General features: G+C 38.5%; 5 protein-coding genes and 1 long non-coding RNA gene across 8 annotated transcripts; 4 read left to right on the forward strand and 2 right to left on the reverse strand.

Moving 5' to 3' along the window:
- Positions 1 to 11,977: 11,977 nt before the first annotated feature.
- On the forward strand, positions 11,978 to 38,927 carry opn4b (opsin 4b). The gene is made up of 11 exons (XM_081392322.1): positions 11,978 to 12,308; positions 20,426 to 20,568; positions 21,633 to 21,766; positions 29,009 to 29,212; positions 29,321 to 29,492; positions 29,748 to 29,912; positions 30,971 to 31,078; positions 33,076 to 33,262; positions 33,950 to 34,162; positions 37,310 to 37,375; positions 37,498 to 38,927. Exons 1-11 carry the CDS (start codon positions 12,165 to 12,167, stop codon positions 37,681 to 37,683), a joined length of 1,722 nt encoding a protein of 573 aa, XP_081248448.1. The 5' UTR covers positions 11,978 to 12,164; the 3' UTR covers positions 37,684 to 38,927.
- On the reverse strand, positions 23,944 to 25,067 carry LOC308706579. The gene is made up of 3 exons (XR_014032049.1): positions 25,003 to 25,067; positions 24,489 to 24,545; positions 23,944 to 24,019 (listed from the first exon to the last, which is right to left on the reverse strand). It is a non-coding gene; the product is annotated as an uncharacterized lncRNA (long non-coding RNA).
- Positions 38,928 to 47,120: 8,193 nt separating the features above from the next.
- ldb3b (LIM domain binding 3b) lies at positions 47,121 to 72,765 on the forward strand. 2 transcript variants are annotated; one of them, XM_081392317.1, is made up of 10 exons: positions 47,121 to 47,217; positions 47,461 to 47,680; positions 56,885 to 57,036; positions 61,687 to 61,762; positions 65,439 to 65,461; positions 66,040 to 66,240; positions 67,741 to 67,770; positions 68,338 to 68,504; positions 68,686 to 68,722; positions 72,168 to 72,765. In XM_081392317.1, exons 2-10 carry the CDS (start codon positions 47,585 to 47,587, stop codon positions 72,262 to 72,264), a joined length of 879 nt encoding a protein of 292 aa, XP_081248443.1. In that variant the 5' UTR covers positions 47,121 to 47,217; positions 47,461 to 47,584; the 3' UTR covers positions 72,265 to 72,765. The 2 variants fall into 2 exon arrangements, with proteins under 2 accessions (XP_081248443.1, XP_081248444.1); XM_081392318.1 differs by having other exon boundaries at positions 47,184 to 47,327.
- A 906-nt stretch (positions 72,766 to 73,671) lies between these two features.
- On the forward strand, positions 73,672 to 110,288 carry bmpr1ab (bone morphogenetic protein receptor, type IAb). Its single transcript, XM_081392316.1, has 13 exons — positions 73,672 to 73,878; positions 84,235 to 84,364; positions 93,050 to 93,297; positions 103,805 to 103,976; positions 104,090 to 104,192; positions 104,276 to 104,375; positions 104,681 to 104,777; positions 105,135 to 105,270; positions 105,451 to 105,643; positions 106,395 to 106,692; positions 106,848 to 107,023; positions 107,155 to 107,285; positions 108,019 to 110,288. The coding sequence occupies exons 3-13, from the start codon at positions 93,225 to 93,227 to the stop codon at positions 108,142 to 108,144; spliced, it is 1,605 nt and encodes a 534-aa protein (XP_081248442.1). The 5' UTR covers positions 73,672 to 73,878; positions 84,235 to 84,364; positions 93,050 to 93,224; the 3' UTR covers positions 108,145 to 110,288.
- mmrn2b (multimerin 2b) lies at positions 109,331 to 118,902 on the reverse strand. 2 transcript variants are annotated; one of them, XM_081392304.1, is made up of 8 exons: positions 118,585 to 118,902; positions 115,208 to 115,327; positions 114,980 to 115,110; positions 114,756 to 114,818; positions 114,003 to 114,104; positions 112,916 to 113,334; positions 111,335 to 112,820; positions 109,331 to 111,127 (listed from the first exon to the last, which is right to left on the reverse strand). In XM_081392304.1, the coding sequence occupies exons 1-8, from the start codon at positions 118,782 to 118,784 to the stop codon at positions 110,709 to 110,711; spliced, it is 2,940 nt and encodes a 979-aa protein (XP_081248430.1). In that variant the 5' UTR covers positions 118,785 to 118,902; the 3' UTR covers positions 109,331 to 110,708. The 2 variants fall into 2 exon arrangements, with proteins under 2 accessions (XP_081248430.1, XP_081248429.1); XM_081392303.1 differs by having other exon boundaries at positions 114,980 to 115,104; positions 118,585 to 118,894.
- A 9,742-nt stretch (positions 118,903 to 128,644) lies between these two features.
- Positions 128,645 to 139,402, forward strand: sncgb (synuclein, gamma b (breast cancer-specific protein 1)). The gene is made up of 5 exons (XM_081392319.1): positions 128,645 to 129,047; positions 132,161 to 132,202; positions 132,284 to 132,411; positions 135,111 to 135,158; positions 137,866 to 139,402. Exons 1-5 carry the CDS (start codon positions 128,663 to 128,665, stop codon positions 137,872 to 137,874), a joined length of 612 nt encoding a protein of 203 aa, XP_081248445.1. The 5' UTR covers positions 128,645 to 128,662; the 3' UTR covers positions 137,875 to 139,402.
- The last annotated feature ends 4,777 nt before the right edge of the window (positions 139,403 to 144,179 follow it).

Here is a 144,179-nt window from a genome sequence, read left to right on the forward strand (position 1 = left end):
GGAAGAGATCTGGTTGAAAACAACTCATTCAAGTGTTTTCACGACGAATGGAAGAAGAGATACCGGTCTGTAATATTCCAGATGTGCTGGATTTAGAGTGGGTTTCTTAAGCAGTGGGGTTACACAAGCCTGCTTAAATGCTGTGGGAAAGGTACCAGTGTGAAGAGAGGTGTTTATGATGTGTGTGAGTGCGGGTACAACTAAGGATGAAATGGCTTGAAGTAGGTTAGTGGGAATAGGATCAAGCGGACAGGTGGTAGGGCGATTGGAAAGGAGGAGTTTGGAGACTTCTGAAAGTAGAGAGAAGGAGGGTAGAATGTGTGTGTTAGCTGGTAAAATGTGTGTGTCAGTTTGTGGATTGGTAAATTGGCCACTGATGGTGGTTGTTTTATTTATGAAGAATGTGGCAAAATCGTCAGCTGTTAGGGTTGATGAAGGAGGAGGGTTGACAAGAGAGGAAAAGGTTTTGAAAAGCATGCGAGAGTCTGAAGAAGAGAGTATTCTCTTGAATGCGAGAGTATTCATGTGGTCAGATGCCATGTCTTGAATCAGCGAGTAATCTTAGGCAATGATATATGTCACTATGGTTACATCCCCTGCACACTGGAGTGTGAAGGACTCTCATCAATCACCACCAATTGTCGGTTCACTGATTTCAAAAGCGATTTCAGAACACTAGAGAAAATAAGTCTATTTTGTCACTCCAAGACCTCTCACTTCTTTTGCAGTGCAATGAGAAGCTCATCTTGTCATCAGGGCACGAATAATGTAATGTAACTTCCTGATCAATAGAGTTTCCCATGTATTGATTTGTCACATGGAAAGTGGCAGTCAGAGAGTTATTAATAAGCAGTGTGGTGCAGTCTGCATCCCACGTGTCCGCCGTGTTAGAGTTTGTGGTAATGATTCATAACAAGCAGCATTGTTATGCTCTGGATGTTCCCTTAGATGAGTCAATTTTCCCATAAACCACTGCTGCCTGCCTGATGAGAACTTAGTGTATGGAAATCCCATTTCAGGGTTCAAATATAGTTCTAATAAAACATATTAATTTATTGTTTAATGAGAGGATAAAAAGATTCATATATAAAACATTTTTTGCTATATTGCCCAGCCCTAGTTGCTGACCTTGTTTTGTAACTTTATTTTTGTGATTTAAGAAATAGTATTTCTCTCACCATTGTTTTTATAATGTGCATTATATTTATAACTTCCTTTCCATGCTATAAACTTCTGTGGTTTAGTCTATTTTAAATAGATATTTCAGAATAGCTTTCCATTCGGTTTACTTTCCTCACTTCTTTTCCCTTTGCTGTCTCACCTGGTGCCTCCTCTGACACCTGTGTCCTCTTGCAGTTTTTCATTCTCTCTCACTCCCTGCCTCTTAACTCCATGTCTCCACACATTCTCTCACCCAGTGCTGTTTGCTCATGCAACCCCTGTTTATGAAAGGGACGCGAGGCTGTACCTGCGTGTGTTTCGACGTGGGAGGGAATGCTGTGGGATGGGATTATTGTGGGATTTATGTTCTTTAAAAAATCCCATCTCCCTGTTTTCATGGTAATCCTTCCATCAGTGTAAATCCAGGCGATTCAGAGCAGGCTTCTAATCACAGCAGACCTCCACTCTGATGCTCTCTGACATGACTTAAGTCTTTTATGTCTTCAGAAAATCCACCATTTCCCTGTGGCACAGGGAAGTCAACAGAAAATACTTTTCCGAGGCGTAATTCTTTGACCACTTGCCCAATAACTCTCTTTATTCTCAAGTATGACTGGATGACACAAAATAATTATAGTGCAGTGATGAGTCAGTGAGCGAAAACTGGCGATGTACAGACATGGATTCATATGATGAAAACTACAGATGTATCTTCATCACCTCTCAAAGTGTTGAAAGGTCTTTGAAGTCATTCTAATATTCACTTAAATGGGACAACAATCAATTTGAGTTTTTCCAACTTGTCATATCGAAGTTATCTAGCATCGTGACAACACTAATATGTAAATATACATATATTTGCACTTATTATCTGCTAAAAAACATTTATAAAAATGGTCATAGAATTATCATAAATGTTATCATACAATTTCCTACTGATGATTTCTAAAACATCCATACACTTACACACACACACACGCACACACACACACAAAAATCAAAAATGCATCCTCATTTATAAATCGCATATACATTTTTGGGGGTTTTGTTGATTTTTTTTAGGAAATCATATATAATTAATTAATTCATTTCAGTGACAAAATTATTAAAAAGGAGTTGCTCGCATAATAAAATGAATGCATATTGTGATTGTTTATTTATCTTTAAGTTTTAGTAAACAATGTTAGATTATTTCTCTCTCTCTCTCTCTCTCTCTCTCTCTCTCTCTCTCTCTCTCTCTCTCTCTCTCTCTCTCTCTCTCTCTCTCTCTCTCTCTCTCTCTCTCTCTCTGTCTCTCTCTGTCTCTGTCTCTTTCTTTCTTTTACACCAAATTCAAAGATTAATGATAGTGATCCTTGCACTTCAGCTACACAATCCCACTTCATCCCTGTATGAGCTTTGCACAATGCACACAAGTCACTCGAGCGTCTGAAGCACAGGCGGAAGCCACAGCACCAGATGTTCACTCTGATAACTGTTTTTTTCATCCCATATTTGCCATCTAACCTCTTATATCTCATGCATTGTGCGTTGCAATCTATGTGCAATGTGCAATGTGATTTTAAAAGGAACGACATGGCTGGTGTCAGGCCATATATGAACCCTGTGACGTTAATTTGATCATAAATGATTAATGGGGCTGCCCAGAATGGCATCTCTGTTCCCACTGTGTTGGATGGTGCTAATGATCCTATTCGATATACGTCCCTCATGTCTGTGCAACGGAGTGTTACTAGAAATCTCATCTTCTGCATGAGTATAACAAAGTTTTCAAAAGGTATGTCAGTGCAACAGATAAAAAAAACACAAGATGGGTATATCTAGGATCTCCATGTCCTCTGCCAGAATATTGATTTCTTCGCTTGCTTCCAGGTATCTAAGTGCCTTAGGGGCATGTAACGTCAATATCTGCAAAACACAATTGAGGTCACACACTTTTTGAGTGATACAGGAAAGCATAAGCTCGCCTGGTAAAGGAAGCTCTGGTTTGAGTGATGGTGTCTACCACCGCTGGTTGTATAAAATAAACTATATGACCAAAAGTACATGGACAACCCATTAATGGGTTTGGCATGGTCCCTTCCAATTTAACTCACACTCTCAGAAAAAAAGGTACAAAAGCTGTCACTGTGGCAGTACCTTTTCAAAAGGTACACCTTTGTACCTAAAGAGTGCATATTAGTCCCTCAAAGGTACATATTGGTACCAAACGTGTACATATTAGTACCTAAATGTTACATATTAGAACCCTTTTGAAGGGTACTGTCCCAGTGACAGCTTTTGTACCTTTTTTTCTGAGAGTGCATGGTGTTCACTGCCTATCAAAAAAGGCAAACAAATAAATAAATAACCCCCGTCTGTTTATGTACAATCTTTTATTCATATATATTTCAAATATAGCATTTTAGTATACAGAATGCAATAAAAAAAATAGTTTCTTTGTAAATTAAATTATTACTTTTACTCAGCAAGGATGCATTAAATTGATCAAAAGTGACAGAAAAGACATTCATGTTGCAATAGGTTTCTGTTTTGAATAAATGCTGTTCTTTACTTTCATCAGAGAATCCTGATTTTTTTTTTTAATCATGTTTTCCAAAAGAAATATTAAGCAGCACAACTGTTGTAAAAATGCATAATAATAAATGGTACTTGAGCACCAAATCAGAATTAATTCTGAAGGATCATGTGACACTGAAGACTCAAGTAATTACTGCTGAAAATTCAGTTTTGATAAAAAAACAGTTTTTTAAAACTAATGATATAAAAATAATAAATGTTAATAAAAAAAATCATATATGTGGCTGCATCTGAAAACTTAGGCAGCTGACTTGTTGCCTCGCTTCCTTATGGCAATGACTCTGAGGCAGCGTAACAGTTTAATGATCTACAGCAAAATAGAGCAAGCTTTGGTGAGAACTAAACAAATATTTAATTTCTACAGTAGTAATTTCTCACTAGAAATGACATCAGAAGTGAAAAACGTTGGTCAGAAATTTACATTTACACACAAACTGACCAGCAACCACAACTTTCAGATGCCATCTTTGTTTTACTAGCTCAACTGTCACTGAATGGAACGCATTGGATTGTGGGAAATCCTGCGGGAAGCTTGACGGGGTGGCGGGGATGTTGTCTCCGGTCGTGCCGGAGCAGATGTAGACGCTGCAGGGGGACGCCCTCGATGATGAGCAGACTGGGGGACAGCTGCGGTGGCTTGGTGACTAAGGTGTCATGCCAGGGCAGGATGTGCTTTATCGTCTCAGTCTACTTCTCGACTGCCGAGAACTGCTGGGCAAAGTCCTCGACAGTGTCACAGAAGAGGCCACCTTGTGAGATGGGGGCACCGAGACAGCGCACTTTGTCGGCTTCCCGCATCTCAGCAAGGTTCAGCCAGAGATGACGAGACATCGTCAGACCAAGGGCCCGCGCCTTGACTTTCAGTCGCCAGGAGGGCGAGGTCAGTTACCGTGCTTAGTTCCTGCATCAACCCCTTGTGGAGTTCTTTCAGTGCTTTGGCCTGGTGTACTTGCGGGATGGCCATCGTATGCAAGGCAGAGGTGGCCTGTCCAGTGGCACTGTAAGCCTTAGCAGACAAGGCTGCCATCGTCGTACAGGCCTTGGACAGAAGACATGGACGGTTCCACCAGGTGGCGGCACTTTGCGGGCACAAGTGCACCGCAATTGCACGCTCTACCTGAGGAATCTCCATGTAGCCCTTTGCGGCCCCGCCATCGAGGGAGAGTGGAGGAGGCTGCAAAATGGCTTTGGGCAGTGAAAGGTGCCTTCTATGACTTCAGAACCTGCTCATGCACTTCCGTGAAGAAAGGCACCGGGGCAGAATGCGTCGCCTCACCGAAACACCCAGGGGAATTTCCCTGCACCAAACTGTGCACTGCTCTTTTAGGATGCCCGCTCAATGCACCCTCTCCACCAACGAGAACGATCTCCGTAGCACACTCTTTCATTGATTGGTGATTGGAAGAGTGATCGCTGTGCAACCACTCGGCTATGAAGCAAACATCTGAATGAGCGGATGCGTGCTGCCATCTTATATACCCGTTTGGGGAGTGGCTCAGCGTGCAAATTCCACTCATCAATTCCACTGGCCGTTTTTCTAAAACTCAGAGGTGATTGGGGCTCCTAAGTGAGACCCTATTTGTCAGTCAACATAATGTTGCAGTGATTGACAGATGGGGAACAGCTTATAAATCATACTAAATTATGTTTTTTGAGTTTAAAAAATTTTTTTTTTATAAGGGTTGTGTTTAGGGGTAGGGGATAGAATATACAGTTTGTACAGTATAAAAATCCTTATGTCTATGGAAAGTCCCATAAAACATGGAAACCCAACGTGTGTGTGTGCTTGCGTGCGTAAATGTGCAAAATGAAAATGATGCCATAGCTCTTCAATACAAATGTAGAAGAAATAAGATAAAAATAAAGAAGGATTATTGGAACAAGGTGAACATAGAGTAAATATAAGTCACGGTCTATGTTGGATATGATTATGAAAAGATGGATTAAACTGCAGAATTTAAATAGGGAATTTGGAACACATGTCCTCCTGAGACAAAAGAAGAGATTGGTCATATTACTCTCATTTCAGACTCCAACAGGCTGGTGAGGTAATTTTACCACTTCAAATCACCAAATAACTCTGTCCAATTGGAACTTCTTGCAGACGTATTAATTTTTGGCATAAAGCAGGGGGGAAAGGCTTGGCAATCCCTCAGTGCTTTCCTTCAGTTGTTAAGTGCTTATCCTTCAGGCTTTAAGACTTTTCTTTTCTGATTATGTGCAAATATATGAAGGCCATTGTTGCACCTGCCATTCCTATGAGTCTGGACAAGTTATCGTTGTTGACAACTATCATCACTTAGTGACAAGACCCAAAAACAGATGTTTCATTTAAAAGTGAGGCAAACAGAAATAATTATACAATAAATAAAAGATACATTATTTCAAATTACTTATAAAATATTAGCCTAGAAATCTAGACGCACCCTAGCGGCAGCAAAATTTATTTTGCTTCCAGGGTAGTCTAGCAACTCTCCGTTGACTTTCGAGCTGCAAAAACCTAAACTGGGTCAGGCCAATCACATCGTGTATAGAGTAGGCGGGGCGGGCTTAACATAATGACGACAGAGTTGTGACGGTTCCCTGCAACTTGAAAACAAAAAATGGCGGCTGCTGCTGGAGAACAGTCTTTCGAATCGGCTTTGGCCGCGCCTCTGGAGGACTTGGAGGTAAGTTTTTCTTTGAGAAAAGAGCAAAGAACTGCACTTAAGTCATTCTTAAAAAAGGAAGATGTGTTCGTAGTTTTGCCGGCCAGATTCAAAAGTTGAATCTATCAACTAACGTTAGCTCCGCTGTTGGGCAAACGCTCTGGTTGGTTGAAGCGCTGTCCTATTGCGTGCAGAGGGAATTTGAAAAACAGCCGTTTATCCCGCCCCTCGGATTGAGCCGTGTCTATGGTGAGTTGCCAGACCCAACATCTTGATGTAGGTCTGGCTTGCCAGGCTAATAAAATATCTAAATGTTGTGATGTTATTTACAATTAGTGTTAGAAGAACTGTTGCCAAACATACATATAACATGCTAGAAACATAATAATCACTGCAATAATTATCCAATAATGAACTCTTAAGCATTTGCCTATTTAAATCTAAACAGCAACATTTTGTAATTGCACTGCAGTACTGTTAAAAAAAGTAATAATCCACTAATAACGTTAAAATTTGTATGCCTAAAGTTATGTAATTGGCCTCAACTTCATGTGTCTTTGACAATTAGCATAACTGGTGTGTTATCAACAAAGGTTGTATGTTCAAACCACACTTATTCTTGACTGCAACATTGTCACTGAACTCATTTCATTCATTTATTTTATTTATAAAGCACAGTTAAAACAACGTAATGTTGACCAATGTGCTGTAGAGTCACACAATAAAATGACATAACTAAAATGTACTTTCAGACAAACCAATGACTAACAAACATCTGTAAAGAGCCTCTTGCCAATCAACCTACTGAACCAAACGCTAATTCTAGCAAATGTAATTTCAGGTTTCGTTTAAAATAACCTAAAGAGGCAGCCAGTCTAAGATGTAAAGGTAGATTATTCCAGCGTTTTGGAGATGCTAGCAAATGCCCGATCGACACTCAATTTCAATCTAGTCCTTGTAATGTCCAGGATCATCTGATTTGCTGATCTGAGAGACCTAGAAGGTTTATGTACATGAAGGAGATGCACAAAGTATGGTGGGGCCAAATTATGCAATGCTTTGTATACAAAAATCAATAATTTAAAATCAATTCTGAACTGCCATAGGCAACCAATGAAGTGATGCTAAAATCTGTGTTACATGCTGCTTTTTACGAGTCCCTGTTAAAAGTCTAGCAGACGCATTTAGAACCATAAGACGATTCAATAGTACTTGGCTGACACCCACATACAGTGAGTTACAATAATAGAAATAAAAGCATGACTAATCCTTTCAAAATCACTGGAGGACAAGAAAGGTTTTAAACTTTTAACCTTTGCTATTGATCTTAAAAGGAAGAAACAAGATTTTACCACTGAATTGATCTGTTTGTCAAATTTCAAAGAACTATCAAATTGGACATCAAGGTTCTTCACTACAGATTTACAGAAAGGGGCTAACTCACCCAGAGTTTTGAGTGTCAGGGGCCCTGAACCAGATTATTTCAGTTTTACTTTCATTCAGATTCAGAAAATTTTGGGACATCCAAGATTTAACTTCTTGTAAACATCTCAATAGTGACTCAAATGAACTTTTGTCCTGTTTCCGCAACGGTTATGAACCAACCATCTTTGTAATACGCTAGTGAATATTTGAATATTTATTTATTCATTTATGTTTTTATTTTGTTTGTTTCTTTGTTAGTTACATAGTGTCTCAAGTGATAGTATTAGATTTCAAAACATGACTCAGTTGACCTCCCCATTGATCAGACTTATAAACTGTCATCTTTGCTGGCTTAAAGCTTAACAGTTATTTATGACATTTTTCCTGTGGGAATCTCCTGTGAGTTTTCTTTTTTATACACAATGTCAAAAGCAATAGGGGATTTAGGAGTCGTAAGGCTGTGTCTTTAGATGGCCATCTGTGGGTTACCTGACCTCTTAATTAAAGCAATGGAATACAAAAACAACAACAACACACTTCAGTGGTTGAAAACTCCATTATGACAGACTCTATTCAATGCACTGTTAGCAGGGTAGGAAGTGAAGGATGGAAAACCTCCTTCATAAGACTGACAAAGAGCGCAGATTGTAAGGTCAGTTTGTGTGGTCTTTATTGGATGAGTGCAGCTTCCCTTAAATGGATAGTCATTATTAACTCACCCTAATGTCATTCCAAACCTATATGACTTTATTTCTCCCATAGAATATAAGATAGATCTGCACTTATCCCCATTTAAAAAGAACGCAAATGCACCATAAACATATAATTAAAAATGGTCGGTATGTGTGACTGAGATGTTATTCACTGAAAATCAGCACTGAGAATCAGCACTGTATCAATGAGAGGTTAATGAATCATTCTTTTTAAATTAGATTTGTTCAATAAATTGGTGGATCTAGTTCACAAAACTGCTTTGAATGTGTCATTGAATGACTCACTGACTCATTGATTGGGTCTCAGCAGTTTTAAGCTCAGTGGAGGTGATCATTCAGTCTGTCTCATTGGCAGCCCTTCAGGGGAGCCAACATTTTGAGTTTTTACATACAATAATGTTTGTAATTTCACCATTGTAACAACATAAAATATTACTTAAGTCGAAAACCATCGCTGCTGTTGAACCATTTAGGAAACGAGTCTGAGGGAAAGAAAGGGAGGGGGAGGCAAATCCATAGCCAGAGACTTTTACCTCCGTTAATTGGTTAAAACTCCATTGAGTGTTTGATTTTCATCGACTTTCAGAGGATTTCATTTATGAACCAATCATCGTAGATACATAATTTATGTGATCATTTGAACTTCTCCCGCTGATAATCTAGCAACTACTTTAACTATTGAAGGTAGATAAATTGAATATTTAATCACCATTAAATTTACTAAGCTGTCATTCAACAGCTACAAATTAAAAATAAAGGAAGACCAGTAGAACAGTCTGTCGAATCGGCTTTGGCCGCGACTCTGGAGGACTTGGAGTTAAGGTTTTCTTTGAGAAAAGAGCAAAGAACGGCACTTAAGTCATTCTTAAAAAAGGAAGATGTGTTCGTAGTTTTGCCGGCCATCAACTAACGTTAGCTCAGCTGTTGGGAAAACGCTCTGAATATTTTGAATATTGAATCACCATTAAATTTACTAAGCTGTCATTCAACAGCTACAAATTAAAAATAAAGGAAGACCCCATGCATGGGATGTTTTTTCTTCAGGTGATAGGTGAGTGAAATTATATTATATCATCTTGCATATATGTGTTATGTCATTTTCTTACATTTTCTGTCTAAAAGTGACAAAAAACAACATTTTTAAGCAGTTAATCAAAAACAGACAATTCCCATACCTATAAAATTTAGTGTGCCGCCTCTATTTTAAAACCCACCACCACCACTGATCAGTTTATTGTAGCCTATAACATAAGATGCCTTGAATCATAACGCATGGGTTTTATGATTCCTTTATGTTTCTGAAAATCCTCATCCATTATAATTGCATGGAAAAGCATAACCAGTACTCTATTCAGAATGCCCTTTTCTGTGTTCCAGAGAACAAATATAGTCATATAGATTTGAGAATGACTTTGACAGAATTTTCATTTCTGGGTGAACTATCCCTTTAACTAACCCCCACATTTATACCGGAAAGTCCAAAAAAAAAAAAAAAAAACATTGTTCCTCAAAGTCAACAAGTCTACATGTGATTATTGAAAATCTCATGACTTGACGGTCTTCATCTTTGCTCTTTGGTGCCCTAGTTTCTCAAACAAGAGATATTACACAAAATAATCCTTTTGATGAAAAACATAGATAACTATGAATGTGGGGCTAATTACTTGCATTTCTTTCAAGGCCAGGGTTTAGAGATGTCTTTAACTTAACTGAATGTTCCAGGTTAATTGTCCTCGAGATTCCAAGAATCAGAGGTCAGCATCACCTGAAATATTTACCATAATTGCTTCTTCATTCTATTCTCTCTCTCCAATCTAATGACAAACTGAAAACACACTAGCTAGCATTCCTACCAGTGAAAGGATGTTTTACTTCACCATGGCACTACAACCATTTTCAACACAATGCATTCCAACTAGATCTGCTGGGATTTGTCCATGCATTGGGCAATGTGTCTCATGACACTGGAAAGCCAACAAAATTGCAGGAGCCGAATAAGAGGATAAGTCTTGTGGAAGCAGTGACAAGCACCTTATACACAAAAAGCTTTGTATAACAGTAGATTTTACACAATTAACTCCATAAATCTTTATTTTTCTCTCCTTAAAGAACAGTGCTGCTCTTTGTTAGTAATTCATGACCCATATTCATGTACTTCCACCTAAAATACCTCCAGTGGTCAAAATACACAGTTATACATTCAGATGGTCGTACTCGCACATAATATAATAAATAAAAGAATAAATAATGTAACACAATATAATATAATAATTGATATAAACTCCCTGTCGTCAGCTTTTTTTTTCCCCTGGAAATTTCTTAATGTGTAAATGAACATAAAAAGATGTAACATCTGGGACAAACTGACCAAATTTCACTGAAATTTCATGAACAGAAATGGAACAAAGAGTCCTTGAACAAAGGCGGGTCGGTATGAAAAGTAGCAGTCAGTATCTTGACCCCTGCTGCTTTAAGCAGTGCATCTTGTCCTCAAGGACTGCAGCAGATTTGTCCGTTCTTGTTGTGAGATGTTACTCCAGTCTTCCACCAAGGCATTTGCAAGTTAGCAAAGACATTTAGGGGGACACATGGTTAAACGGGGTTTGGCACTGCAATTACGATCGGCTGTCCTTGCTGTCTCCCTGTTTAGGCATCTTACATAAGGACATTGCAGTTTATTGTTCTGGCCACATCTGGAGTCTACATCCTGCCTCTCTGCATGTTCATGCAGGTGAGTAGGACACCTTTCTCCTGGTGTTTTTCAGAGTAGAAACGTCTCTTTAGTGTCCTAAGTTATTGGAACTGTGACCTTAATGGTCTCCCGCCTGTAAGCTGTGAGTGTCTTGAGGACTGTTCCACAGGTGCATGTGCAAATATTGTTTATGGTTCATTGAACAAGCATTGTTTAAACTCCTTAATCAAGATCTGTAAAGCTTATTTGGATTTTACAAAAATATCTTAAAAATACAGTATCCTGAAAAAAGGGATGTTTATGTGGTAACAAAATATTTTATTAAAAAAACGTATTTAAAGGAATGCATCGTCAGCAGTGTGCAGCTTGTGTGTGTAAATGCAGTTTTTGTTCATAATATTTTAATTGTTAGCTCTGGGGTTCACACTGAATTGGCATTTTAAAAGTAGTCTATGTCTGTGCTGCTGAGCTGACCGCATGTTTATTAAAGCTGTTTCTGAATATGAACTGGATAGGTTTGAGAAACAGAGAGAGAGAGAGACAGGGGAGGACTGAGCATGTGCAGGTTCTTTACATAGGCTATATGAACGTCCTGTTGGCACATATTGACATGGGCAAACAGGCACACAAGGCTTATGCTTGGTGTGATTATGAAGGGCTTAGCACAGGGCTGTTGTTGTGTAGTATGTGGGATGCTTGAGTTTGCTTAACTGAGCATTCCTCCTCATGCATACTCGAATCGGCACATGGTTACTGGCATTGACAAACTCATCACACACACACATGTTGGGCGCAGTTGGCAGCTTAGTTCTAGGTTGCAGACAGATTGGCAGAGGAAGACATCCAACACATTATCATATAGTAATGCTGTTTCTCAGGTTTAAGCTAACTCTTTTTGCGTACCAACTCTGAGCTCCTCTCCCTGCGCCCGCCGTGTCCACTGCGATGAACGCTTCGCGCTCGGTCAGCATGGGAATCCCCACTCAAGTCCCTAACGGCACCGCGGTGAGTGCGGACACACTGGCCCCGTGGAATTACAGCGCAGTGAGCGCGCACAAGCTGATGGAGCTGCCCGCACGAGCCACTACGGTAAGATGATGGAGTTTGTATTAAACCATGTGTTTAGCGGTAGGGTGCGCACGGATTCTGGTTCTTCTGTGAGCGTATACTACTCTGTTGTAACGTATATGATCATGTGTGTTGGATTTTAAGACAGTTGTATATTATTAACGCACACTAAAAATGGAAAAATTATTGAAAGTTAACGCTTAGAGCGCGTGCGTAATCGGAGGAGTGTTGGGAAAGTTCATCCGTTTCAGCTTGTTTCAGGTGAAAGGGTGCGAATTGGGATGACTCCCTCCAAAAAGGTAGTCAAAACAAAGTACATGGAAGTATTTTTACATGCACATGTTATGTTTTAAACGCGCTTTAGTACGTTTCATTATCCTCAAAAGTTAGAAGAAGTTGCGTGTTGCGTCGACGATCATTCATTTTAAACGTCCTTTTCTTGTGCTTAATTACAAATTTAGTTACCAAACGTTTATATATATATATATATATATATATATATATATATATATATATCTGTATGAGAGGAACCTCAGATATTCAGTTTAAATCTCTCCAAATGGACGTGCAGGGATTTGCCTTATAAATTTTTTAGCTACTTAATCACCTCATTGTTACTGCCTCTGGAGAGTTAGATGTGCGTGGCATGGTTATGCATAGTTGATTCACACACAACTGTAAGTTTAATGAAGCATTGAAACGCATTGCTCGTGTCAAAAGATACAGTTGAGACCTACTGTCTTAAAACACCAACAAAGGATAAACCAGGGAACTTTATGCTCGTTTTAATTAGGAACATGACCTAAAATTACTGCATGAAATGATGTTCAAAAAATCGTTAGTTGGAGTTGGAAAATGTCGAAATGAAGATAGAATGTATCCATTTTGTGAAATTATTTCGAGGACTGGAGTTATTGCTCAACAACATCAGAAATATGTTCCATATGTATTTCTTTGGGTAGCATGCATTAAATAAAGTTAGTCTAAAGAGTAAACTAAATATAATGGCATTTTGTCTTTGTATTCCGCGTTTCGCTGTAATGCCCACATGTAGCTACATGTAGCCTATTTATTTTTTAGAAATACATTTTATGCAGGTTAGATACTCTAGTGTTTAGGAATAATTGAAGTGGTACTCATTTCTCATGGTGATAAAATACAGACATATTTGGATCAAGTCTCTATATGTCTAATCTGTGTGGTGTCTTCGTGATAGTAGCCTACGCAGCTGGATTGCAGCTGTTCGCTATCACCCGCACACACACCAGAGGTTTTTCAATCCTGGAATTACTCAGCAAATGAGCTTTACCAGACCTAGACAAAGCAGACTTTGTAAGAATCAGCCATATTCAAATGGCAGTTATAAAAGTAGTCCTATAGGATCATGTGGGGATCTCGCACATGGGATTAATTTCTTAAAGATGTAAACTATTCCTGGATATTTCCTGTTTGCCGATTAAAATGATGAAACAAAAGGAAGAAACAAAACAAATAAAATATAGCAAACATGCATAATGTAGTGCAAGAGAGCAAAATTTGCATTGGCCTATATCATTTCATCGCATGAAAATGAAATTGAAATAGTATAGTAATGAAGAAGAGCTTCATCCCATTTTAGGGCTTTAAAACCATTTTTTTCTAAAACATAATACCTTCCAGGAAAACAAAAACTATTTGCTGATGCTTTACTGACAGTTCCACCAATGTTAGGGGAATGTGTAGTGCCATATGAATGAGTGTTATGGCATTTTTCAAACAGACGGGGGCCCTGTTCCTCTCATGAATCAATACTTTATTTATTTTTAACATCATATCTACAGCACAGCTTGCATTAATATGCTGAGGTGATGTGAATACAAAGCTTAACCTCTATATCTTCCATTTGCCGAATTTGATATTCTTCAATCCATGATGTAGCCTATTATTTTCTCAAACATCAACGGCAGTCATTGTGAATCTAACTAGTTATTTTCACCCAATTATGGAGCACTATAAATTAGGGTATGGAATTATTTTCTGATCTGAACCTTGTGTCATTAACGGTTTTCACCTCTCATATATCAAAACAATAGACTGATTATAGGTGTGGAGAGAGTCAATGTCTGGGATATAAAAAGTGATGCAAATGTGAGTTTGAAAAGGAGCTTGAAAGGAAAAAGGAAAGTTGATAGTACAGGGACTACAGATAATACTGATGTTTAAAACTGCGCCAAATACATTTGTAATTGTTAATGAGGCTCTCACGGTTTGCCCACAGCTATATTTGATCATCTATTAGTCAAACAGTTTATGTGATGATACTGCTTGACAATTAGCCTTTATATTTGGTTGTCAGGGTTTGAGGAGATAAGGCGAGGACTCAAGTGCAGGAAACAAGGGCTTTTTATTAATAAAAATAAAACAAAATCTACCCTGAGGGGAAAAACAACACATACTTGACTTGACAACACACAGGAGGAACAAACAAGTGTAGAAATACGACGACGAACCAGCACAGGATTGCAAACACAGGGAGACTAAAAAGGGAGAGCAAACAAAGCATGTAACAAGGGAGGACAGGTGGGGCAAATGAACCAATAATCTGGTAACAAGATGGGCGGGGTTAAACAATCGACAGGAAAGCACAATCCATGTGCTCACACCAAACATGACAAACACATGAGCACATGGCCAGCAAACACAATCACCAGCCATGTGCCCTAACAAAACAAGACATGAACTTGCAGCTAATGAGAACACTCGCCACGTGTTCACACAAAACATGACAACATGAAAGCACACAGCCAGTGATAAACACAAGCTGCATGCAACACAGCACAAGACAAAGCACGACATGAAACAAGGCACAGACAAGACAAAACAGGAGTGTCAGGGCTCTGTCACAAAACCAAGAAATAGACTAGACAGAAGTGACAGAACCCTGACATTGGTTGCATAAATTCCCCAATCCAAAGGCCTGAAATAAAATTTGAGAGATGCCCATGTGGTCTCAAAAACAACAGGTGGAATCAGCTACTTTTTTATTTAAATAAAAAAATACATGCATTTGCCCAACAATAAAAACCAGTGAACATATCAATTGAGCATAAATGCTGTTCTTGAAAAGACAATAGTACAGTTTTTTTCTGGTTAATTCATAAGGCCAACATGGCCCTATGCAGCTTTAATGTTCTTCTGGATCTTTGACAGTATATGTTTTCAGCCTAGCTTGGTATTCTGTTGGGAAGCACTGCTACAAAATGATTTATTACTGCAGCATTTTAATGTGTTTTAGAGGTAGACTTCTCCTGCATGATTTGATAGAAACCCATACAATTTCTGACTCATGTCAATGAATTTTACATTAGACTAAGACAATGAAAATAAGAGGGAGAGAGATTTAAACAGAACATCTGTTCAAGCTCCAGTGACTTTGCCGTGTCCTTCAAGGCTTCCGGATATTAGCATTCTTCTCAACATCTGAATTGATAATTCTTCAATGTGGACAACATATTGTTGATTCTTTAATACCACTATGTACCATTGTTTATTTCTTTTTATGCTTTTAATTTTAGCACTGTACAGTTGTAAGTTAAATATTTTATTAGCATGATCTTGACGTTGCTAACGTTATACTCTACCAGCCTTAGCCATTAAACCACTAGTTCAGCTCCTGACAAAGACATGGAATAATAATGAAAGATATGCTGTGTAAGATTTTCCTTCAAGTGCATGTGTCATGTCAGATAAAGCAATTCAACTGAAATCTTTGCAATGAGATTGTTAGAAAATATATTTAACCCTCCGAAGCATTAATCATTTAATTATAAAATGAACAATTAGGGCCTATCTTTTTACTTCAAAACAAGCATATTATCCTTCTTAATCTAATTTCACCAATTGCAATAATAGTAAATATTCCAGAAGTGCTTGGTGCATCAGAAATGTTGAATTTATAGAAGGCTAAATATTACAGATGTGCTTGGGGCATCATTTTGTCATAAACTGAAAAAGACACAATGACATATAAAGAGGACAGTCATATAGAATTAGTGTAAGGCCGTGTGTCCACCAAAGTGTTTTTTTTTTCCTAAAGACAGCATTTGTTTGTTTTTTCAGTTGTTTTAAATGGAAGCACCGTTTACAGCCCAATCACGTTCCAGGGGGTAAAAATCCGCCTTCGGGGGCTGTGGTTGGGTGGTCGCTTCAACCCCCGGACTACAAAAACTGTATGTGACAACAGTGTAAAAGTAGCCCAGTATCACATCCTGCTTGCACAATGACAAATCATTTAAAACAAGGGCCAGCGCAAGTACTTCACATTATGGCGCCATTTTTATATTCAGAATTAAACTACCTGTGAAATCAGATAGTAACTCTTCCACTGATATTCTGTATCATAGCCTCTCAACTGTGGCTTGACGTTTTCAGAAGAACACCTGCCATTTTCAGCATGCTAAAGATGCTTTGTTGGACACATAGCCTAAGGGTCAAAGGTAACCACCCAGGGTATTTCGGATGTAGCATCACACCCGGAATGGCTAAAAATGGCTTTCAAAGATTTGTCCACTGTTGTGAAGACACGCATCTGAGGGTTAAATAATGATTCACTACGGGACGAACTACCAATGAGATGCCAAGAAAAATGGGTCATTGGTATCAGTTAAAGCATGCATAGACTGAAATCATCAGCACCTCCGAGCTGCACATGTCAGAGTGCTTTTTGAAAATTGTCTCTCGATATCTCGGTATAATTATTCCCTAGTAATGTTGTAGATATGAATCAACAGGAATTTGTGCATTTTGAAAACTTTACTTTGAATTCAACTTCACCTTCCCTCAAGAAAGTTCTTTCAGGAAATACACCCCTGTTCTTTGTGGAAAGGTCTCAGATTTTGTTGGACTGGCGGAGTAGAAGAACCTTATTTTCAAATCAGTGGATCAGCCATCCTTTATCACAGTTTCTGCTTGAGAAGTTTGGGGCCTTGGGCTTCAGAGAGAAGTTCCTTACTGATCAGGAAACTGTCAGCTGACGGATTTGTAATTGATTGTGTGCTTTGCTCTTATCCAGACTGTTTCTACTAGCCATAAGCTTTGATAAGTAGGGCGGCACAGACAAACAAGTTCATTCTACACAATCTGTTGCTCTCAGTCTTTTAAATAATGAAAACTTATCAATAGCACTTAAACTGGTAAGTTATTTGGATTATTTAAACGTAATTAAATTATTTCGGATCTTAAATAGCATGGCATCAATCTCACTCAACAAGTGCTGTGGTGAAGTGTAATTTCCTCTATATCCATTTCTGTCTTTTTCTCCTTGTCTCTTTATATCACTCACTGAATATCAAAGTGATAGTGACATTTTAAGAGCACTTCTCATCAGAATCCTCTCTCCAAGTAGCAGCACATGCTCTTGTTCAAATCCCACATCGACAGTCCTTACAGAGAAGCACTGACATATGAGGATTAAAGCAAATATCAGTTCCGTCTCTTCAGATTAGGTGAAATGACAGTCGAGGCCATGTGCATTGGATACACTGCTTTCTGGAGTCTTCGGAAATTGTGCTGTTGTTTTTTTGGGTGGTTATTTCATTTGAATAGTTACTGCCTATATATTACTACCATTCAAAAGTTTGGGATCAGTTAGATTTTTTGAATGTTTCTGAATAAAGTCTCTTATGCTCACCAATGCTGCATTTACAGTATTTGATATATAAAAAAAGTAATATTGTGAAATATTTTTTACCATTTAAAATATATTTTTTACAATTTAAAATATCCTTTTTCTATTTGAATATATTTTGAAATATAATTTATTCCTTATTATCAAAACAGTTGTGCTGCTTAATATTTTTGTGGAAACCATACGAGTTTTTGAAGTTTGAAAGATAATTTATTTAAAATTAAATATTTTGTAACATTATAAATGTCTTTACTGTCACTTTTGATCACTTGATGTGTCCTTGCTGAATAAAATGATCAATTTCTAAGAGTTAAATTTGTCAAATACTGTTTTTTTTTTCTGTTTTTCTTCTTTTTTTCTGTTATACATTATATGTTAGTAGTGCAGCATGGGCATACAAATGGCACTGTTTACTGTGAATAAATCTACTCTGAGTTCCCTTAACATGATGGAAAAGACAAGGTAACCGTGAGGCAGAATTCATTTCAGTTCATTTCAGTTTTGATTTTGAGTTCCTTCGACTAACACCTGATTCCTGATTATCACATTGTAGGAGAGCATCGTTGTGTAAAGAAAAAGTCCTGTAAATGAGAGGCACCAAAATGAAAATGAAAAAGAAAAACACTGCACTCAACACATTGTGTGTTCATAGATAGCCTGATATATGTTTACATGGCTTTCCTGCATACAGACCTGAATGGGTGGATAGACAGGAATAGTGAGTGACTTGCTGAATCACGTCTTGTAGGGTGTGAAATAATTGGAAGCAATTTTAATATGTTGATCATTTTGGTATAGGTTTGTCAATTGATTGACCAACGGATTGATGAGTGGTAGAAATGAATAACAATCTTGGCAGAGAATGTCATTCATTGCAAAACAAAATGTTAAAGTTTGTTTTGGGGAATTGCAACCGCATGCTTAATCATGTGCTGCAAACCAATTATTGTATTACTTTCGAGACCAATAAAGCAGAGTATCGCTTGTTCAGGGCTTCGGCTTGAGCAAGTCTTCTAGACTGAACTGAAAAAAATTAAAAGGCAGTTTGTACTCTCTATACTGTACATTTTCTGAAACAGTATTAAATGGTAAGCATTTAAAATCTAATTTAGAATCGCCCTTTGGAATCTAATTTAGTCAAGACCCGCTCAAACATTCTTTTATCTGTTACTTAAAATTACATATCATAGCGCACTGACTAAAAACTTGGACGATCAAGAGCCATCTGATAGGATTAGTTGTGACCAAAAAGATCAGCATTATCTTATCAAGGTTCTCGCACCTGCTTTTGTTTTAAGCTTCATTTTATTCTCAGATGGTTGTAGGAAATACAATCGGATTCAGAGTTTAACCCCACTTCTAGGATTCAAAATCCAATTTAAACCTGGATAAAAACAGACAGTTTTAGGATTTTTTAGATTCTGCACTATAGATATAATCAATTAAGATCATACAAAGTCAGATGTTCTTTTGATCATTTTCAAGAGCATGATCATCAGGTTTAATGATAAATGTATTTAACTAAAACAGTGTTTTTGCATTCTTCTTCCATTAGTAGTGGAGGGGGATCTACTTCAGTGAGATGCTAAACTTATTATTTATTTATTTTAATTAGATCCATTTATTTTCCCTCTGTTATATCATGAGCAAAGATGTCCACATACACACACAGTGCATTTATCTGCCGCTGATATGTGGCAGATTATAAACTCATTATAGTTCTAAATTGTCCTCTTCTCTCACTTTGTATTCGAGATACTGAGCAGTCTTGCAATATCCACTATCTATACCATCTCCATTTCCCCTTCTTCAAAGGCTAGCCATAATCTTTTTTTTTTCAGTCATTGTTCAGCAGAGTGTTTTATTTATGAGAAATGTCAATGATTGCCATAATTTACTAGTCTGTATTACTCATCCATTGTATGCTCTAAATGAAAGTGACCTATACAGTGAATTCCACTTGTTTTGCTCTGGAGTGAGTCAATAGAGTGGTTCAGTGAATGATAGAAGTATAAATGGATAAATTGAGGCTAAAAGTGGCCGACGTTGACACTGGTGAATCAAACTACTGTTTGATGTACTAATTGCCTCTTAAGAACTGAGCCTGACACAAGGGCGAAAAACCAAAAGTGGGCACCGCTTGCCATTCTAAAAGCTTTTGTGTTCTCTGTTCCACACACTAATAAGTGAATGCAACAGCACAATCCACTGCGTCTTCAAAAACACTAAATATGTCTGCTTAATTCTATCTCAGCTGGCTATTGATGTATTAAATGGGTGTTATAGAGGTTTTAGGAACTATAGGGGATTTGAAACTAATGGTATCTTGGTGAATTAAGATATTAATAACTTTATAAGTAATGTAAAACTCAATTATTAAGTTTCAATGTCCTTTAGTACATTGTCCTGATCTGAAAGCATCTCCTGGCATTCTTCTTTTTCTCTCTCTCTCTCTCTCTCTCGCTGGTCACAGGTGGCAATGGTGCAGGATTTTCGATATCTTTTCCCCACTGTGGATGTCCCAGACCACGCTCACTACACCATCGGCTCTGTCATTCTGGCGGTGGGCATCACCGGCATGGTGGGAAACTTCTTGGTCATGTATGCCTTCTGCAAGTGAGTCTAGGCTATATCTTATTTGTGTGATAGCCAATGAAATTCTTGTTAGATCTGCTAACACACACACACACACACACATGCTGTTATATTATTGAAATATTAATTTAAAATCTCAGGGTAAAATATTTATTTTATATATTTTTTTTTTATAAAAGTTTAGGAATCTCTGATTTAAGGCCTGTTCTCACCAATAGTGGAGCGGCTAAGTGATATAATCGTTCAGTTTATGATACAAGTGTGAAAATTGGCATCAGTCTCCATGGGTCACTTGACAAGAAAATGATCCGAGCCACTTGAAAGTTTTTTTTTATTTTTCAAGTTGGCCGACACCTTAGTGGAACAGTTAAGTGATATCACCAAATAAACCACTATATCACTTAACTGCTCCACTAAGGTGTCGGCCATCTTGAAAAATGGCCGCCATTTTGAAATCTCAAGTGGCTCGGACAATTTTCTTGTCAAGTGACCCATGGAGACTGCTCATGCCAATTTTCACGAGTGTATCATAAACTGAACGATTCTGCTAAACATAAGCACTTAGCCGCTCCACTACAAGAGCAGTAGCTATAAATATAACGATAATGATAACTATATTATATATAACGATATCTTAATTCTGAGTGTGCTGCAGTTTTGTCATCTGGCACTTTAAATGCTTGAGCTCTTTAAAGCAGGAAGGATTCTGATTGGCTGATTCATCAGCTGTTCTGAAAGTGATTCCAAATAATATTATTTCTCGGTGCTGTTATCGTTATAGTTATTGTATGGACTTTTCTCTTTTATATTTATAATGATTTTTAGAACTACAGTATATCTTTATCATTATAGTTATTGTCCTTTCTAAATGAGAGAAATCAGGGAACAGAAAATATGATGTTATTATATAAAACCTAATTAATTATTATATATGAATATGATATGTATATAATTTTAGATCCATTCATACAATATATTCTATTTAACATTATTGTATATAAATAAAACAACATAAAACACCACTGCCATTGATGAGCTTCTTCTTTCTTTGACAGTTTTTGACAGTTCTTTGTGCATCTTTTCAGGAGTAGGAGTCTGAGGACACCTGCCAACATGTTCATCATTAATCTGGCTGTCACTGACTTTCTGATGTGTGTCACTCAGACACCAATCTTCTTCACCACCAGTTTGCACAAGCGATGGATCTTTGGGGAAAAAGGTAATCCAGCTGTCAGAAAATCATGGGCACTTGATCAAACCCATGGTTCATTTGCCGGCATTCAAAGCTGCGCACACAGATGCTAAGAAACAGTGAGATGTCAAGACAACTTTGCTGGGTATCTTTTAACATCAGATTATCTTCACGCGACTGATTCTAGTGCAGATGAGAAGAAAGAATAACAGATAATGATAAAGGATCTCAGCTGGAGAGGGATTATGCATTGATGCATAACTGTATCCTGGTGAAGGAGAAGAAACACCTTAGTGTCCAGAGAGGTTAAAGCGTATCTAGAAATGAATCAGTGTTCGGTTAGCTTGAACTCTGCAGGCACTGGAAAAATGTTTTCGGCTCACCAGACAGATAGTCTGATGAATCAGTGCTCAGAAAAATAATTAGGGATCATTTTGGCTGTTTTATCAAGCTTTGTTCCATGGGGAAAACAGTGATTATATTTTCATCACCATAGGAAATATAAAATCAATCACATTAAATGAACCGTTTAACACAAGTTACGCTTTGGGGAACTAACAAAGCTAATTTGTTTATAGTACCTTTTCTGACTCGTATGATTTAATTGATAAATCATAATTTTTCACTGTAGTTTCTAGTTTCTAAACTCAGAGGTTTGCTTTCCTGATCAGACAAAACTGAAAAAAGTCAGAGAGGAACTGAATGACTGCTTACAGATTTCAATTGCTAACAAGCATCCATCAATACTGAAGCCACATTTTCAAAACTCTTCTCACATTCAGCGAAACAGAAGTCTGTGAGGACCAAACTGTGAATCGTTTTCCATCTCTTTCACACAAAATGCATTCAATGACCACATTTTCCAAAATCTATCAACATTTTTGTCATTCATACTTCACAATCTGCAAAACACTATATTTGCATGACATTTTTTGAATGCTATTATGCTACACTGTAAAAATAAAAGGTGCCTGGAGGAACCTTTTGGGGTTCTTCACTTCGCCACACCGGCGGAACCGTCTGTAGATCCTCTAGGCACCCTTTAAAAAGGGCCGGTTCTCTGAGGAACCACACAGGTTTCCTGAGGAACTCTGATATTAGGCACTGTGTGGAACCACTTTGGGTGCCTCCAGGAACCAAATTTCATTTTTTTTAAATATTTAATTTCATATTGTTACTATGGTTACCTTTGACATCTATTATAATAAACAAATTGAACCAAATACAAAATAAGAATTGTTTATTGATATCCATTTTTATACATACACTTCCATGCACATGGGGAAAAAAGCTAACTACAGATTAATATCAATGAATACACAAAAAAATAGTATAATACATAAGCAACATGAATAATCAACCATGTATATACAATAGATAAACAAGAAAAGACATCTCAACAAAATGCATGGAAACACATGTTCCACGAAATAAATCAATGTAAATAAAATTACATTTGAACTAATTAAAAATGTCCATCATACTTAACTTTAACACATTTGTGTTTCAGTCCGATGGTAAGTCTAACATCACTGTTTCCAAGTCCAAAAGCTCTATCAGATGCCAAAAACAAACAACAGTGCTAATATACACTCATTGTGCTGTAACCTTTATCTCTATACTGAAATCTCAGATTGTTAGTTATTCAGCTATTTTGAATCATAAAATGTTTAAGTCTGGGATGCCGTTAGACTGGAGTCTATAATGTACACTATGGCTTTTGAAAATCTTAAATGTGTGACTTGAATCAACAGTGTTCATAAATGGTTGTTGAGTATTCTCATGAAACAAGATAGAGGAAGTAGAGGCTTCGACCCGGAAACAGTATTAAGGTGCAGTAAAATTATCTGTTGTTCTGTGAATGTTCACTGGGGAATTCCAGTCATTTTACTAAGAATCCACACGATCAGCAATTTCGTTTGTGGTCAAAAATGTCACTGTGGGACCAAGTTGGTGTGAGGTACTTAACGAGTTAGAAAAGTGAAAAGGTACAGCATCGTTTTCCGTTTGTTTTTCCTCTGTTCTGGTGGATAGTCCAGGCACTTCAATGATTTTCAGGTCTACAGGAGGATTTTTATTCTTGATCAAACTTGTATTTCAGCTTATTTCAGATCCCTGCAAAGTACAAAATTTACTGTTAGTAATGTTATTAAAGTGATAGTTGTGAAATTTAAATAATTTCCTCAGCCTTGTGACGTTCCAAACCTGTTTGACTTTCTGTCTGTGGAACCCAAAAGCAGATCTCAGGCATAATGCAACCCCAGTCACCGTTCAATTTCACTGCATGAAACACAAGCAGAAAAAAAATGTGTAAATCATTCATGAAACCATTCTTATGTACACTTGTCTAGTTCAATTCAATACAACACTTTATGTAAAAATGGTTAAGATCCAAAAATGTCCCAGAAAAGATCCTAAAAATAATCAATGAGTTCACAACTCATGTGTTATGGGTTGTGTTGCAAGTCTTCTGAAGCCTAATAGCTTTTTCCTTTTTTTTTTTTTTTTTTTTTTGTCGAAAAAGACTAAACTTGAAGTTATAATTCAGAGTTAAAATGTCTATAGCATTTTTTGTGAATCAAACCTGTGATATTATTTTTCTGAGTAACATGAATGAGATTTGAGATCATGAGAAAAGATTTTCAGAGAATAACTGATTTAAAAAACACAAGTACACAGTCAAACAATACAATTGCACACAGAGAAAGTTCATAGTAATAAAGTACAGCATGTGGTGCAGGTAACTTACTGTAATTCAATGTTGCCACTGAAATGTTCAGATTATTTTAGAAATGTAATGGTTGTTCTGGGGAAACAAAAGAACAAAGCTGATTATTCACAACATAATATTTATTGACCAGTAAATGGCTTTAAAATGGTATTTGAGAGAATGAGGGCACCTGTAACGTTAGTAAGTAAAGTTAACGTTAGGCTAAACAAAAACAGAGCAAACTATAACCTGTTTTTGTTATTCATAACAATCAGAGAATTTTCTAAATTAGTTAGGCAATTTGAAGACACAGTTGTATAAAATATGTTGAATTGAATGACTAAATCAATCTAAGACAATAAGTCAATCATTTCCATTTGTTCATTAGATCAACGTAGTTAGCATCGCGGCTAAAAACAGATACTGTGCAATAAACGAGTGGTAAACACTGTAAAAACGTAGTAATGTATAATAAATTTAGTTTATATATATGTGTGTTTAAATATATAGTGAGTAGACTCTGTATTTATATTTATTTGGCGAGTTTACAAACCTTGTAATGGAGAGCCGAACAAACGGCGGAAGCTTTGATGAGAGGAGCCGTTACTTTCAAACCGATGACGTCGATCAGCTGAGCTTTGTTGCGCGCGAGCAGCGCGAGGATCACTGAAGCGACGACAGCAGAGGAATAGCAGCAGTTTCGTGACTGAATAAAACTTCTCTCCTCCTGCTTCTTCTTCTTCATATAATATTATTATTATTTAGTGTTGTTGTTTAAGGTTTAAATGACTTAATAAAATAGGCCTATACTAAATATATGTAATCTACCCAAGTGAAAAAGACTAGGTTACTGTTAAATGTATTAAAATGCATTAAAGTATATTTGTATTGTAGGTCTACTAAAAACACACTCAAGTAAATTTTTAATACATTTAATAGTACGTCTTTTTCACCTGGGTATGTATACTGAATCAAACTTAAGTAGCCTATAATAATAATAATAATAGGATAATAATAATAATAATAGAATAATAATCTAATTCTGGCCTCACTGAACCATTGGGTTCCTCCAGATGCTGGCTTTAACTTAAGAGATCTTCCAGGAACCACTTAAATGTTAAAAGATCTTCCAATAACCCTTCTATCGCATTCAAGTTCCTCTATTTTCCCCCAAAGCACTTCGAGGTCTCATAGTAATGAAAAGGTGACTCCAGAACCTCTGAAGTAAATACAAAGTGCTTAAAGGATCCCATAAGTTCCAGCAAGAACCTCAAAGATTGTCAATGCTCTTCCAGTAACCCTTCTATAGGAAAAAGAGCTTTGAGGCACCAAAATTACATTTTGAAGTTCCTTGAGTATCCAACAGGATACTTGAGGCTCCTTTAGTTTTTACAGTGTAACACACTGCTTTCAAAACTGATTGAAAGCACATTCAAATCAGAATGATTGCAAACTCTGTGCATTTCTGCAGTAATTCTGCAGGGCCGACTACAGCTGGGACTCCAAACCAATTACAAGTAAATTACTACAGTTTTTTTCAGTTGCTAATAAGCATTGTTTAATACTGAAGCCACATTTTCAAAACTTTTCAGTTTTTTCAGGATTTTGTTGTTGTTTCAACTTCTTATTTTTTTGCATGTAAATTACTATATGTAAAGATATAGAAAAAAGCAAATAGCTGCATTTAGCATTCATTCTTTATGCTGTAATAAAGTCAGTAAAATGAAAAGATCTTATTCTTTTCATATAATGAATATTTTTGTGAAAAACAAACATTCAAACGTTAAAAATAAAAGTTCATCATTAATGTAATGTTCCCTGTTGTTTGTGTTTTTTAGGTCAGTGTGTTATGAATTAAATGTATGTTTTCTGAATGAGAATTGTTGCCAGTGTTATGGTGGAACGACTTTATTTTGAGACATAAATGAAGTGTTTTGTTGGTGTGAGTAAGTTTTGTAGGTGAGATTAACTGATTGGCCAAGATTCATCTTGGAAATGCAGACTATATGAAGAGTTTTGAAAAAGTGGCTTTAGTATTGACCTATGCTTGTTAGCAATTGATAAAAACTGTAACGCTACAGCCAGTGTCTCCAAACTATTTTGACGGTATTATTGGTTTGTATTGTTTAAAAGTTTATTTCACATTTGTTCAGTTTGTAGTCCTAAAACCCAGAGGGGAATTTGCATATTTAGACATTTTAGTGCATCACGACTGAACCGCTCCATACAAAGGCATTATATTACAAATGTGATCTCTCATTATAGTGCTCTCTTAAATATATTATCTCAGTTAGAAATTTCAATATTTAATATTAATTTACAGGTACGTGGAATTTATGTGGTGCTGTAATGCTAGGCTTTCAAATAATGGCACTGATAAAACGTCAGGTCATCCGTGGATCCCTTGATCACTGATGGTTTAAATTCCAAACCTTTTAAGCACTTAAAGTGTGTTCTTTGAAGTGAAGTAACTGCTGTATGATTGATGAAGTGGAATGAGCTCACTCAAACTCTCTCGAGGTCTCTCTTCAAACTGAGGTATCTGGGAGAGATCTGCCATGCTTCCTCTGAATGATGTTCCTTAAAGAACCCTCATGTTGTTGAGAAATGTGACATCAGGACCCACTTACAGAAAACTATGAAACACCCATCCACAATCATCTTATGAGTTAGACCCCTTTGTGGATCTTAAAGCTTATTTGATGAGAATTTGACATGCTTTATTTATCTCCTTTAGACATCATCTTTTTTATAATAACTGAGAATCTTACAACCACCTACAGTCATACATTGTTCATATTGCTTCATTGTTAACATTTTATCCAAGGTGTTATTGTAGTTTTATAAGCGAAAATCATTGCTCTACGATACTTAAAATTGGATTGTAATTTTCTGTTTGGTCAATTGCCATTCTGTGGTCAAGTATTTTTTTTTTTAATGAGTGCTATAATGAGTGCAACCAATTTAATTATAATTAGGCTAATGTTCAGTCAACCAGCCATTAATAGCACAAATATAAACCTTTCAGGAAGATCATATGTTTATACATTATCTAGCTACACTGCACTGCACTGCACTTATACACAATATTCAAGACTTATGAAACAGTAGGCTGTTTTTCTGTTCAGTTCCTGTCTGAGTTTTGTGTCAATCTCAGTTTATTTCCTAGGTAATCCTCTACCCGTTAATTAGCTCAGTCTTCCTCCATTGCCTGCCTGTTTGTATCCTTGGTTACTGATTGTGTTAGTCCTTCCTTCATGTGTTTTGTTAATTAGGCTCATTAGTTCCTCAGTAGTTGTTTGCCTGTGTATTTTAGCCTGAGTTTAATCCTGTCTAGTTGTATGTCTGTTCCGTGTTTTAGAATTCCAAGTATCTGTTTTAGAAATCCGAGTTTGAGTTTGTAATAAAGACTGCTGTATATAGATTTCTTCTCTGCTGCAAGCAGACCTGTGACAAATAATTGACAAAGACAAATATGGGATTTTCAATGACACGTTTGTAACATACCTTTTCCCAATCTGGGGTGCGTTTCCCGAAAGCATCGTTAGCCAACTATGGTCGCAAGTTCCGTCGTTATCAGCATAGTTCAGCGATTTGGTGTTTCCCAAAACCATCGTTCCAACGAACGTTCCCAAACAGCATCGCAAACTTGTGTGGTTGGAACGACAGCTCTCGAGCTGTGGTTAGAAGTATAGTTTCTAGTTTACATGAGATGTAGACTGAATAAATCCTTATCTTTAGCAAAATAAGCATGCTGGCATTCACTACAACCCGTGTTATTTATTTAGAATAGGCCTACATACAAACGTAATTTACGTATTTTAGTTTGTCGAGATTTAAAGCACCGTTTTTGAAGACTGTGCATGTGCGAACCTGCTCTACTATGTAAGATCGAGCCAAATATTGAGTCTGGTAATAAAGCAAAATAACTGAGAAAAATTAGAAATGGTCTTCAGATGCCATGTCTGTAACTTATATGACAAAATCTAGCGTTAATTCGATCTCAAACAGATTAATTAAAATAAGTTATTAGTCCACCACGTGCAAGACGTCATAAACCGACGTGGTTGAACGATACTTTGCGAAATACGGTTTCGGGAAACAGTCGTGACTAGCTAGTTGATTTCTCCAACGATGCATCGTAGGCCTACTATGGTAATTAAGCAGCGAGCTATAGTTGTACGGGAAACGCACCCCTGTACAGTGAAAAACCTGTTTACATTAGTGACAATTCCAAGTAATTATAGATTTGCAGGGTTACAGGGATTTTCATTATTATTATAATTACACAGTTGCCAAAATGTACACCTTGAATGAATTAACAGGTATTTCTATATTGAGAAGGAAAAAAAAATAGGCCATTTTCAGGAGCATGAGTGAGGTGGTTGATTTAAATGTAGCCTACTCTTTATGGCCTGTGGTATGATTTATTACTCATAAGAAACATTGTGAAGGACTTGCTTTATGAATGCAGTGCTGGATTACATATTTGGTGCATTATGAAATGCAATAATGTTCCTTTTTACATTATTTCTTGGTATTTCTCTCTCTCTCCACAGCCTGTGAGTTATATGCATTCTGCGGCGCTCTGTTTGGTATCTGCTCAATGATGACGCTCATGGTTATTGCGGTTGATCGATACTTCGTTATCACTCGTCCTTTGGCCTCGATTGGCGTTATGTCACGCAAACGAGCCCTGTTGATACTCTCCGCTGCTTGGATGTACTCTATGGGTTGGAGCCTGCCCCCATTCTTTGGATGGAGTAAGTGCTTACAAACATTCACTTACCAGGGGCATTTTGTCTAAGAAGACAAAAGAGGCATTTCATTTTAAAATTGTGTATAAGAAAAAATGTGTTTTATATTCACAGGTGCGTATGTTCCTGAAGGTTTGCTAACATCCTGTTCGTGGGACTACATGACCTTCACTCCTTCAGTACGCGCCTACACAATGCTGCTCTTTACATTTGTATTCTTCATCCCCCTCTTTGTCATCATGTATTGCTACTTCTTCATCTTCAGGGCCATCCGGGATACCAACAGGTAAGCACTTTTACCATTTCTGTGAGCGTGTTTGACCACAGGTCTGAACCCGAAAGAGGAAGTATACCATTTTTTTGTTAAGGGCAATTGTATTATTTATCAAAAAGAGATCTATTTTAGATTAGTGCTGTGTTACGGTGTTCTTTACAGAAGACAAAGATGATCAAATCTGTTTGTACGCTTTGATGCATGTTCCGTCTCTTCCTGTGTGTACTGAATCTGTTTGTTTACATGTCTATATGATGGGAATAACAGAGCTGTGGGAAAAATCAATGGAGAAGGAGGACTCAGAGACTCTATCAAGAAGATCCACCGAATGAAAAATGAATGGAAGATGGCAAAGATAGCGCTTATAGTGATCCTGCTGTATGTCATCTCTTGGTCTCCATACTCCTGTGTAGCTCTTACTGCTTTTGCTGGGTAAGAATCAACATGTCTTACACCCACAATCCCTTTTTTTACATCCTTCTTGATTTATGTTATTTAATTAGCATTGATTTTAGTCAGAAGCAACTTAAACTGCTAAACAATTTTGACAGATAAACGCACACTTCGGTTGTCACTGTGTTTACACATGATATTGACCATTAGGGATTTCAATTATTTGTTCAAGACCTTCAAGGTAGAAATGAGCAGAAATTTAATTTATTAAATTGAATATAATAAAAAAATCCATTTATCTGAATCACATAATATAGTGTGTTCCATGTGAGAAGCAGATATTTTTTCAAGGTAGTTATGTGTGGCCAAAGAGCTAGTGATGGGTCATTCATGAACGAAAGACTCAGAAGGTAAAGTAATTATTTATGTTTCCTGTAAATTATTTTTGACTGCATTATAATGATTTCTTAATTCAGAATATGACCAAGATTGCATAGGTGGATGTGTTCAGGGAATTTGCCTGTTAAAAGTATAACATATAAAGCCACTTAAATGAACACAAAGATTTGTTCATTTTGATGAACGAGATCGAACAAGAGAGTCAGTAAAATGATCCGAACTTCCCATCACTACCAAGTGCTACAGTAGTAAGCTACCTGATACCTGTGCCACAAATATAATATTATTTGTCACATTTCTAGTTTGTTTTGTTCTGGATCTGTTTTTCAGTTCGGTTCATGTCTGATTCTCATTGTTAATCTTATAGTCTGTTAATTAGTTCAGTTGTCCTCCGTTCCCTTCCTGTTTGTTTCTATGGTTTCTGATCGATTTTAGTATTCTGTTCAGTTGTGTCTTGTTAATTAACTCATCAGCTCCTTTGTTAGCCCTCATGTATTTAAGCCCTCAGTTTCAGTCCGTTCCTGGTCTTGACATTTTGTTGTTATAAAATCAGGTTTTCTCAAGCTGTGGGTTCATGAGTGGTTTGTGATGGAACTGCAGGTGTTCATTAATTGATAAAAGAAAATAATTAAATCATGAAAATGTCAAATGAATGCATTATAATGTGTAATGTTATGTCTCTTTTACTCTTTCCACAGATACGCTGACATGCTCACACCGTACATGAACTCTGTGCCTGCTGTGATTGCCAAAGCATCCGCCATTCACAACCCAATCATCTATGCCATCACTCACCCCAAGTACAGGTATGATGATGCTGATGAGAGTAAGCTTTTTTACATAGTTATCTATTCTGCTGCATTTAAAAAGAATTTGCAGTATATTAATGGATACTATTGCTGCGCATTCTCATTCATTTTAACAATTTGTTACAATTATATGGTGATTATAAACTGTAACTTCACAGTGAACAGCAGCACAAAATAATTGTGGTATAGCAGAATAGTGTTTTTGTTTCAATAAATTGTTGTATTGTGGTGTAACCAGTGGCACACGATGCCAAGCGTGATGTGCGGCCAGCGACACCAGTTGTAAAACACTTTGGTTCTGCGTTGTAGAGTTAGACACAGGACAGCAGGCGGCGGTTCACTTGGAATCTTTTATTCATCCCCTGATATAAAACACAAATAAGCAGCTTCTTTGAGAGTGAATTGCCTTGTTCTCCATAAAATACATATGCACACTGATCACCATTTGATCAACACGTGCTCTTATTTTCACATATTTAGCAGAAGACAAAAATAATCAAGTAAAATAACAATAAACACATGAATTGGAGTAAAATATAGATTTAAAAGCAATAATTGCAATAAATATTAAATAAGATTATCAGAAGTCAAAAGAAACCTACCTCTCCCGTGAGATTACAATGTAAAAGGGAAGAGGATTAAACAGAACAGGAAGTTATTGTAGCGTCCACAGTCCACAAAGATAAAAATAAAGTTTTTAGGCAACTGAATATCTGTGATAGTTATGTTGATTTGTGACATCACAACAATTAAAGGGGAAAGCACTCAATTCGATCAGATTAACATCAGGTATATAAATTAACAATTTTGTGTGAAATCTACTTGATGATACATCTATTTAACAGTATAAGTTCTATACCTGTTACAGTGGAAGAAAATTACCAAGGTTACATGATTTTATTTTAAAATCATGTATACACACACTATAGGGGTGGGGACGTTTTTTTTAAAAGCATTATTATGCTCACCAAGGCTGCATTCAAAAACAGTAAAATGGGGAAATATGATTACAAAATAACAATAATGAAATAATTACATAATATAATAAAATGTCATTTATTCCTGTTCTGGCAAAGCTGAATTTTCAGCATCATTACTCCAGTCTTCAGGGTCACATGATCCTTTAGAAATCATTATAATATGCTGATTTGCTGCTCAATAAACATTTCATATTATCAATGTTGAAAACAGCTGTGGTGCTTAATATTTGTGTGGGTTTTTTTTTTTGTGTGTTTTATGAATAGATTTAAAATGTATTTATTTAAAAAGTATTTTGTAACATTATGAATGTCAAACACTTTTGATAAATTTAACACATTCTGGATGAAAGTATTATTTTCTTTTTTTACTGACCCCAATATTTAAAATATATATATTTCTTTTGTATTTTATTTTAAGATAAGTTCCTGTTAAATATTGTAAAATCCTGGCAATATTTTACACTGTATTGATGTGCACAAAAATTGAAAGACCTTGGCAGCATATTGAGGCACTGAAGCACACCTGTCCAGTGAAATGAAACATTGTTCCACAAACATGCATGCTGCGTGCTTCAAGGCCAGACAAACCCAAATTGATCAGCGGCTTTATGTACAGAGTGCTAGCACAAATACCTTGAGACGACAGAGGTAGATTCTGACCTTTAAAAGTCAGCTTTACTTCAGATTGATCTAGTCTGGATGCATTGGGCCATATATTGCTCATAACAGATCTGCGGTGAGCTGCACAAGATTAGTGCCTTATGATGAAGCAACTAATGAGGTCATCATTTGCCCATTCCTATTGCCTCAATATGACATCCTTTTAAAGGATTGATCTGAACTGTTAAGTCTGGTTTTAAAATAAGAAACAACAAACCCAAAAATCCATCGCCACTTCAGTCACTTATTTCATTGACAGCTCTGGAAAATCGATGTGAATTGCAATTTGACATTTCCTTCATTTTCCCGCCCTTTTTCACAAATCACCCCTTTCTTTCTCTCTCTCTCTCCCAGGTCTGCCATTGCTAAGTACATACCATGTCTGGGAGTGCTGCTGTGTGTACCTCGTAGAGACCGGTTTATGAGCAGTAGCTTTATGTCCACACGACGCTCCACTTTGACTAGCCAGTCCTCTGAGACCAGCAACAACATGCAGCGTGCCGGGAAAACACGCTTGTCCTCGGTGTCTGACAGCGAGTCGGTAAGAAAACACCTTTTGGCAAACAAACTCTATACAAGAATTTATATATATTAATTTCTGAACCCTGCAGTTAATAATGTTAACCAAGTACACACTGTAATAGGGACGTCACCAAGTGAACTGAATTGCCTTAAAAGGATAGTCCACGCCAAAATGAAAATTCTGTAATCGATTGCTCACCCTCGTTCCAATCCTGTTTGAATTTTTTACCAAACAAGAAAATATTTTAAAGAATGTTGGTTACCAAACAGTTTCGGGTTTCCATTGACTTCCATTGTATGGACAAAAACAAACAAACAATGAAAGTAAATGGGAACTGAAACTGTTTGGTTACCAAAATTCTTCAAAATATCTTTTGTTTAAAGATATTTTATCTTTTGTCAAAAGATTTTAAATATCAAAATATCAAAATATCACAAAATATTCTTTTGTGTTCTGCAGAAGAAAGAAATGTATACAAGTTTGGAACAACATTGCGTAAATTATGACAGAATTTTCATTTTTGGATCAACTATCCCTCGTGTAATATGTCAGCCAAACATTCTCTTATGCATGCCATTGTGTAAAGTATGTTTCTGGCCTTCCTCATTCAAATGATCACAGAAATCTCACAATTATTTTGATTTGATTTTTATCGTGCACTTCTCCTTATTGGATGAGCATTGAGTGTTTGTTGTGTATGGACAGGGCTGGACGGACACTGAGGCAGATATCTCCAGTGTGACTTCACGGCCTGCTAGTCGTCAGGTCTCATCTGACATCCGGAAAGATCCGTCAGATATCAAGCGCACCAGCTCTCTGAGGCTGAAGGTCAAGAGCAGAGACTCTGGTATCTTCGACAGAACCTCAGCTCAGAGTCTAACCGAGCCGAGCGTGAACCGGACCAGTGCATACATCAGTGTAAGTAAAAGTCTTCAATAAGTGTCATATCTCACCTCATTAATCAGAAGCTTCTCAGCTCACTCAGCGCTCCTTGATTTATGAAATTAGGAAGGCCACATTCATTTTTAGAGAGGAAATGACTCCATCAGATTTAAAATTCATTTGGAAATTTAATTCCATCCTTCATATCTTGAAGTTCACTGCCCTGGTTTCAGTCAGCGTAGTTCGTGACAAAGTGTCCTCAAAAGTCTGCATGGTTGTATGTGCTAATGATGCTCTTCTGTTATTTCGTTTGACTGTACATAAAGTTTGAGAGAGAGATTTGTACTTCTTTCACTGGCTTATCTCTTAGATGTAGCGGTGCGGAGCTATCACTTTCTAAAATCTACAGTTGTTCTTGCTCTGCAGATAAAGATGGCTTTTTTTAATTCAGCCTCCTGGGACTGCTCAATAATGATACATTTTCTTTTCCACTTGAATGATAAATCATGAGGGAACCTTATTATAAATAACACTTATTATCGAAAGTCACTTCTGAATCTTCAGCACGAAACATTTAGTGCGGCCATTGTAGTCTGTTTCCCAAAGAAATGACTCTTTTGAGACACTTCTTTTTAGTGAATCAGAAACAGTGCAACCAGTGTAGCCTGATTCTCAAACGACTGACTCTTATTAAAAAGGTGCCATTAGTGAATTAAACACAATGTGAATCAACTAATGTACAAACAGTCAGTCAGTCTAGTCCGATTCCTAAATGAATGACTTGCAGAACAAATGAATGGTGATTTAGAAATGTACAGCTCAACTAGTGCAGTCCAATTTGTAGTGCAAACGACTCCTGTTATTTTTAGTGAATCAGAAACATACAGTGAAACAAACCAGTGTAGACCAGTTCCAGAAAGAATCATGAATGAACGACTCTGAGTCAGTTCTTTTAGTAAATCAAATCAACAGCTTACAACTAACTGTGAAACTCAAATATGACTGATTGGTTGTTATATGAAAAAAATATAAAATTAAAGAAACGTGTTATGCTTTTTGCCAGTATTAGTTTTTATAAAAATGAAATTTTACCACATTCTTGTTTTTTATTATTATTATTATTATTATTAAATGTATAGTTAAGACCAATTATTAGATTGCATTTATATGGCTTTAATTAGATTTTTTTTAGGAAGCATTTTACATATTTATTGGTTTTATTTTATATTATTTTAAACTATAATATGATCATATTTTGTGGAATTTTATAATTTTGCATTTAGAATTTTTATTTGTCTGAACAGAACTGTGACCCATGGCGTCACGCCATTTGAGAACCATTGATCTACTTCACTGAAGGGATTGTACAACATAAAGTAATATCAGACAATAACTCTCTCATATTAATGGACTTAAAGCTCCAGTATGCGACTTTGGTATTTGACCACAAGAGGGCGCAGTTTCCAACAATAACAAAGGCGAAGCTTGATGACGCTATGAAGGAGGTGACGATGGGAGATATTTAATGCGTTTTCACCATCTAGCGATATATCTACATGGAATTAATGAATCATGATCACGGATGAGGTAATTCATTCGTTTTTGTATTACCTGTATGTCTGATCGTATTATTTTATGTCATCATAATTAATGAACTACAAGGAACGTGAAATGGTATGCTATATTATCCCGTTACAACATACAGCTATTTGTCAAATGATTTATTTGGTTAACGTTGTGCAGTTTTACGTTTTTATGGTTAATGCCGTGTTGTTTAACGTGTTCAAACCAATATCTAAAAGTAAATTTGAACGAACATTTGCAAGTAATGACTAAATATTTTTTTTAACATCATCTCCGATTGTAATTGTACTGCCATAATCTCGGTCACCACACGTGATAAAAAGCCTTACCAAAGTACAAAGAGCAATATAACTTTGTTTATACGTGCTATTATTGACAGTTGCATGTCTTACCTGTCTCAATACACTCGCGAGAGAGTCTCTGTCAAGTCCAAGATTGACGCGCAGCTCTCTCCATCTCGAAAACGCCTGCCGATGTTTATCCGGGTTTTATTCCTCCGTTTGTCACACAGTCCGCGACTCCGCGTGTATCCGAATATTGACGCTTTCGTTTTGTTGGCACTTCAATAAAGAGTTCGTGATCCATAACAGCTATAACCATACAGTCTATAACGCTATAACCACCACTTCCGCATTTGACCATGCTATTCCGGTGTGGTGGGTCATATTTTTTATTTTATTAAATTTTATTCTTTGTCAGACGTCTGTATTGTTTATTGTGATAAGAAAAAAAACCTCAATAAAGTTGTTGTAAAAAAAAAAAAAATCCGGTGTGGTGGAATATCCTATCACATGGTTCACACCGGAAAAAGGGATAGAGCGGACATTACGTCACTGAGGCGCGACATTTCTTTTCCGGGACGGCCAGTTATTTAAAATCGGAATTTCTCTGAAATAAAAAATCTTTGGAGACTTTTGAGATATTTTAAGTACACAACTGGAGGAAATATATCACACTGTGCAAGTTATTTTCGGAAATTTTATTACAAAATTCCTACATATTGGAGCTTTAAACAAATCCTGCTTTTGTGTCTATCACCAGTCAAAAGGATATACAATGTAATAACATTGTTTCTAGTTTCCAGTCACAGACACTTGATTCTAATAAAAAAAACTGCTCAAAAAGTTCTGTTCATTTAAAAAATGGTAATCAAATTGATTCCGCTCCTGTTGTTAATACAATGTTATTGCACACAGGTCTTGAGCCAGTAGAGCATGTGAAAGATGTACAGTGTGGATCAGTGCGCATGACGTTTCTTTCAAGTGCAGGCTTGAATGAGGGTCCATTACATTGATATTAAGCCTGCTTTAATTCTCCTGCCCTAATCTGCTGGTTTTAGAGAGATAATCCCCATAAACAGAAGCTCATCCCATGTCATCAAGATGAACAGCATCAGCGTGTCCACTGGGTGGCACCTTCTGCTCTGCCCTTCCACCTTTTTCTTTTGACTGGTCACAGCCCATTTAAACACTGTGCAAACTTAATCAGTGATTAAATATCTGAGCTTTAAGAATGAGAAAGAGAAGTGCTGAACTATGCAACTATGGCAAACCCTCATAATCGTCAATTTCATTCGTATCTCCCCTCTCTCTCTTTCAGATGGCAGACGACAAAGAAGAGATCTCCATGGCTGAGGGGAGCCTGTCCAGTTGTCTCTCGTCCTCTGTAAGTGCTCTTTTCGGACTGGGTTAGGTTCTAAATGACGTTTGAGTTACAATTATTATTAGTTATTTAAAATTGTATTTATTTATTTCCTCCCTCACTGTCTTTTCTCTTTCTACATTTAGCCAGATATAGTCTCAGACAAAGTTGATGAGAAAAGACTGTTGGTTCGGATCCCTTCCATCATTGTGACGTCAGAGTCCAGTCCAAGCCTCCTCTCAGTAGGGCGCAGCAGTGGCTCCTCCAGACAGCTCCCAGGTGCTTCGGTGGAGGAAGCCTCTGTCACTGTGGATCCTGCTGGCATTGACTGAATACGGGCTACACTACCACTGACTTATACTTAAGGACACAATCTCAACAAACTCTTGGTCATCTGACTTGTTCCTTCCACCATTTTGTCTCCTTTACACAGGGCTCAAAACTGAACCTGCATGCTGTTACAACTGACATCTGAAATTTGGCAGTGCTGTTATTATTGTATACTTTTGCCTGTTTCGAGGAGGACAATGGGTGACCACAGCCTACAAGGTGAACAAGGTCTGTATTTCTATAGGAAAGTGGGGTCAGGACACCCTTTCGGGCTTCTTTCAGTGGTGTGGAGATGATCCTCTCCTCTCAGGGAAGAATTCGACAGTTTTGTAAAGCAGCAAACAGTGATTCAGTTGTGGATTAACACTGCTCTGAATGTTTTCAGATACATCCATCCCTTTAGTGAGATGCTTCATCCATTGAAGGTTGTGCTTTAGGCCATTGGAATAAACGGTTCCCAGTGCCTGCACAAGATCAAACACAACACGTGATCTGTGACTTGAAGATTCAAACACCTAGTTTTTACCCAGCCAGAGATTTTGGTCTCACTATGAAATGTAGAGCCCTGTCTACAGGTGTAAAAGTGGATATTTTGATGTTTCTTTAAAGGTGAAGTGTGTAATTTCATGTACAAATGTAAAAATATTTTTATCGTAATGGCTGATAAACGATAAATGGCCGATACTTACATTCAGTCTGAAAAATGGATATAAATTTTCCGATTTGATAAAGATTACATTTATCGATACTTCAAAGCTACAGATATATTGTGCACCCTTAATTTTAAAATTGAAAGATAAATAAATAAAAATTTTAATAAAACACTTCAGCTTTAAAGTATCAGGTATTCCCACCAACATATTCATAACGAAATAAGCACTTTGAGAACCAATGACCAATGATTTTTCTTGCTGCTGATCAAAATACATTTTTTGTCTTGATTATAGTTTATATATATTTTTTTTTCCAGAACTGTATGGCCAATACGTATATTTGTCTATTGAATGTTAATACGAAAGTTTGCTTAACAAATAATCTTGACTGTATGATTTTTAATGCTTTTGTGTTGTGCCATGTTTCTCTATCCACATGTGAAAATCCCCATGGTTGTGATCACCTGCATGCTTTCTTAATGTAAAATAGGCTTTTTTTGATAGAAATATTTGGTTTTAAATGTTTTTCATTCTCTGTGCAGGCTACAATAACATCAAAACCCCTATAAATGTGAAAATTGTCTTTTAAATTCAAATGACTGGTCTCAGAGCCTGTGGCTGTAATGAACTGTACCTTTCAGATGCCTTTCTGCTGGATTTCAGAGATGCTTTAGTGGGATTAATACGCCAGTTTCTGGGAGTCCTTAGGGATTAGAGGGGAAACGCTTTTAACAAGATTAGTTTTGGGGAAGTACTCAGCCAGAACGCTCCATTGCTTTTAAAGGCTGACGTGTTCTCAAAGTTACATACACTTTCTCATATAATGGTCTCTGAAACTGATCAAATTCACTGACTGAAATATATGTTTACCATTTTCGTTTTGAGGTAAATATGCTTCATAGATGTTTTAATATTTTTCTATGGGGCACTTGGCCTGCATATTTACTGATGTTGCCAGAATGTTCACCTGATTAGCAACTCTTCATTTAGCATTGATACACATTTAGCAGTGAACACCTACTTTATATCCAGTCACTCACTGTTATCAAGGAGGTCAATAGTGTGTCCTGCTGACTTGCATGTGATTTGTTGCCTGGACGCCGTCGGAGTGACATAATCAAGTGCTATATGAATGATAAGTTAGCTTATCAGCCAAAGCCACAGGTCATACATTATATTTGTGATAACATTTTCACGTCTTCATTGTCCTTCCCTATATTTTCGTTACTCCAGGTCTGAAGCTTTCATCATATTATATTTATATGTGCATGGTAAAGGTCATACAGTAATTGTTTTTCAAAACTTTTTTTACCAATGCACCTAAAAAACTAAAACTGCATATGGCATATGGGCCCACTTTATATTAGGTGGCCTTAATTATGTACTTACATTTAAATTAATAATTTGATACCATGTAATTATTGTGTACATAGCCTAGATGTTTTTACATTGTAAAAATACATACATATAATGACATCTGTAATTAATTTCTACAATTACATTATAATTACACTGTTGACCCATTCCTTACACCTTAACCTACCCTTAAACCTACCCATACCACCACACCTGTCCCTAACCTTACCTGTATCCAACCTCAATAGCAACAAAAGTGTTTTGCAATAAAATATGAACACAAGTACATTGTACTTATTTTTTGATGTAAGTACATAGTTAAGGCCACCTAATATAAAGTGGGACCAAACATTTAGATATTTCTTCTCATATACAGTAATTGTGATAAACAGTGCAGCATCATTTACATTCTTAATATCTCTATGAAACGGCACCCATCACAAAAAAAAAAAAAAAAAGTGAAAACCCTTTATAATTTCGTTCCTAATATTTGTTTAAGTGATTTAACGTGACAAATGTTCTACATATGTTTTGGGGAAAATATTTTTTCAACGTCCTAGTTAAACTTATGGCTTTATGATTCTTACAGTTTCATTTAAACCACTTGTGATGAGTAAACCAAAGTGTGCATGACACATCAGTGATTTGGGTTGCAGGTTTAAAGTCGGCATGAAATGGAAGTTGCGATATTCTTTTCTTGAAAGTGAAACGGCTTGTCAAACAAGAAAAAAAAAAAAGTAGGGCAGGACTTGATTTTGTCCATCTGGGATTACTTGGATTATGTGGTTTGCTATTGCTGTGATGTCATTTGAGTGACAGTCCCGCCCTCACGCCAACAAACATGTCATCAATGAAGAGATTTTTACACCTCAGTAATAAACACCTCATTCACCAGCCAAGACTGGTTAGACTGGATCCAATTTAAGAACAAACTCCCTTTCTAAAGCATTCTATTGTATTCAACTATTTTTCTTCCATTTAACCAATAAATATTTATATTGATAAATTTCACAAATATGAAAAGAAACTAAAAAAAGGCTATTTTTCCATAAACTGTACCTTGAGCAGCCTTAAAGTATATATGTACGCAGTTGCTGGCTCTGCATTTATATAAGATTCACTCTGTCTGATTTCTACAATGAGCTCTGAACAAGGTCACAAGCCCCTGGAGATAAGATTAAGGAGTAAACAGCTCTGTGCCATTGACTCTTTCTCTTGTAGCAATTTATAATAAAGCCTGGACTCTCTGACCTAAATTAGAGGTGATCTGAGTATCTCTGCTGACCATATTGGAGTAGCTGCAAAACAATATTTAATAGTTCTATTGCTTTGGTGTTTAAAATGTATTTATATATCTCCTAATCGTATGTGGTGCTATTGTGTTTTCTTCACAACCGTTCTTCATGCACATGTTGGATGGCCAAAAGCATTACAATTTTAGTCCATCTTGCAATGAGTGTGTGATTTCACTTTAATTTATTGAATTATGTATTTGGGTGATTGATAATGTTAATAAATATTATATTCTAATCAGTATTATGAATTATGCTTGCATGTAAAAAAAAATATTTATGCTTTTGGGTTTCAGAAATATGTCAAATGTGCAATGTAGTTCAAATACAGCTTTATTTTACATGGTTTTTGATGTTGAACAGTAAAGAACAAAATACATAGATATACTTGACAATACTGTACATAGGCTACTTGGCAACTGTCAGATTAAAACTGACTTAAATAGTAAAGCTTGTTAGAGACAGTTACACTTTTGTCACTTCTATTGCCTTGTTGTATCCGTGACCCAGTGTAAAAAATTCTTGATGACAGGAGAGAAACCATCTGTGCACATACAATAAGCCCAGTGATACAGATGCTGTGACGTCCTCCATGGTAACTATCACAGATGTTCAGAAGAAACTTTGTTAGCTTGTTAAGGTTGTTTCTGACCAATTTACAGAAAGAAATGCGTTATAAATAGCACATACTTTTAGAACGGGACAAGACCAAATAGTCGTTACATTTCCAAACCTTTATTTAGAAAAAGCATTTCAGGATGGCAAGCAACTATAAAACATTTATTTATTTATTGAATAAAATTTGACCCAAAAATATTTTACTCTGGATTACTTGATTTTGGTTGGACAATCACGGCATGCAAGTGAAGATAATGGTGACCCAATAGAAATGACTCAAGTGTTACCAAATTACCCAAAAAGGAATTACTAATTATTTGGAACAGGAATTTAAAGTGAAAAGCGTGATAACTCTCTAGAAATTAGTGAGTAAGTAAGTAAGTAAGTAAGCTTTATTTCTATAGCACCTTTCACAGACAGAAAGCCACAAAGTGCTTCACAACAGAAATTTACATCAGAATATACACATAATATAAAAAGGCCAAGACAATACAAGATCATATCAACCCAAAAGTAGCTCATTAAAAGCCTGAACAAATAGATGAGTCTTTAGTTTGCACTTGAAGGTATCAGCAGAGTCAATAGAGCGCAAAGAGGGCGGAAGATCATTCCAAAGCCTAGAAGCAACAGCCTGAAAGGATCGGTCACCTACGAAAACGAGTGCGTGGAACCTTCAGCAGATTCTGATCCACAGACCTCAGAGCCCGCACAGGGGTGTAGGGCTGGATCAGATCACTGATGTAAGATGGAGCCTGACCATGCAAGGCTCTGAAAACTAGAACTAGAATTTTAAACTTGATCTATAGGTATAGGATACTAGCAGCCAATGCAGTTCTTTTAGAATAGGGGATATGTGAGTCCTCCTATTAGTACGGGTCAGAATTCTGGCTGCAGAGTTTTGCACTAATTGCAGTCGAGAGAGCTCCTTCTTGTTTAGACATGAAAATAAACTATTACAATAGTCTAAACGTGAAGACACAAAAGCATGAATGATAAGCTCCAAATCATTTCGTGAGACCATATTTCTAAGTTTAGATATTTTCCTTAATTGAAAGAAGCAGTTCCTCGTCAGCTGCTTACAGTGCTGCATTAATGACATGTCTTTGTCCAAGATAACTCCCAAGTTTCTGAGACTTGGCTTAGCAGACTAGCCTAAGTCCCCCAAGTACTGTTTAATCCCTGGAAATGAAACATCAGGGGCAATAACCAGAGTTTCTGTTTTGTCTGCATTGAGCTGCAGAGAGTTATCACTTAGCCATTTTTTTTATTTCGACGAGACACAGGAGCAAGGAGTTTAGCTTCCAGATCTCAGATGGCTTAAAGGAGCAGTAAAGTTGGATATCATCAGTGAATAGGTGGAAAGAACATCACTGAACCTTTGTATGATCTTTCCCAAAGGGATCAAATACAACAAAAATAAAACAGGACCCAAAACGGAACCTTGAGGCACTCCACACACCAAATCCGCAGACTCAGACCTTATTTGGTTAGGTGTAACACTGAAGCTACGCCCAGATAGATACTGTATGAGGAGAACCACTGTAGAACTGACCCTGACAGTCCAACTTGATCCCTCAGTCTTCTCAGCAAAACCTGATGGTCAACAGTGTCAAAGACTGAGGACAGATCCAAAAGAACTAGAACAGTGTGTTTTCCAGAATCAGCAGACATCATAATGTCATTTGACACTTTCAGTAAGGCTGTTTCAGTAGAGTGTTGTTTACGGAAACCGGACTGAAATGACTCATGGATGTTACTTTTGTCCAGGAAAAATGTCAACTGTTCACAGACCACCTTCTCAAGGATTTTGGACAGGAACAGGAGCTTAGAAATCGGCCTAAAACTATTGAAATCCGTCGGGTCTAAACCTGCTTTTTTTAGTAAGGGCTCCACTATGGCATGCTTGAAAGCATTGGGAAACACACCAGTAGACAAAGAGAGGTTAACCATTTTGGTAACACAAGGGCCAATTACCTCAAACACTTTTTGGAAGAGCCTATAAGGAAGGACATCAGATGAACAAGAAGATGGCTTCATCTTGGTCACCAGTTCCGAAATAACAGCAAACGTCACAGTCCTAAATGAGGGCCACATGCTGGAGACAGGCTCAAAAACAGCAGGGGCACCACACGGAAGGGGCGGGATTTTATCCTTAATCATCTTAATTTTGTTGGTGAAAAATCCCAAGAAGGCGTTGCTGTCAGCTTCACAAAAAACAGGGGTAACTGGAGCAGCAGGACATACAAGTGCATTGATCGTGTCAAACAACACTTTAGGATTTCTTTTATTCAATGTTACCAGTTGACAGATATAGTCAGATCTGGCATATTCAACCATCACATTGTATGACGACACAAGATCCCTGAGATAGAGCCTGTGCACCTCAAGACTAGTGGATTTCCACAGGCGTTCAGTCTTTCGACACAGTCTCTTAAGGCTTAGGATATCTTCATTTATCCAAGGGCACACTTTTTTCTGAGTAGACAAGTTAGATTTAACAGGAGCCACCTGATCCAGAATTGTTACACAGTGATTATTAAAACAGTGAATGAAATCATCCACATCGAGGCAATCCATGACTAAAACAGGATCAAACATATCAGAAAAAGTATCTACAGTATTAGCAGTGATAACACGCCTCTGAGACCTAAGTGCTGAAGGCTTTGGCTCAGGACTGAAGTGCAGATCAAACAGAACAATACTATGATCACTCATATGGACATCATTTACAGATACATTGGCCAAGCGTAAAAACTAAAAACTAAAGTCTAAAATATGGCCTTTTTGGTGAGTGGGCTCAGAAACTTCAGTCAATGTTAACAATTCCATTGCGGGGCAAGATGAGCTGTCATCAACATGAAGGTTAAAATCCCCAAGTCATTGGGGACTTCATACTGAAGTCATTGTAAGCTTTTGAGGTTTTTGTAAGTTTTTGTAAATAAGTAATTCCTTTAGAAGGATGTAGTAACACTTGAGTCATTACTAGTGGATTACCATGATCTTCACATTAGAATTAATTAATTGACAGATTGTTCAATTTAAGAATTAAATTAATGACAGAACATTATTCTAAATTGTAACCTGAAAATTACATTAAAGGACTTTAGTATTATTGTAACATTGTTGCATTTTTCATCTTGTTTATTGTGGATTTTTTTTTTTTAATTCTGAGCAGAAGCTTTAAAATAGTATACAGGTAAGGATGTTTATATAGGCTACCTGTTTACTTGTTTGGTGAGTAGCTGTATAATAAGTGGGATATTAATCTACAGTTCACCAGCAGTTTTGTTTTGCAATGAGTATGCAGGCAAAAAAAAATATATATATATATATAGAAATTATAATTGAACAAGTAATAGGAAAATGTTACTTATTATTGCGTATTATAATTACAATACAATCAATTATTTTTTGTGTATTTTTACCTAATAATTTTTTATTATTATTATTCTTTCATTTATTCTTATATTTATTTATAATTTCTGGCCCCCCATGAGAGACAGATTGTGCATTATCCTTTACTTAAAATGCATTGGCAACTTTCCTAAACACCAGTGTTGCTTCAACAAAATTTAGTGGCTGTTTGCATGACGCCATTTTCAACTAAAAACTTTTTAGTTGAAAAACCTTTACACGACAACAGCATTTTTGGGTCCTGAAAATGAAAACATTTTAAAACGATGTCTCCATGTAAACTACAACAATGTGAATTTGTGAAAACGGTGACGTCGTGCACATGCAATACGCATGTTCAGTCAGTCGGCATGCGCGGGTGTACATAATTCACCATACATTCACCACTCTGTAAAAGAATGCTTAGATGTACGCAGACGCGTAGTGTTTCTTTACAAAGTGACATCGCTGGCCTGGCATGTATAATACAGTTTTTTTCTTCTCGTTTTCACAACGTTGTACAAAAGCGTAAAGAAAAAAAATTGTTTTTAGTACATCGTTGTTGTGTAAACGTACCTTTAGTTGTAAAAAATTGTCCATTCAAGGCAATGGGAAGATTAATGCTTTTCATAATTGTGAATTTGAATGACGACGTCCCCATGTCTCACAGTGGACCAAGACAGAGAGGAAAGTTATTTTATGGCTGAGGGTGAGCTTTACTTTTCCATAGACCAGCATTGTTTATAATAATAGCTATTGAGTGTGTCATTGTGTAACATGATGGAGCCACAATGCTTTCTATACTTGTCACTCTTAAGAATAAGAGTGACAGGATTCAATCAGAATGACCTGGCTAAAATATACCTCTGATCTTTCACAAAGCATGAATGGCAAAGGATGGTGGGTGTCCTGTAAGTGTATTGACCGTGTCAGTCGTCTTCTCTGGTATGTGTGCTCGTTTTAAACCCCCCTGATGACAACAACATGGGATGACAGGAAAATAGACTTTCAGTTTTCTTTCAAAAGTCTTTTTTTCATTCTCCTTAATCTACTGGAGAACGATATTTGAGATAACCACAAACTTAGAATAACTTACTGATTTAGAATATGTTCATTCTCCTAGCTTATAACAGCTTAAAACAACCTTGCAGCAGAAATGAGTGCTCTAAGCAAAGATGGAAGAATACAAATCACAAACTCTTGTGGGTCCCGCACCAGTTGAGCAATTGAATTGAGTTGAATACGAATGCTAATGGATGTTTTACGCCAGGTATTATGAAACCAGAGATGGTCTTATTATTGAGAGGTACCAAGGCCCGGAGCTCTTCCATTGGAGAAAGCATTAAGGTCAATTTGGATCACGTGTACACATTACATCACATTACAGCCTTGACATCATTGAGTTGTAAAATAGTCAGTCAGTGTTGGCATATGCCATAGAGAAGAATGAGAATTGTGGTAAACTGAATCATACCTGTTGCAAATTTTTTCAAGACTTGTCTTATAAAACTGCGTTTTTTCCCAGTGTTAACTCTAAAAATAAATCCAAAATTAATGTTTAATGGCAAATGTGTTGAAGATTAGCCGATAGGCTGTCAATTTATTAAATGATAAGCTGTTTTCTCAGCAAAGCAGTTTATTCAGCTTCGTTAAGCCTCTCCTCCATTGACATCCATCCAAAAAACAGCCTCTGGTCTGCTTACCTGTGTACCAATGTGTTATGCCTTTTTTTTTTTTTTTTTTTGCTAACTTTGAAGGCTTGCTTTAAAGTGGCTTTGATGAAACTCCTTGGTTCACACAGGTTTTGTAAAACCCAGCAACCTAAACCTCCACTGTGAAGTTAGAAAGAAGAGACGAGGCTCTTGATGAAAGTTTTAATCAGTTCCATCACCTCAAACAAATCTTACAGCCTTCTATTTGGATTTACACCCTGACACTGTTATAAAGTGACATTACGTCAGACTTAGCCACTATGGCTCGTTGTTGTTTATTAGTCGTTTCCCACTAGCTCAATATCCATGGTTCTCTATGAGTGGACGCCCATAGGAGCAGAGTGGAAAAATGTGTTACCCTAAGAACAGGCTATATTCGCCATGTGAATCATGGGGGCTTGGCATCTGGGGGTGTCCCCTTACATGCCATATAAGGGCCCGAGGGCTTTAGTGTTATTGCTTTCTGCAGAGAGGATCTATTCTTAGGCTGTCTGTCCAGGCCATCCGAGCAGGCAAGAACTCTCCTCCTTCTGCTTTTAAGACTTTTTAAAATTATTTTGTCAGTGTAAACAGGGGTGGGATTGAACTATTTGTTATTTTTTAAAGTCTGATTCATTCTGTGGTATGTTTTTGAGTTGTATTGATAGTGCAGATATATTTCCTCACATCCTGTGTGATGGTCGTATACTGGCATAAGGTAATACAGCTTTTTTTTCACTCTGTTGCATTTCCTGTCTGTTGTTGTTGTGTTTCAGAGGCTCCTCGGTGCCTGCCCGTACCCGGGTGTTTGGTCATCCCGACTACAGGGAGAAGAACTGAAGGGAAAGATAGGACTTTACTGATCCGAGAAGAAGCTTTTCGCTTTAAATTCTCTCCAAAATGAGCAATTACACAGTAACCCTGTCAGGACCTGCACCATGGGGCTTCAGGCTGCAGGGAGGGAAAGACTTCAACATGCCCCTGACCATATCCCGGGTGAGACAACAGCTCTTGTAGAAAAAAACAAACTATCATGCTTTATTTAAACAAATTCCTGCTTTGATTTAAAAAAAAGCTCACATCAGAGATTATTTTAACTCGCTAAAACAATGAAAATCGCATTTATGTTGGCATTATGTAACAACGTGTTGCATTGGTTATCGTCCAGGCCAAAGCTGGCCTTCTCTAACCAGCTATTTTGGCCCTTTGGCTTGAGAGAGTGGTGAATTAACAGTGGAAAAATCTATGAATAGCGTTAGATGAGGCAAGCCTTAAGAAAATCAATCTGTGCATGAGAGGTTAAAAGTGAAAGTCGAGAAGCCTGGATGTACAGTATACTACTTGTCTAGTTGAATCACATACACTACCGCCAATGCTAATTCGCCTAATTCGCCCAAAAAAAAACATGCTGGATATTTGTTTATAACACGAAAATGAAAAATGAAAAAATTAAAAATGGGAAAATGAAATAAAAAGGAGACATTAAATGTTCTCAAGTATAGCCCCAGAAGAAAAGTAATTAAAGGGGTAGTTGACCAAAATATTTATTTTTATTTTATTTTATTTTTTACTCACCCTAATGTCTTTCCAAACCTCTGTGGTTTTCTTGTTTTTTTGGAAAAAATGTCTGTGTTGTTTTGGACCCCACTGTCTTTCAATGTTTGGGTGATAGGCCTACCTGTTTCTCAAAATATCTGCCTTTATATTCTGCAGATGAAAGGAATGATATGAGGGTGAATAAAGGATGACAGAATTTTCATATTTGGGTGAACTATACTTCTAAGTGTAAAAGTCATTTGCTTTTGGATGTCCTGCTGTACCATCTGTCATTTACGCTAAGCAGGAGTTGACGTCATGTTTCGTGGAAAGACGTGCAAATTCTTGTTGCTCTCCGATGTTGATTCTCCTTTTAGCTTTGGGATTTTTAAAAAATGCTGTTTTCCTAGAAGTCATTTCTTGATGGGAAGCTGTTTTCCATCTATCATTTCCTGCAACACGACTTCTATGAAAAGAACATTATGAGTGACATTGTAGACATTCACGGCACTAAACAAAGAAGCAAAGGGATTGTCCCACCTTTCCAAATTGATCAATAAGGTATGCTATTGAAATAGCAACATTTAACATTAAAATAAAACCAAACAAAACAAAATTGTGAATACAACACATAAAAAACAGTCTTCTGTCTGTTCACCAAGTGTGCTCATCTCATGGCAACTAGAATCTTCATTGTGTTAGTGTATGGATTCAGTGAAGTTGACATGCCTTGTCCAAAGGTTTAGAGAGAGGATGAGGTGAGTTTCTAAAATAAATCGTATCGCTGTATAATCAGTCACAGGCAGTTCTGCCCGGTTTGTTTGTTTCACTCCCTTCTTGACACTTGATTGGCCTTCACTTCAATAAGGGGAGAGTCATTACTTCTGTTTGTCAAGGTTGTGGTAGGTCTGACTCCTCATATATTGGCCCTTTGTCTGCAAGTAATTACAGAAAGGACCATCATACCAAGTAAACATTGTTCAGATTTCATTACTTTTCTAATCAGCATTGTTGGTGGTTCGCGTTTTGACGCTGTAATCAGTGTCAAGTTGTCCATCTGGATATAGTCTCTCCTGACCCAGCTGTCACTGAACATGGCAGTAAATTGAAATGTGGAAGGTATATGTGTTTGGATCAGGTCTCAGATGATTGATGGACATTTAACTGCCAGAGGTGACAGTTTATGCATTTCACAATCAAATCTTCCCACAGTGTAATAAGAGATCGGCATCCTAAAGCACTGTATACAATCTACATTGAATCTTAATCCTGGTCCAAAGGCTGATAGAGCTGCTGTCTTCCACAAAGCAGCCCATTATTTGCTTTTACTGCTTTTGTAATACTTGTTGATTTTCTGTAGTCTTTTTAGACAACGTGTAAAGTGATATAGAGACGTGAAGTTGTGACATTTGAAGACAATGAAGGAGTTGATTATCTAATTTAATACTTTGATTCAGTAAATTATTGCAATCTCATATTTTGTCCTCATACTTGAAAAAAAAAATCCCCAGGATGTGTGATGTTAGTGTCAATAAAGAAGCCGACAAACGGCTCATGCTGGACAGGAGAGTCATTTACAGCAGCTGTTGACAAATGGATTTAGACCTGAGATGTAACCTTTTGAAATATCAAATCACAGACATTCTTCAATTGTCGCTTTTCGTTTTTCATGCACGCTATGATCCAACTTTAATTAAGGTATCCTGGCTTTAGTGTTACAGACATGGATAAATGACAACACTAATATGAAGACAATGCTAAGTGAGTGACAGTACAATATGAGGTTGTCAATATGGGTGTATTTGTTTATGTGTGTGGGTTGATTTTGATGTTGTGGATAGGTGGGAAGAGCTGCCTTATCATTTTCTAATGAAACATTATAGGCTGATTTTTTAATAAATTAAAAACAATAATAATAAATAATAATAATTCACTTACATCACTGTCTATTCGCTATTTACCATTTATCTACTTTTTCTCCTTTGTAACAGTATATAAAAAGCTCCGTGGGAGCTAATGATAGCACTGACGACCTGCGGGTGCAATGCCTGAATTATGGTCACTGATTTTAGCTTAGCACTGAAGGTCAGACCAGCAGAAATACATGTGGCCATAAATGTGAAAAGCACAGAGACAATAGACACATGAGGTCATCGTGAATTTAAATATTGATTGAAGAGAGTTGCAGAAAGAAACTTAACCAGATGTGAGTCAGTTCCCTTTAAAACTGTTGAAAATATATGGGAGACTGGGGCTAGTTGTCACATTTTTTACTTCATTGACTTTTTTCTCATGGTTTATTGTACAAAGTCGATTTTAGTATTTAATGGCTTGTTTAGTAAAAAAAAAAAAAAAAAGACAAGATTTCCAAATTCTACATGCCCTGACTGACATCTATGAAAAGGTTTTCCTCAGAACACAGTTAAAATCCTTTCATTATAGTTGTCGTTTTTTTTTTTTTTCTGAATTGGAAACAGTTTCTTTTAAATTATTCTTGCTTTCATCTTTTTGTCAGCCAAGGTATTGCATATTAAATGAAAAGAGCAGGAACGAGGAACCGCAATTGCAGCAACAATTTAAAATTGAGAGATTCTGTCAATGGCTTAAGCGCCGGACAGCTTTGTGAAGCGGCACTGCTGATAGCAGAAAACACTGACACTAAATGTCCTCTCAGTGATCATTTCCGTCATTATATATTGCGCATGATATGGAAGTTCAGCTTTACAAAGTGCCAATATTATATTCTGTGAAGCACTTCATAAAGTCCATGACAAAGACAGTCTGTGGAGTCATTTGTGATGTAAAATTTAAAGTAATTTCACTGCAGATGAATCCTTAAGATGCAATCATCCTTAGTGATGTATCCAAATTGTATTTTTCTTCATTCTATTGCCCATTCATTCTCACATTGTGTCTCCTGTGTATTGCAAATGTATAGAACTCATAATAAGTCTGTTCAATTTCACTTTGGCTATTGCTTTGTTAGCTCTTCAAGGTCTCTGACCCTGACTATTCAGTGCTGTATGACGTCAGGCTACATTATGCTGAGGTCAAGGTCTTCTCGACATAAAGGTGGACAGAGTCAGGGCCTATTATGCGCATTTATATGCATGTGTGCTTGCCTGGCAAGCCAGACCCACATCAAGATGTTGCGTCTGGGAACTCACCATTAGCAGGGCTCAGTCCGAGGGGCGGGATAAACGGTTGTCTTTCAAATTCCCTCTGCACGCAATAGGATAGCGCTACAACCAACCAGAGCGTTTTCCCACCAGCGGAGCTAGTTGATAGATTCAACTTTTGCCGTATCTGGTCGGCAGAACTACAAACACATCTTCCTTTTTTAAGAATGACTTAAGTGCCGTTCTTTGTTCTTTTCTCAAAGAAAAGCTTAACTCCAAGTCTTCCAGAGTCGCGGCCAAAGCCGATTCGAAAGACCGCTGTTCGCCAGCAGCAGCAGCCATTCTTTGGCCCTCTCCCAAATGGCGCACTTCATGTGGACTTCATGTGGTCTGGTGGGCTTAAATTGCATGCGCTCGCTGAGTCTACGAGTCCATAGGCCGTCCCATTCAGCATTTTCACGCTCTGAAGTGTGCTCAGCAGTGCCCCGTTTGTACCCTTCTACAAAGCCCGCATGGATGCAGGCTCCACACACTTTAACAACCCATGAATCCTTGCGAAAGGCCAATCAGACAACGGATGGGAGGAGATTTCGCTCACAGACAATTGTTGACATGGCTGAGAAGAAAATATTACGGTTTTTATGACCTAGATGTACATTTTAAAAGTTGTTACCTACAGTTTATACAAACATTATGGTCATCGACCAGTGGTTGATGTCTCAAATAGCGCGTTGAATAATACAATTGCATTATGATTCATTAAATAAATAGAACCGAATGTCAGGGATTTACTTAGTCATATGTAAACATAGTATGAATATTGAAACCTGTAAATTCATCTGAAACGCATGCACATTTTCATTATGTGTTAAAATTGTAATCTTAGTTCAAATGGAATATTATGTATTAATATACTTCATTTAAATATGCATGATGTATCTAATGTCTAATGTCCAGGTGGCATACACAATATCAAAATATAGAACTGTAAAAGTTGGCTGTGTAGTTGACATGGAGATAAGACTCTATACACGATGTGATTGGCCTGTTTAGAGCTTGGTTTTTCCAGCTCGAAAGCCAACGGAGAGTTGCTAGACCACCCTGGCTGCAAAATAATATTTGCTGCCGCTAGGGTAGAAGAGGCTAGGGTTAGGGTTAGGGTTCTAGATTTCTAGGCTACATGTGTGCTGGAGCTTAGCAACAAAAATGGAAAAGAATATGTCAACAACCTTCAGAGCCTTGCAAATACCCACAGGTACTACAGATAGTCCAGATCATCACCCCAAACTTTGCTTTTAGTCAGAACAGTCCAGGAAGTGGAAAAAGACCATTAAAGTTGGCATTTACCAAGGGCTGCCTCATAAATCACAATGCCAACAACGACAGGCCCCCATTTCAAAACTAAACAGGTTCTTCTGGCAGATTTCTACTATCACAGATAAAACAGATGCTGTCACCTATACATTCTGGAATACCATATCATTACAGAGTTGCCATCTGGACTAGGTTTTTATAAACAGTCCCAATGTATCAAATGTTTTCATATGGATTTTAGCGGGTCATTGGATTTACTGTATGTTAGCATCTTAAATTAAATGAACAGCTGTATTTTTGTATTTCTTTTGTGCTTGTTATGCAGACTAAATTAACATGTGAGCGAACAGTGATTCTTGTTGTCAGTGCATCTCAATTCAAATGACAAGTGGTTTAAAATGTCCTGAGAAATAAGTTGAAGTATGGACTAATGACTAATGAGATTTTAATTTCTAAAAAGTGTTTTTTAGAGTAATTCATTAAATATTTCAGTAGGACTCTGTCAAGAGTCTCTGTCAAGACTCTGTCTGGCTTTAGTAAAAGCATGGCAATAGTGATACAGGAGATCACAAGGGAAAGATACTAGCACAACCACATACTACCAAGACGACACAGAACAATGAAAAGGGGCAACTAAGGGCTTAAATACACAGGGAGTAATCAACGTAACAGCAAACAGTTGTGGAACTCAAATCAGCAACCGAGGTCACTAACAATGACAGGGAACACTGGCAAAACAGGAACAGGCAAAACAAAACCAAAACACACAGACAGGGCTAAGATTAAGCCAGGATTATGCCTGAGTTCAATTAGGACATTTAAGTATATTTTATAAACCTGCCTTAGAAAAGAACATTACTGTTGTGCATCTTGAGACAAAACAATGGCAGTGACATATTGATATGTCAGTGCAAGTTGCTTTCAGTTAAGACAGCTCAAACATGTATTTTAGTCTAGGACTAGGCTTAAGCCTTGCCTGTGAAACCGGGGAAAAGAAACTAAACAGATTTAAAGGGGGGGTGAAATGCTCATTTTCACTCAATCTCCTGTTAATCTTGAGTACCTATAGAGTAGTATTGCATCCTTCATATCTTCAAAAAGTCTTTTAGTTTTATTATATTTATAAGAGAAAATAGGCTGTACCGAGTCTTTCCGGAAAAAAACTAGCGTCTGGAGGCGGGCCGTGTGGGCGAAGCCAGAGCCATAGAGAGAATCCGTCGATCTGGGCTTTGTTTATAAAACATTCATCGTCGAAATGCAGGGAACAAACAGTCTACACAACTCGTTTCTGCATCCACTGTTCCTAACGCTGGGTTCTTTGGTAAGCTTTCCCTCACCAAAAACACTTCGGAGACACTATGCAGCGCTGCCGATGATTTCCTGTTGAAGCGCGTTGAGGTGCGCGGTCGCGCTTTTCCGGGAGAAATGCTCATATAAGGAGTTCCACTCTGGTCTACGTCATTAGATCCACGGTCAAAAAAAAACCAGCCGAAACTTGTACCAACCCGGAAGTAAGATTTTCGGCACAGAAATTCTCCGTTATTCGTCCAAAATATTTTTAAAAAACTTTGGCCATGTTAAGCATGAGAATCCATCTCTTTAACAGTGTAAACAACTCTGAATACATGAAACACCATTGTACCCCCCCTTTAAGCATAATCCTGATACTCAAGTAAAGTGAAAATTCTTCAAATGAATAGTTGTATACAGTATTTGCAGTTACTCACTTTCTCTTTATTAACTTTTTGTTAATAGTGGTAGTTGTGTTGCTGTCAATTTAGGGACAAAAAGCTCTCAGATTTCATCAAAAAGATCTTCATTTGTGTTCCAAAGATAAACGAAAGAGTGACGGGTTTGGAACGACATGAGGGTGTGTAATTGATGACAGAATTTTTTTCACGAATGTGAAGAGAGGCAGGGGGATGGAGAGTTTTTCTTTTTTAATCTAGCTTGTAGTATCCTGACCAGTGATGCATGCAGTGGGATTTAATGGCATAATAGCCAAGGAGAAACATGTCTCTCAACAGTAAAGTCAGGGAAATACAAGCAATTAAATACAAGCATAAAAAAGCAGTGTGTGAACGCCAAATGGATGTGAATCTTTTCCAATTTCTTATTATGTAAATTATATAGCCTAATATTTCTCATTTCCTTGCTGATTTGGAGTTAAGAGCAAAATTATGTCCCAGACTTTTTCTAACTCCTGTCCACCTAAAAATAAATAAAAATTGTTCATTACAGATTCCAGTTATTTACAGGTAAATCACATGATCAAGTGCTCTTCGTGCACCTTCAGAAGTTTTAAGGTGCTTGGCAGTTTGGTTTGGTATTTACTAGTAGAACATTACATAAAGGAGAGCTCTCTCAGAAACATGTACATGTACGTTGAGTAATGGCAGCAGGTGGGACAAGGGTTGGTGGCAGGGCCCCAGAATACAGGGTAAAATTGAGGGAGGCAGGGGCGTCAACAACAACCTTTATTTTTAACATTTTAACGAGGTGCCTGAAAGAATAGCCACTGACTTATTTCATTATGGGATTTCAGTCTTCTTCCCCTTGGTTTCTGAGCTTTTTCAAACCAGTCTATGTATTTATGTTCCACTGCACTGCTTTTTAAATGTTTTTCCTCCTTTTTTTATACTGCAGTTTGTCCCAGTTCTTCAGTTTGAATGACCGAGCAGTGTTCCAATAGTGCCTATTTATACTGAGTCTTTCTGCTACATTGTTACACCAGTAGGTGATGACAGATCACTGATTCAATCAAAACAGTATGAGTAAGTAATTGGTGATTAGTTTAGACACTAATGGCTACATTTTTTTCCTATCAGTCTATATCCAAAAATGATCATGATAAATGTCAAATCTTTATTTCTTTTAAGTTTAAAGGCAGATTTTTGCTACTAATTAAAAAAAGACAGTTAATTGTACTTTTATCATCAGAACATGACAAACACTTGCCAAACAAGTGAACATTTCGCAAATTAATTTGACATGTTTTGTCTCTTTGAAATGTAGCTTGAGTTGAATGACATTAGCAGTAGTTAGGGTGAGAGTTGGGATGAAGATGTAATTTTATGTTCATTAACAAACACAGTAACATCTGTAAAAATGTAACAACCACATTTTTAAAGGGTAAAATTCAAAGGGTACAATTTGGTCTTCCATAGTATTCGGATCATGTTTAATATTATTTCTATTTGTTGTGAAACACAACAGTAACCTAATAACTTTATAGTATAATACAAATTGTTAGCCTCATAGCATAATTGCCTGAGTAATTTTTGAATTAATTATTTCTTAGGCAATTATGCTATGAGGCTAACGAAATGCACAAAAGAGATTGACATTGAGACATTGAGATCAGCGAGTAAATCAACTCACTCTAAGTTCACGCTGCAGGTGCATTTTTAGCCACGCTGATAATAACTGTTCACTGCGGTGCGCAGTTTAAACGAGCAAATCTGTTTCGTTCCAATTTTGACGCGTTTGCTGTTTAATGTTTCTCATACGCAACAGTCAGAAATGGCGTTTATCAGTGCAATAGTCTGAAACATTCATGCTTAGCATTATTTGCATAGTGTATAAACATTATATTGAACACTTATCAAACTTTTGTTATAATTTTATGAGGAAAATTTCACGATAATAATCATTTTGTTGAGTGCCACTTTTTAAGACCTGTAATACTGAAACAGTCATGTGGATTTCAGGTGAACACATCTTCAGAAGTCATAGATCATGTGATTTTGGCTTAAAAATTAATCAAGCTATGTATCAGTACTTTCATGTGAAATGTGTTGTTTTTGTTTTGTTTTGATTTTCTCTTGACAAAGATTCTGAGCTTTGGTGTCGAACATAACATCACTACATATCACTTCTATGGCCCATGTCCCACTATCATTCTCATCACTTAAAGACATTTGTTAAGATGTATGTAAGCTGCAAATGGATTCTCTATAAGGAGACATTGTTTGTGTCGCCATGTACTCATCTGCTCAGAACCAGCTGCTGCACTTGACAGTGACAAATTATTAATTAAATGTGACCGATGTACCTTGCAAATGTATGTGTTGTAGCAAGCAAAATGTATGAAGATGAATTTGATAGTAATTGTGAATAAAAAAGATTTCTATAGTCATGAGAATTTTACATTGAATTTTTTTGTGTGTATAAAATTCAATCTGTGGATTCATTTGTAATTATTTAATTAATGTCTGGTGTCTTTCCACAGATCACACCAGGGAGCAAGGCAGCAAGCGGAAACCTCAATCAGGGTGACATAATTTCTGCAATAGATGGAGTTAGCACTGAAGGCATGACCCATCTGGATGCCCAAAACAAGATAAAGGCAGCCACCACAAAACTCGTCCTCACCATGCTGAGGTAAACCTCAACAGTTATGTGTACAGAGGACAACTTGAACACCTTTTGATTCTTTTCATGTTTCTAAACACATCTTTTATTTCCTCCAAACTAAACGTCTCGGGTTAGTTGACAATAACCCTGTTTCCTGAAAAAGCGTGAACAGCGATATGGGGAAGAACGTCTTAGTTTGACCAGTTGTGAACACGTATGGCAAACACGCCAAAGAGTTTGGCTTATATAACCTCTGATGATAATGTCATCGGAATGCGCACATCAGAGGCTGTAAATAGACGTGTGACAGGTGTGCTCATCAGGTCATTTTGTCTGAAGAACGTCCTGAACGTCCTCAGTGTGGCAATGAAGCTCAGCATCTCGTTCCCGCTTTTTCAGGGAACAGGGTTACAGTCAAGTAACCCGAGACATTCCCTTTCGAAAGCTACACTCAATGCTGCGCGAACAGTGCTATGGGGAACGAGAGTACCAACGCAGCCGCACTGGAAGTGTCTGGACCCCTCAAGGTTGTGTAGGGTGTGCGCACAAACGCCAAGAAGGGCCTTAGACATGAGCTTGTGATGTCGACTCAAAGACGTGAGAGCCCGGAGTAACGTGAACGTCCAAACTATAGAATCTAATAAATGTGTGTGGAGAGGACCAGCCTGCCGCATCACATACTTGCTGCAAGGGAGCGCCTCTTGCTAAAGCCCTGGAGTATGCAACCCCCCTGGTAGAATGAGCCCTGACGCCTAGAGGTGAAGCTTGACCACGTGCCTCATAGGCTAGAGCAATAGCATCCCTCACCCAATGCGACATAGTTTGCTCTGTTGCGGCCACCCCCTGTTACACCCATAAAAATATGCGCCCTTGAGGTCGATCGTGACAAACCAATCTCTGTGTTGAATTTGAGACACAATCATTTTGATTGTCAACATTTTGAATTTGAATGCCCTGAGAGAACGATTCAGACCATGAAGGTCTAGAACTGGATGCAACCCCCCATCTTTTTTGGAAACCAGAAAATAATAGCTGTAATGACCTGACTCTGTCTGGGAGCGGAACATGTTCTATGGCCCCTTTGTCCAGAAGAGATTGCAGTTCTTGTACCAGAAAGTGCGCCTGTTCCGTCGAGTGACACAACGTCTTGTTGATGGGGGAATGTAAAATGTTTAATGTCCTGGAAAACGGCAGGAGTCAACAGAACATTTAACATTTCACTGGAAACCGCCGCTGCCCCCTGAAACACCGGAGGTGGCGGGGATGGAACAGCGGTGTGAGGGTGTCGGGAAGGAACTCGTTTTTGCCACGTCCTGGGCGCAAAGGCTTCAGGACCTCTTCTTTCTTTATGAGATCAGCGATCTCAGGTCCAGCTTCTTTTTTGATGGTGGAGCGTGGCGCGCCGGTCCCCAGTCCTTATGAGCAGGTGCGCTACTCGCCACACTGTTTCTGAGCTTCTCGTTTCTGAGGAGCTGGACCTGGTTGGGGCTGGGTGGCCGACAGCCTCGACCCTTGGGCATGGCGAGGGAGGAACTTATCAAACGCGTCCTCCTGCATTTTAGCCTCCCCGGAATCTACTGATGACAGTATTGACTGAGTCGACAAATAGACTAGAAGGCGACACGGGGGCATCAAGGAGAAAAACTTTATCTCTCTCCTTGACGCCGGTGATTTTCAGCCACCGATGTCTCTCCGTAGCGACCATAGCACGCATAGAAATGTGATGATGCGCTGCCAGGGGAGAGATAACCCGCAAGCTTATCTTGAACCTGGGGCATCATCGTATAACCCTGTGCCTTTGCACCAAAGATAGTCAAATAAACTGACGTTGCAGTCACAAAAAAACAGGAAGAATAGGGCTTATTCCAAGATTGAGTTAGTTCATCATGTAAATCTGAAAAGAAGATGGAGGAATTGCCTCTCTGATGCCTCCCCCTGGCCACCCAACAGAAATCTGTCTTCTATTTATAGCTTTTGACGTGCACATTCTGCTGACGTCATCATCAGAGGTTATCTAAGCCAAATTCTTTGGCGTGTTTACCACACGTGTTCACAACCAGTGAAATTAAGATGTTCTTCCCCATAGCGCTGTTTGCGCAGCATTGAGTGTAGCTTTTGAAATGGGACTCCCTCTTAAAGTCCCCCTGTAGTCAATACTTTTATCACTTAAAACTCATCTTTGATCCCCAAAATGACATATTATGTTATGTTTTTTCCTTGAATTGTTTTTTTTTCATGCCTTAAAATCGCTTGAATGTAACTCTAAACCTTTGCTTAATTTAGTATACGCGGTTCTAGAAAATTAGCCCCGCCTCCACTCACTCACACCAGCCTAGAGATCCACTCGTTGATGATCACACGTTGACGTGATTGGTTACAAGGTGATCTGTGAAGTCAGAAACACCAGCGATTTCAAACCGCACTTTTGAGACAGTCTTTGGTTCACTGCAGTTTTAAGGAGAAAATACTCAGCAATGGTGTTGACTTATGATTTTGCACATGGTTTGTCTTAAAGCATATTAAAAACACCACATAGACATATAAACAACATTAAAAACTTGATTTTCACAACAGGGGGGTCTTTATTAGATAACTAAATTAGCAACCACACTGATGCACGATAACGTTCTGTTTATAATAAGACTGTGCTGCAGTTTTGTCGTCTACCTCTTTAAATGCTCAAGCTCTTTAAAGCAGGATGTATTCTGATTGGCTGTCAATGTTTTTATCATTTTTCAGCTGGAAAAATATTATTGTATAAGTGATTCCAATGATATCGTTCCTCTCTGCCGTTTTAAGACAATATCGGTACTATTATAGTTATTGTCCTTGGTGTGAACAGGCCTTTAATCTTTCCATCTGACAAATTCCCTTTATGTTTGTTGGTGAATGGGTTTTCTTAAGAGGGCATCAGCAATGCATCTCATTTACTTTGGGATCAGTCAACTCTGGCAAATAAAAGTTGTCTGCAATTAAACAGCTCGTTCATGATGAATATAAGCAGTTGAGCTGACACAAACTACAAGTGATGGTTAGCATACAAATATACAGACAGGACAATGTAACAAAAAAAATGTGCCTGTGATAAATCACCTGGTCTTATGGAGCCCTTCAGTTTGCCTGAATGCATAAATTAAAGGCAATGCTGTTTTGGAGGTAGGGGAAATTAAATGGCTTTCCACCTTTTTAATATAGTTTATTAATTCAGTACAGACACCCCAAAGCCTCTATCTGAAAGAAGATTAAGTCCTTTCATGTGTCCGCCTGCACTACAGCAAAGCGAGGAAATGTTACTCACAAAGATACCTTGGCTACCCTGTGACATTTCTTAATGCTGGCTCTAGTGTTCACTTTTATAAGCTACTCCTCCTCTTTCTCCATCTTTCAGCTGTGAGTGATCCTCAGAAACTCGATTCTCCTTATTTATTGACAGCCTATACATTTATTGGTTGGATGAGGGTGGAAGTTGCTTTCATCTGCATGCAGATATTAGATATTAGTATTGTTGTATGTTATATGATAAATATAGACAATAGCTGCATTTTATTTGATTGGGTAGATATAACAGATTTATCATTGACAGATTTATTTAATTTTGCACCATCTTTCCTTGCTCCTCTCCAATTAAAAGCATCTGTCAAGTGCACGTGTAGTTTCCCTGGACTTCATTTGATGATGGATTCCAAAAATATTTCTCATGCATTGTGACTTGTGAAAATCCCCCCAGTGTTACATCATACAGCAATGCTGCTGTTGTTTGACAAGAGCACTTACAGTGAGGTCACTCATTGAGTGCTCTTTCTCATTGCTTAAGGATTTTCATTTTTCAAGACCCAAGACGTAGTACTTTCATTGCTTTAAGCTTTTTCTTGTATTGCTTTATCGGCCACAAAACTGGAACGTGACAGTCCCTGACCCCATTGATTATAGCCCTCGTGTCTCTGGTTTAAGGAAAATTGTGTCTTTGAGAGATAATATTTGTGAAGTGTTGTGCTGCTCAATGTGATTCGTGATCAATTAAGGGTTTTTTTTTCTTTTACATTTCTGCTCGATACACAACCATTACAAATTTGGGGATCTGTAAGATTTTTAATGTTACAAAAAAAGAAAGAAAAAAAAGCATCTCCTATGCTCACCAAGGCTGCATTTATTTGATAAAAAATTAAGTAAATACATTAATATTGTCAAATACTATTACAATTTAAAATAACTTTTACTATATTTCAAAATGTAATTTATTCCAAAGTTACATTTTCATTATCATTACTCCAGTCTTCAATTTTACATGATCCTTCAAAAATCATTCTAATATGTTGATTTAGTGCTCAAGAAACATTTCTTGCTATAATCAATGTTGAAACAGATGTGCTCATTAATACCAGACATTTTTTTTTCAGTATTCTTTGATGAACAAAAAGTTTAAAATTACAGCCTATTTATTTGAAATAGAAATATTTTGCAACAATGTAAATGTCTTTGTCACTATTTTCATCTTACTGACCCCAAATTGAGACATAATAGCTTTTACTGGGGTAGAATAATAAATCAGTGTTTACTGTAGGTTATTTTGCCGAAATCTTCTTAAATATAGTTCTGACTCACTATAAGTAAAATGACAGTGAAAGCCTGATGTTTTGCATTATTGACCTTTGCTTTTGAATTCTTTTCTCTTCCCAGGTCGAGACGTCCTGCTCCTGTACCCACAGCCACTCCAAGAATGGACTCACCCATGCCAGTTATCCCTCACCAGAAGGTAAAGTCTAGTTCTATCCTCCTTATGCCGTATGTTAAACTGATTGGTTTATGTCTGATAGGTGTACCAGTGTGGTGTAAAATTAGACTCCAACACACTGACCTTTTTTATTGGAGGGGACAACAATTTTGAAGGGAACTCAATGATCGTTTTTGGTTATTGGCGAGCCATTTCTTTATAATCCTCTTAATCAATCATGGGAGTTTCCAAGTCATATCATAGAGAGGGGAAAACAGAGGAGGGAGTGTGAAAACAAACATTCTCTGTAAAGCTGACATTTAACTCCCTCTACAGGCATTTGTTGGTCAAGCAAGAATAAGCACATCATATGAAATCCTCATTAGTTTCCCTCTGGTCCAATTTTCATTTGCATTATTGTTGCTAGATGAATTCTGTTTGATGGTTTTGTGAGCTTCTTCATGCCTCATTTGCCTCTTTCCTAAACATCTCTTTTTTCTATACCTTGCCATTCTGGGCTAATGGCTAATGGCTAATTTGTTGGTCTGATCTAATGGTTTATTTTATGCTAAGGAAACCACGGACACTGAGGAAGGAGAAGATGATGAGAAACCTGTCAAAAAATATGGCATCCTCTTGGTCAAAAAACCTTCCAAAAAGTCTCTTATCCCAACCACTGAGAAGCAACCTCAGGAGAATGTAATTCATTCTCCTGCTAAAAGCCCTGTCCCTACTTATTTGTCATTCGGCAAAGGGGCAAAAAACACCCCAAACCAAAGGGGACAGTATAATTCTCCCATAGGCCTGTATTCAGCAGAAACTTTAAGGGAAATGGCTATGCAACAAGACAGTCAAAATGGCCTACAATTGTTGGGGTAGGTAACATAATAGCTAACCCACAAATCTGTATCTTCATGAGCAATTCCACCAAATCTGCTTTAACAAACTAGATGCTAGTACTCACTTTTTCATTGACGGGTCACAGGGGCTTTGGCTAGCCTCACCTGTATCCCTGCAGTATTTTTAACAAAACTGTGGCAAAGAGTACTCAGAACATTCCGTCCTTACCTCTGCACATGCTGCTCTGCATGCACCGGATCAGCTGGGAATGTGCTTGGCAGCAGGGGGACCAGTGGTCCATCAGGCACACATAACTCCCGGCCTGCAACATGAGCAGGGCCTGGCCGAGTCGGGTCTGTATCTAAGAAAGTTAGCTGCTCCCAAATGACGACATTCAACGGTTATTTTAGTCGTGTCAGAACTACATCTCCTGCGATTAGAGGTTGCCAAGCTTGAAGTTGGCTTATAAATGATGCCAACATATTAAAAATGGCAACTTTTAATATGTTGGCATAATTTATTGGCTTCATAAGTCTCCTAAATCTTCTCTGTCCAAAAACATGTGAGCACAGGCACCAAGCATTGAGCCGAAATTGAACATGGGTGCAAATGTGTTTGGCTCTTTTAATGTGCTCAGAATCCTGTAACAGTATATCCCAAATGAAGTCCTATACCGAAACGATGCCGTCACGCATCCTCTATTTGCAGCTCATAGGAACAGAATTCCCGCTATGCAACATAATGTGCGTAGCTGAGCAGAGCATGTGTGTCCATTGAATGTTCATTTGGTTACTCGAGTGGTCTGATACTGTACGCTACACTCTAAACTTTGATTCTTGTTGTCATGCAACTAGCAATACACATATCTGAGTTGTGATTGGTTCAGTGTTATTCTAATTTTAGTATTATATACTATTATAGTGTTTGTGAGAATTTTGACTTGGCTTTTATTTTAATATTTTCAGTTGTCATTTTTAAGTTTTAGTTATTTTGTTATGTGCTTTTGTCATTTTTATTTATTTTCTTCTATTAAGCTTTGATTTTTTTTTTTTGAGTAATATTTACTTTATTTGTGTGTTAGTTGCCAAGACAATATTTCTAAATTTCATGTAGCCTAAGTTTTTTAAGCTTAAAGGGGCTATTTCTAAGAATTCTCATGTATTAATCGCTTTTAAAAAAAAACTGACTTCCTAGGTTGTCTATAATTTTTATGTGAAGGACTTAGGTCTTTTTTGCTGGGAAAATCAACAGGATGTGATGTTTACGCATGCTCCCGAGAATCTATCTTCCATACGATGACACATGTAACGAATGCTTATACAATGTTAAAGGATAATGCCGAAAGAGCTATTCTGTTCTGTGTCAGTGTGGCATACAAAGAATAGAAATTAATTCAAAACACATAGCCAAATCTATAGGTACAGTCTATATTCGCAAATAAACTTTATAATTAAACTATCATCATTATAATTTTAACACCTCATCTATCGACATGATGCCGGTGAACTGCTGCTTTCTCACCACTGTCGTTTTTGATGTGTGTTTATTTTGTTATTGATAGGATAGTGTGCAGCACGTGTATGTTTACATATTTATCGGAACGTTGCTCTCAGCAGTGTGGACGGCATCGGGATTTTTGTTAAAAGTATATAACTGCAAAGGTATTTTCCTATTTCTTTTTATTTGTAAGCAAAAAACAAAAAAGAACTACGGCGTGAGTATATTGGGGTTCAGTCTCTTCTACGATATGTGTGCACGAGTGCGAGCACGTGAAATAAGTTGCTGGCTGCAGTTCACTTAACGGCCACCGGTGTCGCTAATAACAATGGTTTGAATTCTACATATAGCCCCTTTAAGTTTTTCATCTAATATTTATCATTTATTTTATTTCAACTTTAATTCAATGAATAAATGCCATTTTAAATAGTTTTAATACAACCCTGGATTGTTTATTTTATTGAATGAGAGGATGAGAGTTATTGTTTGTTCTGCTGCAGCCAAACTCCTGTTCCAGTCAATCAAGAACAAACCAGAATGTCATTGTCATGAGAAATGTGACCAGTAATAACCATCATGTACATCATAGCAACACATTTTACAAGAAATCTAAATATGACTGTTATCATTTACTTACCCACAGGTCATTCAAAACCTGTATGCCTTTCTTTCTTCTGTAGAACACAAAAGAAGATATTTTAAAGAATGTTGAAGAACTGTTTTGTCCATACAATGAATGTCAGGGATATTTGGACCCGTTCATTTTTAGTTTAACTTTTATAGACTTTTAGTTTGTATTCATCAGTCACATGTGTTCTCTGTCCTCTCATTTGTTTCCATGGACTCTAACCATTCATCTCAGCTGCTCATCATTTAGTTCGTCACCACTGTATATTAAACTTCCTCCTTGTTCATTCTTCAGTGGTCGGTTATTATTTGTGTTAGTGCACGCTGTTACGCCCATTGCCTTCTAGTTTAATAAAACCTTGTTTATGTTTTATAATCCTGTCATCCGTCTTCATTTTCTTCAGGCTATCTTGTGACAGTGAATGTCTTTCATTGTGACGGGAAAAAAATCGTATTTTGTGTTCCACAGAAGATGACTTGTGGGTGAAATACGATGACAGAATTGATTTATGTTTATTTATGTATTTTTTAACTGTCACCAATTTATTCAAATATATTCAGATTTAAGGTGCAAGTTCTTTAGGCAAAGTGAAGCAGTTTGCATTCTCTGTTAATGTTGGGTTTTACCTGCTAATTTACATGTACGTAGATCCATTATCATGCAACACACTGCCAAATCAAGGCTAACACTGCCTCTTTTGTCTGTCTTTTTTTTATTTCTTTTTTTTGTCTATATTCCTCTATGTCATCCCAGGTCATTGCCAACACAGCTGCCAAGTCAGTAACAGATTTTGAATACAAAATCACCAGAGTTGCATGTGAATCTGTGTGCTCTGAAGCATGGCCACAGTACTGTGGCTGTGGTTTGCATGCTTATATTTTCAACTCCTGAATGTTCAAAAGCTACTTTGAACAATTTGACATTTCAGACATGATGAAATGTTAAATAATCTTGAGTGAAGTATTTACACTGGATAAATCTATAGTTGGGTTTTGGTTAAAGTTTTATTGGTCAATGCATCTTTGCATGATGTTTTGAAATATCATAATGGGAACTATTGCATGCCATGTCTTTTACATTTTGGATTGAAAGCCCAGATGCATTTGTTATACAGGATGTTGTGCTTTCAGACATGGTATTTTATAAAACAAGAAATTAACAGCTGGTGTAAACAATTCAAACTAGGTAGAAAACTGTAGTATTTGCAGATACAGATGTATTAAGTAAGGTAAGTCAAGCATAAATTGTTCTCACTGTCTCTCTCTGTTTTCACTCATATTTCTGGCTCCTCGCAATCATCCACTCTCCTCTGCACTACCGTACCCTGGACACTCCCTCACCTAAACTCTTACAGCCAAGAATATGTTCCCAGCTTCAACCCCATTGCACTGAAAGACTCAGCTTTGTCTACTCACAAGCCTATTGAGGTGAAGGGTCCTGGTGGGAAGGCTACTATCATCCATGCCCAGTACAACACTCCTATTAGTATGTACTCTCAGGATGCTATTATGGATGCCATTGCTGGTCAGGCCCAAGCCAGAGGAAATGAGATGAGGTAGGTTTCTTGTAATATCCAGCACTTTACATTTTACTACACTGATGCTTAAGAAAGTGATACAGAGGCCCCAAAATGAACATTTAAGCCACACTATATGAATTTCATTGCATTAGAAAAGAAAACAACCGTGAAGCAATGATATTTTTAAAGGGATAGTTCACTTATAATGGAAATTCTGTCATTATTTGCTAACTTTCATGGACACACTTTTCAATATAATGAAAGTGAATGACAACTTGGACATCAGGAAAAATAAGTAGCTTATCATTAAAAGTGGTTTACACAACTTTCCACATCTTCTGAAGTCATATGATAGTTTTGTATATTTAGCAATGTTCTGTTCAGTATCAAATCATTCTTTGAGTCTGATCTTTTCCATGAATTGGTCGATCCAGTACACAAAATTGGTCTGGGATGCGTTTTTCCCAAAAGCGCCATGAGCCTAAATGTATCATTTGATCATTGGTAGTTTCTAAAGTGCACAATGCTTTTGAGAAATGCACTAAATCTAAGCGATTTATTCATGATCCGGTTCCCAAAGTTTAATGGCCCATTCTTTAACACACACAAGAACTTAAAGGATGCCTCCATAGAGGGCTACAGTGATGACATAATTTTGTAGCCCATCATTTTTGTAGTTAGCATCAACCTAGTTCCCTCAACAGAAACTCAGTAGGATTTTTCCATTGGCTTTTGGATTATTGCAAAACATAAGCTCTGTGACCTACACCATGGTCGCATTACTTCAAAATCACCACCATCAAGCTACCGACAAATCTTTCAACTTAAAAGTTTGAGTTAGAAGAGTTTGCAAGAGTGGGATTATAAACACGAGGCTGTGAAAGCGAACTAGTGAGTCGATAAGTTTACCTGCCGCAATGACGTTTAATGTCCCAGACCATATAGTCCCATTTAGCCACATTTAGCCACAAGAAAAGTAAAAGCATTGGAAAAAAATCACAAGAGGGTATTACTGATTTATTTTATGTTGTAGAATGTGAAAAAATCTTGATGTTCACCACAGACCTTCTTTTAGGCATTTAACCAAAAAACCCATTCAAAAACCCAATTGATTCAGGACAACGGAACAGGAAGTTTTAAAATTCTAATTCGTTTTAGGGTTTTGGCTTACAAAATATGGAATATATCCCTGCAGCACTCTTAAAATAATAAAGAATATTCTTGCAATTTGTTATGAGATGTTAGTAAAAGTAAATGTTTTCCCCTTAATTTCGCATCTTTTGTTTATAACAGTAAGAGCTCAGTATTGGTCATCTAGTCTGGGCTGATTTCAGGCTTCCACAAGGTCATGTATATCAACCTCATCTGTGCTTTTCCTCCCTCTTCTGCTTGTAATTATGTCACTCCATCCACAACCAATCACCCAACCATACCTCATCACTCATCCTCACCTCACCCCCTCCACCATTCCCATCCCTCCATGCGACACGACTCTGTCTTGCTCCCTCCCATCCCGGTTCATCATGTGATTGACAGTGGTGATGACGCCGCTGGATCTCCCTTGGCGTAAGTAGCCAACAGTCTATTCAGATCCATCACAGCTGCATTGACTCATCTCACGTTATATTCTCTGTTAAAGGCCGATTGCATAAACACTGAAGTGGACTTTTTTGGTAATTTTTAAATTACCATGTTACACTGTTGGGAAAATGTAAGTAAAGTAAATGGAGCTCAATAAAGAAAAATAAATAATCTTGTATTAAAAACGAATGAAGACAAAACCTAAAAGCAATGTTCTGAGTATATCTGCCATAACATCAAGAATTGCATAACATCTAACATTTTAATTTACCTTCTCCTAATATGGGAACTCTGCATACAGTTCTATCCTAACTCATTCTTGAGTCACTTCCTCCATCACAGATCTCGCACTAAGATAGAACTGTAATTAAAATGCACATCTTCACAAGAAGCATAATGTCAAAAAGTTTGTCAGCAAATACTGTCCTTTTATTATGATTATTGAAACTGCAATTATGTAATCATTTGTAATTATCTGATGTTTCCAAATTCAGAGAACACAGATGAATGACTGAACTTGTTTTTTCCCCTTTTCTCTTTGTTTGGGAGTAGCACACTTCCTATTAAAGACCCTCTTGTGGACAGTGCTTCTCCAGTCTACCAGGCCGTGATCAAACCTGACGATAAGGATCCGGAGATGTCTGAGTGGGCCCGTCGCGCCGCCAACCTGCAGTCCAAGTCCTTCCGAATCCTTGCTCATATCACAGGGACGGAGTATTGTGAGTACAGCCTTTCTTAATCACATCACTGTGTGGACTGGAAATTGGTTTAAACTGAAAGGGATGACATGCTTTAAATGCACTGACATAAGATGACAGCTAGTGTTTATGTGATAAAAATCACTTTATTTTGGAGACTTGGCCAGTAAAGGATGACTCAATGTGATTTTTTATGTCACAGTGCAAGATCCAGACGAAGAGGCTCTTAGAAAATCAAGGTAATCCATTTTGTCTATATTTGTTTGCTGTCTTCCCCTATCAAAAGAAATAAACTTTAGCATACTTTTAAAAAGATAACGTATTAAGTAAAATATACAGTGGGGAGAACAAGTATTTGATACACTGCCAATTTAGCAGGTTTTCCCACTTACAAAGCATGTAGAAGTCTGTAATTTTTATCATAGGCACTCTTCAACTGTGAGTGACGGAATCTAAAACAAAAATCCAGAAAATCACATTGTATGATTTTTAAGTAATTCATTTGCATTTTATTGCATGACATACAGTAAGTATTTGATACATCAGAAAAGCAGAACTTAATATTTGGTACAGAGACCTTTGTTTGCAATTACAGAGATCATATGTTTCCTGTAGTTCTTGACCAGGTTTGCACACACTGCTGCAGGGATTTTTGCCCACTCCTCCATACGGACCTTCTCCAGATCCTTCAGGTTTTGGGGCTATCGCTGGGCAATACAGACTTTCAGCTCCCTCCAAAGATTTTCTATTGGGTTCAAGTCTGGAGACTGGCTAGGCCACTCCAGGACCTTGAGATGCTTCTTACGGAGCCATTCTTTAGTTGCCCTGGCTGTGTGTTTCGGTTCGTTGTCATGCTGGAAGACCCAGCCACGACCCATCTTCAATGCTCTTACTGAGGGAAGGAGGTTGTTGGCCAAGATCTCGCGATACATGGCCCCATCCATCCTCCCCTCAATACGGCGCAGTCATCCTGTCCCGTCCAGAAAAGTATCCCCAAAGAATGATGTTTCCACCTCCATGCTTCACGGTTGGGATGGTGTTCTTGGGGTTGTACTCATCCTTCTTCTTCCTCCAAACACGGCGAGTGGAGTTTAGACCAAAAAGCACTATTTTTGTCTCATCAGACCACATGACCTTCTCCCATTCCTCCTCTGGATCATCCAGATGGTCATTGGCCAACTTCAGACAGGCCTGGACATGTCCTGGCTTGAGCAGGGGGACATTGCGTGCGCTGCAGGATTTTAATTCATGACGGCGTAGTGTGTTTTCTTTGAGACTGTGGTCCCAGCTCTCTTCAGGTCATTGACCAGGTCCTGCCGTGTAGCTCTGGGCTGATCCCTAACCTTCCTCATGATCATTGATGCCCCACATTGTAATGTTTGAAGTGGATGTCATAACAAATATCAGTATACCGGGATGATTTTAAAATGAGCGGTTCATTAATTAATCCGTACGATCTTAATATAAGGAAATATACAAACAGGAAGACAGAACATAACCAGTCCAGTGCCAAAAAGGGGGCGGGGCTACATAAGAATATACTTAAGTGTTAAGTAAATGTTTTCGGACACTTAATTTTCATGATATTTACAAATAACTGAAATTATATTAGCCTATAGTTAAAATGTATATTACGTTGTGTTCCAAATATTTATTACATATCAGTTGGATTTCAGTACAATAAACATTTAGATTTTAGTTTTTCAAAGAAAGTGTTTGTTTTATTTCTCATATCTTTTCTTAGATATCTGGTATGAATCTCAGACAGGTTCATGAAATAGTTTGCCAGGTCTTCTTAGGTAAATGGAAAACCTACTTAAAGAGGATGTTCCACATTATTAAGCAAGTCACAGTTCTCATGCAATACGGGGATGAAGAAATATCGTTCTGAAGATGAAAAGCATGAAATGGTGCAATGTCTTGCAAAAGGCATGAAAACAACTAATATTTTGTGAAAACTGAATGGAGATTATCAAATTATCAAAAGATTTGGGAGTGATTTTGAGCACAGAAGAACTTGGTCAGGGAAAGTTTCTGTCAGACAAATTAATTGTATCAAAAGGGCAGCTATATATATAAAAGGAAGCCACTGTTGATCATCAAACAGGTATATTTGAAGCTGCTGGTGTCTCTGGAGTTCCAATAATCTCATGCAGGCTGGCAGTTGTGCATAAAGTTGCATTTCAGAAACCCCTTACCAAAGCTCACAAAGAGAAAGTGAGCTTTTCATAAAGAGAGACTTTTTATAGCTGTCCTTTTAATGCAATTAATTTGAAAATATATAAAATATTAGTTGTTTTCATGCCTTTTGCAAGACATTGCACCATTTCATGCTTTTCATCTTCAGAAAGATTTTTCTTCCTCCCCTTATTGCATGAGAACTGTGACTTGCTTAATAATGTAATTTATTTAAGTAGGTTTTCCATTTACCTAAGTAGACCTGGCAAACTCACAAACCTGTCTGAGATTAATACCTAAAAAGACATGAATAAAACAAACAAACTCTTTCTTTGAAAAACTAAAATCTGAATGTTTAAAGGAACACTCCACCGTTTTTTGAAATAGGGCTTATTCACCTTCTTTCCTACATTTAGATAGGTGGGCAAATGCATTTTTGTCTCAGTGCATGCATTGTTTTAGTTTGACAGGGTCGGTGCTAGCTTAGCTTAGCATAATGAATGGAATCCTTTGTTGCCAGCTAGCATGTCCTGAGTAAAACTAATAAAAAAAAAAATAATAAAAAACCCCCACCTAATTACTTCTTGTGGCCTGCGTATTCACAATGAGTACAAATAGCGATATTGACTTGGGACTATATTAGGGGGAAGCACAGGCGAAGCACTGCTACTTGGGGGCAGAGATATCATGCCCAAGTAGCAGTGCTTCGCCTGTGCTTCCCCCTAATATAGTCCTTAATATATAAGTCAATATCTGCCTAGGAAATCGCCTAGTGTTAATCTGCATCGCTATTTGTACTCATTGTGAATACGCAGGCCACAAGAAGTAATTAGGTTTTTTTTTTTTTTTTTTTATATTACTTTTACTCAGGACATGCTAGCTGGCAACAAAGGATTCCATTCATTATGCTAAGCTAAGCTAGCACCGACCCTGTCAAACTAAAACAACGCATGCACTGAGACAAAAATGCATTTGCCCACCTATCTAAATGTAGGAAAGAAGATGAATAAGCCTTATTTCAAAAAACGGTGGAGTGTTCCTTTAAGATTTACTGAAATCCTACTAATATGTTACTTGCATAATAATTTGGAACACAGTGCAGATGCAATTCGATTACCTTAAAAGTACTTTTTAACCCACTTAAGTAGGACTTAAATACATATTTATGTTATTTCATAATTATTTCTATTGTCTTTCTGTTGAAAAGTGTACTGCCAAATGTACTGACAAGCATTAATGGTAACTAAAATATACTTTAATGTAGTTTCTTTTGAAATCTGTATGTCATGTATTAAATTATATTTAAAAATATAAATATAATATAAAATATAAGTTTCAATTTAGCATATTTAAAATATATTAACTTTAAACCCAATATTGAATAACAAATTACAGTTTGTACTTTGTCAAGTAGGCTACTTTACATGTACATTGACACACATTGACCATATAAAGCCCCTTTTTTCTAAGTATAATTTTTTTCTTCTTCTTCTTCTTTTTTTACAGGGAGAAATTTGAATCAGAGGTAAAAGGGCCACGATTTGCCAAACTGAAAAACTGGCACCACGGCCTTTCTGCACAGAGCCTTAACATCCAGGGGTAAATGCCTCCTGATGTTGCTGGATAGAAGATGAGGCAACAATCAACAAAGAAGCCAGACGACTATATGTAAAGTGAGGGTGCAATAGGTATAGAGGAGTAGTCTAGTCACTGGAATGTGAGTTAGAGTTATAAACTAGCCTGTAAGTGAACACACAAAGCGCTCTTGTGTTTGATGTTCATATGTCTGTTTGTTTCATGTAACTTTCAGTCACTGAAACATAGCGCATATGTTCAGTTGTCATTTTCTTTTTCATTTTATGTTTCTCTTTTAATCTCTTTTGGCTGCTCTGTTTATCCTAAATTATTGCTGAATAATTAATTTCCTGAATGAATTGCTGATGTAAAAAAAAACTAACCCTTAGAGAAATTATAAAATGATGTACCACATCCACTGCAATACTACAGCACATATTGTAATGCAAACCAACTGTACTATTGTTAATGTGAATAAACCATTATTACTTTGAAAACAAATAAACAAAGGTTTCAGTGTGACTTGCTATTTATTTGGATTAACTATTTTGGGTGTACTACGTTCTTTGTAAGGTAAAGCGTAATAAATTCCCACACAAAGAAAAAAAATTGGAATTATAAAACCATATGTACTTGATTATTTGGCAAGAAAATGTTGATTGTGCAAAGAAGGTTGGGGTCAGTAAACATCATTGTAATTTTTTTCAATCCACAATATTAGGCAGCATGACTATCAACACTGATAATAATAGGAAAAGATTGTAGTAATGGAAAATTCAGTTTGCCATCACAGAAATAAATTATATTTTAAAATATATTCAAATAGAAAAAAAAAGTTATTTTAATTGTAACTGTTAAATTATTATTTAAAAAAAATGCAGCCTTGGTGAGGATAAGATAATTATTTCAAAAACCTTTGAACTTATGAAGTATGTATTTTAATGATCGTGTTTATCCAAATGCACACCCTATGAAGAGTCTGGCAATATTCACCCAGTCAGTTTCTGCAACACCAATACTGACCTGTAGATGGTACTATAATTCAGAATGAATTCACTCTTACCTCTGCTGTGTATGAGTTCATAATTCTCTCTTACATTTATGAGTACATTTACTAATATAAAAAAGCGGACACCTATTTTATGTGTATTTAATTATGTATTACTTGTAGGGTAGCCTTCTTTATAAACTTAAAATTGAAACTACTACTACTATATACTTCCTCGTGTTGACACCAGATGGCATCCGCGGCTCTCATTTTTGGGCGACCCCCTCCCATTCATCCATTCTCTCTCTCTGCAGCGCGTCTATCCAGCTTGTTTTTCACCGCGCGGGTCTGCGTGTGGAACGCTCGCGCTCAGCCGCGCTGCTGTGATTGGAGGACTGAAGCAGCGCGCGGCTGTGATTGGAGAATTGAATCAGGGCTCATCTTGTTACGTGCACGAGTGGAATGTTCCCTCTACACAGAGGCACAACTACAGAGAAAAGAACGAAAGAAACCGGAGAAAAACGTCCACGAAACCAGGAGAAAATCTCACCTCAGAAAGTCTCTATAAGTCGCGTTTTGTAGTAGACCTTCGTCACGAGTCATAAGTCGTAATTTGGATGGATTTTGAGTTGAATTAGTGGCTTCATCTTAAAGGTGAGTGGGAATTCCGGATATTTGCGTGATGATTTTCTTTCCGGTTGTGGAGGAGGAAAGTTTGTTTTCTCTTGTCATGGTTTCGTTTTGCAAAAAACGTTTTAAATGAGTAAGACAATTAATACAATAATTGACAACGGGTTTATTATCTACAGTGTTTGTAAATGCTTATTTTCTCTTTTATCTGCTATTTTCTTATTCCAGACCTTTAGTCATTTTATATATGCTTTTTCTACAACAGCCATGTTCTCATAAAGCAAACGTAAATTAAATAGCTAATTCCTGCTCCATATTTTTATTGTATTTTTGTTTGATGTTGCTTCGATAACATCTGTGTTTGTGTTTTGTTGTCAAGTCCCAACATGCATCGTGTAAAATCACGACTAAGTTACCTGCTTATTGTGCTAGCTCGGATTGCCCGTTGGCAGTTAAAAAGAGTGTGTCCTTTATTAGTGAGGTATGTTGTCTTTGCATTAACGATATCCTACATAAAGATTATTATTATTATTATTATGTCAAAGTATCCAATAACCAACCAATTTCCCCAGAACTATGGCTATATTTCTTCATAACACAAGCATAACTAAATTACTACAGCAATCAAAAACATTATATTTATTATGATTATGCATTGACAACAATAATAATTAACTATTGCTATTGTTTATTGTATTATTTATGCAAACCTTTGTGATTTAAATTTCAAAACAAATATTTTGATCTTTGTTTTAGGCTCTACATTACTTTACTGTTTTTGGGTGCTGACATAAAATTATGCCATTTATCAATAGACCTGGTCAAACCAATTATCAACAACCAGTCATTATGTCTCATTTGTTGCACTTTCCCCTTAGTTGTTTTCTTATTGTTGAGTGTTTTTAAACTAACAATTTTGTAAGACTTCTTGGAAAAATGTTTCCACAATTCAATCAACTTTCTGTGTCAAATTTTAACACCCTTAACTATGAGCTATTGGTCTATAGTATGGGATTTATGCCTCTCTTTTGCAAACTCTCTCAGGAGTTGTTTTAGAGGGACGTTTCGAATAAAGTATAAATCTTTTTTTTTTGGTCCACAGCACCTAGAGAATGAACAGACCAGTGATTAGTCCCAGGGGTAATTAAACACGGAGACAGAGATAAATCTCGTACGAGGAGAGAGGCAGTTCTTTCCATATATCTTAATTTACCGTGGTATTGCTCTTTCAGATTTGTGGAGGGAAAAAAGTGCAGAAAACTCCAGATGAAAAACAGAGAACCTTTAGAGAGGGCCTGTGCTTGCTCTTGGCTCTTCTGAGAAGCCCTCTCTTTTTTTAGTGGCAGTGTTCGGAAACACAAATAGACCTAATGCTTACAGTTTATTTTCCCTCTCTCTGTGTTGTCGTGAATACGAATAGTTGTTCAAGTAAACACAGGGCACTTTCTGCTACTTAATATCCTGAAAGTCTTGACTGTGGAGATATTGATATGAGATGTTGGCAAGTGTGAATAATGTTAATGAAGGAAGGCACACTGTTTTCTTAATGGGGTCTCCTTTTGCCTGCATTGGGCTGTATGGTGTGACAAAACAAAGTTCTTTCAACACTTTGTTGTCTGAATAAAGCTATTTATTTGCTTTTTTTGAGTTTAGCTTATGGTGTGAATCTTACTTTTGCATTTAGTTTAGTATAAATACAAACATGCCAGTAGATTACAAAACATGATTCAAATGGAAAGACATTTTATGCCAATGGTTTGTGAGAATGAACAGACATGAGACAAATCTGTCTGACACAGATGTGAATGTGAATTCCTGTGTCAAGGGCTGGGTTGACCTTATAAACATGCTATAGGTCAAGTAGTATTTAAACTATCCACTAGATAATCATACACATTAAATGTATGCAAGTACACAACAAATAAAGAGAGTTGTCTTATATCTAACACCAACATTACAAAAAAACGAACCTGTATTTTTCCTCTTGTTTACCAAAACATCCCAACATATTCTTACTTGGAAAGCGATACTGCAAAATATATTGGGACCGGGCATAAGATGTGGGCTCAAAAACAACGATGACCCCAGCAGCACCCATCCCACTTCTTGCAGCAAAATGAAACCTTCAGCATTCATCTGAATTGCTCTTGCAGCCACAGGCCAGAAAAAGGCCTGTGCTCTGCTTGCAACTAAAATAGAAGGCCTGGAGTGGGAGGGGAAGAGAGAAACAAATCTAATTTTCTCCCTAAGAGCCAGGCTTTCTTTATTTATATATCGTTACGGCTGTATTTAAATGAGAAATGGTGGCCCGCTTCCTCCATGCATGACTCGCTCTTTATTTTTCAGCCTGTGGGCCTTCGTCTGGCCATAGAAGAGCCTCTCCTTGGAAAGGGGGGAGGAGAGAGAAAGAGAAGAGGGAGGGAGAATGGAAAGGGGGGAAGAGAGAGAGTAAAAGAGTCAGGTTTCGGTCCCTGTGCGCTCTAAGCTGAATCAGACAAGAACGTTTCTTTAAGCAAAGCTGCTTTTAGTCTTACATGCTCTGATTTGCTTAAAGGGATCATTCACCCCACGAAAAGGAAAATTCTGAAATCAATCACTCACCCTCAAGATTTTAGTCCATATATTTAAAGTCAAAGGGGTCCAAAACAACATTTAACCCCCGTTGATTTCTTTTATATGAGCCAAACACAAACAAGCATTATTAAATTTGATCTTCCATAATGTCATACAGATTTTGAGTGTCATTAGGGCAAAAAAATTATCAATTATACATTTTTGGATGAACTAATCCATTTAAGACTCAGTTATATGGAGTCTATTCAGTTTTTGGTTGTGTAATTAACCTTGGCTGTTATAAGACATGGTAGTGAAAAACCAGAGGAGTGCTAGTTTCACGGCCTTGAATTGCAGAATGAAATTGAGTCTGGGGAGATTTTATCACTTTCTGCAGTAACAGTCAGCCTGTTTATTTCCCTTTTTTAGTGCATGGAAAGGTGGAGCACACGTTCCCGCTTGGTGAATCTTTTCTCACTAAATGTTATCTTCAAATCTTAATGAATGCCAAATCTGCAAATGGCCTATATGCTGTTGGCAAGTGAAGAATGATTCTTTTGAGAAGCTTTGAGAAAGGACAGAAGTTGTTTCAGGTTGAAATAACACGAAGAAATATCTTGTTTACTACTTCGAAGCGAAGCACATCTTTCATGCATGCAGGTTGAGTTTGTCATAAATACTATTTGGCGTATGACTTAAGAGAAACTGAACAGAAAACACTTGTTGTATTTGGAAACTGCAACTAAATTGCACTTTAAGCCTTTTACAGCCTCATGTTGGGGTAGAGCTCTATGTAATACCTTTTTCCATGTCGCTCTCTGTATAGAAAATGCCATGTCTTTCAGGAGCGTTTTGTTGTGACCACACAGAACAATAGAGCAGAGTTGGTTGTGGTTAGCTGAGCGTGCAAAGTACTCACACGTCCATTATTTGCTGTGCCAAGACCTCAATGTTGAGATCTACCATCTAGTTCTACTCCTTTATACCAATCCGGTAGTGACTTATAACTAAAGCCTGCCACTATGATCCCAGGGCTCAACGCTAAGGATTTTTTCAACAGGCCCGCGCCACAAAAAAGTAATAAATAAATAAAATGAAATAGGCCTGCTTATTGTTTTTGTTGTTTTTGACCCAATGTAACCTTAAGGTTATAACACCAAAACTACTAGTCTAAAGGCCCGTTCACACCAAGGACGATAACTATAAAGGTAACGATAAAGATATAATTCTAAAAATCGTTCTCCATATTAAAGAATAACAGAGTTCACACCACAACTATAACGATAAAGATATGAGGAACGATATCGTTGGGATCACTTTCAGAACGATTTTTTTCCAGCTGTCGAGCGATAAAACACTGACAGCCAATCAGAATCCACTCTAATTTAAAGGTCTCGCGCATTTAAAATGGATCTGGATCATCTGGGCGTGCGCGTGCTTAGAATAAAAAGACTGTTATCGGTCGTTGGTGTGGACGCATATATAGTTATCGTTATCTTTATAGTTATCGTGCTTGGTGTGAACGGGCCTTAACTTGTATAAATTTTAAATATTGTTAAAGACAAGTAAACCGCCAGTAATAAAATAATAACTAATAATCATATTACGAGCAATAGTATATATAAATACAACAAACAAATCAATTAAATAATGCTTTTCAGGTTTTTCAGGTAGGACCAGTTGTTTTGGATCCGAATGCACGGATCCAGTATACTAATACACATTTTCTTTCTCATATGTTTATGTTCACTTAAGCCATAACATACTGTGTTTACTCGGATACTTGCCAATATGGGCATTTTGATAGAATTTTTTTGTGTATATGTCCTTTCAAGTGCAAGAAGATGTGAAAGAAAACTCAATTTAGTATAGGCTTGGGCTGGAACAAAATTTTTTTTTTTTGCCGATTAATCTATCGATTTTTTGGGGGGGATTAAACAATTTTTTAGGGTTAATCTATTGTTTATTTTCTAAATAGTCTATTAATACTTTGGTTAATTTACCAATAAATAATAACCTTTAGCCTAGTAATCTATGTATGAACTTTTACCTAATGATATAATTTATCACAAAAGATAAGGTGTATGCAGTGTAGGCCTAATTAGGAAATCTTTTTACCGTGGCTGCGTTCACAGTCATTTTTTGGGATTTACAACAGAAATTTGTGTGAATCCTGAAATTTGATGTTCATGCAGGAGATTAAAGTATAGGCTTGAATATGTTCATTCGGCTGTATGATCAAACAGTGTGAGTTCATCCATTAGATATGTTAAATAACCAACAACAACGTTAAATGCTTTGTAACCGGTTGCAGAGAGTACATTTGAGCGGTGTCTCACTCTCACAGCCTCGCACCTACGGCAGCTCGTAAAAAGGAGAATGCTGTATGAACCCAGTCGTATTAAGCGCAAATTATGGGACTGACAACATTATATTGTTGTTTAAAACTTCACTGCATTATTTGGATTTAATTTGGATAAGTATTTCTTTTTTGAATACTGTTTTGATTGTTTGAGTATTGGATCTTTTCCCTCTGCTTTACATGGGTAGTTATATTTGACATTTTATTATGGAAAGAACTTCCCAAACCATGCCGTCTGCATTTTTTCAGCGCATTATGTCAGGTCTGAGATGTGTTTGGCATCTGCACAGAACCACACAACTATAAAGAGGGGCATTTCCAGAGTCTGACTCTCAGTCTGAACTTTGCATGTGCTCAGAGCACTGCTGAACCTGAACAAAACCCTCAATAAAAAAACATTCATTAGCACTGAGCCCTCCAGCAAGACACGTCCAGCCATCACAGTCAAAGAAAACGGTTTAATTTCTGCATACAAGTTAAATGCAAAGAACCCCAGGGTTTGGCTAGGGGTCAGTGTGAGAGAGTTTGTTTTTTGTGATGTGTGAATTGTTGTTCAATACTAATGTTTTGAATATCACGTGTCAGTCTTCAAAGAATTAGATAGAATGAGTTATATTGACTTTTATATGAATTTGTTTCATATATTACGCTGTAAAAAGTGAACAATTGGATCAACTTAAAAAAATTACTTCAATTGGTAACACCTAAAGAAATTAAGTTTTCTCAACTTAAATTATCAAATTTTTCATGATAAAACATGATAAATTAAGTTGAGAAAACTTAATTTCTTTAGGTGTTACCAATTGAAGTAATTTTTTTAAGTTGATCCAACTATTCACTTTTTACAGTGTAGGTATGGGCACGAACACTGGTGTATTCGAACATGACAGTGACAATCAATCATGAAAAAGATGATCGCCGTGACTTATCTTTTTCTGATTGATGACTGTGGCATTTTAGGTGGTACCTGAGATATCTGATTGTTTAGCGTTAGACAGCATGCTGTCCAGAACAGAGAACTAGAGCTTAGATTCTCTGCCCGAGCCCGAGCCCGGACTCGACCCGACCCGACCCGCGGGCCGGGTCGGGCCGATATTTCCCGCCACTGTATTCGGGCCGGGTCGGGTCGGGCCCTTGATAGGCTAAAGCACGTTACGTGTCATGCGCAGCGTCTCGTCCACTCTCACTCGCAGTCTCGCACGCGTGACGCATCACACCTGCTGTGCGTGCTGTAGGCTACTATTCTGCTGCTTAAGTGCAACATGGAGCTTGAAGAAGCAAAGAAAAAAATTTAAACAGAAGAAATAACTTTGAGCAAGTTTGGAGGAAAATCGGAGGTATGGAAACATTTTAAACTAGTCGTGCGGAGTGACAATATGTGTTGGCTTTGTCTCGTGCATTAAATGCGGCACGCTGCTCGCCTATGACAGCAAAAAAAACGGGGACTTCGACGATGAACAGACACATGAAGCAGTCTTGCCATGGCAGAAATTATGATAGTAGTCAGCCTCAGGCCTCAATGTCCTCTTTTGTTACTTTTCCGATCCATTCAATTATTTCTGAATAAACAATGTTTACATGCTTCTTCCTTGTCGCATTATTCATACGATAATTAATAAATGCACGCACATGAACTTGATAAATGTTACAGATATGTTTACTATGCACAAACAAATGCCTTTCCTTTACATGTGCAAAATTCAGAATTAAATGAATGTGCTGCAATTTGTACAAAAAGAGTGTCTGTAGTAACCTACGTGTTTTAGCTATTAAATAAGCACATTTAGTTTCAAGTTTGTTAAGTTTCATTTTGAAGAAAGCTTTTCTTTAAAGTGAATTTCGTTTTGTATAAATTGTATCTTAATTTTAATACATTCCAATTGCCTGGATTTAATACATAAAAAGCAATAGGCCTATAGCAGACAATATAATCATGACATGCAATCGCCGGCGCGTCGCGGTCACTTAGCCTACAGTACACCATTTGAAACTCGTAACACACGCTGTCACCGAATTTACAAATCTTGCTTGTTGCTCACACACATATTATGTTGAAATAACAATATGTTGTAGTAACATTATTAATCTTTAAGAATATTTGATTGAATGCTGAATGTTTGTTCAATTTAATAAAATTAAAACTTTAATTGTGATAATTAAAATAACTGAATATTTAATATTGAGTGGGCAATTTTTGCTCATTTATTAATAGTATTTATATAATATATATAACTGCGCAGCTCCCCCTGTAGCTTAAATGATCTAGCACAGCAGCACCTGCGTTAAAAAATATTCTGGCGCCGCCCCTGGTTATAACGGCCCACATATGGTCGGGTTTAAATCGGGCTCGGGCTCATAATTACAGTGAATGTGTCGGGCCGGGCCGGGCTCGGACACAACGTGCTCGGGCTCGGGTAGGGTCGGGCTTGATTTGTTGGGCCCGATCTAAGCTCTACAGAGAACTAAAGTGAAACCATGACTTTGAAAGCATGAAGTGATGCCTTGAATCACTTTGGTAATAAAAATAGAGTAAAGTGCAAGATGTGCTGCAGCAATCTGCCATCTAAATAACTTTAGAATGAGAACATTATTGTTAAAGAATGTTGTAAATTCGTTGTTTAATTTAGTTGCATGTCGTGTTTCAGCATTGTTGTTACAGGAAGAGCGCATGCAAAACGGGAGTTATACATTCAGACAAGCACGCCAAGATGTAAGTTGTAATATTACTTTTGTTTTACATTGCAGATTCAAGGAGATAAGGCTAGCTGAAGGTCTTATACAGCATCATGAGCTAAAGCCTATATATTGTGTTATCTGCTTAAGAGCCATAACCTAAATGAATGGAGAATGGCTGGTTGTAATTGAATGACTTCCTCCATAATAGGTCTCTGCTTTGTAGAGGAAATGAGTAAGAGTTCCTAAATGGTGAATATGAACAGATGTGTTACATGGTGGTCATCATCACTCAACTATTGTGAGCCCAGGGTTAATTATTGCCTTTCTTCTTTATACTTTGCCAGTCACACATCTTAATGGACTGTTTTAGTGTTTCAGCACAAAAGGAAACATCCGGTGGTTGTTTGACTGATCACATAGTTTGCATTAGTTCACATAGTTCGTATTTAGGCTTGGTATGATTATCAGGCTATTTTCAAAAATATTTTTTGGCTTTTTGCTCATTGGTGGTTTTAAATTGTGCTTGAAGCCTGTGGCTTTGACAGTAAACAAGTTTGCTGTCATCTCACAAAACTAAAGGTCCTGACAGAAAAGCTTAGCTGTTGCCATCCCACAAAACTGAATCGTGACTGAATGCTCTTGTAAAAAACACAAACATTAAGGAATATCATAACCACAGTGCAAAAAGAATGAGTGGGTGCTTTGCAGGCACAGTTGAGTCCTCCCTCAAGGCATCTGTGTTCCCATCCACAGTGCCTCAGTGAACCACGCTAACCTTCTCATTTCATGGGCTTTAATTTCAATTAGCTATGGCTGATCGTTCGCTTTGATCGTATTAGTCTCCCCTCAGAGCCCCAATTGCTTTTTATACACCCTCGTGCTTTCCTGTTGGTTTTACTAATCCCTCTGGAATTAACAGCAGTGATGGAATCTTCATGTTTGATTTCCACTTCCCACAGCTGTCGCTTATCTTTCAGCATTGCAACAAAATAGTGTCGCATGTTTCTGGTCAAGAGTGTGGAGATGTGCATACGCAAGCCGCTCTGATTATAAACTGCACACTTCTTTCCTAATCTGAAGCTTGATTCTGTTGTTTTTGATGAGGCATATTTCAAAGATTATCCTTAATGCTTCAGATTTGGGAAGAAGTCAACATTCCAGGACTTGGGAAATAAGTTGTAATCCTCTTTCTCAGTGAGGGCAATGGGGTCAAATCCTCCTGGCACCTGTGTGGATATGAATGTCTCAGGCTTGGTGACACTCTGTCTAAGAAGCATTTCTGCCCTGCGTTTGGCGCTAATCCACACACGTCTTAGTTCAGTTTAATCCTGTGATCTCCTTTGTGACATTTTCAGTGTTATTTAGTGACTTGCCGTGTTGATTTTTGACATGAACTTTCTTGACATCAAACAATTCCCCCTCTCAATTTCTCTCATTATCATTTAAGCTTCTATTTTTGGTGCATGGTTCAAAAGTCATATGGTTAGTTTAAAGCACCCATATCATACCTTGTTATACTGTATCAAACCTCACTTGCATATGTACTTTTAGTTTTCAAACTTAAGTCTAAACATGGAAGTATAAATATGAAACTAGTCTTAGGCTCCACAAGTGGTTTTTAGTGAGCAGTGTGGCATTTTATTTTATACTTTTTAGTAGCAGTTTAAAGGTAATTTTCAACATTTAGGGGGCTTTCACACTGGGCATGCTTACTGAAGTCCGAATCTAAACACGATAGTTCCCAGTTTCCGTCGAAGCGTTGGTCTGGTTTCACACTCAACTTGATTCTATTGAACCCAGGTGCATTTGCATTCATCTTATGTCACAAACGTGCACGGTGCATGATAGAAAATAGGACACGGGTCAATATATATATATTTTTTTTATTAATTTGGTGCTATTATGTTCAGCAGAGTTTGCACTCGATTGCACTCACGCTCTTTTGCGCTCGTATCCAAGGTAAATCATCACCACTGTCATCCCTTACATGTGTTTTGTTGAACTAACGACGTCATCATTAGCTAAAATGCATGCGCAGGTTACTTTACTTTCTGAACAAGTGCGCACTGAACAAGTCCGATTTGCTTTCACATTCGCACCACAGTTCGAGTGCAACCGAACTCAGACCACCTCCTACAGGTAGTCTTGGATTCGGTGCCCCAGTGCGCTCTCAGGTCCACTTGACAGCTTTTAATTACCGATTTTTTTATGTGAACCGTGCCCCATTTCGAACTAAACTGCCATTGTGAAAGCACCCCCCAAGAACAATTCATCCATGTGTTTCTTGACCTCCTAATGTTTAATGCCCCCCCTCTACAATTGTCTGTAAGCTCGTGTTCATTTTTGAGTGCAGTGGCCATATCTCAAAATCCAATCAACAACTGATGCAAAATCAAGTAATTCTGAAAATGCAAAAATGATCTCTTGCTAAGTTGTGATTTGGCAGTTGTTCAACTGTGACACACTTAAAGTGTCTTAAAGCAACTCATGAGAAAACAGTCAAGACTATTCTATAAAATTGGAATGATATAATGAACACTTTATATGAGATCTTTTTTTTTGTTGTTGTTGTTGCTAAATGTTACAAAATTGAATGAAGGTTAACCAGATTGGATTATTATTAATTTTGCAGAGACACAATTATTTGACCAAGTGTAAATGGAACTGGTTTAAGCTATCAGATAGCTATCAGATCAGTAAAAATGCATGAAGTGACCAGCTGTCAACAGGCCATTAGTTTTTCACCAGATTGTATAATCATCCTTTTTTTGCTCTCCATGTCTCTTTAGGTACTACAAAGGTTTTTCACGGGAGTTTGTGGCTTTACCTTGAAATACAGCTCCAGACAGTAGCCTCTTAATACTGACACTCATGAGTACCCCGGATCATGATGTACTGCCACACTTGCTACCCTGTGAGGTAAGAACCTGCTGCTTTTTGTTGCAGACTAGTGTATGATGCTCTCCTTTAATTTGATTGAATTTATTCCTTTTCCCTTTGGTCTATGTGTTTTTATACTTTTTCTCTTTTGTAAATCGTGGTCTGTCGTATATCACAGAAGCCTTTGTGAAATTAAACTGCCGGTAAATGGTTGGAGCGCTCGGCTCTGTTACCAGAGTGTCACCTCTTTTTCAAAGACTCACTCTAGAGCCAACTACATTAGTAAATGCTGCAGTTTTTATTTATTTCCTCCAACTTTGGCTGTATTTTCGTAGGGAGAGAAGGAGCGTACAACAACCTTGATTACCGAAGCCAAGAGATTAACCCTTAACCCTGTCCCTGAGACAGACCTACACAATCAGCGGGTTTCCTGTCTCATAATTATTGGCGCTTGATTGGTCTGTCAGAGACCAGATCCCCCTGCAGCCCACCTTCACCGTTCCCCCCGCATTAATGACCCACGACATATGATAACCGTGTTTACATGCAGAGCTCCATACCGCCACATCGACTGGATCACTGTTGGGATTTTCTCAGGTACTTATGGGCTTTACTTTTGATTAGAATGTAGTGCGAGTTTAGATGTCGCTCTGAGGCATGGGTCAATCAGTCTGTGATGTAGTGAGTTGTATGGACCTGGGATGTTTACATGGGGCTGCTGGGATGGATGGCTGGAGGGAGGGGCTGTTCCACTCAATTGCAGCCACATGTTTGCAAAGGATGTGGAGCTGAACGAGGCCGTGTGATCTGCCAGACTTTAAACAGGGCCTTCGCCTGTGGGCAGCTCTAAAGTTTTCCAGCGTGTTTCTCCAGCCTCTTCGTTACTGTGGTTTCTGGGCAAACACACTGCCCTGTTGCCGTACAATTTTGAATTCATAAACTGCACTCACACTGCCTGAGATTCCCATACAATTGCTCAGACAAATACGTTCTTGTTCTGACTTACACTAATACACAGACCACACACATATAACTAAGTTACATTGAGATGGGGCATGGACTATTTCATATGCAGTTGAACATTTGCAGAAAGCAGAAGCAGGAAAACTTTCAAACATGCACATGAAGCATAATGGAAAATGACATTGTCAACTAACTCTGGTTTTTGTTTGTAATACTTTTACCACCTGTTTTATGTGGTCTGTCTGTGTGTTTTGACCTGTTTATATATGTATCTGTAAAAATAAATTGTGTTAAATTTACGGTAGAAAGAAAACTGGCAGCTATGGTTGCCAGAAATTTACAGTGAAAAATATATACAGGATGCATGTATATTTAACTCATCAAGGGATAATGTGTTAATATACCTACTTTAATTACCAAAATCTGCCTTTTTACCTTTAGAATGTACAGATAACCACCATAATAATAATACATGTGGCACAATAGAAAACTACATGATGAATCAGTTCATCGCTAGCAGCCTGTCCATAACACACATGGTCAATTGTATAGACGGTGCACAGGGTCATACATGCAAGTGCAACTTCACAAAAAATAAACAGACGGGCATGAATTCAGTTAGACTAAATGGTTTACATTTTAAAAAGACAAATTATTGTTTTATTCCGACTAAAATCGAACTTTTTAAAGCGAATGTAAACAAACTGATTGTTGGATCTGGGATCAAAGTGTCCAGATGTCACTCTTTAACTGGAACAAAGGCTTTTACTGCTCTTCCTGCTGCTGTAATTAGGTAAACTCAATATGAAGTTGTAAAATGACAGACATTTAGTAGTTTAACAGATTGGCCTATTTATGTTGCAGAGTTTTGGAAAATATAGGAGAAGTTCATTGGATCAAAGGCTTAGTTTGTTTATCCAAAATGGAAATTCTGTCATCATTTACTCATCCTCATTTCGTTCCAAACCTTTATGACTTACTTTCCTCTGTGGACACAAAAGAATATCCTGAAGATTCTATGCAATGAAAGTCAGTGTTATTGTTGTTATTTTGGACCCCATTGACTTTCATTGTATGACCAAAAACTGCTGAAACTTCTTTTGTCATAGACTAAAGTAAGCCATACAGGTTTGAAATGACATGAGGTGAGTAAATTGAGGTGAGAAAAAAAAAAGAGAAGTTTCGTTTGTGGTTGGACTATCACTTTAAAAGCATGGAGTTTTCTTAAAAATGTGCTTGCTTTAATTCGGATACTCTGGACTTGTTGTGTAAATGAACCATCCCAGAAGCCTCAAGCTGACGTTTTATACCAAACTCCCTCTATGGGGCAGGAAGATCTCAGACAGGAAGAAAGCTTGCCACAGATGATAAAACCTCTTTATCATCCCACGGCCATGACATTTGTGAGAAGGTAATGGAAAATACAGCACCTCTTTCCTTTCTGTGTCATGCCCCAATGCCTTTTGAGAAAAAACAACTCAAACCTTGGTGCTTGAAAACAACCATCACCCCACAGAGATAAGAAAAAAAGATCTTCAGCAGTGCCATCGTATGTCTCTCCAATCTATGTGGATAAGAAAGAAAAAAATAGCATCCTTTTAAACACCTTGTGGCAGACATCTTGATTTGTAAGCTCATGCAGGAACAGACATTCTGGCAGCACGAGCTCTGCAGAGTGTGAAAACGATCTGTTTGATACAGAGGAACCTCCTGCCGCAGCCATTAAGTGTCCTGCCTAGAGAATTGGAGACATCGGAGACCCCTGCATGAAGTGCACTTTTATGCTTTGCTCATCAGGGCAACGTCCTTCAGCTCAAAACAATTTGCACTTAGTGTTTTTGGGGAAGGGGGCAATGTCACATTCAGTTGCCTGCTGGATGACATGTGTTTCTATACACAGTGGGACTAGCCACTTAGTAAAATGGATTTTGTTCTCCGTGTCCAAAAGGAATTGGCTTGCACAGGTCCACACTGTGGTCTGTGATCTGTCAGACAGGATTTCACACTCATAAGACGTGTAGATTAGGGAACTCAGGTGACCATCCCGGGGTAGAGAACACAACTTTCTGAATCAAAAATCGTCCTAAGTCCTAAGAGAAGTACACATGCTTGTGGCTCCTGCAGTTTCTTTGATCCCCACAAGTCTTTTCAGTTTGGAAGTATTCAGTGTTTTTATTTGTAAAAGCTTGGGTCAGTGAGATTTGTTTTCTCCATTTCTTATCAATTTTGAAAAAAGTTCAACAATGATGCTGCTTTATTTTTATTTTTATTAATGGAAAGTTCAAAAGAACAGCATTTTATAGGATACATTTTATATATAATCTGTATCTATGTCTTTATTGTCACTTTTGAATAATTGAATGCGTTCATTCATGCTAAATAAAAGTATTAATTCTCGTACAAAATCTTACTGACCCCATATTTTGTATGGGAGTGTAACAATGTAATGCAGGACATTATGTTGTTCAATTCTGTCTACTTTCCAGCAGAGCTGATCTGTGATTGTTGAACTGAGCATGGGCATTCTGGTGTGTTGTCCAGAACTGGACCACCCTACCATATGTCTCAGTGACGTGAAGCCCTCTGTGGAGAGCTAGGCTACATTGGTCGTGGAATGTGCTGGAGCGTGTGCATCTGCTTAAACAAAGCCTTATTTTCAGCTCAATGTTGTAATTACAGACTAGAATGAATCTAGCCGTCTTGTGAACCCACAGCAGCCTCTGCGCAAGTTTCCCAGGATCTGCCCAGGGCTTGTAAGTCCAAACAGAGAGTGTTTACAGCAGTAAATCTGAGCCACCATTAACACAACTTCTCTCAGACATGTTTACTTACTTTTAGAAAAGTGTGTCTTCCATGTGAGGAAATCTTATGTTTGTAAAATTACATTGTGTTGGAATGAGATGCTAGCATTAGCAGCATTCCCACTGGTGTTGAAGTGAGACTAGAGAAATAGGTCTCTCTGGAAGCGGTCAGTCTCAGCGCAGCTTGTAGTCTAGTACTCGTCTAGACATATGGATCGATGGGAGTTGGACTTACTCTCTTTTTCCTATGAAGAGGAAAAGAGGATTGTAATTTTGTTACATTTGTGTACTGAAAAAGAAAACCCATCAAATAATTTTTTTCCTATTTTAATAAGTTGTATCGGTGTTATTTGTGTATATTAAAACTAAGTTAAAGTATTTTTCTGTTAGAATTATATATATTTTAATATGTATTTATGATGATTTTGCTGTTACAATAAAATGTAAAAAAAATAAAAATAAATTGCTAACAATATAGAATGAGTAAGTGTTTGCAAACTGTAGACTGGTATTGTGTGTCAGCCAACATGAATAGGTATGTAGTTCTGTTTCATCTAGACACTCAGTAGTAAAAACCAACTACCAACTCCACGTGGGTGATTGGTAGAGCAACATGACCTCAATAGACTACGCACACCATCATCAGTGTGTTCTTGAACCCACGACTGTCTGGATAGAGCCCTGCGTCTGAGGCCACAAACCTCCGCCCTCGTTTCCATCCTTTCAACTTTCTGCACTTTCCACTCGATTTCTCTTTTGTAGATGTACCCACAAAAAGGATCATTTTTACCCACCTGCACTTTTTTGGGGTATCAAGGCAGATACAGTAAGTTGTACCCAATAACCCCCTTTTATATTTCCATTAGAGTGTTGTGTCTCTCTTGAGGGTTGTTCAACATCCAGTAAGCCGCAGATACAAACCAAAGACTGGCTGTAGGTGTGGAGAGAAACTGAAGGCAGGCTGTGAGAGGGCTGTGCTGGTAGCAGAGCGTGACTGAGCTATTGGAAGAGGACTACAGGGAATGATAGATAGAGGAGGGCAGAGAGGGGGAGGAGGACAGGAGAGAAGAAGTGCAGCAGGAGGTTTGTAAGGGGAGTGCTCTGCAGGAACGTTTCAGTATTCTTATGGTAATCCAGCCTTGGATGAGCCTCAGAAGCAGCCAAGCAAACAATGAGAGTGGAGCCAGGAAGTCTGCTCTCCCTGCTGGCCGGCGTGACTTGAGAGGCAAGAGCTGCCTGTAAGGAGGGGCCCCCAGGAGGGGCCAGGGAAACGCATGCCAGCACACATATCCACATACCACATTTACTCAATCTACAAGTTAGAGAGCATGGTTGGCGTTGGTGAAAAGCATGTTTGTGTTGTTGTTTGCGTGTGCTGTGATGAGAGGGTTTTTCTGAAGACTGTATATGGATGCATTTCAGTACTGTTATCATCACTAGTACAGTTTTGGTTATGTAGTTTTGCCATTGCTTTTAAGAGATTATCATTACATATGCTTTATAAATCAGTACCATATTGGTTATCCATTGATATTAGAGGGTTTTTTTCACTATAGGTCGATATTGGTTACTGAATTGTGTATACTCATTTAACCTGTTTTTTCAATTTAGATTACTTTTACTATCATCGAATGCTCGTTTAATAATGTTTAAAAAGTTATAATATAAATATAATATATAAAGTTAATTTTTTAAAAAAATATTAAGGGAATTGTCCATGTTCGGAGTTTTGTTCTTTTTCTGTTCTTTTGCTCTGTGGTTTTTGTTTTCATGTAAGGCTCTGGTTTTGAATGCATTTCTTCAGTGTGCACCGATCAAGACCACAGACTTAACAGGATCTCGGGTGATCCCTTTAGTTGTTCATCTCACCTGCCTTTCCAAAACCTGTCTGAAAGGGGATGTTTGGCGTCTTGTGGTTATCCATTTATCCTATGAAATGGACTTAGCTGGAAAAACAAAGATATTCAAAGGCCCTGTCAAAGCAGCATTATCTTTAGGGAAACGAGTGACACAGCTCACTCTGTTCTTCCTCAGATTTCTGTCTCCACAGTGACTTCCCTTTCAAGCATCATATGATTGACGACTGTGGGAATGCCTTCCCAGAAACCACACGCCATGCCTCAGTGATTTGCTATAAGGTGTGGTCATTCTATATGGTGGCTACAGTTGCTTTACCTTTACCCCCATCTCTCTGGTCTTTCATCCATTCAAAGGAAATTAATGAGGAGCTTTCCTCTGAAAGAATGCTCAGTGAGACTATAAATTATGCAATTTGGCTGCACAACTCCATGGCATCTTTGCCTTCTGATTTAATAGTGGTCCATCTGCTGCAGGGATTTGCTTTGTGCCAGTTTTCAAACTCTGTTATTGTACTACCACATTTGTAGTAATTCTAGTAGTTCTTAACTAGAGCAAATTGATTTTCCAAACCATGCCTTTATGTGATTTGGATTGGAAATCATTTCAATCATTTCTGAAACATGAGATTTTTTTTTTATGAGCTATTAATTTTTTTTTCTTCTTTTTTTCTTTATGCTATATTATTTGTGTGCTGTGACTGTGATGGGAATGATCTTGCTGACAAATGTAAGTGTCAGGGGCCTCAAGATAGGATTGTTCTTTCTCCTTAAGCACACTTCCTGTCCTCAGGCCCTGAAGCTTTCCGCACTGACTAGTCCTGGCATTCTTTTACTAGTCTTTGGCCTTTATCTCTCCTATGGTGAAACTACAAAGGGATTCTGGTTGTTTACAGACTTTAGAGGTACACTATGTAACATTTTGGCCCTCTAGCCAAATGCATGCATTTTGCGGAAGAACATTGTTTTGGTTGTGCTTCGGCTCTGCATGACTGTGCGGATGAATATGGTTATCCTACTGCTCATAAAACATTCACTACTGAGCTTAAGATATAAACAGTTTAGATGGAAAGGATCTTTAGCTGACTAGCTGAAGACGTTATAGTAGCAACGCCCATTAACAAACACTAATTCCTTGAAAATAAATCCCAGCACATCGACATCCTTCACACTCGCGTGTTAGCGTAAAGCTCAACTTCCGTAGGAATGGATTGAAAATGCTTGCTCTGCTCCGCACCAGTAGACACACCGTGAGAGGCCTTCAGCCATCATGCTTCTGATATGAACGCTCTCATTCATTGATATGGACAGTGAAAAAACACGTGCTGTTCACGCTTCGGTGACGTTTGCGATGTGAAACTGTTTAAAACAAAGACTTTGGTTAACCTTTGAAAGTGCGATCATCACACTGCAACATTCAAATCTGTGTTCACGCTACCGCTGATCCGGAGAGAGCAGCTGCCGTTTAAATGTACAGTATGAAGCAGCTTCACAAACAGTGTTTTCAACCACACATTAACGTTATTTATGTGTTACAAACATTTAAATAAAACAGGGTAAAAGTTTATAGTTTGTGTATAAACATGGTATTTATCAAAATAAGGGTAAATCTTTGTTTTTTTGTTTTTACAAGTATTTTGACAGTTATATGTATTGTATTGCTTATCGTTACGGCAGGAGTTGGCGACAAGTGAGTGTTTAAAAAATCAGTCATTGAATCATTAATTTAAAGAGTTATTCACAAATGCTGATTCATCCAATGATGGCATTCAAATTATTTTTTACTTCATTCAAATTTTTATATCTTTTAAATAGACTAAAGCAATGACCATTTTGCTGTTGCTGTTGCCCTCTGTAATTATAAAGCTGGACCACCAATCACAGAACTGAAAAAGCATTGTGTGGAAAAACTCTTAATATGGAGAAAAAATTGGGCGTCTGCACAACACAAACTGAATAGGCAGATTTGGCAAAGGTTTATTTCCTCAAAAAGATTTAGATGTTTATTTTCAATTTATGAATTTCCAAAATAACATTAGAACTGATGAATTTTTATTACAAAAGTTTTTACTTTTTAAACTATTATTTAAAAGTTTGTAAATATGTTTGTATTGATAAAGAATTGCATTTATTAAACATTCTCTTACTTTTGTGTCATTGTTTTTTCTTGTTTGCTAAGAAGAAAAGACTTTGTGTACATTAATTGTACTCCCTGTGAACTGCCTTTTTTTTTGTACCAGAGATGGGTTAAGTTGTTAACCTGTTGCAGGTTGTATCTCTCCATCCATTGCCCTGTGGTCCTGTGTGGAGAGGGATCCAGTCTTTCTTAAGGGGTCCCAGTGAGCCAGGGGAGCCCCGCCTTTTGTTTCCCCATTACCCAGGAGTCAGGGAAGTGTGAAAAGTAGGGCGCAGGTCGGGGCTCTTTGTCCCCCTTGGCCAAATGAAAAGTGACAGACACCGGCCCCCTCTCTGTGCCTGTTAATTCAGGCCCCCAGTCCTGCAGAGCCTCTGGGAGCCACTAATTGCATCGAGACAAGCAGGAGCTAAGAGAGAGCAGACACATTATGTTATTAACGCTGGACAGAACCCAACACCAGCCATTTGAAAGGGACACTCCTTAAAGGGATAGTTTACCCCCCAAAATTTTTTAATTCTGTCATGATTTGTTATTTACTCACCCCCATTTTGTTCCAAACCTGAATGTTACAAAAGAAGATATTTTGAGGAGTGTTGGTAACAGTTCTGATGACCATTGGCTTCCATTGGATGGACAAAACAGCACTTTCTCAAAATATCTTCTTTTGAATTCCACAGAAGAAAGGTTTAGAACAAAATGAGTGAGTAAATGATGACAGAATTTTCAGTTTTGGGTGGACTTTCCCTTTAGGCAGCCTTCCACACTTGAGAGCCACCATTCCACATCTCCACTCTGATACAGGGTCAGGGGTCATGCTCTCACGTCACAGTGCTAAGATGGAAGTGCAAAGGAATTTTAATACCACCTCTGTCCTTTCTTGCTTGCTTGCTTTCTGGCACTGTGGAAGGAAACATGTCACGATGATGGATCTGAAATATTAATAAGTGTTCCTCTCTCTTCATTATAGGGTCTTAAACAAGAGGAAGCTGTAAAGAGGCCTTGAAGTCTTCATCACGCTAGCATACTCTTCTTCAGTCTGCTCGCGTTCATCGCTAATTGGTCACTTCGTTGTCTTAAAAGTGGCAGAGTACGACACAACCAAGACAGCCATACAGCTTTGTAGTCAACATCAAGCCAACATCATGAAAAGCATCTCCATGGTCGTCTTATTTGCCGTTTTGGGAGCTGCCGTCCTCCTCTCACTGCCAGCTGAGGGTAAGACAGTTTGATTATTGTAAAGTATCTACACTTGATCATTTCTTCCTTCCATGCAGATGACAGTAGATGCAGAGTGTCTGTTTTGAATCACAAACCCCTATAGTAAACAAAAATGTGTTTTTTGTTTGGTTTCGTTTGAGTGAAGGAAGAAGGTGAAAACTGGAGATGACTAAAAGGGTCATCTGTTTTGTTTCATCTGGATGTACAATAGAAATGCAGCAGCAATTTATAATACAAACCAGCAGGAGAATTGATTTTGCCGTATTTGGATGATACGCATTGTTTGCAGAAGCCTCACTGCCTGTTTTAATGGATGGTGGCCTTTAAAAACATAGCAGGATAATGGCATCACTTTTTATTCTCATCAGGCCCCGAAAGAGTCCGTCTCTTCACATTTGTGATGCATTAGCGAACAAACACTATCTGCCAAGATATTCATCTGAATTACATTATTTAATTTTATTGATTTGATGCCCTTATGATCTTCTCTCATATGGGTCTGCAGTAATGGAGACTTTGTCTCCATTTCAGGTAAATGCAGACATGAGGGACTGCACACTTCTTTTCGCTCAAATGACTCGCATTATCAGAATGTAATGGCCCCCGTTAGAGACTGTTGTGTGGCATTCATGTAGTCTTTAGGTAGTTCATTCATTTACTCAGCAGTGATTGTATTGGAGAATACACATATTTGGGTGTGTGGAGAGGCCATTGGGGTCACATTTGACTGTGCATAGAAACAATGGTTTGGGTGATTGTTATGAAATTGTGAGTGTTTTTATATGTTAAGGAGAGGGTTGGGGGAAGAGGGTGTCAATGGGCAAGATTGTAGATGTGTGTATTTTAGGTGAATGCTGTTTTTCCTCTAGGGATTTACACGAGTGTGTTAATGAAGGTAGTTGTAGGGTGAATGGAATTAGTGTTGAAGTGTTTGAGCAAAGCACAAAAAAACTAGCTATGATCTATGGAAAATGTTTTCTTTTATTTTGAATTTCTTCAAAATGGGGGTATATGGTATATTCTGAAATATTACAATATATAACTATTTTCTATTTTAGTAAATTATCAAATAAGGGGAAAAAACAGGTACAGTTTAAATGTTTTTTGAAAGAGGTTTCTTTTGCTCAACAAGACTGCATTTATTTGATCAAAATTACAGGAAAATAGTAATATTATGAAATATTACAATATATAATAACTTCTTTCTATTTTAGTATGTCTTCAAATATAACTTATGGTTCGAAGCTGAATTTTCAACAGCCATCACTATTATTTTTTTTCACATATTTTATATTATTGTTTCACCTCTCTTTCAAGTTTGTCTCAGATGCTCTGTTAAGTTCCTGTTTCGCTGAAGCCCCTCCTTCTGAAATACGAAATGTGCTCTGATTGGTTAGCTGGCCCAGTGTGTTGTGATTGGCGAACTGCTTGGTGCATGTTAAACATTAACAATGGCATTTTCCCTTACCAGTTCGAGCCCGATTCAGACCCTGGGAAAGTTTTCGAACAAGATGATCATGCAAACCCTTTGCAAGCACAGATTTTACAGGACTTTTCTGAGTGGAAAGTTCCTAAGGATCAGTGAACAGTCTTACAAAAGTGAGAGCCTCGTAGCGAAACACTTCATCAACATTATAATGTTAGCTTGCAGGCTAGCGGAGCCAAACAACTTTGCCCTTTGTTTACATTGTAGCAATAACATAAAACTTTTAATTGGATCTGTTAATAGCAAAACAACAAGTAATAAAACATACTTACATGTTGTGATCCATAAACAACTGATTATCCTGACAAAGCTGTCCTCCGTAAAATGTGCAGCACACAGATAAACTCTGTTGCGTTCTCTTTTTGCAAGCAGAAGCTTCTCTGTTCGGAATTTTTTTAAATGGGTGATTCTCACTCGTTGTGACAACTAATCTATGCCACTCTCATGCTATACATGCGTGTAAGTAGCCGTAGCAACTTTTCTCTATTTACAGATATGACGAGACACGCACAGGCGAGTGACGTATGTACTCATTTTCCTTAGAAAACCATCCTGCTCAGTCTAAAATATAAAAACGTATAACAGGCTTAGCTACCATAGGGAATCAGTGTAAGACAAAAACACATTTTGGAAAAAGGATTGATGATGTATTGACTCATTAAAATATTGTTAATTTTAAACAAAAAAAAGTTACATAGTCTAGGCCTACCTTTAATCAGAGTTTTTGGTGCTTGTCATTTTGTAACAAAATTGCTATAGACACTGTCTAAAATGACCTGATGCTTATCTATAGCTGAAAGCTTAAAAAGTAAGCCAAAATATTCAATAAATAAAGATTGTGGTGATGTGCAAATGCAAAACTTTGTCTGTGACGGGTGCAGTTCTGTTGAGAAGTGTCGCGTACTGTGTATATTTGTATAAACAGATTCCATGTGAGCCTAGCTATGAGTCAAAGCACACTTAGTTACATAATATTTTGCTATGCAGTCAACAAGTTTTTTCAGACTACGAAACAACACTCAGCAATTTTGCCGTGGACTACCCTTGTTGCTTAAAAACAGTAGATTCATTGTTTACATTTGACTCTTGAGTATCTCAGAGTTGCCCACTTATGTCATAAGGTCTTACTATCTGTTTAGTTCTTTGAAGTTTATTTTTCTAAGTGCCTTTCTATTCCAGGGAATGATATCTTGGAGTCATAAACGCTGTCTATTTTTGGCAACATGAAAGCCATGGGAGAGAGCTTTTTCCTCCGATCAAGAATTAGAGTTACGCCTCTACGGAGTCTGTTAAGAAAAAAAAAAACAGATCGAAAGAGATTAGGAAGTTTAAATTACTGTCAAAGCTCACAACCCCACTACCTCCTTTTAGAGTTAAGCTCGTAATATTGTGTACAAAAGGAAATGACCAAGGCACATTGAAGTCTCTGGGGTGGGAATGCATTTTAGAAGCTTAATTTCTCTGTTTTTTTGGTACAACAGTTTAAAAGTTGTTTTTGTTCACTGCACTGACACAGTTTTAACCTTACAATTGTTTGGATTGGTCACTGTCTGCTTGTTAGGCTCTTTTTAAATATATTCTTCCTTCTGGTGTTCCCCTCCCTGTAAAGGAACAAAAGAAGAAATAGGTGCTGGCTGCTGGCAGCAATTTCTCTCACTCATAAAGTCAACCAGAGCCTTTAAAACAAAGGGTAACTACCCTCGGTCATTGCAAAGGTTCCTGTTAAATGAGGAGGGAGTCTAGAGTGTCAATGAGAACAAGACAGAGTGAGAATTGAACTGTAGATGAATGCTGCTGAGCGTGTTTTGTAGTTTTTTTTCCCCCTCTTCTTTGTGAAAGCTGATCTGAGGGCAGGTCAACGTCTGACACAGAATAATCTCTTCTGACTGAATATGGCGGCATGTTCTTCTGAGAAATGTCATGTCATTCAACACATTTAACACAGGCTTGAACAAATAAATTAACTATGGAATTTCCTGCCTTCATTGGAGAAGGTGAGGTTGAGCACTTATAGGTTGAGCCCCATAGGACAGGAAAACGGCAGCAGGACGTTATAGTTATAGAAAATATAGAAACCCAAGTAGGCTGAAATATAACATCAAATTGAGGCATTTTTATTTATACAGTAAATTCTCAGAGATTGTGAGAATAAATATTAAGCAAATCTCAAATTGTAGTTATGTCTAAATTTACTTGTAGCATTTAATAAAATTTTATTTTTTGTTGTAAACTTTTATTGGTTGATGGCCACAACATGCTTATTAAAATTAGCTTTGAATAAATCAGTTGCTTCAGTGTCCCTGTGCTTCCGATCCTGCACTGCTCTACCACGCTGGGCCTCCCGGCCGGGCCCTACTACAGGAAGCTTGTTGAGTCTATTGTCGATGCTGTGAGTTTCCCTGACACTTTAACTATTTCCGGCATTGCAGGTAGTAAGCTAAATATGCCAAATGCGTGCTGCTCTCCAGGAAATAATCATTACTGTCTGACAATGAAGGCCTGTGCTGGTGTGCGTCACTGTGCTTTTCCTTGTTTTTGTAGACCACAGGTTCTGAAGCATTTGAATAGAGGACTATGTTGAGCTCCTGTACACTGACATGCGTGCACTCTAGCGAACATATGTTCGGCGGTACAGCACAGGGGCCTGTTAAAGGCGGTCTGAACTCTCACTTTTACAGCTTGCTGTTGGGTACTTGGCTCTAGAGGTGTCTCCATGCCCATTAGAGCTTTACTTTCATAAAGGCATCCAACTTTATTGGTCTGTGTCAGGCAGGCTGTTGTTTTCCACATGTTCCCTTTTTTTCTTTCCCCTCATTCCATTTTTAACAAGCTGGTGTTCAAATAGTGTTGGATTATTATGTGTTGGGGGATTTGGCCCTGAAATGGGAGCCCATGTGATAATTATAATGATCGTTATTAAAGAGATGAAAGTAAATAAATAATAATGGCAGGTTCAGGTTAACGGCCACTTAAAGCTTAAGTCGCTCCTGCCGGCCCACAACCTACAGCCTGGCCTTTCCTCATTGTTCGGTTACTTTTTGTTGTATACGTGTACATATTTTAATGAATAACCGGTGTAGGGATTAAATAAATAAATGTCTCTAATATTTAAGCCTCTCACAGAAGGGCAAACCTCCTACATGTCATCCCTCAAGGGGACATGATTCACATGTTATTTTGATGTATCTAATGGATACCCAGTGATGTATTTTGGAACAAGGACATCTTGGAGGATTTTTGTGTTTTTATTTACCCTCTCCTACGTTTCTGCTGCAGACACTCTGAGACTGTCATGAGGACTAGTGTCTTGATTATAGGCTTGTGAGCCAAACGCCCTCGTAGAGACTTGGCTGGCTCGTTGCATCATTTCCTGTTAAGTCTTACTGCAGTGCTGAGAAATAATAGCTACACCACCGAGAAGAACACATGCAGACTGATTGGTTTTATGTCATTTCTCCACAAAGTGTGCTACTTTTCGGTCTGTACTTTTAAAATTTACTTGCAGAACAGCTTCTTTGCAATCTTTTGTCACTTTTGTACTTTACAGAAACCAGAATCATTTAGCAGAGTCTGTTCAACAAGGTGTGTGAAGTCTGTGAAGCACTCATATTCTCCTCTCGCCTCTTGACCAGCCTCCCATTACAGCTTCAGTAGTGACTCTGAGCTGCCTACTCTACCCTTTGCTTTAATAGGGTCAAACCACAGATGTTTACCCGTGAGTTAAAGCTTCAGCTCCTGCCTCATCTTATGCAGACAAAGTCTTCAAGCAACACAATGTCATGATATAGTGGGCCCTAAAAAGGATATAGACACTACCATATTACAAAAAAAGCCATTGCATTAGAGAATCAAAACAAGTGGCTTGACTTTTCAGTCAAGACATTGTCTTAGACACTTTCTGGTTGTTGGGTTTTGTGGAACAGTTAATATGAAGGACTACACCAGTAGTTATTCTGTTAGGACGCATTTTTGAACGTGGGAAACTGACTGGAAAACGTCCATGATAAATGACCTTGACACCACAAAAGAAGATATTTTAAAGAATATTTTAGCTGTTTCTGTTCATTTAATTGATGTCAATGGGGTCACAACATTGGTTCCCACTGACTTTCATTGTAAGGACAGAAAAAGAAAATCTTCTTTTGTGTTCCACAGAAGAAATTCATACAGGTTTGGAATGATATTGGCAAACGATGACATAATTTTACTTTTTGGGTGTACTACTACAAACTTGCTCAGAAAAGTTAGTTTGTGTAAGCATCTTTTTTGTACTTGTCTCTTGGTTTAATATTTCATGCAATGGCATTCAGACCTTTTTAAGTGTGACCGGAACACATTGTATGATTTTAGGGTTTTCCCAGACAAGATGACCAATTGTAGTGACTTCTGTGATCGTGGCTCCTAAACGGTGGTCCTACATTTTACCGTGAGAGAGGTTCAAATACAGCCGTTCAAATACAAAGATAGCCAGCAATCATTTAGCATAATCATCTCAGTGTTTACTGACTAGCAGATAAAAATGCTACATGAAATGACGTATTGATCAACAAGACATGGAGCTAAAACGTACCTCAAGATCCATTTGCAAAAATGGCATGCCAAGTTTGCCTCTTTTACCTAGCCATGACCGCGTCCATATTCGCTTCTTTCGCTTCCTCCTCTTTTTTTTTCAGCGCGCATAAAAACCACAATTGCCAAAATGCTATTTATCTTGCTGTTTGTTTACCACTAGTTCATGCTGATGATGCTTTATTCTTCTATACTAACTTGTGTCGTAGCCTACGATTCAATAGGTGTCATCGTCGTACAGTCTACATACATGACATACCCAAGTTTATTAGATCCATGTCGTACAGTGTGATTTAGTAATGATCTTGCTGAAATCACATTGTCTGTTGGAGTCATTAAGTGTACAAATGTGTTTGGGGCCACTGTGATAAACTACGAGCTGCTTTACCCATCTACACCGTTAGATTTCTGATTGGCTTCACCTGTTGCTTGGGGCTCATGTGCGTGCTCCACAGCACCTACACTGATTAGACATGTAACTGTAGAGTCCTGTGTATATGTTTGGGCCAACTGTATGGAAAATGGAGCCGAAGTGTCTCTTAAAGAGGCTGGCGCTGGAGTCTGAGCTGAGCTGCCTACAGGCTGGGAGAATGCGGTCAGCAGGACTCATTACTGCCTGAGTACTGCCAGACCTCAGACTCCACGGTGACGGCGAGCCACAATCAAGCACACATGTAGGAGCATGGCGATACTCTGTAGATTCTTCTCTCCGAGCCAAGGAAAAACGCAGAGAGGGGGAAAGAGAGCAAATGTATTCAGTGGCTTCATAATGTCAATGAATCACTTGGTGCCTCAGAGGTACTTCAGAGGAGATAGCGCAACAAGTCCCATCTGCTCTGATTTAGTAAACCTTCTGGCTCAAAACCTGTTTTATGTGTTTCAGCTCAGATAACATTCCTGAGCCCTGCGGTTGTTTGTGTGCCGCTGTTGTGGTTGCGGGAATTTAGCTTGCGCTTATCTGCGCATTGTAGCTGTTAGGACGTGTAGGGTTCAACACATCGTAACAGATTAGCCTGCCTTTTACAGTCACTCTTAAAAGCAGCCTGTGTTTCTGACTACACCGTTCGCATTCCTTCAATTTACCGGCCTCTCGCTGAGAGCAGGGATTTCAGAGCAATATTTTCTTTCTTTTTCCTGTCTCTATTCTACCATGTTTATGTTACCGGTTTCCACCTCCATTATCACACTGGGCCCTGTGTGACAGCATCGGCGCCTGGACTAAACTGTGAAGTGATCAAAGATATTACATCAAATGCTTTAGCCGGGCGTTTTGCATTTTGCCCAAATGGAGGGGGCCATGGGACAACTTCATGGCTTCAAATAAACATTTCTCATCTGCAAAAACTGAACTATGACACATAAACAGAAGATTTATATCGCTGGCTATTGCAGGAAAGCAGCATATGAATGGACTGACTCATACACCAAGAGACAAAGTATTACATGAAAAGAGAAAGAAAGGACAAACTAGAGCGGACTCAAGAGTGTTTGATCAGTCTCCAGAGCTCGTGCCACTCGACCCGGTCTTCAACCTCATATTTACACACTATAATCCTGTCTCTTGTGTTCCTAATCTGGTCTTTCACTTTCCCTTCTAATCCCACTTCTCACCATTTCACCTTCAGGCCATTCAACAGAATGTTTCATGACACGTTCTTTTGTAAGCAGTGTTCCACAAATTGACTTGGTGTTGAGTAACATCTTATCGTGTTTGACACATCTGTTCCAGGATCCCTCTCAATAAAACTGATTATAGCCACTGCATTGTCAAGCACACTTTCATTCCTGGCTTGAGCATGATGTTTTTCCGCTCAGATCATTTCAAGTCCCTGGGTGAATCTCATGATGAAACATGCCCAGGTCATATTTCAGCCTGCAATCAAAATGAAAGAAATTACAAAGTGCTGTAAGGAAATAAAGCCTGCATTTAGGACCATTAAGATTTTTTAATAACCATTGATTATATCAAATATACTTCATGTATTATAATACATTCATATATTTAAATTATGCAGATTATTTATGTACAGGTTTTATGGTGGTTTAAATTAAAAGATTATATTCTGGTATTTGTTTTTCCTGTTTTTTTTTTTTTGTTTGTTTTTTATAGTAATTGAACATCTAATGAGAATTTATTTATTTAATTTTTTTAAGAATCTGTAACACTTTTTAATAAGGTCTCATTAACATTAATGCATTAAATGACATTAACAATAAGCAATACGATTATTTTTAATGTTTGTTAACGTTATTTCATAAAAATAAAAAAACTGTCCATTGTTAGTTCATATTAGCTTAGGTCCTTTTGACTTAAATAATTTATTAGTAAATGTTTAAATTAACTAAGATGAATAAATTATTTAAAGTGTTACTAAAAACTCAAATGCAAAACCAGAAATTAAGGCGATGCGAAATTTTGTGGGAAATTAAAATGTCTCAAAGGTCCAAAAAGGCTTCATTTTATTTGTATCCAAATTCGTGTGTGTGTGTTGTTTGATTTTGGAGTGTAATATGATCTGTACATTTATTCATGAGATTCACTCCACTGCTTCTGCCATTCTGTTCTGCCCTTTATTCACTTTCTCTGTCACAGATATAGTCCATATTTCCATATTGCTTCTTTCCACGTAGATGCAGCTATGGCTGCACTTAAAATACAGATTTAGGAATCTGATTATTGACATGACCTCCTTCTTCATTGATTGTACTGAATATGAATGTAGACATGTATTGAAGCAACATCTGATCAAGAACAATGTATTTATGAATTGTGATTCATTGAATTGCGTGATTCTCCTGTAGACGTTTAACAAGCGCTTTGTTAATTCTCTTCCTCCGATATTATTGTGCCACGTCCTCTTCATTCCCCCAGCTGATATCAGCTCTCAGGGTTTAAAGCGTCCTGGCTCCACACTTCTGTGTTATCAGACTGTATATCACTTTAGTGGTCTCCACCCCAGCTGATAAGGCTGGAGGTGTTGCTGTCGTGTAACTCTGCTGATAGTAGGTAAGATCTTCCTACTGGATGGAGTTTGCCATTTATACTTGTTTGCATTTGTATCTCCTGCCCATTTATCTAATATTTATGTGATTTTTTTTTTTCAGAGATAGAGATGTAGGGCAAGTCTAAAGTAGTCTAAGACGTGGGATGGGTCTGAAGCACAGCTCTAGTAATGAGATCCTAGGTGTGGAATGTGGTGTTTTACTAAACAGCAGCATGCCTGTTTTAGTGTGGGCTTATTTTGACTGGGTTTAGGCCTGCCCAGACCTGCAGGACAAGCAGCAGGGCTCTAAGAGGAAGCACCCACAGCAATACTTACCAAACACATGAGTCTTTGTGCCTGAGGCAATATGCACCCTGTCTGTCTGCGACAAATGCTCACACACTCAGACGGATCAGGTTACAGCACAGAGAAATCTCAATTTCTCTCTCTCTTTGTCCACGTTTTAAATCCTTATCTCCCTCTTTTACTCACAGTCTATGGTGATCTGTTTTCCTCACTCCCACCTATTTATCTAAGATCCCTAGATTCCCTGCAGTATAATTCAGCAGAGACCGAAGAGAATAACAGGGGATTTGTGTCCTTGTGGCTGTGAATTTTTCTTTTTCTTTTTTTCTTTTTCACATCATCAGAGAAGAGATGTCACTGCAGGGGAAGATAATTCGGAGTAAAAGATTGTGAGGGGACATGAATTTTAAAAGGGTTCATGTGTTCCTTTAGGTTCACTTATGTTAAAAAAAGTTTTTTTTGCACAAGAAAAACAAATGGATATGTGGAAAAGCTGTCATTTACAGACAAAGCATTATAAAATCATGTACATGTGATTTGCAAACTAGCTGCTGTCGGATCCGATACAGTTGACTGCTACTTCTGTCAACAAATGTTTCTTTGCAAACTGTGATTATAATGGCGAAATGATTATAATGGGTTCTATTTGCTTTTGACGCAACATTGAATATGATTCAGGCAAGTGTCTCAGCCGTTAAGCGACTGAATGCAAGTGGGTGCAATGATGTTAAACTATTCATCGATGTTTTGTCCTGGAGGCAGGCATATGCATTTGCCCGTGTGATATCACAAGTCCCCCAATATCAAAACGAGCCACTTTTGGAGCTTGATTAAATAAATGCTTTGTTCATAATGTGGAGGACATTTTAGAATGCTTTAATGGTACAAAGACCTCTTGTATATCAAAAGATCAAGGCCAAATTGATTTCTCATGTCCTGACCCATTTAAAAAAAAATAATGATGTGCACGAATAAATCATTTATAATAAATACTGCAATATTCCTTAAAAAAAGGATTGTCTATTTTGATTTCATAGTGACATTAATATGATGTGACTCAATGTTTGTGTAAATATTGAGCTATAATGATGAAGCTATTAGAGACAGTCACATTCTAGGTGGTCTAAAAATCTGACTTCCCCTATTTCAACCCTTCTAGGTGGGCAGAACCCAGATTACATGCTTCACGGCACTGGGGTCAAGCCCGGGTCGGATCCAAAGAGACCCCAGACTGGGGACGGGTCCACCGTGGCCCCCGAGGATGCTGCCCGCTTCCTTAGCTGCTATTGCTCGATCCACTGCCCCGAAGATGCCACAAACAACACCTGCGAGTGAGTACACCATGTGCTTTACCTACTGCTCACAACAGCCACTTTCAACTTCCTCTAACTGTTCATCTAAATCACAAACACTGTGATTAAATGGTCTTTGTGTGTTTACACAGGACGAACGGCCAGTGTTTTGCTATCGTAGAGGAGGATGAGCACGGCGAGGCTATCCTCACCTCTGGCTGCATGAAGTACGAGGGCTCCCACTTCCAGTGCAAGGTAATACATAAATGGGAGAGTGAAGAATAGATGTTTAAGTGCTGAGGCATTATGAATGACTGAATGTGGTTATTGTTGTCCAGGACTCTCCTAATGCTCAACCCAGACGGACCATTGAGTGCTGTTCCACAGATTTCTGTAATAGAGACCTTCAGCCCACACTTCCACCTCCTATTCCAGGAAGTAAGTGGAACGTCCCTTAAGAACCTAAAAATAATAAATATATGTGTGTATATCCACTTCCATTCAAAAATACAGTAAAAACAGCAATATTGTAATATTACAATTTTAAATAACTGTTTTTCATTTTAATGTTTTAAAATGCAATTCCTGAGATGGCCAAGCTGAATTTTTCAGCAGCCATTACTCAAGTCTTCAGTGTCACAGGAATCCTTCAGAAATGATTGTAATATGCTGATTTGGTGTTGAAGAAACATTTCTTATTATCAGTGATGAAAACTGTTGTCTGTGATCTCATTGTAATCCAGAGCCTCAGTTATGGAACGCCCACTTGCTGGCCTTTCTGATCTCCGTGACAGTGTGTTGCTTCACTTTGGTGGCCATAACTGTGGTGTGTTACTACAGGTGAGACTTTAATTTCATAACGACATGTTTATCCAGCTGAAATGAATGAAAGATGCACTGCAGTCTGTTAATTATTGACCAGCATACTGATAACACTGGCACAGACACACCTGTTTAAGATTGATCATCTGTTTAAGACACCTCTTGAGCTTGATCTTAATGCATGGATATATATATATATATATATATATATATATATATATATATATATATATATATATATATATATATATATATATATATATATATATATACTGTTGCTCTTAGTAATAAGTTACTGATCCCTTTGTGAAACAGCTTCTGTGATGTAACATTGCGTTGAAGGTGATGATATACTCTGTGTGGCTGTTTGATCAGGTATAAGCTACAGACGGGACGGAGGCGGTACCAAAGAGATCTGGAGCAGGATGAGGCCTTCATCCCAGTAGGAGAGTCTCTCAAAGATCTTATTAGTCAGTCAAGCACTGGCTCTGGTTCAGGGCTCCCCCTGCTGGTGAGGCACTGTTTCTGAACATGTTTTTCAAAAAAAGACAGGGTTTACGGTTATGTAAATTAACACAGTTTTAAAAAGGTATGGGAAAGGTCATGGAAATTTCTTGAGTCAATATAAATGTTTGTAGTTATGAACCATTACATATTTTGAGTTGAATTGCCCAATTCTCTCGATTCACAGGTCCAGCGCACCATCGCTAAACAAATTCAGATGGTACGTCAAATCGGAAAGGGGAGGTATGGAGAAGTGTGGCTCGGTCGCTGGAGAGGAGAAAAGGTGGCGGTGAAAGTGTTCTTTACCCGTGAAGAGGCCAGTTGGTTCAGAGAGACCGAGATTTACCAAACTGTGCTCATGAGACACGAGAATATACTCGGTAGGTTCTGTCAAAAAACACATAGTAGGGACTCATAGTTGGGAGCATTGCATTTTAATAATTTGATATGATACTTCCATTGCAAAACCAGTAGAATAATCATTATTAATGTACAGAGTCAAATACATGTATATTGCATTTATATTTTAATATGAAGGGACGATGAAACATTTTGCTGGTTTAAGGTAGATTAATATTTTTCACAAATTGTAGGTTTGTACAATGATATAAAACTTAGCATATTTGATATTTTCTCTAATGCCTATGTCTGTACGATTGCTGCTGTGGTTTTTGAATGCCTCTTTTTTAAAAGGGTTATTTCACCCAAAAATAAAAATCATTCATTAATTGCTCACCCTCATGTCTTATAAACCCATAAGACCTTTGTTCATCTTCAGAACACAAATTAAATTATTTTTGATGAAGTCCGAGAGCTTTCTGACCCCCCCAAACCCCTATAGACAGCAACATCATAACAACTTTCAAGGCCCAGAAAGGTAGTAAAGACATCGTTAAAATAGTCCATGTGACTACAGTGGTTCAACCTTTAATATTAAGCGACGAGAATACTTTTTGTGAGCTCTCAGATTTCATCAAAAATATTTTAATATGTGTTTCGAAGATGAGCGAAGGTCTTATGGGTTTGGAACGACATGAGGGTGAGTAATTAATGACAGAAATTTCATTTTTACTAACCCTTTACATTCACTAACCCTTTACATTCACACTCTTTCTTCCGGTCTTGCTCCAGGCTTTATAGCTGCAGATATTAAGGGCACGGGTGCATTCACTCAGCTTTTCCTCATCACGGACTACCATGAGAACGGCTCTCTCTATGACTATCTGAAATACACCACCCTGGACACACAGGCTCTGCTGAGGCTGGCCTACTCTGCAGCCTGTGGCCTGTGCCACCTCCACACAGAGATCTACGGCACACAGGGCAAACCTGCCATCGCTCACAGAGACCTAAAGAGCAAAAACATCCTTATAAAGAAGAATGGCACCTGCTGCATTGCTGATCTGGGCCTGGCTGTGAAATACAACAGGTGAAGACACTCTAACAACACATACTCAAGCATGCATGCAAATAAATGTCTTGGCACACTGGCAATGACTAAAAAGTATCATTGAGGCATACTTCATTTACAGCTAGTATGCAGTTGTTTGCAATAGTTTGAACACTTGTTTGCTTTTATTTTAGTGACACCAATGAGGTGGATGTCCCTCTGAGCACAAGGATGGGAACACGGCGGTACATGGCACCAGAGGTCCTGGATGAGACCCTAAATAAGAACCAATTCCAAGCATACATAATGGCTGATATTTACAGCTACGGTCTCATTGTTTGGGAGATGGCCCGCAGATGCGTGACTGGAGGTACGGTCTACATGTGTTAGTTAGTGTTTGAGGTTATAATAATGTGTACACACTTTTTAAAGTATGTTTGTCTCTCCTTTATACATATGTGATGGATTTGTTTTAATAAAGGCACTTTCTTTTATGTGCAGGTATTGTTGAGGAGTATCAATTGCCATACTGGGACATGGTACCTTCAGAACCGTCCTATGAGGACATGAGGGAAGTGGTATGTGTTAAAGGCATGCGGCCAGTGGTGTCTAATCGCTGGAACAGTGACGAGGTAAGATCAAGCACCGCAGTTCAGTTCAACACTGCTCAGATACTAATTTTTATCTATCTTATGTTGACATACACTACCGTTTAAATGTTTTTTTGTTTTAATTTTTTTTATGTTTTTGAAAGAAATCTCTTATGCTCAGCTAGATATCCAACAATTATTTATTTAATGTTTAATTAGGTATTTTTTTTAAATCCAAAGTACAGTATCATTAAGTATTAAAATTTAAACAAATATTTTCTATCATATTATATTTAAAAACGTAATTTATAACTTTGGCAAAACTGAATTTTCAGCATCATTACTCCAGTCTTCAGTGTTACATGACCCTTCAGAAATCATTCTGATATGCTGATTTGGAGCTCAAGGAAAATTTCTTTTTATTGTCAATGTTGAAAAAAGTTGCTCTGTTTAATATTTTGGTGAAACCTGTGATGCATTTTTTTCAGGGTTCGATGAATAGAAAGTTCAAACAGTTCAAACATTTATTTAAAATAGAAATCTTTTGTAACCATTTAATTTTTGTAAATTGCAAATGTGCTTATAAGAAGTCATTGCGTCAACATTTAAGAGTACATTAGGCATATAGTTGATCTCATTGCTAACAGATGGTTGCTAAAAGCCACAGAACTTTTGATTTTATGGGGTCTTTAAATATCACTGCATTGGAACCATTTAATAGTTGTGTAAAATACAACCCTAAAACAACTGGTCTCTTGTCTCCATCTCCACACAGTGCTTACGGGCCATGCTAAAGCTTATGTCTGAGTGCTGGGCCCACAACCCATCCTCTCGCCTCACTGCTCTTCGAGTCAAGAAAACACTTGCCAAAATGGTTGAATCACAGGATATCAAAATATGATCAGTTTTCCCTCCATATGCCAGTCTGAGATATATCATGGAGATATTTATGCTCACTTTATGAACTATTGCCTCAGTTCCTAGACGGACCTGTGGAAGCGCTGCTGAGCAGAACATTTGCCTCCCTGTCTGGCTGTAATTCCTCGTCCTGTTGCAGTTATGCTCTTAATGTCATGTAGCACCCTCTGCTGGACAGTATGTGCCATAACGCATCCACGAGGAAGTAAGGACAGTAAGGACAACTGTTCAACAGGCATCACTACTCAAACCATCCCCATCGCCACCATTTTTCCTTCTTCAGGCACTCTTATATATTGGGAGAGAATTGAAGAGCATATGGTGCTTTCTGTGAAAGCTGTGTAATACATCTGTATGGAGGAGTGACAAGGTGGCACCATTTGCCATGGGAGCACAGTAATGGAGCCATTTGGGAGAAGGCTTGAGGCTTTGTTATTGACTGACTTGAGAGGTGGACATATTTGGGGTGATATTTGGACCGAACCAGCCATATGCTTGGGATGTGCTCTAGTATGGCTAGTGTCTAAATGGTCACTCTACATTTGGAACATGTGCAGTTGTGGCCACCGAAACGTCAGAGAACATGCCCTATTTAATTCAAATGACCCATATTGTCATATATATGTATAAAAGAAAATGTCCCGTTAACTACATATTAATATTTTAATTAATAGCCTTTTTGAAGAATTATTCCTTCAACTGCTTTCCTTTCTGAGAATCTGTCCATTAGATGTTCAAATACAAAACTGGGGGTTAGCGATGGAATTGATTTGTTGTTAGAAATAGAAGGTTCAGGTATAATGAGTAATGTGATCATAACTCCAGCTCTGGCATGAAGAATTGAAGTACCACCTGTCAAATATTGCCAACACTGCAGCCATAAAAAAATCTATTCATCTAAAAGATGTGGTGACTTTCAATCACCCAGAATGGCAGATCTGATCTGCCTCATCGCAGACGTGTCGGTGCAAATGGATGCCTACTGCTCCTGAATGCCTCATAACCGTTGTTTTGTTTTATCCTATAGCCTTCAAGTCAACCTCAGTATATCACATCTGAATTTTTTCAGTGTCAGATTGGATTGCTGTTTTCAATGCCTCATTTGAACTGTTTTGCCTTGAATCTAATGTTGTGACGCTTGGAAATCATACGACTCATAAATGTCTAATGTGATTGAATAATGCAAATGCATGTGCTATTTATTCATGTCATGTCATATAGTATGAATTATTGTGGTAAGATACTTGCAGGACTATTAACACTGTTCTTGCAAATGACATTCTCAATGTTTTTACTGAGCAGCTCAACCTTACAAATACTAGTAATAGTAAATTTATGACTTTAAAATGAAATTCTACATTTAATGACTTCCTATGAAAGTGTGGGTGTGAATTATCATTTGTCATTGTTCTAATGTGTAAAACTAGACCTTTATCTATAATTTACTCAAAAGTCAGGACAGGACTTTCATATACATGAACATATTTTTTCCCCCATAACTGATGAGATTATGTGAACACATTTTTTTGTGTGCAAAAGAGCTTAGTCAAAAAATTTGAATCACGCAATGCATTATTAGCACTTGTGGGGAATTCAGGTTCAACTTCAAAACCAGGGTCCTTTTTCCTCGAAAACAAGTTAGCCATTTCTTGAAGATCCGGTTATATCATGTGGGTGTATTTATGCCAGTGATTTATAGCTGTCTGTGAAATTCCACTTCTGCATTTCTACAAAGGTACAGGGAAGGAGAGAGACTAGTACAAAAACTTTTGCATTGCAGATTCAGATCTCACATTGCTTATGCGTGTCTTTTCTCATTGTTTGGGCTGCAGTTTTGTGCTCAAGCCTATTCTGTCCATTACAATCAAGCAAGTTAACCTGTAAAATAACATTTGAACTGATTTAAGCTTATCTGTCTAGATAAATGACACAATATTTTTGTCCTAATTGTTTAATGTGTAAGGAAATATGTAAAATGGCCTGAATAATATGAACCTTTTTTTAACTGTATTGTGCACAGTATCTGGTTTTAAGAGAGATGCCTTATGTTTACCAAGAAAAGCTGTTCTGTACACAGAATTAGTCCAATGTATCAATTTTTAAGTAAAATACCTTATTTTAGTACACAGTCATGCCTCCTTCTTCTTGATTGACATTTGCATTGAATGTGATCATTTGAATGCATGCATTGTTGGATGTACAGAATTACCCTCACTATTGGTACCTTTTGTTTATTCATATCGCCTCATAGTAACTGGTTTCCATACTATGCCTTATTATTAGATCCTCCACATTTTGAAGACCAACAGAAGGTCTGGTGGTATCTAAATTGTTCTGGTATATATGCTTTCTTCCCCTTATTTCTTCCCTGTTGTCTCAGTAACATTCCAGAACCAATTACAAAACATAACATTTAAACAAGTATTTTTGCACCTTCAAGAAGAGAATGCATGGCATGCATGCAAATTAAAGCATGTCTGGCAGTGACGCACAGTGCGTCAGACTTGAATGTATCCTCCCATGCCTTTGTCGCTCACCCAGTTCTTTTCACAGCATGTCCTTGTGCTCTGTAATGAAGAGCAATAGTCCAGACAGTTTGTTATCCCCAGGCTGCGCTTTCCGTAATGATCCATGCATCAATTCTAATGTAACCGCCTCCCCTCGCCGAAGCTCCAGCAGAGAGGCTCGGCTCACTGGTCCCCTCTTTTCCCCTTGTTCCTGTCTGAGGGAGGCCACTGTAACTCCACTGCGCTTCAGTACAGCCAATGAAAGGCCTCTCTCAAAGTCTAAGGTCACTAAAAAGAGATAGAGTCCCGTCTCAGGGGCCTGGAACACCCCTGATGTAGGATTAAAAGTACCACCGTAGTTCACAGCAACATTTTTTGATGCAAGCTCCCCATTTGGCCCTATTCTGTAGTCCAGGCTTGTGATGAACACCACGGGGGGATGTGGTAACCAAGCATGTTCTGAAGAGATAAAGTTATTTTGATGATTTGTTTTGGTAAAATGATACAGAAAAACTGCTTTGTCATGATGTAGTTTTAGTGTTGTCCATTTAGAGGCAGTGTTGTTGTGTGTACACTATATAGGCCTTTCAGTATCAAATATCTTCCTCATTCATGTTTAAAACTATTGGAAAATGGGGAAAAAACTGTATTAATGAGATCTCTTACCTGTTTCGCTGTATCTTTTGCGCCGCTCACTGGAAGACTTTTCTTCTCTTTTCTCCTGGTCTTCTTGCTTTTTGTGCCCCCTCCTTTTCTTTTCATCTTTCTTTCTCACCAGCCTCCAAACTTCATATAGGTTCAGGCTTCTGGTCGAGCTGGCTAGTTCTTCTGTATTACTGAATAGTTTTTGAAACATTCTCAAATGATCTTCTAGGCTCTGACGTAGGTATGCTATATCTGCCTGCAGTTCCACAACAGAGCCACCAGGGGGCTCAGTACAGTTGCCACAGCGCTCTTCCAACATGGTTATTCTACCTGCTAATTGCTCCACCTCTTTTCCTAAACTCCAGAAGTCACTGACGGAGTAATCCACATCCTCCTCTCCAGTCAAAGGGTCTAATGAGGACTGGTAACTTTCAGTGCCCTTCACCTGGTTCTTTGTGGCGGTCCCCTCTGAGTATGCTACCGGGTCATCGCTATTCATCCCATCTCCATCAGGATGCTTTCTCTGAATAGAATTCAGACTCCTATCATGTGTCTCAATCTTTTGCTGCATCACATGCATTCTCTGTAAAAGATCTGGGATACTGAGCTCTTTCTTTTGGCTATGTGACCAGCGCGTGAATTCCAAGACCTCTTCTCCGAGTAGCACTTCCAGGACTTCAGAGTGGCGTACAGCATCATTCAGGAGGGAAGAGAAGGTGGCTGATAGGCCTCGAATTTCAGCCGACTTGTCCTCGTCCCGCTCTCTCAGGCCTTGTATCTCCTGCTGACTGTCAAGGAGTGAAGCCTGTAGCTGGGAAATACTGTCATGAAGACTCCTACTTCTGCTCTGCTCAAATGCCAATGATTCCTTCATATTCAGCAGGCCCTGATGAAGATCCTCCATTTGAGTGGCCTGATTCCTATCTAGATTTGCCTCCTCAAGTGCAAGTCGGTTCTGTCTTGTTAAACGTGTCACGTTAGCCACCTCCAGCTCCAACCTAGCTAGTGAACTTCCCATCGATTTGCAGCTACAGACCTGCTCTGCAATTACCGAATCATTTCTTTGTAGTTGATAGATGTTCTCCAGGTCAAGCTCTATTTCTCTCAACAGGCCCTCATGCGCACTTACGTTAGCTGTAAGTTCCCCAATGCTGTTGAGCACCCTGACGCGAGTAGCCTCCACCTCCAGACCTGTCTCCACAAAGTGGACCTCGGTGCGTTGTTTGACCTCCCCTAGGCTCTGTCCCAGGATCAATAGGTCTCTTTGCAGATCATTGATCTTTTTAGCAGAATCTTTTGAAGTGTCAGACAAGCTGCTGAGCTGCACAGAGTTACTTTGTGCCTTCTCATCTAGCCGAGTGATGGCCTCCCACACTCCTGACGCCTGTGTTGGCTGGCCTCCACTTTGATCGACAAACTCAGCACGCTCTCTCTGCAGTGCCCCTTCCAGCCTTTTCTGGCCAAGTCTCACCTCCTCAACCAATTCAGTTAGAGAATAGAGATTCACCTGTTGGAATAACACAAAAAATCTATATTTATGCACTGTTTCGATGTGTTAAGATTTAGTACTAGTCACTTAAGGAGTCTGAGTGAATTAATGACCTGTGCATCCTGACTCTGACTGATCTGATCATCCATCTCTTCCTTCAGTTTTGTTAGGTTGTGTTTCAGCAGTTCTTGTTGGGTCTGAAAGGCCCTCTCCATCTGGTCTTTCTGTGCGTCCAGTTGGGTTTTCATTTGGTCGACCTGAAGATGACTGTACTCTAGTCTCTGCTCAATAGATCCACTATGACCTTCACCTCTGCTGATGGATCTGCTGTGTTCCTGTTCCATCCGCAACTGCTGCAAGTCCTGAGACAGTGTGTCCACCTCACTGGACAGATGCTCCAGTGTTTGATTGAAGCTTTCCAGCACTGGTTGAAGCTGACTCATCATGGTTGACATTAACAGATGCATTGACAGCAGAATTGATGAATCAAGGAATTGCAGAGGCTGAGAGGTAGGGATCTGTTCTTTGGCACCTGGAATATCATTAACAAGCCTCTAATTTTGGAGAAATACTGTATATTTCAGATATTAACAAGGGAAAATGGTGAAATAACTCTGTTTTTTACTTGTGTGACCTTTTAAATATGCAATTAAGGTATATTTGTCTGTATCAGCATATTGATTGGCCCTTAGAGTACATCAATGTGCCTGACATTTGAGGGTCTCTACATGAGCTTTTATGATGTTTTCATCAGGAATAACCCTTTCCTTACAAGCCTCCTTCACAAAGACATCTCATTATGTTACTGAATATCTGTATAAACTTCTGCATTTTTGATGGATGTTCCTTTATAGGCTGTAATTGCATTTAAACAATATGAGCTCATTGGCTAGATATACGTCAGAGAATATATAAACCCCTTTTCAAACAGCTATTCCATGACTCATGTGGTTCAGAGATGACTTTTTGCCCTTCTTTCTTAATCTCCTTCCTTCTGCCTACATCTCTGGGTGATTACGTCACGGTGGAGTTTGTTTATAAGAAAGAGAGGATATCCTCTAGAGGAAGACGTCATTGTTTATGTAGTCATGCCATTCAATTTAGGGTGGTAAAATCTCACAGTATGCATATACTGTAATGTGCCAATCTAAATGTTTTCCTGTGTGCTTAGGTTTGCTGGGCACAGATTCCGTGTCTTACCAACAGGGCTCTGGTTTGGTGAAGAACCATGAATGGGAGCCTCCTGTAGATGTTTGTCAGACCAGCTTGCATCTTCCAGTAGGTCTGTTTCCATTTTAACTTCTACAGAAAAACACACCAAAAATTGTTTGGAGGGAGAATGTGGGAAAGAAGTTAACCACAACATTGTAAGTCTGAGGGTAAATATTGGGCCCACGCATATGCTCAGTTTAGAGGGGTTATTATAGCCCTTAAGCATTTAACAGGCTTAAAATACCAAAAGTTACATTTAATGACCCAATATTACAGAATATTATGAAACTAAATATTATTTTTACTAAGAATAATCCTTTTTTATTTCATGATACCAGGTTTAAGTATTTGGCACACATGAGACTCTCATAAACACACAATGACTTTAGATTTTAAAGAACTGCCAAAGACTGTACTTTCAATAGTTTTCAGTAAAGTATCAATGTGTCAATATTCACTTGCAGGACATTTTGGAAATTTGGAAAACAACTTTAAGATGTTGTTATTCTTCTTAAATATGATTGTTGGCATAAGGCACTGCTTCCATCTATCTCTATCTCTATCTCTAGCTATCCCGAGTGCCAGCTGATTGTTCCTTTCCTGCTGAAGGACACTCACTGAGCCAGGCGCCTGCTAGATATTTCCTCTGTTTGTCAGAAAGGTTGTTTTAAAGAAGCAAGCTTGCAGAAAGAGGAAAGTTATGAAAGGTCAAGCCAGTTCTGCCCAAAACAACAGACTTGCCTGAGTTGTCATTGTCATTAACCTCAGACTTTGAAGCATGCTTCTCATCCTCTGGAGGTTTGTCTGGAAAAGAACGATAAAGAGGAAGCAACAGATGAGTCACCAAAACTGGATGGGCAGCTCAACTGATATTCCTTTTAAATTGGCTGAAGAGCAACATGCATACTCCTAACATATTTTAGATATGCGTATGCTTTATTGTGTAAAAAGGATTGTATCCAGACCTCTTCCTGGAGATTGTATGTTGCCTTTTTCCAGGCAGTTGTGTCCTCCATAGCCTGGGCAACACCTCCAGTGCATAGAAGAGAGTGTTGTCTGCTTCTGCTTGTACACAGGACGTGAGGACTGCCTATACCTGATCATCACCATCATCATCATCATCATCAATAAAGCAAAGCATAGTTTTGAGAAATGTAAGATCTGAGGTTGTTTGAGTTTATGAGGTGACTCACGTGATGATTTGACAGTCAGGAGCTCCATCGGGACAGGGGTTCACTGATTTCACTGTCTGAGTCTCTGTGCAGAGTACGGCTGTGGTGACCACACGGTGATTTACATACGAACACCAGTTTCTGACCAGAGAGAGGAGGTTTGGAAGGATGAAACGTGAAAGTTGAGAGCAGAGATTACATGCAATCACAGACTGATGAAGATATATGCTCTTGAGCCCCTGTTGTTTTCCTGTTGTACCCTTCCCAACAAGCGCGGAGCAAGATATTATCGCTGAGCAAAAGGTTTTATATGTCGTTCTATTGGCACGTTCATTATGTTTGTTTTTAGCTTTCTGTTGTATCAGAGAGAATCTGATATGCACACATTGATTACGATGTTTACACATGCTCAATCTTATTTTGACAAGTCTGTGTTTTTCTGTGTATTATTTCGTAAACATAGCCTACAGTAAAGTGTGCAAATTGTATTCTGCAAAAATGACCTAGTTTGAAGTATTGCTGGAGTTGCATCCTGTCGAATACTGAAACGCATGTTTGAAAAGGTGGCGTTCACAGTGCTGTTCTCATTATGAATATTATATAAGCTGACATAAAGGGACATAAGATTTCCCTTGTCAGTTCTTTTTCTTTCTGCTGTCTGTTGTTCCAAAGATGCAGCTTATTCTAGCAAAGCTTATAAAACACAATTTATTCCCCTAAAATGACTTGGAGGCATTTCTTAGGCACTGTTCACATGGGATGTGTTCTTGCATCCGTATTGTGTTTCTATGGGACACGTGATGCATTGCTCTGCCTTTTAATTTAACACTAGCAATGTTTCCATCCACCTATTTTTATGCAAATATTGAGATATCGTATAATAAAATGCTGGATGGAAATGGCAAGATGCTCTAAAAATGTGCATAAAAAACATGCGCAGATGTAGTTTTTTATCCGTAAGAAGGCATCCATATAAACTACAATGGAAACACATTTACTGAATAAAACCATTGATGCGCAAAAAAAAAAGAAAAAGTAATGTGACTTTGGCTCAGCAGATCCTGAGGTCCGAAAAAAACTGGACTACCATAAATGTTGGATTGGTCATTCTGAAATGACTGAGACAAAATCTATGATGAAAACTGTAGGGTATTATTACCTCCCAGTCCCAGAACACCAGGCATCTGCATCCGAACGCAGGATAACATGACAGCGTTTATTGCATGTACGCTCTGAGGCATTTATAATGTATGAAAAAGAGCTACAGTGGCTTCCCTGACTGCAGCAACTTCCATTTTTATTACATATATTTTGTGCCGGTTTCACAGGAAGCGACAATTTTGTTTTATTGCAAATGTTTTAGGTGATGTTCCAATATTGTTCCAAAGTGCGTTGCAAATGTTGAAGATGTCTGTCAAATGCATGTTTGCGTATGTACACACATAAAAAAAAAAAAAGAGTGCAGATGGACAATGCATCATGTGAATGGCCCATATGAATATGCACTAGAAGAACATTTTAACTGCTATGATTTTTCTCCATTTTCTCAGCACCAGGATGTGTTTTTTTAAGATGGTTTGTCAAGGTAGAAACAGCTCAAATTGTATAACGTGTCCATTCTGTTCGGTGTTTTCAAATGCAAGAACACATCTTGTATGTACAGTACGGCCCATTACTTGTGCTTTTTTAACTGACCTTCCTTTGTGCATCCGTTTCAGTGTTAGTTTCAGAAACAAAGAGATTAGATATAAGCGAGCTGTCCTGTTTCCTTTCATTGCCACCTTGAACCATAGAGCCTTTGTCCAGTAAAACATCAGCCCCTATTCAGCCACTGATTCAGTCATAGTTTGCCTGAATTCAAGCCCTGTATCCCGCTTTATGGTTTTATCGTTAATCTGTCTCCATGTACCCACATCTGAACATCCTTCATCAGTCCACCTTTCTTTCATCTTCACCCCTCTTTTTATCTCTCTTTTATTTTTCTTTAAACACCTAAACACTTTTGATTAGCACTCCTCCCATGTCTTTTCTGGACACATCTGGTTCTCATATTCTTTTGTTCTGGTCCAGACTAAAAGAAAATGCCCTTGAAAACTGCTGTAGGGGTACCTGTCCTCTGCCTCGCTGTTAAGCTGTAGTGAGCATGCCCAGTCCGGTCGAATTCCTCTCATCCTCAAGAAATCAGCAGAGAGCTACTGTGTGTGTGTTGTCAAGGCTGGAATATCAGCTAACACATCTAAGACTGAGCTGACTATAGAAGTGGACGGCTAACTTCTACGGCTCCTATACATATAGGCCCCCATATCAGTATGTATTGGATATCACAATGGAACTCAGTCATTCCATAATACCTTCCCAGATCACTGAAGCACTGACTTGTATCTTCATTGTAAGATTACTGTAATTAAGCCTCTCGGGCAAATTCATTCGCTTTTTCTTTCTCAGAACAGAGGGAGAATGCAAAGTACTCTAGTCAGGGTAAATGGCATATTTAATAATATGATATTAAAACAAGGCTGTGTGGGATACATGCACAGTCTAGTCTGTTCAGTGGGTTGTACTGTTGTATACTATACTATAGTGTTGATCGTTTAGCAAATAAAAAACTTCCAGAGAAAATATAATTCCAGTCAAAGTTTTGGACACACTTGACTTGAATTTGTGTCACGTGATCTTAAAGGTTTATGCTTAAATGCTTAAAATGAGTTTTATAGAAAAAGATTTGTATGAAGGAATTACAACACAAAGTTTTAAATGAATTTTTTTTAATATAATTATTATTATTTTTTATGAAATGAAATGAATAGTTGGGGCCAGATCGAGAAGGAAAAGCAGCCAATCAGAAGAAAAACATCCCATGATGCACCTCATAAGCATAATGATTTTTTAAAAAAATAATTATTACAGTTTACTACAAGCATTACCATTATTTTGTAATTTAAAAAATATTTTCGTTTTTTTTTTTTTATGAAATGAAATGAATAGTTGGGCCAGATCGAGAAGGAAAAGCAGCCAATCAGAAGAAAAACATCCCATGATGCACCTCATAAGCTCAGAGAATGATTAGAGTTGTGACGCTTGGCTACTTTGATTTGGATAGTTGATAGTTGATTTATAACCATTTTTTGGTCACTAATGTCTACTTTCATTTAATTTATTTAACGTTTTTGATATGTAGTAAATAGTATTAATAATAAAAAAGGCATGTCCAGACTCCTGACTAGTAGTGTAAAACAAGGGTTATATGACCTAAGACCTTTAGACAGTATCTTATTGAACAGACAAATATCCTTAGTATAATTCACGTCATTAAATATTTTGACTATGGTCCATTCACACAAAATGTTATGTATAGTTATAAATATATATTTAGTTTTAAAAATGCCCATTGGACTCACCCTCTTTTTGAGCCAGCTGGAGGCACTGGGATGCTGGGATGTTCATTTGGCATCCCAAAGGTGACAGGCGTATGATTTGCTCTTCCTCCAATCCCAACAGCCTCCTCTTCCTCCACATCAGGGTCCCTGGCCCTCACTTCACTGTGGCAGCTCAGAGAGTTCAGCACGGCCAGCAGCAGCAGAGGCACAGTCTGGGCCATCTCGCTTTCCAGAGGTACTGAAAGGGTTCCTCCGGATGGCAGTTTTAAAACTAGCCTTAAACAATCCTGGAAACTCCCCACCCCTCTTTCCTTCCCTCTCTCTCTCTCTCTCTGTCCAAACCAGCCGGTATCCTCACCAGTATGTCTCTCTCCCCACCCTCTCAGTTCCCACTCCCCCTCTCTCTCGCTCCCTCCTCTCCCTTGACAGTATCAACACCCTCTAACAATAGGAGGAAATCTGCCGCTAGCTAATGTGGAAGAAATTTAATGTTGTCTCCTATTCAGTGATGTAAAATTGTTTGCCACTACACTAACAACCATAAATCCATGTATTGTGCTACTTGCAATCTTACAGCACCCTTCCATACTCAATCGCACACACTGTGCACAATGATGCTTTGCAAGAAAATGGTTGATTTCCATGTTTAGACATAAGCATTTGAAAGATACTCTATCTAAAGCGGCATTGCATTCAAAGATTTTATCAGTATGTGTGATCACTAGGATTTAAATATTTGACCTTGTCATTTGCTAGAACCATGCTCTACCAGTCCATGTTAACTCCTTGTACTTAGGCTATGCAGTTTATGTTCTTACACTACACTGTACAGTTCAATTCATTAACATAGGTGTAATGAACTGACAATGAACAACAGCATTTGATTACACTTTATTTTAAGGAGGCATTGTTACAATGTAATTATACAAATGAGTACTGAGTAATATTAATTAACATACTTAGGGTTAATGTTAGGGTTTGGTTTAAGGTTAGTTACTTGTAATTATGCATAATTTACTGTTACTACAATAGTATGTAACAAGTGTAACTCATCTTACCCATCATTTGTTATTAATGTTAATTTCTACATAAACAAACTCATTTGACATGTCAAAGGGTATTAAAGTATTTTGAACGAACATGAATTAACAATGAACACTAGCATGTTTATAAATTAGTATTAATCTATTTTGTTATTCATTGTTAGCTCGCCATATCTAATGCATTAACTAATGTTAACCAATTGAACTTTTCTGTAAAGCCCTAACCTCACACTCTTAAAAATAAAGGTTCAAAATAGGGGTTTTTCACAGCGATGCCATAGAACAACCATTTTGGGTTCTCAAATAACCTTTCTGAACCTTTTCCAAAAGAAAGGGGAAACATATTAAATAGATGTCAGCGCAGCTATATATATGTGCTATGTTTCCCGTCCAGAGATTGTCTGCAGTGATAAATGCAAGAGGTTTTATAACACACAAGAGTCCTTGTTCTTAGCCCTGACCCCGTTTCATAAACCATGCCTCCCAAACTCCATCCTCGGAGCAGACATCAGCTGCTCCCTCTCAGCCTGGAGTGAAAACATCCCACCTACCAAAAGGTCGGACTAGATTTAGAGAGCTTACGGTGGGGGTTTGCACAGAGAGAAGGAGTTATTGTCAAACTAAGAGGCCATTTTCTCTGTGGTGTGGTGGTCCTCGGAGTCTCCGCTTGACTGCCTCAACAGCGTAGAGCTCAGCTGTGACAACAAACAGGGGGTCTCCTGGGCCAGGTCTCCAAGCCCAGCACTCGGTCTGTGCTTCACAATGTGGCTTCCTGTTAAAGTCTGTTAGGCTGACCGGACCTTTAGCAGTCTATATACTTAAAGGGATAGTTCACCCAAAAATGAAACTTCTGTCATCACTTACTCACCCTCATGTTGTTCCAAACCTGTATGAGTTTCTTTATTCTGTTGAACACAAAAAAAATATATTTTAAAGAATGTTGGCAGCACCCATTGACTTCCATAGTATTTTTTTTCCCCCACAATGGCTATCGTCAACTCTGGATATACCAACATTTTTCAAAATAACTTCTTTGGTGTTCAACAGAAGAAAGAAACTCATACAGGTTTGGAACAACATGAGGGTGAGTATAGCCTAATGACAACATTTTCCTTTTAGAGTGAACTACCCCTTTAAGAGTAGGAGGATTAATGTCTACTCTTATTATCTATTATTAATTTTTGGATGTTGTGATAAGAAAGGCATTTTAGTGCTGGGCATGTTATAATTTATTTTCTAAGATAAGTATAGTGTTGAACTTTCTATAGCTTTTAAAAAGACTTCTAGAAAAGCTTTGACATGTGAAGACACATTTAACATATTATTGTCTTAAAAAATATATTATTATTGTTTAAATTGCTGAGCAGCAGTATGTTAAATGACTCTGATTTTTTTGGGAACTTCACTTTACTAATGAGCAGATCCACATGGAACCTCCCACGCGGAACGAAAAATGCTTTACAGATTTCCAGAATTCGTCGACTCTCCTGAGTCTCCTGACTCTCCTTTGTTTAAAGATTTTATTTAATAAAGTATTTCCACAAAAACTTATCCTGCCATCTGTCTGCGTTTGTTCCTCATTGTTACACAGCTTTCTGGAATAGGCCTACTTGATTCTATTTGGTCAATCGCTGCGTTCAGATATTTCCTACTATTTGAACTGAACAGATTAGGCCTATGTCAGTCCACTCACCCAGGTAAGTAAAACCGGCGCTATAGGCTACTTTTTTATTATACTAAACACATTTCTAAGACCTCTATATTGATTAAAACTTAGCTGAAAAACCTGTTGTATCATCATTGTATTGCATTGCATTGCATTATAGCCTATGTTTTGCTCCCCACATTTAAAACTCTAGAGCTTTTAGCTTAAAACTAAACATTTAAATTTAATCTTACTAAGATTACTGAAAGATGTAGAGTGACAACTGCTTTGCAAGTAGATCTATGAAGATCTCACTGATTTACATAGCAAGCTATCAGAATTTCATCTTACTTTTTGGCCATATTTATATCAGCAACTGACCCAAATTTTATATTTTTGCTTTGGGCCTCTGAATAAAACTGAAACTAAAATCTCCTCCTCGAGTATGTGCTCCATAATCTGTTTTATCATCATAGGGCTGCACGATATTGAAGAAAAATGCGATATGCGATAACTCATTAAGGTCTAATGCGATATTCGATATGCAATACGATAATGTGTAAAATAAACTTAAATTATCTTTGAAATACATTGAAAATTATATAACCTACGTGTTTCACATTCTTTTTGTGACAAGAAAACCCTACAACTTCTGAAAGTGAACATCAGTGTTTTACTTTAGCAATAAGTGTTATTTTAACATCAGTGTAAACCACAGGGTTTAGGGTTTCAGGTAGGCCTACATTAGGTTTATTTAACAGCAGAAACTGAATAATCAAATGTAAAAATAAACACTGCTTAGTTTTTGACTGTATGAATTTAATATATAGGCTACTGATTCTTATTAAAGCTAAGTTATTCAGCCAAGAGCAGTAAGTGATTTTCTCTTTGTCTTTTGTTCATGACCCCAGTTATTGCAAGCTGTTGCGATATGCATATCGCGATTTATACATTTGCGATATTTCGATATATTGTGCAGCCCTAATATGAACCATTATTTCACATGACAGGCTTTACAGGGTTAATATAATGTACAAGTAAGATGATAAAATTATTTAATATCCAATAACACAATGTTTCATGGCCATGTATATTTATTTGGTGAGTATAGGCTTAAGTGAGATAATGTAAGTCAGACAGTTTTTTAAGCACAATATCCACCTACATATTTCAAACTCTGTCCTTTCATTTGTTTTACTGTAGTTTTATGTAGGATCAGTGATCATCACCTGATGTTAATTCAGCTCCAATGGGAAAACCCAGCATGCAGAAACACATTGTGTATGCCATAAAAGCATGTTCTGACTGGCATGTGTTTGTTTTCAGAAAAACAGATAGGGCCTAACAGCTGGTACTCGGCTGCAAAGAACTGGCACAGAGGTAAGATGCCTTTAGATGCATTTCTGTCTGATATTTTTTGCACCGTGTTCCTCTTTTGAGTCTCTGATCCTTTGAGCTCTTCTGACAGTGTAGTATCAGCTTATTCTCAGCTCTCAGTTGTGCTGGCATGCTGGCGGAAGAACATAATAGATATAGATGACACAGCAGTCTGCAGCCTAATCAATGCTTCTGCTCTCTGCATGCTTATGATATCTTAAATACTGAGGATCATTTCCCAGTTGGTGAGATATCAGCACCACTTGTAATCTGACATCAGAGAAATACTTCCTTTTCTTACCCCCTCCTTTACTATGTGCTTTTTTGATCAGTCATAGTCTTGTTTTGGGTTGCATTTTTGCACTCAAAGAGTGAATTAATAGTTTATTAATGATGTCATTCATAATTCATCACTGGTGATGTTTGCATTATTCAAGGAGGACTCCATTACTACAGTATATTTCATTAGTTATTCATAACTGCTCAGCCTTATGTTTTTTTTAAACTGAGCTATTATTTCATTTGAATATCTCATTTCATCCATAATCTTAATTCTTGTGTTCACGTATAGTACTTTTTATATCGTATTTAATGCATTACACAATTGTTAATCTACTTGACCACACAAATTCTTTAGTTACAAAATATATTGAATATATTGACTTATTTTATATTAAAACAAACCTCATGGTTCATTGTTGTTATATATATATATATATATATATATATATATATATATATATATATATATATATATATATATATATATATATAATTTTCATTCCAGATTACTGATGTAGAATGCCATGGACAAGAATATCTCGTTCACTCTCTAACCTGTAAACTGTTTAATCCCGCCTAGAAACAGCTGACCATTTGAGGCACAGCGGAGTGGACAAGCAACCCTGTCTGATTCCATCAGAGATTACAGCTCTCAGGCGTTAGGGGTCCTTCACAGCCTCTATTTCCCGTGTCAATCATCATTCTGTGGTCCTTAAAGGGATAGTTCACTTTGAAAATAAATTTTGGTATGTTTTAGCTTACCTCAAGGGCATCCAAGATGTAGGTGTCTTTTTTTCCGCAGTAGTTTCAATTTGGATATTTTTAGGTCAAACCGTTCTTGTCTGTCAGTCATATAATGCAGGTCGATGGTCACTGTATCAAAACACAAGCACAGAGTCCAAATTAAAACAATTCCCCATCGTCCAAATTAAACAATTCCCCATCGCAAGTACACATTGACGGCCTAAGACACGAAACGAGCGGTTTGTGTGAGAAAACGAACAGTATTTATATCGTTTTTACCTCTTGTAACACAGCACACGTCCAAATGATCTGACGGCGCGGGCGGGTATAGATGTATACATAGATGTCGCCTTGGCTACGGTTTCGTTCCAATGAACTGTAGTAGCAAAGGCGACATCTAGTGTATACATCTATACCCGCTCGCGGGCGGGTATAGATATATACACTAGATGTCGCTTGGCTACGGTTTCGTTCCAATGAACTGCGTAGCCAAGGCGACATCTATGTATATACATCTATACCGCCCGCGCCGTCAGATCATTTAGACGTGTGCTGTTTTCAAGAGATAACAACGATATAAATACTGTTCGTTTTCTCACACAAACCGCTCGTTTCGTGTCTTAGGCCGTCAATGTGTACTTGCGATGGGGAATTGTTTAATTTGGACGATGGGGAATTGTTTTAATTTGGACTCTGTGCTTGTGTTTTGATACAGTGACCATCGACCTGCATTATATGACTGACAGACAAGAACGGTTTGACCTAAAAATATCAAAATTGAAACTACTGCGGAAACAAAGACACCTACATCTTGGATGCCCTTGAGGTAAGCTAAAACATATCAAAAATTAATTTCAAAGTGAACTATCCCTTTAACCAATCCGCAGCCACCAGGTGGGTTGGCATTTACCACCCTCATCCAATCAAATTGCATCACACCAAAGAATTCCTGATGAGTAGTGACTTTCAGCTGACAATTCTAATATATTTAGCATGGAAAGTAAGGAATCATTCAGCTGTTTTTGTTGGATTTTTTACAATCTATTTGCTGGTCTGCAACAAATACAACGTTATTTAAAATTTTTTCACAAAACACTGGTAATGTTAACCCTATATACCGTAACAGAAATATTCTATCATCAAAATAAAATAACATATGTATTAACATGCTGTACATTGTACATGCTCAACGCGCTGCAACCGAAGAAAACACATGCAAACAGAAAAAAAATTAAGCAAACATCTTCATCAGTTTGACAACACATGTGTTGCAAATGCTCAACTCAACCAAATACAGAAACACGCTGCAAATGTTTCATGGGTGTGCAGTGGGCATTCTGGCACACAATGGCTGCCATCCAGGTGGATGCTGCACATTGGTGGTGGTTGAGGAGAGTCCCCCTTCAATATGTGAAGCGCTTTGAGTAAGCGCTATATAAATTTAACATTATTATTATTATGGGTACCCCAACAAGTGATGAACCTGGCTGGAACATGCTTAATGTTCAATGTCCACTCGTCAGTAGTGATCCCTGATTTATTCGTCTTTGCACCCTACGCTACTTGTGTACAACGACCCATGACAGAAGTCAGAACCGTACAGTAAATTTTGGCAGCGTTTTTCTTCCGCCTTTCTTTTTGTTGTATTTTTTTTTGTTTTTCACTCCATTGACCTACCAGCTGTTGAGCTACTCTGCCTGGAGTAGGGATACCATACCGTCTGTTGGAAGACCCCGTGTGGGAATTTCTCCAGCTAGCGTGCCAAATACACTACCCGGACCACTCGCTCTGTGTATTTTACCACACCAGCCTGAGCGACCGGTCTAAGGCACATCTTCCAGTGGACGGTCCAAAGGAAGACTTTGCCAGATTCGTTGAGTGGGTGCTGGTGAACAATGACTCCCCATTCACCATCTGCCTGGCTGATGACCACACCGACCCCACTCCACATCCAGTGACCAGCCATCCACCGCCAGCGAGCTGCAAGATGGATTTGCTGGAGCCCACCGCTGACTGTGGAGATTGGCCTGACATCACAAACCCAAAATTTGCATAAACCTTGCCCCCGGGAACACACAAACAAAGGGGGTGATGCCATGTTGGGCTGCTTTAGAGAAGAGGAAGAATTGTTGTCCTAAGGCTGACAAATTTAGAGAGGTTAACATTTATTTTTAACACTGTTCCTGAACATTATATCCTCAACGTTTGTCTGTGCCCTGTAGGGTTGTGTCGATGGACGATGTGATGGTTGACCGACATCACGATGGAGAGCCACCATCGTGATTCCATGCCCCCCACCCTGTCAGACCAGCCCAGTCTCACGGCAGTTCGTGAAATGGTCACGTAATTTAATCTATTGATTCGTGTACACGGACACGTTTATCTGTTTTTATTTTGTTTTTGTGATGGTCAGCACGATTACGTAGCATTAAGAGCGACTACGGTAGCGAGTAGTATGAAAGGCAGAAAATCTGGTTGGTTGGGGTGGTGGTTTGCCGCGTGTCAAGTTTCCTAAACCCAACTATCCCGTTCTTCTTTTCTAAACCCGTCCCGTTGTTGTCACGCATGTCATGGAAACGTAAGCCCACCCACAATCTTTTCCTTAACTTAAGGGGCCGTGTTCATTTCACGGAATTCTTCCGTGGGCCCATCACGGAATTATCTGCGATTCTTGCAAAGCTGTATACAGCTTCTCAGCTGTAGCCCGACTGGCATAAAGAATCGTGCTACTTTTTTTTTTCTTATGTGCAACCTATTGGAAAGCCCGGATGAGTAATTAGTTGGGTTAGTAAAATTACGAAATTATAGTTTTTAAGTAGAAAAAATATTTATGTAAAGAGATATAGTAAAATAGAAAATGTTTTCAAAGTCCATGCTTGAAAGTCCATGTTTTTCAGCACAATCATCTTGTTCGTTAACATTGTCAGGGTCTGAATTGGGTCCGAAATGGTTTGAAATTGACGCCATCGCTCATATTTACTGTTACTGTTATATTTACATATTTGCTGTTATGAAGGGGCCGGAAATTTCCCGAACATGTGGTAAGCGCTGCCAATCACAACACACTGGGCCAGCTAACCAATCACAGCACATTTCGTATTTTGGAAGGAGTGGCTTCATAAAAAACGACCTGTTCAACCAGACTGGGGAGAGAGGAGTTGTAATAATGTAAAATATATGAAAAATAATGCGTTTTTTGAACAATCAAGTATGAAAACATATTCTAGTACACCCCAAAAACAAAATCAAGACTTTGTAAAAGGGCATTATAGGACCTCTTTAAAGGTGTTTGAGGAGGTAATACCTTTTAATCTCCTGTTTCCACTGGTTACGCCCAGCCCTGAATCTTCTGTTTCCCTGCAGGTTGGGCCCAGCCCTGAATCTGCTGTTCACCGCTGGTTGGGCCCATCCCTGAATCTCTTGTTTGCCCACTGGTTCCGCCCAGCCCCATGTTGCCTGTGATTCCTCCCAGCCTCCCTCTTCCGCCTCCTCTGAAAGCCATTACCTCCACTGAGTCTCTTCAGTCCCTCTGCATCTCCTACACAATCTTGTGAGGATCAGCCTTGGTTCTTCAGGCCACCAGCTCCGCCTAGCCCAGAGGATCCCCTGGCTCCGCCTCCAGCCTCGGTACCCATCGCTCCACCTCAGTCTGTCGACCCACCGGCCTCGCTTTTGCACCTCCCTCCCTTGGCTCCACCTGAAACTATCGTCCTGACAGCTCCACCGGGCTCCCTCGTCCCACCTGCCTTTGTCTGACGTTGTCCCTCATACACCTTCAGCTCTGTCTGGCTCAGCCTTTCCCTGGCTCCCCCGCAGTACTCAGGCTCCCTAATGCCTCGGACGCTTGTCGCCACGGCTCCACCTCGGTCTCCAGTACCATTGAACTCACTTGGGCTCTTCGGCTTCTCCATCTGTCATCCCCTTGGGTGTCGTCTGCCAAATCTCCACCATGGCTCCTCCCTCCCTCGACTCCGCCCTGGGGCTTCGTCATGGTGGGCTTTTTGGACCTCCACCTGGCTCCTCATGCACCTGGCTCCTACCACCCTCCACTCCCCCATGGACTCTTCTGTTAGCCCCGGACTATGTTTGTCTGTCTTCTGTTACACGTCCCCCTTCCAGAGGAGTAAAGGAGTCGTAGCACAGCAAATGATTTGTAGCAACTTGGAGACAAGGACACCAAACAGGCAGAACTAGCATCCCGGTGGACATGGATAAAATCAAATGAGCGGTGGCAGAACCAACATGTTGAAGGGCTAAGAACACCTTGAGTTTGGAGGTGGACAGCGAGGGTGGAGCTAGGACCACTGGTTCTACCATCACATATAATTTTGTATAAATATATATATATATATATATAAATTATATATATACTGTATATATATGACTACGCAAATGATTATATTATATTACATACATTGTAATGTATATAATAAAATAAATATAATAGTATACACAAAAAAATATACAATATACAAAATTATTATATACATTTAAATATTACTAAGCAAATTAATTTATGACATTATATATTGTATGACATTAAATTATAGTATACATATTACTCTCTCTCACACACACACACGCACACATATATATATATATATATATATATATATATATATATATATATATATATATATATATATATATATACACTCACACAAAGAAATATTATATAATGCAAATATGTTTTTACTGTGGTAATGGTAAAATATTTATTTTCATGGGCCAGATAAGAATGTTTATACACTCAAATGAATTCCCATAAAGAAATAAACAACCTTTTTGAGGCAGAGCACATATCCCCAAGGTGCAAGAGGATGGCAATAATTGTAAAAATCATCTGGTTTTAATGCACTGCTGGCTAGAGCGTAATAAATATGTAATCAGTCTGCTCTACATTGCTGTGAGAAGCAGTGCACGTCTGCGTGTGTGTGTGTGTGTGTGTGGTGGGGGGGGGGGGGGGGGGTGGGGGGTGGGTGGAGGCTGTAGCCGCAGCACGACTTAAATGCACTGCAGCATCCAGCAGGTTCTGTCTCTCTGCATCCTGTTCTCTTGCGCCTGCTCGCCTCTCTCTCTCTTTCTCACTCTCATTCTACTGCTTTCTGTCCAGGGTGTCCGTGTATCCATCTGTCCCGGCGCAGAATCTCTCTGTATTCCTCTCTCCTGTCATCTGAAACTTTCAGCATTTAGCCAGACACCGTCAGTCCTTGCAAACCCTGCCAGGCCCAGTCCATCTGCAGAGCGCCATAGTCTCAACTCAACGTCCAGGATGGATGCTCTAATGAAGGGATTCTCCATGGCCAAGGAAGGAGTGGTGGCCGCCGCTGAGAAAACTAAAGCTGGGGTTGAAGAGGCAGCTCTCAGGACCAAGGAAGGAGTCATGTATGTGGGTAAGTGCAGATGTTTGCTGCTAGTCTCTCTGTGTGTGTCCCACGTAGGGTAAAATAATGCAGTATTGACAGTGATAATAATAGCTGTGTTCTGTAAAGGTCTTTGCAATTATTCCCAATGGATTTAATACAGATGTGATGGATGAGTCTGCATTTCATTATATGTGTGTGTGTGTGTGTGTGTGTGTGTGCGTGTGTGTGTGTGAGTGTATTTTGAGAGGAGGGTCTCAATGAGGCTGTGCTCTAGTCTGCTGAGGATCTGTGAGAGTGTAGATGGAGGCAGCTGTGAATGTGAGATTCATGAATGATAAAAAACAAAAAAAACAATGCTGCGAAAATGGTGCAGGGAACAAAACCTGGGGTGTGGTGAAGGAGAGAGTGATGGTAGTACAGACCTGAACGGGACAAAGTAAAAGCTTATAAATACAATGACAATATCAGCGTGCACTAAAATTTCAGATGAATTTTAAAAAAAATTAAAAAATAAATGTTTTTAACACATAAACCCAAACACGTGTTTTATACAGTCACATTTAATAATTTGAATTATTTTGTTTTTATTTAATTTAATAAAGTCAAGTTTTCATTATAGATCTCGGCATTTATAATAATATAATATAATATAATATAATATAATATAATATAATATAATATAATATAATATAATATAATATAATATAATATAATATAATATAATATAATATAATATGCAATTTAACAAAGCATAGTACTTTATACCAAGATTTGGTGCCATTACTAATTTTTTATTCATTCTGTAGAAATGCCATTTTTAGGCAGAGATTTGCTTTTTATTTTATTTTATTTTTTTACTTATTTCATGCATGCACTCATGTGCATGTGAATAAGAGATATACATGTTGTTTATCTATCCAATATTACATGAATACATTATTTCATCCTGCATGCATTATAAACTGTTATTTATGTGCATGTGAACAAGAGAGAAAGTAAGGGGGGGCATAAAGGGAGCGGATCAGCTGAGCACTGCAGCATTTACTCCCTCCCCCTCTGTGCTTGCCGTCTCCATGCGTATGTGTGTGTGTGTGAGTGAGAGAGAGAGCGTGTGCCGATGCAGCAGGATTTGCCTGGTTGTGAGTGGACTGAGATGACTAACGCTCATCCGCTCCCTATGCCACCGTAGAGAGAGAGATGGAGAAATTAGGTGGAGAGCTCAGTGTTATGTCATAGGCTTGTAGCCCCATAGCGCCTGCTTATGCTCATCACAACAGAAATGAACAGATGGCATAAGGAGGACACGATAGATGACTGAGACAGAAAATACAAACTACAAACACCGTTCAACGTAAAAAGATGAATAAATAGGATTCATTGCACGGCCAATTTAATGGACAGCGTCTCAAAGTGACCTACACACCATAGAGCGTTCCGGTCACTCAAAACTCTCTCCTCGATGTAATTTTCATCACCTATAAATCGACAGTGGTAATCTTACCTAATCCAATCAGATCAACAATCAACCTAGCATGCATTTGGGTGCGATGTAATCTTTATAAGCACTCCTCCACCAAGGTCACCTGTGCAGAGGTCACAGGCCTGCAAATCCGCTCTCATCGAAGTGCATGTGTTGTCAGGAGACTTCAGAGTGCTTATATGGCATTGTGTGCGCTAGGGTGTGAAATCATTACTCATGTTGATTGTTACGAAGGTAGGTTACTTATTCTCTGTTTGTGAGTGAAAAAGCTACTGCGTTTGGTACTGTGAGTGGCCTTTGATCCATTGATTTTCTGAAGATGCGGTGTCATCAGCATCAGCTTATGACGCAGTGTCTTACGCTGATCTCGACTGCAACCGGTATTGCAAACCCTTTATCAACAAGCAGCTCAGGTTCCTCCGTCAAACAGAAAATGTGTATTTGAAAAGCAAACAGTGCAGATAGACTCTGACATATATAGAGTGATCTCCTTTAAGGCACATACAGGAAGACTGCAGGAGAGCAGATGTGCTCAGCCATGCAGAAACTACTCAAAACTAAGCTTTCACGTAAAGAAAGACAGAGATGGATAGAGAAAGAGAGGGAGAAGGAAGGGAACTCTCTAAGAATAGAGAGGGATTGACTGAGTGAAGGATTAATATATATTGAAGACATACTGAAATATTGAAGCAGGTTGCATCCAAATATTACACAATTTCAACATCTGCTTAGACTGCACTAATAAGCGAACAGCTGAAATTATGTCCTTTGTGTTGAATTTTTAAATGTATGATGACAGCAAGGCTGTGATCTGTGTAATATAATGATATTGAGGGTGGATGTAAGACTGACAGGCAAACTCTTTGAAGCGTCTGTTAATGAAGTGTTTGGAATCTTATCAGCTTTAAAGTGGTGATGGAATTCCCCTCTATTTGCACTGATCTGGATAGTCCTCTATCACCTGTGAATAGAGACGTGAGCAGGATTAAATGATGAGATCAGATTGCTTAAACATGTATATGTCTTAATGTCTCAAGTATGTTGCACATTGTTGAAAATCTGTGTACTTTGCATATTTGTATATTGCTTAATGTTTATTGTGTGTTGTGCATTTGTATAATTTTTCACTTATAATTAAATATATATAATATATATATATATATATACATATATATATAAACACAGAGAGAGAGAGAGAGAGAGAGAGAGAGAGAGAGAGAATGCATTCAATTGGCCAAAGGTGTCATTATAGGCATAATAAACCAAAAGTTTCTATTTTAAACAAATGCTTTTCTTCTGAACTTTATATTCATCAAAGAGTTTCAGATTCCACAAAAATACTAAGCAGTTTTCAACATTGATGATAATAATAAGAAATTTTATTTATAATTGTAATAATATTTCACTTACTATTTTCACTGTATTTTTGATCAAACAAATGCAGCCTTGGTGAGACTTCTTTCAAAAACATAAAAAAAATCTTACCAACCCCAAACTTTTGAACCGTAGAATAGGCCTATATTTCACATTTTGACTCAGAACATCAATAGGTTGGCTTTCCCTCTACATGCTTTTATATGGAGCTCATTCTTCCGTATAGTTGTAAAATGAAGTTGTTGCACCATTGTCATGAAGAAAATTTCATGTTTGTTTATTTCAGGCAACAAGACAAAGGAGGGAGTGGTGTCAGGTGTAAACACAGGTGAGAAATTAATAAGTGTGCCTCTTTAGAAACTAGAAATTGAAGAATTGAGAAGTCATTGACATACACTATCCCTCACAGTTGCCCACAGGACCACCGACCAGGCGAATATTGTGGGTGAAACAGCGGTAGGCAGTGCTAATGAGATGGGGCAGAAGACAGCAGAGGGGCTGGAGAATGTGGGTGCATCAACCGGCATGGTCAACCCGGTGAGTGACAGCGCTCTCATGCGGTTCTCCACTGGCAGTGGATATCGTCCTTAATCGGCATATTTATCTTTCTGTTTAATATTTCATGTGTATTGGATTTCAAAGACCTTTAAGTCTAGCCTAATGGATCCATGTCTAGCCTGGGTTAACTACAACACTTTACTACATGTAGCTACTATATTTATACTGTGTTTTGTTTCTAACATATTCTGTTTGTCCCCCCCCCCCATGTGCTGTTGACAGGATGAGGCTTTATATGAGGTGCTTATTTAATGGGCTTGGTAATGGTGGTTCATGAGACTGAGCTTTAAATTTAGCTGACTGCTGTATGACAGACAACACACTGATGGGGCAAATGTGCGCAACCATCTATATAACAGCAGAGTTCAGTTGGCTTCGTTCAATCCCCACTGGAGTCATTCTCTTCATTGTGCATAATGAGATCGAATGGCTGCATTGATTACCTGGATTCCCTTTAAGTTCATGATTTGTCAGTGTTGAGGAATTTTCTGGAAAGAAAACTCTGCCTCTGCTCCGAACTCAAGGGAGCAGATCCATGTTGTTTTAGTATTATTTATATACTATTATATAAATAATATTTCATTTCTAATTTTAGTTTGTTTCTTTAAGTTTAAATTTGTTATCTAATATTTATATTCTAGTTTATTTCAGCAATATTCCAATTAATGTAGTTTTAGCTAACAAAAACAACACTGGAGCTTTAGTCACTGACAACTAAGTGAATTGCTGTTCTGAATCTACACTAATAGCATCATCAAGAGAAGCAAATCTTCACTTAATACGCAAATGGACAGATCTATCCTTATATTTACCTGTCTAATACAATCATTCCCATTGCATCAACTAACAGCCTGTGCACTCTGTCATGTCTTCTACCAGAACATGTATTCTGGCAGGACAGACCATGTAAATGACACTAAAGCAGTTACACTTTTACATCCTCAGACAGCTTATCAATGGCAGTGTGCATTTCTAACTGCTCATGGATAATGCATGTTTTCCCTGCACAATATGACTTGCTGTTCCAAATAATGTTAAATGATGGTCTTATACATTTTAACAAGTTCAATAATTGTCAGGAATCATGGCTTATCAGTTTTGCCTTCAAAACATAATTTAATACATACATTAATATGTATTTATTAATATACATAAAAGTCCTTAAAATTCTTAAAAACTTTTCTGGAAGTCACAGATCAGTTTTCATTCTCAAAATGGGTTATCATAAGCTTTTTAACTGTGATTATAGATATTCAGAGAGCAATTATGCTTCAAAATAATCATTAAATCAAAATGACCCTATATACGTTCACATTCTTGGTATTATATTGGACGATTCATTGGTGCACTTTACTTTAAGGACACCAGGGGTCTCATTTATAAAATGTTGCATAGACACCATCCTACATTTAATCTAAGAGAGTGGTTCTCAACCAGGGAAAGATAACTTCAAAACAAAATACACATTAAAATAAGATATTTCTTATTTTAATTAACTCACTTAACAACTAGGGTTCCCACCACAGTCTTGAAAATATATATACGAGAAAGCCCAAGTATAAAGTGTGATTTCAAGAATATTTAAATATATTGTTATGGACAATGGACCTTGGAGTCAAAAAAGTTGAGGGCCACTGAATCCCAAAAAACATGGATTTTAGCATACGCACACTTTAGCATACGCACACTGTATCAAATCCCGTATTATTAATATTGCCTTTTAAATGTAACTGCAGAACCGCAGAAGCACACGTCACAGCAGTCTGAGAACAGCAGCACCGGAAGTTAGGGTGGTGCTGAGGATCGCATACCTCGCTTCAATCACTAACCCTACCCGTCTCCATTACAGTAAGCTGTACCTTAATGAATGCTCAACCCCACCCAACCACTGAACGTACCCTTAATGATGCTATAAGCTCCACCCCAACACCGCGGTCCTAGCGCTGCTGTCCTCAGACTGCTGTGACGTATGGCTCTGCGGTTCTGCAAAATACCTTCAGTACTCCTAAGCTGTCACAAAGAAAAGTGCGTACACCTGCTTGGAACCTAACGTTGTGTTAGGCACCGTTTTGATAAATCTGAACATTGGTGTGGATTTTAGCGTACGCACAACAATCGCTCATCAAAATCTAACTTACTCCGCCTCTGAAACGACTATCCTTTTTGGCAAATGTTACAGATCGCAACATTATTTTTTTTAATTTTGTTGAAGGACGGGAAGATTTGATGGAGATGTAGAGAAGAAAGCTAGGACTAAGACTGAGTCCTTTGAGGAGGACAGTGACACAGCAGAAGAGCAGAACAAATAGAGAGAGAGAGAGAGAGAGAGAGAGAGACTGTGGAAGAAGATGTGCCTGCCAGCTGCATTCACCTTCCACAGGAACTCCATGGCCATCGATTACATCCCTCCCTCCTTCCCTCCATCCCTGCAGAGACAGCAGTCATAACACACTGCAGTAAAGAGACACTGTCCCTCTGCACAGGGAGTGTCTGAGAGTCCAGGCCTGTGGCTGTGCTGCATCCCTGCATGTCTGAATGGATATTCTTTAGTATGGCTATGACAAAAGCAATGTTATTGAGCTCTGTATGAAGATTCACTGCTGAATGTATGAATGACAGGCGGAGCTAAAGACAGGAGCAGCTGTATCTTGGATCTTAATTGTGTCTGTGTTCCACAGGGTGACTTCTCCCATGGGGGCGGCATGGAAGGAGGAGAGGGTGGAGAGGTGAGTACGGAGAGAAAAAAAGCACTTTCCATAAAAAAATTATACAGCTTGTCCCATTGTTTTTTATTTTATTTGTTAGATAAACTTGTTTCTAACATAAAATTAGCATGTCGGAAAATGCCTATGTGGCTAATAAGTTGGCATTGAATTGATCAAAAAATACAATAAAAGCAGTAATGTTGTGAAATATTACAATTTAAAATAACTCTTTTCTATTTTAATATATATTTTAACATGTAATTTATTCTTGTGATGGCAAAGCTGAATTTTCAGCATCGTTACTCCAGTCTTCAGTGTCACATGATCCTGCAGAAATCATTCTAATATGCTGATTTGTTGCTCAAAAAATTATTATTATCAATTAATATCAATCAAAGTTTTTCTTAATATTTTTGCAGAACACATTTTCTTTCAGGATTCTTTGCTCAATATAAAATTCAAAAGAACAGCATTTATTTCAAATAAAACATTTTGCAATATTTGAAATGTCTTTACTTTTGATCAATTTAATGCGTTCATGCTGAAAAGTATCTGAGTTTTGAACAGTAGTTTGTATAGAACATAGTGTATAGTGAATATAATAATTATCTATAATATTCTGTATTATAAAATAATTATAAAATATATCATATTTTAGAATGAATGAATGCTTTATACAAACCCATTTCCAGAATATTTGGGGCATTTTGTAAAATGCAATCAAATCAAGAATCTGTGATTTGTTAATTATCTTGAACCTTTATTTAACTGACAAATGTACAAAGAACATATTTCCAATGTTTTCACTGACCAACTTAATTTTATTTTGTACATGCATACAAGTTTTGATTTTGATTTTGCTGCAACACACTACACAAAAGTTGGGACAGAGGCATGTTTACCACTGTGTCACATCACCTTTACTTTTAATTACACTTTTTAATCATTTGGGAATTGAGGATACCAATTGTTGAAGTGTTGCAAGTGGAATATTTGCCCAGTCTTGTCTGATACAAGACAGCTACTCGACGGTCTGTGGTCATCATTGCCTGATTCTCCTTTTCATGATGGGTCATACATTTTCAATAAGAGACAGACCTGATGGTGCAGTGTCTAGAAACCACTCAGTTTTAGTATGTGCAGAATGAGGCCTGGCATTGTCTTACTTCCCATGAAAGATGTCATCTTGATGGCAGTTTATGTCTCTTTACAATCCAAATATATGCCTCCACGTCAGTGCTGCCCTCACACAAATGCAAGTCACCCATACCGCTTGCACTGATGCACCCCAATACCAGGACAGATGTTTGCTTTTGCACCTGTCACTGATGAAAATCGTCTTTGGGACTGAGAACTCAATGTCTGTTTTTCCCAAAAACAAGCTGAGACATGGACTCATCTGACCACAGCACACATTCCCATTGTCTTTTATACCATCTGAGATGAGCTCGCCTAGCCTGGTTCTACCAGACTCTCATACATTTCATTTGTACAGAGAGTCTGGCCTCTCTCCATTGACAAGCGTTAACTTCTTTGTAGGCGGGTACTCTGTTGAAGTTTAAAACTATTGGATCTGCCCAGAGTCACTCTGGATCTGCCATAACCAATCGCTAACGTTTGGTCGTGACGTAACCCTATACTCAAACTAGCGCACAACCTCAACGTCATCGTTCTCAGCCACTCCCTCTGTTCGCTGATTGGACCGGTAAAAAAATGATCGGAGAAAACCAAAGAATACACCACAATCCCAGACGTAGTACTGAAGGGAAATAAAATTGAGCGGAAGTACGCAGGAGGGCGGAGCCAGGCTAGAGCTCGCCAGCATCTCCACATAGAACTGATGTATAGCTTTCTCCTTGCGTAACAGAGATTCATGGCATTTCATGGCATTTCTTGATGCAGTATCAGATTGTGTTAAGTGAAAATGGCTTTCTAAAGTGTTTCCTGAGCACATGTGGCTGTATTTAACAGAGTAGCTTGATGGTTTCTCATGTAATGCCGTCTGAGGGCTCAAAGGTCACGCACATTCAACGGAGGTCTCCTGCCTTGCCCTACACAGACTGAGATTTCTCTGCAATCCCAGAATCTTTTCACAATATTATGTGGTAGATGGTGAAAGACGTAAATTCTTTGCAATCCTGCATTGAGAAATGGGAATTTTTTAATTGTTTGACAATTCTCTCATGATATTTGGCACAAAGTGGTGAGCCATGACCCATCTTTGCTTGCAAAGACTGAGAAGCTCCCTTTTCACCCTAACATGATACCCTCACCTATTACCAATTCACCTACTCATTGCGGACTGTTTCAAAAGAGTTAGATAATCTAACCTTTATAATCTTTTCACTTTTGTTTTGCCTCTGTCCCAACTTTTTTGTAGTGTGTTGCAGCCATCAATATCTAAATTTGTTTACATTTACACAATACAATTATGTTGGTCAGTGAAAACATTGGAAAACTTTTCTTTGTACTTTTGTCAGTTAAAACAAGGTTCAAGAGAATTAACAAATCACAGATTGTGAATTTTATTGCATTTTACATATGTCCCAACTTGTTGTATTTGCATATGTTTATTGCGAGAAAATTTACCTCCTGAGGCAATCCTGGTAATTTAAAAAAAGAATGACTTGATTCTGAACTCTCTCTATGGAAAGTGTCCAAAGCATCTGTGCAGATAAGAATGACTTAATCTGTGTTGAACATCAATATTTTTCTTTCGGTTCATCAGGGTTATTAGTCCAGAGGGCTGAAGCTGAAACGGTCCCCTCTCTTCCCTCTGACTCTCCACCTCTGAGTTTCTGCTCCAAAGCCTCACCTCGACCCGACTCCAGATGTTAACGATATTTTTTTGTGACTGTATGGAAAACCAGAGTTGAAAAAGACTTTCCCTGAGCCCTGTAGCCTTTAGATGTGTGACGCTTCCCCTCCTCTTCATCTGTGGTGGCATCATACTGTTCTCTAGTGTTATTGTCATCCCTCTGCCCGTCCACACCTCATCAGACACGATCAAACATACACCCTCACTCACTCCTTACACAAAAAAATGGACAGGAACCGGGAAGCCTAGAGGCTGATATCAGAGGTTGAGGTTGTGTTTTAGGACCATGTCTGAAAAAAAAAGAACAAAAAAAGATACCCGCATGACCAGTAATGTAAGAAAAGCAATACATCTCATTTCATCAGGGCATGTAGCAATGTGCGTCTGGATCTTTGTGAGATCATAGCCATTTTTCGATTTATTGAGTCTTGAAAATGCTGCAATGTACGCAATGACAAGTTGTATGTACATTAAGAGATACATTACATTCCTTTAGTTCAGTGTGTGTGCAGAATAGAGTTACTGTGTGCTTGACCAATAGACTTACCGTGTGATTTGTTAGAGTAAGAACAAATATGTTTATTCACAAAATGTGAACGCATACTGTATACATAGATACTGTAAAACAAAAAAAAGAATTATCCGTATTGATGTAGCTGTGCTAGACTTGCATCTCTTCATTAGCTTGTACATGTGAGGTTTGGTTCAATTTGTGAGTGAAGTCTGCTGAAAAAGGGGTTTTGAATCCTTCGGCTGCTAGGACAACAGGAAAAGACAGTCTTTTAATGTTGAGGAAAGAGATCAAATCTTCAAACACATTCTGTTTCGTCCTGATTTTGTTGCAATGCATGTGAAGTCGGTGTGCGATCATGAATTTGTGATGCCCGCAATGTAAAAGCAATACTACAGCGCCGTTGCAAAGTTTGTCTTTGGTCTGTTCTGTAGCACTGTGCTATATGCTGACTCTAGGAACTGTGTTTTACCAAGGGAATGCTAAGAAGTGTAGATCTTTACTAATAAGATGACCGTCTTCATCTTCATTTAGCCTTACCGTCATGGCCACCCAAACCCGTCCCTGTCCTTTCATTCAACGGCGTGTTCAGATCCACCCCAGGCTTGTGTCTGCTGTAGGTAACTAAGACAAAGCTATCAAACATTGCAGTTTGTTCTTTCTTTGAAGCCACAAAAAACTGAAGACTGCATGTTGCCTTATCAGCACTCGGATATTCACACACATGCACACACACATGATAAAAACACAAAAACACACTCTTCTCAAGCTTTCTTTCTTTGAGCCTGTCTCTCTTTGCTCTCTCTGAAACACACACACACACACACACACAAGCACACACAAACAAATGTCCCACATAACTTTTATGTTGGCATCAAAGCAGGCAAGCTGATTTTATAAACTGTATAAGTGAAATAAAGAGTTTTGTTGAAATGTATGCCGAATATGTGTCATTTTTGATTTTTCGGGCGGGATCGTAGGTGTCCTTTGCAAAATGTACTATGCACTATAAATATGGTGTGTGAATACATGCACCACTACAACTATTATACAGCTCTTTACACACCATGCATGCAGAATCTTTAGGGTTGTATCAATTTGGCACCAGTATCGAGAAAAAAAACAAAAACCGACACCCAACCCTACTCCTCTTCAATGGCTGTACGAAGTTGCTGGATATTGGCAGGACCTGGGACACGCTGTTGTAAATGCCGATTCAGAGCATCCCAAACACGTTCATTCATGCTGACTGCAGGAATGTCCACCAGAGCTGTTGCCTGTAAATTGAATGTTCATTTCTCTACCATAAGCCGTCTCCAAAGGCGTTTCAGAGAATTTGGCAGTACATCCAACCGGCCTCACAACCGCAGACCACACCAGCCCAGGACCTCCACATCCAGCATCTTCACCTCCAAGATCGTCTGAGACCAGCCACCCGGACAGCTGCTGCAACAATTGGTTTGCATAACCAAGGAATTTCTGCACAAACTGTCAGAAACCGCCTCAGGGAAGCTCATCTGCATGCTCGTCGTCCTCATCGGGGTCTCGACCTGACTGCAGTTCGTCGTCGTAACTGACTTGAGTGGGCAAATGCTCACATTCGATGGCGCCTGGTACTTTGGAGAGGTGTTCTCTTCACGGATGAATCCCGGTTTTCACTGTACAGGGCAGATGGCAGACAGCGTGTATGGCGTCGTGTGGGTGAGCGGTTTGCTGATGTCAACGTTGTGGATCGAGGGGGGTGTGGCCTTTTAGAGTGGCCTTTTATTGTGGCCTTGTGGCCAGCCTAAGGCACACCTGTGCAATAATCATGCTGTCTAATCAGCATCCTGATATTCCACACCTGTGAGGTGGATGGATTATCTCAGCAAAGGAGAAATGCTCACTAACACAGATTTAGACAGATTTGTGAACAATATTTGAGAGCAATAGGCCTTTTGTGTACATAGAAAAAGTCTCAGATCTTTGAATTCAGCTGTGTTGCATCTATAATTTTGTTCAGTGTATATATATATATATATATATATATATATATATATATATATATATATATATATATATATATATAAATATATATATATATATATATATAGTGTATGTATATATAATATATATATATATGTATATGTATATATATGTATATGTATATATTGTGATGTCACGAGAGGCTGTGTCCTGGAGGGGCGCTACATTCCCCTGAGATGGCTGCAACCACAAACAGCTATGGCTCCATCTGCTGGTGGAATCGGGAACTCCACCCCTCAATACACCACATTCCCGCACACCTGAGACTGATCAGAGTCTGATGAGCTGAAGGGCTTTTTAAGGATCAGAGACACAGTTAATGTCAGGGTGAGGTTTGGGAGACAAGCTTCAGGTTGTTGTCTCTGCAGAGGAGGACCAGACCGCTCAAGTATCGTTCCCACGAGGAATACTCAAGGTTGGAAATACTTACCAGACATTTGAAGGACTTAATGCTGAATTGGCCACGGGCTGCAGCACTGATTGAAGTAAGGTTGGAAAAGACTGTTTACTTACCTAAGGGAATCGGGATTATGAATTCACTATCAGAAGAGGCATCGTTTAAGTTTTGACTGTTGAAGACCAACCTGAACCTTAGTTACACTTTTGAATTTGGAACGCTGTTTCTATTGATTCCCAAGAACTTTAATAAAATCCTTGGTTATATTTGAACTTTGTGTCCTTGCACTACTTGAACTGACCCGCTTAGAGCTGTGCAGCCTCTCATGACGTCACATTTGGTGGAGAATGCGGGCATAGCTCAAGCATTAATAGTGCATGTCAGAGGAGGACACTGAAAATTTAATTGCCCACTTTTCCAAATTGGCCGTAGGCCCCCCACATAACAAAATGGAGGAAATTTTGAAAGCCCTTATTGCTGGCCAGCAAGCCCAAATGCAAACGAACGTGGCTCTCTTGGAGGAACAAAAAAGAGCCAACCTTCTGAAGGCAGAGGAATTGCAGCTGCAGAAACAGATGGCCATCCGGAGTGTCCGCCCAATAAAGGCAAGTGACTTCTTATCCAAGATGGGGGCCACAGATGACGTTGAGGCATACCTGCATGCTTTTGAAGCCACGGCCACTAGGGAAGCCTGGCCCAGGGCACAGTGGGTTGGACTGTTAGCACCCTTCCTAACGGGGGAATCGTTGAATGCTGTCCGGGACCTGGCCCCTGACCAGGTGACTGACTATGATGCCCTGAAGGCTGAGATCCTCAGCAGAAATGGGCTCACCAAATTTGGTATGGCCCAGCGCTTTCACAGCTGGACCTTCCAACCAGACCAGCCCCCTCGTGCGCAGATGCACGAACTTGTCCGGATCACACGGAAATGGCTGGAACCGAAGAAGAATACGGCAGCTGCGGTAGTGGAGGCCATTGTGGTGGATCGTTACTTAAGGGCCCTGCCTTATGAGGCGAAACGGATCATCAGTCAACAGGCCTTGACCACGGCCGATCTGACCGTGGAAGCTGTAGAAAAGTACCAGGCCACTGCAGAGATGCTTCGTGCTTCCAGAAAAGAGCCCACGAGTGCGTCCTCACCACAGACGGGAGGAACCCGTCCAAAGAACCCCAAGGTTTCCAACCCAGCCACTTTAGGAGCTGTCCAGGCTCCAGGGGGAGCCAGAAACCAGCCGGGTCCAGGAAGAATACTCCGGGAGAGCGAAACCCGGCAGTGTTACCGGTGTGGGGAGATGGGACACATCTCCTGGCAGTGTGGGAAACCGGCGGATGAACCTATGCCCACTGCTGATTCCTCCAGCTCACCACCCGCCCACCGTTTTGCCTCGCTTGTGGGAGTCATAGATGGCACCCCAGATCGACCCCCCACCTGCCCGGTGACTGTGAATCACCATGACGTAGAGGCCTTACTAGATTCAGGTAGCCGGGTCACCCTGGTGCGGAAGGACCTGGTGGGTCCATCGTGTCTGACCCCAGGGAAAGTCCTCCCAGTTTCCTGTGTCCATGGAGACACCAGAGACTACCCCATCACTGAACTCACAATGACCACTACCCGGGGAACCATACTCACGGTGGCGGGTGTGGTTGATTCCCTACCCGTCCCTGTCCTAATTGGACGAGACTGCCCAGCCTTTCACCCGCTGTGGAGAGAGACTCAGGAGAGGCTAGTCCGTGTACCACGGAAGCGGAGGGGGATGGCAGGTGCCCAGGCTGACACAGAGACTGGTCCAGACACGGGAGAAGAAAACATGGCCCAGGAAAGTACTCCGGTCTCCAGTGAGGAAGATGTCCAAAGCACCAAAGAGCTTCCCCCTCTCACAGGCCAGTATGGTACAGCCCAGTTACAAGATCCCACTCTTACAAATGCCTTAAGAAATGTGCAGGTGTTAGAGGGAGTAGTGCTAGGGGATAGGACAAGCCCTACTTACCCCCATTTTGCAGTAAGCCGGGGGTTAGTGTATCAGGTAGTAAAGAAAAATGATGAAGTGCATGAACAGCTCCTCGTACCACAGCCCTATCGGGCCACCGTACTCAATTTAGCACACACGCACCCGCTCGGGGCCCACCTAGGGGTAGAGAAGACTAAGGAAAGAATCATGCAACGCTTCTTTTGGCCAGGAGTACACAAAGAGATAGAGAACTACTGTCGTAGTTGCCCTGAGTGTCAGCAGGTGGCGCCAAAGCCCACATATAGAAATCCGCTCATTCCCTTGCCCATTATCGAAACTCCTTTTGAGAGGATTGGACTGGACATAGTTGGGCCCTTACCGAAGAGTTCCAGGGGGCATCAGTACATTCTGGTCATCCTGGACTATGCATCCCGGTATCCTGAGGCCATCCCGCTGAGGAAGGCTACATCCAGACAAATCGCCAAGGAGCTGTTCCTTCTCTCAACTAGTCTGGGAATCCCAAAGGAGATATTGACGGACCAAGGGACTCCATTCATGTCCAGGGTGATAAGAGAACTCTGTGCTTTACTGAAGATCAAACAGCTGAGAACCTCAGTCTACCACCCCCAGACGGACGGGTTGGTTGAACGTTTTAACAAAACACTAAAATCCATGCTGCGGAAGCCGTTGGGGAAGATGGGCGCAACTGGGATCAGCTGCTGCCATACCTACTGTTTGCGGTAAGAGAGGTACCTCAGTCTTCTACTGGTTTTTCACCCTTTGAGCTCTTGCTTTCCTACAGACCCAGAGGACTGCTGGACATTGCCAAGGAGGCCTGGGAGGAGCAGCCATGCCAACAGCGGACCCTGATCGAGCATATTGGGGCCATGAGGGAGAGAATGAAGGCCATCTATCCCATGATGCGTGAACACATGGAGACCACTCAGCGGCAACAGCAAGCCTCCTACAACAGGTCTGCTCAACCCAGAGAGTTTAAGCCGGGGGACAGAGTGCTGGTCCTGGTGCCAACCGTTGAGTGTAAATTCCTCGCAACCTGGCAAGGACCATATGAGGTCATTGAACGTGTGGGAGAGGTAAACTACAAGGTGAGGCAACCTGATAAAAGAAAACCTGAGCAGATTTATCATATTAACCTCTTAAAGAAGTGGCAGGCCAGGGAGGCGCTGTTCAGCTGTCTACCCCCCACAGAGTCCAAAGAACCGGTGCGAGAGGAGGTTCAGGTGGGTCCAAGCCTGTCCCCACATCAACGGCAGATGGCCCTGGAACTGGTGGATCGTAACCGAGATGTCTTCTCCTCCCTCCCCGGGCATACGGAAGTGGT

Source organism: Scardinius erythrophthalmus, assembly GCF_964197995.2.
Source record: "Scardinius erythrophthalmus genome assembly, chromosome: 18".
In the NCBI taxonomy this organism is placed as follows: Eukaryota; Metazoa; Chordata; class Actinopteri; order Cypriniformes; family Leuciscidae; genus Scardinius; species Scardinius erythrophthalmus.

What these genes read in the sequence shown, in the direction of transcription:
- sncgb (XM_081392319.1), top strand. Translation starts at nt 128,663, where the DNA reads ATGCACTGCAGCATCCAGCAGGTTCTGTCTCTCTGCATCCTGTTCTCT. An exon ending in GGTGTCAGGTGTAAACACAG is followed by an intron (nt 132,203 to 132,283) that starts GTGAGAAATTAA and finishes TATCCCTCACAG; the next exon opens with TTGCCCACAGGACCACCGAC. An exon ending in CAACCGGCATGGTCAACCCG is followed by an intron (nt 132,412 to 135,110) that starts GTGAGTGACAGC and finishes TGTGTTCCACAG; the next exon opens with GGTGACTTCTCCCATGGGGG.
- opn4b (XM_081392322.1), top strand. Translation starts at nt 12,165, where the DNA reads ATGAACGCTTCGCGCTCGGTCAGCATGGGAATCCCCACTCAAGTCCCT. An exon ending in GCCCCCATTCTTTGGATGGA is followed by an intron (nt 29,213 to 29,320) that starts GTAAGTGCTTAC and finishes TTATATTCACAG; the next exon opens with GTGCGTATGTTCCTGAAGGT. An exon ending in GGACCAGTGCATACATCAGT is followed by an intron (nt 34,163 to 37,309) that starts GTAAGTAAAAGT and finishes TCTCTCTTTCAG; the next exon opens with ATGGCAGACGACAAAGAAGA.
- bmpr1ab (XM_081392316.1), top strand. Translation starts at nt 93,225, where the DNA reads ATGAAAAGCATCTCCATGGTCGTCTTATTTGCCGTTTTGGGAGCTGCC. An exon ending in CTGGCTGTGAAATACAACAG is followed by an intron (nt 106,693 to 106,847) that starts GTGAAGACACTC and finishes CTTTTATTTTAG; the next exon opens with TGACACCAATGAGGTGGATG. An exon ending in CCGCAGATGCGTGACTGGAG is followed by an intron (nt 107,024 to 107,154) that starts GTACGGTCTACA and finishes TTTTATGTGCAG; the next exon opens with GTATTGTTGAGGAGTATCAA.
- ldb3b (XM_081392317.1), top strand. Translation starts at nt 47,585, where the DNA reads ATGAGCAATTACACAGTAACCCTGTCAGGACCTGCACCATGGGGCTTC. An exon ending in TGCCCCTGACCATATCCCGG is followed by an intron (nt 47,681 to 56,884) that starts GTGAGACAACAG and finishes GTCTTTCCACAG; the next exon opens with ATCACACCAGGGAGCAAGGC. An exon ending in TATCACAGGGACGGAGTATT is followed by an intron (nt 68,505 to 68,685) that starts GTGAGTACAGCC and finishes TTTATGTCACAG; the next exon opens with TGCAAGATCCAGACGAAGAG.
- mmrn2b (XM_081392304.1), bottom strand. Translation starts at nt 118,784, where the DNA reads ATGGCCCAGACTGTGCCTCTGCTGCTGCTGGCCGTGCTGAACTCTCTG. An exon ending in ACCAAACCAGAGCCCTGTTG is followed by an intron (nt 113,335 to 114,002) that starts GTAAGACACGGA and finishes ATGATATTCCAG; the next exon opens with GTGCCAAAGAACAGATCCCT. An exon ending in CAAAAGATACAGCGAAACAG is followed by an intron (nt 111,128 to 111,334) that starts GTAAGAGATCTC and finishes TTATCTCTTCAG; the next exon opens with AACATGCTTGGTTACCACAT.